The 118,399-nt window shown below is 32.9% G+C and overlaps 4 protein-coding genes across 14 annotated transcripts; 1 reads left to right on the top strand and 3 right to left on the bottom strand.

The window, feature by feature from the left end:
• Positions 1 to 3,800: 3,800 nt before the first annotated feature.
• LOC139085697 (lachesin-like) lies at positions 3,801 to 69,105 on the bottom strand. 10 transcript variants are annotated; one of them, XM_070633819.1, is made up of 17 exons: positions 69,018 to 69,055; positions 67,918 to 67,995; positions 67,566 to 67,851; positions 56,525 to 57,091; positions 44,768 to 44,809; positions 36,766 to 36,863; positions 34,727 to 34,872; positions 34,590 to 34,602; positions 33,751 to 33,799; positions 32,761 to 32,919; positions 31,334 to 31,413; positions 31,135 to 31,183; positions 22,521 to 22,655; positions 18,040 to 18,189; positions 11,107 to 11,199; positions 7,657 to 7,758; positions 3,801 to 4,455 (listed from the first exon to the last, which is right to left on the bottom strand). In XM_070633819.1, the coding sequence occupies exons 4-17, from the start codon at positions 56,595 to 56,597 to the stop codon at positions 4,298 to 4,300; spliced, it is 1,347 nt and encodes a 448-aa protein (XP_070489920.1). In that variant the 5' UTR covers positions 56,598 to 57,091; positions 67,566 to 67,851; positions 67,918 to 67,995; positions 69,018 to 69,055; the 3' UTR covers positions 3,801 to 4,297. The 10 variants fall into 10 exon arrangements, with proteins under 10 accessions (XP_070489920.1, XP_070489915.1, XP_070489916.1 ...); XM_070633814.1 differs by having other exon boundaries at positions 44,768 to 44,812; positions 69,018 to 69,054; XM_070633815.1 differs by having other exon boundaries at positions 44,768 to 44,812; positions 67,570 to 67,851; positions 69,018 to 69,054.
• Positions 68,316 to 71,532, top strand: LOC139085696 (putative zinc finger protein 840). Its single transcript, XM_070633813.1, has one exon. It carries the CDS (start codon positions 70,012 to 70,014, stop codon positions 71,407 to 71,409), a length of 1,398 nt encoding a protein of 465 aa, XP_070489914.1. The 5' UTR covers positions 68,316 to 70,011; the 3' UTR covers positions 71,410 to 71,532.
• Positions 71,533 to 77,977: 6,445 nt separating this feature from the next.
• On the bottom strand, positions 77,978 to 79,459 carry LOC139085720 (putative zinc finger protein 840). Its single transcript, XM_070633850.1, has one exon. It carries the CDS (start codon positions 79,457 to 79,459, stop codon positions 77,978 to 77,980), a length of 1,482 nt encoding a protein of 493 aa, XP_070489951.1.
• Positions 79,460 to 91,207: 11,748 nt separating this feature from the next.
• LOC139085709 (chymotrypsin-2-like) lies at positions 91,208 to 94,233 on the bottom strand. Of its 2 annotated transcripts, none has more exons than XM_070633838.1 (6): positions 94,216 to 94,233; positions 92,512 to 92,579; positions 92,097 to 92,373; positions 91,939 to 92,041; positions 91,618 to 91,881; positions 91,208 to 91,557 (listed from the first exon to the last, which is right to left on the bottom strand). In XM_070633838.1, exons 2-6 carry the CDS (start codon positions 92,564 to 92,566, stop codon positions 91,498 to 91,500), a joined length of 759 nt encoding a protein of 252 aa, XP_070489939.1. In that variant the 5' UTR covers positions 92,567 to 92,579; positions 94,216 to 94,233; the 3' UTR covers positions 91,208 to 91,497. The 2 variants fall into 2 exon arrangements, with proteins under 2 accessions (XP_070489939.1, XP_070489940.1); XM_070633839.1 differs by having other exon boundaries at positions 92,512 to 92,585; positions 94,211 to 94,224.
• Between the last annotated feature and the right edge of the window lie 24,166 nt (positions 94,234 to 118,399).

Raw genomic sequence — 118,399 nt, 5'->3', positions numbered from 1 at the left:
TAATCTGCAATATAAATTTATTATATTTCATTACAAAACTTGTTAATCCTTATTTAAATATTTATTCAATTATTAATACAACAACAAACATATAAAGAAATAAAATAATGTAATTATTATAATAAAGTTATTAATAAGCTATTGATAAATATTATGTAAATGTTGAATGAAATTATAAATGCCGACAGTGACATGAAGATGAATGAGATTAGACTTTATACAATTAATTTCATTTCAATGTGAATAAAAACCGAATAATTAGTTAATTGATATAATTATTAATTTATAATTTGTTGAATATTAAATAGTTGAAATTTATGATTAAAAAATTCAAAATCAGGCAACAATTGATGTAAATTTGTTTAAAATTCAGTTTTTACATTCGACAAATCCTTAAAAAAAATTATAAAATTTATTGTAAATCCTTAAAATTAATTTAAATAAGACTGCTTATGATAACCCTTATAAATCCCTAATGAGTCCTAAAAATGAGGTCAAATTGTTGTTGTCTTATCAGGAATAATGAGAAAATATTTAAGTAATTGCTTAAAGTGACAGAAATAAGGCGCAATATACGTGAAATAAAAGCTTTAATGCTTGTAAGATAATAAAAATATTTAAAATTGTAGGTTAAGGTTTTAGGATGATTTAGGATTGGAAGAGATGATCAACCTTCTCTAGTAAAGCTAGCATGCTTTCAAATTGTTTAAAGTTAAAAATATTTAATAAATCTTAAAAAATGCAAAAAAAAAAATCAATTTTAATTAATTTATGAATCACTTTAAATTAAAATCTTCAAATTTGAATCAATTTGAACCAATTTGATCAAATTTCAACATTAATATTAAATTATGAAGTGAAAAAAAGTTTAAATTTTAATTTCAAAGCACATGTCCGTCAACTTTTTGTTAAAAATTATTAAAATTTCAATTTCACTATCTTAATCATTTTAAAACTTTAACAAACAATTAAGAAAAAAATATCAAAAAAATTTTTATTGTAAAATTGTGCAAATTATGCAGATCAAGAGTCAGACACTATTGTAAAAATCGGTAAAATTATGAATTTCCCAGTTTAAATTTGAGTAAATCTCAATTTTCACGATTTATCCAATAAAGTCTGACTCTTGAAAGCAGTTAAAAATATCTATTTAAAAAAATGTTGAATAATTTGATAAAATGATCAAGAAATCTTAAATTAATCTTGAAAATTTATCAAAAAAGTCGTAAATAAATTTTGTAACATGTATTAAAATGATGAAAATATTACCTATAGACAAGGAAGAATGTGTAACAAACAGTAAAATAAATTGATAATAAAAAAAATGCAGAAAAGTTTATGAAATTATTGAATTTTGTTATTTCTCTTGCTTACTTTTTTGGCCGTATTGATTAATTGTGATCCATGGTGTCTGTTGATGCCGCTTAAAACTAGCTCTGTCACTGGCTAAAGCTTGCCAATTCCCGATTCCAAGTGCAATACTGTCCTCTAAACCCCACTTGTAAGATCAAATATTATGAATCAATCCATCAAGACATCAATTGCTCCCAAAATTTTCACAATTTTCTTTAACGTATCTGAAATATTCAAACCACTGAAAGCTCGTAAAAGGAAAACTAAAAGCTATCATGTGAAGAAAATTCTTTGGAAAATCAAAAGTGCATGTGTCTCGACTAAGAGCTTTTCATTTTATTTGCAACCAATCGAAAGTTAGTATTAGACACCATCTAATCTAGCGATAAGTAGAATAAAGTAAAATATGTATTTTTGGACATTTTAGGGCTTTAAACCTAGATATATCATTACTGATATATAGAGCACAAAGTCGACTAGAATTTTGTATGGAGTCGAGTCGACATGAGTCGAATTTTCATAGAAAATTAATTTTTGAATTTAATTTTTATCAATTTAAATCAAAAAAGATATAACTTAATCTTCAATTTTTATAAAAATAAAGAAAATAATTTAAGTCATTTATTTCATAATTGAATCAATTCCAACAAGACAAAATAAATTAACCATTAAAAGAAATTATTCAATTTTATTTTATTCCTCATTTACCACAAATGAGCTTCAACGACTTTTTATCTTTATAAACAAAAATTGAAAAATATTAAATTAATTAAAATTACAAAGTAAAGTTCATTCTTCTTCTTTGAAGCTAAGAACCAGCTTATTACTTTTTCATATTTAATGAGGCATTACTTTGTTAAAGGCAATTAGTTGGTTATTGATAGTGAATTTCTATGGAAATGATTCTAAAGAGTTCAAGGTGTTTTTTTTGGAATTTAGAATGATTTTAATTTGTAGAAAATTCTTGACTAGAAATTTAAAAATTTATTAAATTATTTAAAAAAAAAATTTAACAAAATTAAAATTTTTAAAAAGTTAAGAGAATTTAAAAATTAAAGAAAAAATCCAAAAAAAATTTAATTAAAGTTTAAAAAAAGTTTGATAAATTTTAATACATTGATTTTTTTAAATTAAATTCTGTAGTTACAAACCTGAATTTAATGATTTTTATTAAAACGAGGCTTAATTAATGACCGGAATTGCTCTAAATTACCTGAAACTAAATAAATTATCAATTCAAAATTCCTAAAAATAATTCAAAAATTCAAATTTATTATCCTTAAAGCCAAATAACTTTACTCATTTTTCCCTCTTTTTTATTTATTTTTCATAAATCTTTTTTCTTTTTAATTTACAACTTTATTTTATTCATTTAGTTTTATCAATATTCATTTATTTTTTATGCAAGTTTTATACAATTTTTTGTTTTTTATTTATCATATTTTTCATTTTTTATAATTTCATTCATTGATTGAGCGAGTATATTTTTTTTTCTTTTTCTTATATTTTTAACATCTTTAACTTTTTATTTACTTCTTTGTAACAGAAACAAATTTACAAAAATATTTAAAATTAAGATTTTTTTTTCTGTTTGTGCAACTAAAGAGTTTGAATGATTTTGTTTTCAAATGGAGCAAATTTGGTTAGATTGCGCCTTAAGTTGAGGATGAACACCATAAATTATTTAATGATGCATATTCCTTAATCTATGGCACTTAGCAAATTAAAAATAAATTTAAAAATGATTATTGATTGAATTTGTGAATTTTTTTGATAATTTTTTTTAAAATTATGTAGAAATTTTAATGGAAAGTTTGTTCAGGAACTCATCAGAAAATTGCAAAATTTTAAAAGTTGAAAAATTACAATTTTTAAGAAAAATTTGTAAAAAATCTTTAATTTTTTGAAATTTTTAATAATTTTTCAACAAATTTTTGTAATTTTTCAATTTTAAAAGTTTTGCAATTTCTAGATGAGTGTCTGAACCTTTATTTTACTGTTGAAATTTAGATAACTTAAAAATTATTGTTATTGCTTTTTTAGGACTTCTGTTCTTCTATAATTTGAAAAGTCAATCAAAATTTAGTTTTTATTTCAATTTTCAAATTTTAAAAAATATGAAAAATATTCAATGCAATTTCAAAAATCTTCATGATTTGAAAAACTTGTAAAATTAGAAATAAAATTTTTAAGATATAAGAATTAATATAGCTCGAATTTAAAAAAAAATTCACCAAATTAAAATTTTTAATTTTTTTAACAAAATATTTTAAAAAAATTTTGAAATGTTTAAGTTAGAAACTATCGTGAAACTCGTAAAAATTTCAATTTATACAGTTTTTCAATTTTCTATCGAATCTAAATTCGAAATTTTCATATTTTTTTATGAAAAATCTTAAAAATAACGAGTTTTGATTTGAAAAAAAGGAAAATTCAAAATTTATGCTTAAAAATCGCATATTATTTGATATTTGAAAAAGGTTTAAAAATTAAAAAAAAATTATTGGAAAAAATTAAAATTGAAGATTTTTAAATTACAGGAATTTAAATTAAATATAATTTTTTCCAAACAATTCAATTTTATAATTTCAATTTTTATTAAAAAAATTGCAATAATATTTTTAAATTCTTTCCAGAGTCCTCAAACCATGACTATTACATATTTCAAACATTAAAAACTTTTCGCTTCCATTTGGATTATTGTATAAATTCGTCTGCAGGAACTTTTTTATGCTAGTTATAAACAACCAAAAAATATATATATTGTACAATCAACACATATTTCCAACATAAAAATTACTTAAAAGCCTCCAAAAATTTTACATTCTTTAATTATTTTAAAAAAAGTTTAAAAATTCGTCATAAGCATTTGTTCTATAAAAATTTCGTCCAACTTCCTTTACTTCTCATAACAAAAAAATAAAAAAAAATCAATAAAGGAAACTCAATGGAGATAAATGTGTAAGCAACAATAACATAAAAGTGAATAAATTAGTGTTGCTAATGTCTGTGACGACAGCCGACTTGTTGATGAAGCATTCTCGTTTTCCTTCATCTTCTGTACTTCTGTGCTTGATATACTTTCACTTTGGAGGCGATGATCTGGAAAAAAACAGAGGAAGAAGAAAAAAGAGAAGAATATAAAGTTATAAACAGGATAAAAGTTTTGAGCTGTTTTGAGTGAAAATAAATTTTATTGTGAAAAATACACAACAGGTAGGAAGATTGGGTAAGGGTTAGTGGGGATGAAGAAAGCATTTAATGCTATATTTAGGTAATTCTCTAATTTGTAATTCAATGAAATATGGTCATGAGTAGTGAAATGGCATCAGTTGTCTAAATGATAGAGCGATGGCCTCAGAGTCAGCAGGACTTTAGAAGCCCGTACTCCAATAGTCCAAAAAGTCCGGACTCCATCGAATCCGACTCCAAGGAGTCCGACCCCACTTTTATGGAGGCCAGTAAAGGCGCCTCCACATTGGAGTCCTACCAACTCTGGTTGGCCTTAAATGCCAAAGATCCTGGGTTCGATTCTCAGATTGTGTTTTATTTTTGGAGCTCTTTTTCAGTTTCGCTGTTCTAGTTACGAAGTTCAGCTCTTGAGATGAGTGCAATTTTGAGGTCTTTGACATTTAATGTGTCCTCATTGTTAGTCATATCCACAATATCTAGTACTAATATCTAGTAAGAATCTCAATAATATATTGGTATCTAGTATGACCTACAAGGATAAACTGCAATCTGGATGATTTTCTTGGTAGAATCTAGCGCATATGATTTTTAACTAGGTATATTGCAGGGCACATCAAGTCCTATGAAGTACTTCTGTCCTTGCAATGTGAGGAGCTTGTAAGTTGTTCGGATCTCACTAAAAATGGTCCATTCCAAGCCAGGAACATGCTATCGAGAGCAGAGTAAGCTGAGAGTAACGCTTAAGATTGTACTCATTTGGAATATTCAAGATTCTCGAGAATATGCTCTTTCCTTGCTAGTATATGAACCATAAATCAAATTTCAAGGTAAAGCGACACAAAATTAGCAATGGAATTCATACAAAGTCCACATGAACTAACAATTCAGTGTCTTAGTCCACCCAAACCCACTAAATCCCACAATTGATGAATATTTAGCAGATTCTGTCTAGATTTAGTTGATTTCATCTCCTTAGATTGATCATGAATCTTTATTGATCTTTAATTTCCATTTACTATCAAGGAACTTGCAAGATCCTTCAATTTATCTCCATAATCCCACAACACACCCTCTCCAAATGAAACCTTCAAATCCACCCAAAATCTAACCTCCACCAATCAATATCATCATTCACTAATGATCGAACTAAACTTTATGTTTATCACTTAAATTTTATTTCTCCACATATATCCATGAAAATAAAAAATTTTCTCTTCCGATTTTTATTGCTAACAAGTTTCTAATAATGTTCAATTTCCATCTTCCATCTTCAGCACTAAAAATAAAAAAACAACCAGCAAGACGAGATACATGGGAATGTAAACATAAACTTCAAACGTGTATGATGTGAAATTGGAAAAGACATAAGTGCAATAGTCAGGACGTTAGTTGATTGTATAATTAGATAACAGGCCGGCACTAAGACCAGCACTTAAGAACCAAAAAAAATATGTATAAATTCATGTACAATAATCAGCAATTGAGTACGGAATATAATGATGATTACAATTAAGTGCTTAAAACATTCTGTCGACAGTGAGGCATAAAAATAAAGTTATAGTTGGATGTGATGACATTGTGAATTTTATTAAGTACAACAAGATAGAAGCTGATCATGATTATTATGATATTCGATGTGAATATTGAGTGGAATGGAATAAAATTTGACTCAAATTAAGAATGTGAATGAGCAAGATGATGATAAGAATGGACGAAAGAAAAATTTTTACGTGCTGGGATGAACAAGATGGAAATGGAAGATGAAGGAAGTAATGTTAATTCAGTTTGATTATTTCTTCGTCTTTTTCTTGCTGGCTTTTTGTTCGGCGGAGTAGAAAAATTCCGATTTTGTTTTGGAAGTGGGGACAGTTTGGATGTTATGCTACTTTATTTCGCAGATCGAGGCCTATTTTAGTCTACTTAAAGTAGTGGTGGATACACTTCATTGTGACAAAATGCATTTCATTATAAGAACATTTTTCTCGGTTTATCTAAGAATTTTCGCGCAACATCAGAGTAACGCAACACACATGTTGTCCACCTCTGATTTAACGAGTGTGAATTTTATACTCTATATTTAAAGACACTTAAAAAACATTAAAAATTCATCATTCAAAAGACTGTTTAACAGACTAATTTTTCACTTTTAATGTCCAAAAGATTTGAGTCCTAAATAGCTCATAATTAGACTCAAATATTATTCTTCTGAGTTTTTCATCTGAAGTCCTTGAAAATAATCAACAAAAATAAAAAAAAAAACACAAATTGGTTAACCGATCAACTGTTAATCGATTGACTGGCCGGAGTGCCCCTGTCTTTGACTTGCCAGAGTTACACCTGCCTTGTGTCGGAATTTAAATTCATTAACCAACTTGTGTTATTTGACTAACATAGTAATTACGGAGCAAATAAATACAAGAAGTTAACATCATCATTGGTCCGTTCTTTCTCTAAAAAGAAGCTATTTCGTGTTTCGACAAATTCTTGAGATCGGTACCAATCAGGAGCAAATCCCGTGAATTTGAACAAACAAGAAGAATTCAATTATTAAAAAATAATTACTTATAAAATATTTAAAAAATTGTTCAAAGAAATGTTTAAAAAATCCATTCTAGTTTATATTTTTAATAAAACTTGACCCAATTCCCCAAATATCCAAAAGAATGCATCCATAATTCATATCAAAATTGCAAATTCCAATTCTCTTAGATTTAAAGAATCTTAATTCGCTTATTAAATTCTCAATTTTCATTTGACTCGAAAATGATTGATGATTATTTACGGCCAATAATCGTTCACCGTCTTTAACTTCAAAGTCATAAATTTTTTTTTGAAATCATCGATTTTGGCTCAATTTATGCACGACTTCAGAGTCTTTATCTTCCACTTTTTGCCTACCACCGAATTTAATTAAATTTGTGTAATGAAGAAGAAATGAGAAGCTAAACGAGAGTCAATCGACATCCCATGAATTTATCAACTCCAGCCATCTATGAATTCATAGTCATAGCCACGAGAAATGAATATAAAAAAAAAAATCGAATATTTTAATAGAATCAGCGAGCACAAAAAAAATATGTAAATTAAATGTAACGTCAATGACATTAATACCCCTGTCTCTGTTGTCTGAATTCCGATTATTATTATTATTTGATGTACCTCCGACATTTTTGAGTGTTAAATACTCTTCGCGTGATTTGTAATTTGATTTATCTACAAATAAAATATACAAAAGAAGGAAGAGAGAAAGAAGAGAAAAAAAGAAGGCAGAAGAGATGGTGGGGAGGAGAAAAAAGTGAGATGATAAGTGTTAGTACTGTGTATTTACAAAGGTTTAGGACAATTAATGTAATTAAAAATTGATAAATTTGATAGAAAAAGTGCAAGGATTAAATATGTATACAAAGGTACAAAAGCATGCAGATTGGGAAATTATTTCACATAAAAATACAGTTTTTTAAGCAAATTTGGCAATTGATCGACGGCAATTGGTAAAAGCCAGCTGAATATCATCTACTATTGGCAGTCGGCGACGGCAAATGGCCATTGACTGTCGATTGTAGAAGGCAAACATTACTGAAGACAACCAATTGCCAAATCTGGTTTTGAGTCAACTTAAGTTGCTCTATTCGGTTCTTTTTTGAAGTTGACGACACTCTACTCAAGCCATTCACTTAAGCTGACTCAAGTCGAGTGCCTCCAACCTTGAGAAAACCAAATTGAGTTCGAGTCGAGTCGAGAAGAGTTCAATTGACTTCAAGCTCTGATCAAGAATGATTTAAAGAATTTTAAACCTTAAAACAACATAAATAGAAGCTAATAACTGGTTTGGCACTCAGTATCAAAACTAGTGCTACACTACTTCTACTATCCAGAGACATAAATGAAGAAGGTTCTGCTATGGAGTTTTTAAGACTCCAAAACTACTTTATGAACACTTAAGACACTTTAGACAACACCAAATTGAATCACTTGTCTTTTGTGTCCATTTGGCTGTTGAATTTAGACTGTTTAAACTTAGTGTTAATAAAGTGGGTTTAGCGAAGTCTTATAAGCTCTGTAGTGGAGTTTTCTTCATTTGTGTAGCTCAGGAAATAATTTAATTAATTAAAGTCAAGTTCAGCACATTTAAAAATGCTTCAACTTTGCCTTCATAAGCACCAAAAAGTATATTTAAAAATCCTTCATGCAACATGTGCTTTAAAGCATTACAACAACTAAAGCAAATGGAAAAATAAGCAAAAAAAATATTTAAATGAGAATTTCAAGTATGTACAGCATATAATGATATACTTTGTACAAAAAAAAATATGAAAAAGAGGGAAAAATAAGCTTTTCTTTGACTTTTTTGAAAGCACAACCCCTTAAATTTTATTTTCTTTTGAATTCAATACAAATGGAATATTATTTAGGTTTATAGTAAGCAGATGTTAATGTCAAAAAGTTGATGTGATGACAAAATGATTGATTATGATATTGGATTGGGTAAATGGGTTTATATGAGCAGAAAAAGGTGGTGAACTGTAATTCTCGGAGCAGAAATGGATTGAAAATGGCTGATATGGTGCTGTTAAGGCAATTTAGCATCTTATTGTTAGTACGGCTTAGGTACCGATGCCCTAGTGAACAATTTATACTTTTTAGGTTTATTATAACCAGTTATGGAGTTTCTAAGTCGTTATAAGCTATTTCATGACGACGACAATGTTACACTTAGAATTGTACTTAACTTTAACCCCAAAATCATCCGTCCGACTCAATAAAATTCCCCAAAATTCCTAAAAACAGTTAAATGACTCTAAAATGCGCTCTATTTACTCCCATCAAACATCAAGTTTTTCACTCGATTCCCCACATTTTTATTTTGTTCAACCAGCTCCCCTTATTAAAATTATTCAAAGATCTGTAAAATGATGCAGGGAAATAAATACAGATGGAAATATATATTTAAAGTTGGATGAATTGAACTCTTGATTCTCAGTTCTTCTTTTTGGGTCAATGGATTTGAATTATGCATTTGTTGATGCTTTATTTTTGTAATGTTAATGATGAGATGATGGAGATGTTGAAATTAATATTATTTTTTGTGTAGAGATTATGCAATTGATGTTGTCCATAAAATGCAATTTTAAGTGATATTTGTGAAAATAAAATTGATTTTACTTCTAACATTTTGTGATGTTTACTGATATCTTGGAATTAAAAAATTTTTGAAATGCTTGAAAATGATACATGAAAATGTTTACAGGAAATTTAATCATACTTGACATATATTGATGAACTGACATAAAGTGCTGCATTTAGGGGAGGAATAGTAGGCTTTTTGGGAGGTACATAGGGTTGAAATGGATGAAAATCAGACTCCAGCTCGATTTGACTCTAGCCTGAGGTCAGATTTCATTGAATTTGACCTGAAGCCAGAGTAACGCTGACCAGGGGTCGGATTTGATGAAATGTGACCTTAGGCTAGAGTCAAATTGACCTGGAGTCGGAGTTTTGGCCAAAATTACGTTGTGAGCTTTCCTTAGGATTTTTCATGATTAAATCCTAAAACCCATCAAAATTTCTGCGAAACATTCCAAAACATTTCTAAATAACTTGAACCATCTGCTTTTAAAGGAGTCAGCTCGTTGGGATTCTCAAAAAATGTCTGACTCCTTCCCTGTTGGCATACAAAATGACTTTTTGAGGATCAAAACTGATTTAAATTTCTACATAAAATTATTATTGAATTTACACAGAAATTATTGTGATTTCAAATTGTTCTCAATTTTAAACATTTGAAAAATTTTGATTTCGAGTTTAAGAATTGAAATTATTTAAAACTATTAATGCTTGTTTAGCTTTGAATTGAATGTGCTGATTGGTTTGAAGGTGGAGTGCCTCAACAGCACCAAATGGAAGTCGCCAACATGTGGTATCCATTCGGTTGCCATTTAGAATCCAAAAGAAGATTTTGAGCTCATCGGATTACTGTGTAAGTAAAACATTTAAAAATATTGGGAATTAGAAAATGACAGAATTTATCTAAAGACAGATCCATTCTTTCAAGTAAGTAAGTATGAAGATTTAGAGGAGCCTAGAAAGCTCAGAGGTGGAAATTGATGGAATGTTTTGCCATATTAGATGTCAACAGCCATATTTTGATAACTTAACTATTTCTATACCACTGATCCTTGCCAAAATCACCCTCCATACCGTCCATCACCTCTCAGACCTCCAAATAACCCCACTATTACTTCAATTTCACAAGAACCATTAATATTTCATTCAAAAAGGAAACGAACACGCAACCAAAAATAAAAGTGACAGACAAAAACTAGTCATTCCTCAATGTTTATTCACTTCACATAAGGCAATGACCATGACATCCAACAACAACAAAAAAAAAAAATAAAAGAATAAAACAAGAGTTAAAATAAAGATGATAAAAAATTTATTTTATCATATGAATGCATAACATGGAAGTATCATGCACATATCATAAATATATAGAGCATAACAGCATAACAACATAGTGGAAAAAAATATGAACACATATGAAGTACTTTTAATGCTTACCAATCATATTAGGATGTACAGCTGTCGTAGTCACCATTCGCATAGTTGTTGTTGTTGGCGGAAGTGTTGTTTGCAATGTTGCTTGCGGTATGTCTAACGAAAAAAAAATAGAATAGATAATAAAGAAGAGGAAATAATGGGAAAAATTGAATTAAAAAGAAATTTTCTGTTAACTGAATCGTTTTTTGTTGTTGTCTTGTGTCTGTATATTGTGGCTGAAAAGTCAGACGACAAAAATCAATTTTTTTGAGATGGGTGAATCAAAGTTCAGTTTAAAAAGTTGCTTGATCCACAACACCACACAAATCCCATCATCATTCTCATCAACATAATCTCCCCATTCAATTGAACTATAACTGTATCAGTGCATGTATCTGTCTGTTTACATAAAACTCAATTCAGATCAAAATCAAATCAATTGAAATTCATTTTTCGGATGGTGAATTTTTTGGGAATTTTTTTCAAATGGACGTTGATGTTGTCGGATTGGGGGTTCTTGAATTAAGAGTTTGAGGTTTTTGGAAATTGTTTTTTGCTGAATGTGATTCATTTGATTGATTTTGAATATTCAGTGGCTTAGTTAGGTTCTTTTATCAGTAACTAGAATTTAGGGATGAAGCTTGGCATCGGTTTTGGGGTTAGATCTAACTTTTTTGGCAAAATTCTTCAATTTGCTAGGATTTTTCAAGGATAAAATTCACAGTAAACCCTGAATCCTTCCTTTTTACCTTAAAAAGTAGTTTAAAGCTAACTTATAGCTAAGCATATAGCTTTAGGGCGATCAAGGGATTCTCGGAGAGTAGCTAACTGTCTCTATAGTAGTATTGCACTTGATGTTGTTAACTGGCAAACAGAAGTTGGCGAAAAAGCCAGCTTCAGGTGTTATCTGGTGGGCTGTGGATATCAATTGATCTGTACGTAAAGCAAAATAAGTTAGTACGTTACAACTAACCAAAATTGATAGCAGTTAAGTGTTTTAGTAGGATAATCTGCATGACGTTTGACTCAAAATTGGGGTAGTTAACTTGAAAGTCGTCGGTTCGAATCTTGAATTTTCCAAATTTGTAGTTTTTCATAGATTTAAATACTTCCAGAGCTCTAAGTTGACTCGGATTTAGTATGGAAAAGTCGACTCAATTGTGCTCGACAAATCAAATACTTAGTGAAATAGATCAAGATAAAATTGAAGCACTTGGAAACGTTGGATTAAGATTCTGGTCAAGAATTTAAAGTTGAGTACTGAAAATTGAAGCGAAAGCTACATAATTGCCTCATAATCAAGTACTTGACTCGAAAAATTCTAGCAAATTGAATAATATTTTCCGAAAAGACAGTATTTGGTTTTGGTACTTGGTATAGTACTGCCAGCGATAGTATAGTACTGTTCGGCCAATGAAATAAGTAAGTAGTTTTCCAAAAAGGCAAGGAAGGAGGTTTAACCCCCAAAACTATCGCTTTAATTACGTCCCTAACCTTTTGCGAATAGAAGATCAAAACGAAACCTAATATTTATTCGAAATTCCCAGAATTTATACAAAATTAATAAAAAATTTCAAAAAAAAAAAATATACTTCAAAATTAAATTTAATTGGCTGCACTTCTGGTGAACATCCAAAAAAAGCCGCATTTTCCATCCCATTTCCACTAAACCTAAAGTATATACAAAAACACAATATCACAATTTACAATTAAACATGTGCGAAACCACAGAACCCCCATAAAAAAAGAGAGTTGCATTCAATTCATGCTACAGTTGGCACATCTACTACATAATGTTAGACGACTGAATCGGAACTATGTGGAATGAATTGATTCAAAAATTAAAATTTTCTACCAATTTTTTTTTTTATTTTTTGCATCCCCCAACCTCCCCTTAACTTTTATTGCAATATGACACATGAGTAAATTTTATTGTTGACGATGATCGAATTTCCTCTTCACATCTTTGCGAGAAATTTGATTAATTTCTATAGAGTTGGCGGAGGATAATAAAAAAAGGGAATGAAAATGAAATTACTGCACTGTGCAAATAATCATCGTTATGATGGCAGAAGTGAAATGAAAGTTGTGGACAGTTGAACATGAAAAATTCATATTTGATGTTTGAATTTGTGCAAAAAAAATTTTTATTTCAAATATTCATCATTGAATTGCGGAATTGAAATGACGCGGGAGCTCATGCATTCATGACGATGGCGTCAATTGTAATGGCTTGACATAAATTAGGTAGAGGATGGCAAAATTAACATGAAATTTTGACATTAATGTGAGGAAATAAATTCGTTATGGAGATTTGTTTGGGTTTTTGATGAGTTTTGTTTGTTTTATGGATGGAGTTAAGGTAGATAGTTTATTGGATGAATGCTGTTAATTTGTAGATTATGGACGTTTTAGATTGTATGGACTTATTTAAATTGTATTTGAATTTTTGATTTTTTATAAACATTTCAAACTTTTTAAAAAATCTTGAAATTCTAAATTCTTTTTAAGTTTTCAAAAATTTAAATTTTTCAAATTTTTAAATTCTTTTGAAATATTAAATCTTCTTGAAATTTTAAATTCTTTCAAAATTTTTGAAATTTTAAATTTATTCAAAATTTTCAAAATTTCAAATTCTTTCAAAACTTTTGTAACTCTTTGTCTTAAAATTTTTCAAATTTTTTTGACATTTTCAAATCTTTCAAAGCTTTTAAAATTTTAAATTCTTTCAAAAATTTTGAAATTTTCAATTCTTTCAAAGTTCTTGAAATTCTTAATTCTTCCAAAATTTTTGAAAATTTAAAATTCTTCAAAAATGCTTGGAATTTTCAATTCTTTCAAAGTTTTCAAAATTTAAATTCTTTCAAAATTTTAAAATTTTTATTTATTTCAAAGCTTTTGAACATTTAAACTTTTTCAATCTTATTGAAATTTTCAATTTTTTCAAAATTTTTGAACTTTTCAATTCTTTCAAACTTTTTAAAACTTAAATTCTTTCAAATTTTTTAAAACTTAAATCCTTTCATCATTTTTGAAATTTTAAATTCTTTCAAAATTTTTGAAACTTAAAATTTTTTCAAAATTTTTGAATTTTTAATTTCGTTCAAAATTCTTGCAATTTTAAATTGTTTAAATTCTTTCAAAATTTTAAAATTTCAAACTTTGAATTGTTTGAAAAATTTTTTAAGTTTTAAATCAATTGAGAAATTTTTAAATTTAAAGAATTGCAATTTTAACCGATTGAATAGCTCAAATAATTCACAAAAATATTTCTAAATTTATTTAAAAAGAATTTCAAGTGCCAATCAATTTCCAACCCCATAACTGCCAATTTTTCCATTCCAAAAAACCTTTTCTAGAATAAAAAAGTGTATAGATTTCTGAAAAAATTCTCATAATAACACAGATAAAATACCTCATATGCTCATTCACAAATAAATAATATCAAAAAAATCCAATTCCAAGCATAAAAAATTAGAAAAGAAATAAAGGTACATGGAAGGGAAATTCAGTTTTTTTTTTCATTTTCAGTTCTTTTCTTTCCACAAAAAATCGAAAAAATGCGATGAGAAACAAGTCATGTATAAAAATATAATGATGTTGAATGAAAAGCGCTCAAACGGGAGTCAGCAAAAATTGTGCAAAATTTACATATAAATATAATTTTATTATTTCACATTTCTTTTTTTTTCTCATATGTGCTTCAGATTTTTTTTGTGTGCTAACAGCTATTTCTTCTCTTATTCTTTAATTCCTTGTTATTTTTATGGGGTGCAAGGGATGGGGTTGAGGGTTGGGTTAAGGAGATTATTTGGGGTCAGATTGTCTTATTTGATTTTGTCTAGACGTGGTTGTAGAGCTAGTTTCTCTAGTTTATGTGCATATCTAGGAATATTTAGAAGTTCACGTTAGGGTTCTATGTCCTGAAAGATACGTTATACAGACGACCTTGTATACACATTCATAAAGGCCAAGTGACCATCATATGACAATTATTCGAAAAATCATGATTTGCTGGTCAGGGTCTATTGATCTTTACAGTCTTGGTGTTTCATTCTAAGTATGTAGCTCTAGGGCAGTGATGAGCATCCTGTATGTCGCCAAAAAAAGGGTTAAAAATGTTATGAAACGCATGCCATTTGTGATTTTGGTGAAGGCGTACCATTAAGGTATACCGAGAAAAATACAAGGTTGGCCACCACTGCTCAAGGTATATACTAAGGGTAATGCTACACAAAACTCTTAAATCCACTCTTACAGGATCTAATCTGGAATCCGCATGTCCTCCAAACTCTAGAGTGAGTTTTCCCTGCAATTTCTTATCAAATGGAACCCCAAAGATCCCCGGATCATGGTAATTTCTAAACTATTCTAAACATCTGGTCCCCCAAACCCTAATTCACTTCCAAATCCCTCTTCCCCCTTCTAAATTTAATTCCCCATCTCATAAAAATCTTACCTCATTTAGCAAGAATAAAATCAAATTTCTGGAACGAGTTAAGTTCATAAATGCATGGAAAAAAGAACGAAAAGCTAGAGAAGAAATGGAAAGAAATGTGAAATGTGTGGTGCCATTATAAAAGGAAGGAAAAAGTGAGAAAAAATCAGAGAGGATTTTTTTTAAGAAAGCAAATATTGAAAAATAATTTTTCATATTGAAGTTGTAGCAACAGCAGTAATAGAAGTGGTGAATGAAGTATGAAGAGATTAGCTGGGGAATAAGGGTTAGGAGGTGCATTTTAGGGGGAGATTTGGGGGAAGTTTTTGGTGATTTTTGGTAAAGATTGAGAGATTTTTAAGGGAATTATAGGAAAAATTTTCAAAGTTTCTGGAAAAACTGAGGAAAATCGATGGTTTGAGTAAAATTTGAGGGATTTTTCGTAAAATTTTGGATAATTTTCGATGATTTGCAGTGAATTTTGATGAAACTTTTGGAAAAACTGTGGAAAATTGATGATATTTTTAGTAAAATTTGAAGAAATTTTGCAGATTTTTTGGAAAAACTGGAGTAAATATGAGAAATTTTCTAGGAAAATTGTTTGAAATTTGAGAAATATTGCAGAATTTGGCCAAAAAATGTAAAAAATTGGATAATTTTTGTGAAAATTTGACTGATTTTCAAGCAATTTTACAGAATTTCTTGTAAAAATTTAAAGAATTTTTGGGAATTTTGAAGAATTTTTAGAGCAATTTAATGAAAATTTCGAGAAAATTAAGAATTTTTATGAATTTTTCTTTTTCCAATACCTACAATCCAGCCAGTCAAAACCCTACAAATCCACCAACATCCCCTCAAAAATCTCGTCACCTCAAATAACATAAATGTATAAAAAAAGTGAAAAAAAGACGAAGGAAAATCATTGAATCGGTGCTTATGTTTCACATCATCTTGAACATATATGAATTGTAAGACGATGAAAGAAAATCCAGCATATAAGAAAAAATAAAATTGTGGGGAAGCAATGGAGCATTTGTTGAATGGTATAATAGCATTATTCATGTCTTATGATGATTATAATGTGAAAAATAAGGTAGAACTGACTGCAATAGACAAAAAAGGAGGAAAAAATTCCCAAAAGGCACTTTTAGATTCAAATTTTGCATGATATGCAAAGCATAAACGTTTTAGTACTAAATGTGTGTATTTTATATCTCATAATGATCAAATAATCGGTGAATGGGAATTCTTATTGTTTTTTATGAAGGAATTATTTGAGATTTTTAAGGTACGGAAAATCTCAGACTTGATTTAATAAATTTTTATGCTTTTAGAATTATTGACTTTGAAGCTTCTTGGGAGTTGAGGTATTAAGAGCATTTCTGTTTACCTAATTAGATGGAATGATGGGTGAATTGATGCCATTTAGTTTTTAGCTCAAGAAAGTGCATTTTCACAGTATGTCGAGTGATCCAGTTAGAGAAAGCTACTCTACTGAGCTTTTAACCCAGTTCAATAAGTCAATGCTCTTTTGTTAACACCAAATTAAAGCCGATTCAATTTAGCAGCCAAATGGATCTCATTCAGAGACGCATTTAATTTGATCCATCAAGAAGTGATCTAAAAATGCCAATTTGAAAGCTTTTTATTGGGTATAATCCCTTAAGATCTCAATTATTGACTGATAATCATTAAAATGTCGATGCTGCAATGTATTGCAAAAAGATGCAATGAGCAAGAATAGCTGCGATCCTGATCAAGAATAGGTTTTGATCTTGAACCACAGGCTTAAATTTCCTGAATTTTAGACCCCCGAGCCAGTAGTTTTCGATTGTATTTTAAAGTTCGTTCAAGACTGCAGAACTACGTTTTTGTCTGCAATCTTGTAATTTTGGGATAATCTTAATCAGGACTCTTAACAAAATTAATCAGAAATGTTTAGGATTTATCTGAAAATAAAACTCAATGTACCCTATTAGAAGAGACAGAATTGCATTTATTAGTAGAATTTAGCAAGCGGAAGTCAGCGATAAGGCCAGTTTATGGTGACATTTAAGGAATGCCATGGATCACAATTGATCTTTACGGCCAGCAAAGTAAGGAATAAGTACCCTATTAACATGCATATCCAACATTTCAAAATGCATAAGCAATAATTTCATAATTTGTAAATTCAGACAGAGACAGCAGCAACACTAAATATCGCAATAATTCTACTAAAATTTCCAGTAAAATTTACCATCCCTAGTCGAGTCCTATAAATGTGCAGTTTATCATACCCCTTCAGGTGCACTTTCCAGAGTTCTTAAATCACCTTTTCTTTCATAAAAAGTTCATTGCATGAGCTTTCAATGCAATTTATCTACTGATGCTGCACATTCTACTCTCGTTATATATTTTTTCAAAGATTTATTAAGTTGGGAATCTGTGTGGCTTTTAAACATAAAATAAGGATCTTATCTAGGCCAAAAATTAAGGTCTAAAAAAATTGATTAAAAAAGTTCAAAAATACTTACGATAAAGTTTGATTGTTCCATCAGTGTCACCAAGTGAATTTTTACTGACGCATTTATATGATCCAAAGTCATTTTGTCCAACTGAATTAATTGTCAATTTCATGATTACTCGGTAAGCATTCTCCATTTCCACCGGCTCAAATCGCTTTCCTGGAACATAAGAAAAAAAGGTTTAAAAGTCTTCAAAAAATGAGGATTTAAATTGCATTAATAAATTTTCCCGTGAACATCCATTGAGCAGATATAATAGACCATTGAGAATGCTGCTTTTTTTGTGGGGGGCCAGAGAAGAAATTCCATTCATAAAAGTCGATAAAATGTTTATTGCCTGGCTGTTATTATTATTGTTATTAGATGTTATAATTCATAAATATTGTAGATCATAAAATTATTAAAAAGTCTTTAAATTTATTTTTTTTGGGTGTGCTTGTGGTTAAAGGCTTTAAATGGGGGTTTTTGTGGATGGATATTTGGGTTGGGTAGGTAATTGGATTAGTGGCTTTTTGAGGAATGGGATTGATTGAATTGATTATTACAATACTTATTAAAGTGTATCGTAGGGCATGTAATTGAGTTATTGATTGACTATAAAATTAGTAAAAATTTGCCTAAATCTTCAAAACTCAAAGAAATCAACGTGACTTGGAATCGATTGAAATCCGGTATCATGACAGGATTAAACTGGAAGGCAGACCAGTATGGTGTCGGCTTTTGAATCAATTGTGTCAAATGGACTATGTTGACTCTTTGAAGAGTATCCTGACGGCCACATGACGACTGTTTTTGGACCCATTTTGACATTGAAAAAAGATACATCCCTCATAGTGCTGTTTAGTTAGTTAGGATCTAAGTTTAAGAATCTCAAAAAATTGGATTTTTGACCCCCTTTCCCACCATGTTTTAAGTCATGAATCGAACCAATAATTTAGAACAAAATCATACCCCCTTCCCTAAGCCTTTCTTAATTTCCCACAATTTCTTGACCAAACAAATTTACACACCCCATCCAATACAGCCTTAAATAATCTCACAAAAACCAAAAGGTTAAATCAATTTTTAATAAAAAATAAATTTTCTCATTTCTTCAATTTTCTTTCCCTTTCCATTTCATTACATCCAGCATCTAAATGTTCTCAAACAAAATGAAATGAGCAAAAATATGAAATTTTTTTTTCGTTCTAAGTGAAATATCTTTAAATGACTTTTCAAAATATTTGCTTGATTTATTCTGATTAGGTCGTTAACCATTTGTTCAATGAGAATTTTATTCCTTTTTTTGCTGTGGCATGGTTGGGGATTTTTTGTTCAAGGCTCAGACACTCAAACAAAATTGCAATTTTTTACAATTTTTACAATTTTTTCATACAAAAATTGTGAAAATTGTAAAAATTGTACAATTTTTCTAATTTTTACAATCTTTTCATATAAAAATTGTGAAAATTGTAAAAATTGTACAATTTTCACAATTTTTTCATACAAAACTGACAAAATTGTACAATTTTCAAATTAAGATAAACTGGTTTGAATGATTTTTATATTTGGGAAATATAAGTGAAAAATTGATTTTTCAAAGGGTTTTCATCTTTTTATAAGAAAATTAAGGTGAAATTTGGCTTTTCCGAGGAATTTTCATCTTAAATTGAGAAAATAAAGGCAAAATTTAGTTTTTTTGTAGGATTATTCACTCCAAATAAGAAACTAGAGACAAAATTCGAATCTTTCGAGTGGTTTTTTAATCTAATTAAGAAATTCAAAGCAATTTTTAGCTTTTTTGAAGGATTTTTCAAAACAAATAACGAAACCGGATAATTTACCCCAAATATGGAAACCGAGGCAAAATTCGGCTTTTCTGATGGGTAATTTACCCCAAATAATGAAACCGAGGCAAAATTCGGCTTTTCTGAGGGAGAATTTACCCCAAATATTTAAACCGAGGTGAAATTCGGCTTTTCTGAGGGATTATTTACCCCAAATATGGAAACCGAGGCAAAATTCGGCTTTTCTGAGGGTTAATTTACCCCAACTATTTAAACCGAGGTGAAATTCGGCTTTTCTGAGGGATTATTTACCCCAAATATGGAAACCGAGGCAAAATTCGGCTTTTCTGAGGGAGAATTTACCCCAAATATGGAAACCGAGGCAAAATTCGGCTTTTCTGAGGGAGAATTTACCCCAAATATGGAAACCGAGGCAAAATTCGGCTTTTCTGAGGGAGAATTTACCCCAAATATGGAAACCGAGGCAAAATTCGGCTTTTCTGAGGGAGAATTTACCCCAAATATGGAAACCGAGGCAAAATTCGGCTTTTCTGAGGGAGAATTTACCCCAAATATTTAAACCGAGGTGAAATTCGGCTTTTCTGAGGGTTAATTTACCCCAAATATTTAAACCGAGGTGAAATTCGGCTTTTCTGAGGGAGAATTTACCCCAAATATGGAAACCGAGGCAAAATTCGGCTTTTCTGAGGGAGAATTTACCCCAAATATGGAAACCGAGGCAAAATTCGGCTTTTCTGAGGGATTATTTACCCCAAATATAGAAACCGAAGCAAAATTCGGCTTTTTTGAGGGATAATTTACCCAAAATTTGCCATTTTTTAAGGATTTTTTACCCTTAATAAGAAACCCGAGGTGAAATTTCGTTTTTCCGTTGGAGTTTTCATCCTATATTAAGAAAATTATTGCGAAAATTAGGAATTTTTTTCCCATTTTGTAAATAAAACAATAATAATTTCACATTTCGCCAATGAATTATGCATCACAACATGATTTTTCAAGAAATTCAGTTAAAATAAACATTTTTAAACTTTTCCATGTTTTCACAAAGTTATTTTCCTGCTGTGAAAACTATAATTTCCATCTATTAATTGGATTACTAAATTTCTTAGTTTCTTGAAATTTACATCAAAAATTGTGAAAATTGTAAAAATTGTACAATTTTTTCATACAAAAATTGCAAAATTGTGAAAATTGTACAATTTTTACAATTTTCACAATTTTTTCCATACGAATTGTAAAAATTGTATAATTTTTACAATTTTCTGTTGAGTGTCTGAGCCTTGTTTTTGTTAGATTTTTTATTATATTTCTTTTGGTTTATTGGTTCATTATTGAATTTAGGGAGAGGAATGAGAGGCATTAAGATGGAGTGAGGGGTGAGAATTATCCTTAAGGGTGGTTGCAGTCATTTTTGTTGTTTTAGATTGTGTGCTTAAAGGGTTAGAGAGTAGCATGTTTAGGAATATTTAATTTAAAATGAGTTTGCGACAAAAACTTTCAGTTTAATAGCTGCTGAATCATTAGCAATTCCTGGAGGGTATACTGAAGTCTCAGTTTTGACGAATTTCTGAGACCGAGACCGGAACCGATATGATGACATCACGAGAAGTCTTCAAGACTGGAGAGTGAGAAGTTCTTGGTCTCGGTCTTGAGAATCTATAAATTTAGAGTGGTAAATGGTTCCAAAACTCTTAAATTAAAGGGAATTGCAGAGCTCGAAGTCGACTGCACTCGAATTTTGTATGAAAAAGACGGCTCAAGTCGACTCAAATCCATATAAAATTCTAGTCAACTTCAAACACCAGAAAATTGTTAGTAATGCTCAGAACCTTACTGCTTCTAAGGTTCTATAGAAAATACACCTACTCACAATATACCCCGAGTAGGACTCAAACCCACGTCCTCTCTAGATTACATGTCAACTGCTTTAACCTACTGAGCTATAAGGGGTTGTTATGAGCATGGCACAAAGCATACTTAAACCTCTTCTCTACTTTTTAGTGCTCATTACGTACTTACTTACTGCAACCATGTTCCTATGTGGAGCTTAGGTTACAACAAAAAGCTTTCCATCTGACTCTGTTGCTGGCTCAGCATAGTGCTCATTGAACAGCTCTTATCGTTCCCGAGTGTACACAAATACGTTAACATTAGTAATTGACTGAACATTAACATGCCACAACTAGCTTTGACGTATTTTTGTCCACTTGAGGTTGAATTCGACCACACTACAAATCCAACAAGTATGTAGGTCGTGGCTAACAATTTGATTCAATTATCCACATTGGATATTATGCATATTCATCCTTTATAACATTAAATGCTCAATATTTTGTAAGTTAAGAAATTCTAACAAGATTTACAAAAGCTAACAAATGAGATTGGTTTCTTAGTCCTTAAATAAATCATTGAAGCCACAAGGAAAAATCCAAAAACCATTATCCCACAGTAAATATTTTCCTGCCATCTCATTCAACTTGTTGAATTTTTTTCCATCCACAAACTTATTCGTTCAAATAAAAATAAAATAAAAATCTAATAAAAAAAATTCTCATTTCATGAAATAAAAAAGGTAGAAGTAAGTAGGCATTCATGTATAAAATAAAAAGTAATTTTCATGCCTTCACGCAATAAGCCGTTCAATCTACAGCACGCACACCTGCGAAGAAAATATTCTTACATCCGAAAAATCCTTACACTTACCTTTCGTGATGATCGTCTCATTTTTCATCCAATAATTGATCGATTTCGGATAGGCTTCGGATTGGCACTCGAGCATTATTTTTTGCCCAATCGCACTGCCAACCAATTGATTTTGTATCATCAGCATGGGCGGAACTGTCGGATAAAAAAAGAAGAGAAGAAAAATTAATAAAAAGAAAAAAAAATTTACAATCGAAAAATCAGCAACAATAAAAAATTTGTAACGAATGCCAAAAAATTGCACAGACAATGCACAATAGCTTCATGTCGTGCATGGCATCTTATTGCTTTTGTTCCATAAATTCCACAAACATTCAAAATTGAATTTAATTTCTTAACATTTCAATTTCAATTTTTTTTTTCTTTTTTTTCGACAAAAGCATCTCAATTCCTTCATGCAACTTGCCATAGAAATGAAAATATATATTTATTTATTTTGTGTGTTGCTTGCTGTGGATGCTTTCTTCTTTTTGGTATTTGTAGATTCTTGTATGACGACGACGAAAAAGAAGTTGAAGATGAAGCAAATAAATTTGAAGGAAGTTTCAAGGAAAATTGGAAAAAAATAAGAAGGAAGACTGACTTGTATCAAGGAATGGACGTTCTGGTTGTTTAGTTACTTGACTTGTAATATGCACTTTAGTGGACATCATTTTATGGGACTAGTTGTATGTTTTATTTCAGATTTGACAGATTTTGGAGATCCGGACTCAAAAATTCTAAAAAACTCTTTCATTATAGACAGACTACATTAGAGGAAGCTCTATTTTGGAGTCCTGCCAACTCTGTTTGATTCTAAGGACGACTATTATCTCCGGAAAGCACATAGTGCGTACATACCGTAGAAATATCGAAAAATACAAACTAACTCTGCCGTAAGTCTGATTTGTAGTATAATTCATTGAAATTTGACTTTAGACCAGTGTAATCCCGGTCTAAGTCCAAAGACATTATCACAGAGGCGTATCCAAAGGATATTTTCCGTATGTCTGCGTTCCCTATAAGATATTTTGAACAAATAATTGAACCCTCTAAACAAACATTCTAACTAAGTGTGTTCTTTTTGAGTTTCAAATCCTTGACTTTTTAAATGCCATTCCTCCCTTTAAAAGATTTATTTACTTTCCACTCCATTTCAAAGATTTTTTTTTACAAAAGTGGAAATACCGCGACAGAATTAATTTTCCTAATTACTGAAATGAATAGCAAAAAGACTTAATTAGAGGTAAAATATGATTTTTGCCATAATTGCAGTTCTATGAAGCTTCATTGTAACTTCTTGTTTGTGTCTACAGTTGAGTGTTTAAATTGAAAAGTTTTATTGATGTTGAAAGTGATTGTGGGCGAAATGAGGGAGATTAGTGCTGCTTTTTATACAATTTGTAATGTTTTTGTGGCTGTTTTGAGGTTAAATTTGATCTTTTTTTTTTTTTAATATTTATAATTTGTATTGAAAAGCATAGCTAGAGGTGGACCCAAAGTCATACTTTGGGGTATTTGCGGGTAAATTATGGCAAATTCGGATTAATACGGATAAATGCCGATGAATTTCAAGTTTCTCCTCCTTATCCTATTGTTCCTTGTAACTTTTGGTCAAGAATCGTGTACCTCATATCCACACCTTTACCATGACCACCCTTTAGCTAACAACTTGTTCGTAAATGCACGGTAATGGTGGTAAAAACGGGTTAAATGTGGCCAAATGCGGATATATACGAGTCAAGTGCTGTTAAGTACGGGATAAATGTGAGCAAATGCGAATGAATTTTCAAATTTCTTCTTCTTGTCCTTAACACTTGATCAAGGATCGCATACCCCTCATAGCCCCCACAGACTAATTATTAAATCACTCAAAACCTCATAACTCTATTCATTTTTTTTTTCAATTCCAGTTTATTTTCCACTAGGTTGACATTGCAAAAAAAATGTAAAAAATAACTGAAAACAAATATTTTCTCGCCGCAGAATGCCGCTTTTTATGATACAACGATGAAAAAAATTGCGCATTCAATGCAATTAAACAGCATCAAATGTTTGTTCAATTATCGAAATGTTTTACATGAATTAATTCCCATGACGCCGTTTTTTATACTCGACTGTACAGTTATTTAAAAAAAAACTGTGCAATGAAATAAAAACATATGTAGTGGATGGTGTGCATGAGATTCGAATAAAAATGGGGATTTTTTTTTTTTTTGCTGTGAATGGAACAAAAACAACCGCTTTGTTGCTCGAGTACGTGGAACTTTTGTGTGCAATTTAATTTTACTTTTTATTTTGGGGGGGATGAGGGGTATGATAGGGGAATTGAGTGCTCTTTGAGGGGGCTTTTAGTGGTCATTTTGTACTGGTATGGCTAGACTGTGATACAATTGAGTTCTTTTTGGACATTTTCTTCAGAATTACACAAAATTTTCTTTGTTTTCAGAAATTTCTCAAAATAGGCCGTAATCCGACTCGACTCTGACTTGATGTCGAATTTCTTCGAATCTAAACCGAGTCCAGAGTTGTCATTTAGGTAGAAATAATCGGCTAAAACCCAATGAATCACTGATATCATAGATGGTCCCCTCCCGCAGAATGTCACATTACGCTGATGGCCGCATGCTCAGGTGGCTTTATTTCATCGATTGCTCTTTCGGCAGGTATATTGATATCGCAACCTTCCGGCAATTGACCTTTCCACAGGTTGCCACATATCGCCGATCGCCCCTTCCATAAGATGCAACATTCCATCGATGTCCTTCGCATCGACGTCAATTGACGCCCTCCACAGATTGCCACCTTCAGCCGATTATTCCTTCTGCAGATTTCCAACCAGGACGATGTCCCTTTCCGCAGATTGTAGCTAGATTTAAGCCATTTCTACGCCATGTACCAAAGGTCCTTAAAAAGTTTGCTAACTAAAATCTCCTCTTAATGCTCCTTCAAACATCCACTCCACAAACTTCCATACTTTATTTTTCACAACAATTCCATTCCATTTCCTAGAACTCCACAGTGAGTCAATTAAGATACGTATCAAGAAGAATATATATTGTACGTATATAGTTTTATTTTTATTTAAAACGAAAAAAATCGAGAATTTGTTAGTAAAAAATTGATATTGCGGACGTAAAAATTGCTGTAAATGAATATCGAACATTTTATTGCATGTGCTTCTTTTTTGCGTGCATTTATTTATGAATGTATTTATTGTTTTTAGTTGTGATGTGAGATGGAATTGTGAATGGGGTGGAGGAGTTTGTGTGATAGGGAATGTTAGGGGGTGTAGGGGGCTCCAGTAAGGGATGAGTTTAGGGTTCTCAACCAGCTAGTTCAGCTTCATTCAAATTATTTCGAATTTTTACCTCATATTATGTCATAAGTGTCTGTTGCTTTCTATGGACGCCCCAAATGGTTTGAATTAATGAAAAATGAAGACTATACATTATCTAAAACCCAATTCCATAGCATAGACCATGCGACCCTGCTTTAGTCATTACCCAAAAATTAGTTCCATTATTGGTCTGCTAGGTCATCAGAGGAGGTTACAAGGGAGGCTTTTGAGGGTTAGACACCTTCAGCTATGCTTTCTTGGAAAATTTCAATCCCGATCCCGAAAATTTATCAGGACCGGAATTTTGAGAAAGCATACCTTCAGCATTTCACGTATTTTAGACAAAATTCTTTAATTTTCTGGAGTTTTTGTGAAAAAATCACAAAATCCTCTCTAAATATTTGACTTCCCGAAACACCGACCCTAGCCTATTCCCCTCAAGCACACCCGTGTCCAGATTAACCAATTTTTAAGTTAAGTGATCTCCCAACGACCCATATTCACAATAGAATTATAGTGATGCAGTAACTAACAAATTTTCATACCGATTAGATCAATTCACCTCCAGCGACCCATAAAAGAATTGAAAATTGACCTAAAATAAATCGCAAATTGACACTGAAAATGTCCATCAATTATTCAAAAAATGGTACTTAAATGTTCTCGTTTAATTTAAAAACCAAACAATAATAATGCAATTTATATCTTTTTAATATATTATTTAACTTTACATCATGCAAACAGTAAGCTACACCGAACCCAAAAAAATGTTTTATTTTTCTCGAAAATAACACCAGCAATGATATTTTATTCTGTAACCAAACAATTCAATTGCTGAATATAACTATGTATGTGGGGAATTATTTATTTATTTATTATTTTACTTGTGGGATGAAATGTAAACAGCTATCAAGTGCTTGTTATTTTCGGTTGTTTGATGCAAAAATAAATTTTTTTATGGGGAAATTTTAAAGAGGGGCTTTTAATTTTGAATAATTATTGTGAAAAGAGGGGGGCTTATGGAACTTATAGTGAAAATTATAGTTTTTAAATTAGATTTTTAAAGAAAAATTTGTGAAGTTAATTTTGAAGATTCTGATAAATTTAGGTATTTTAAATTTCTACTTTTTAAAGTATTTAAAAATTTTGATTCTTATTAAAAATTTTAAAAATCTTTTTTTTTTTTTCAAAAAAACATAAAATTCTTCAATATTTGTAAAAAAGTGAATTAAAATTAAAAAAATAAAATGTTTTCAATTTTTCAAATTTTTTCATTTTTTTAAATTTTTAAAATTTTTAAAATTTTTCTATTTTTTAATTTTTTCATTTTTTTTTTTTTCAATTTTTTTAATTTTTCATTCTTTTCAAAAATGTTAAAATTTTTTTAAAAAAGTTTAAAATATTTAGTTCTTTTAATTTAAATTAAATTAAATTTTTTTAACATTTTAAAAACTCAAAATTTAATTTAAAAAAAAAATTCTTAAAATTCCAAAAAACCTTTAATTTAATATTTCAATGCCAAAATACATCAATTCAACAACTTACTCTCTTAACTTCCATACCATCACCAAAAATTATCAATATATTCTAATCTAAATAAAAACCACTTTTCTCCACTACCTTTGCAATCGTCCTCATTTCCCAACTCCACTTTCAATTTATCCTCAAACCTCAGACTATATTAAATTTCTTGCATGATTGCAAAACTGAAACACTTTCAACTAACTTTATATTTTTTTCATTTGAAATCTATTTTGTGAGTTGCATAATATGTAGTTAAGGGGTAGATAAAAGAGGCAAGTGAACAGTGAAAGTGAAGCTTTTAAGCATCGTTCAAGTACGTCTGTTGTGAGTTTAAAATAAGTTATATGTTTATCTTTATTCGATTATCGTTTTTTATTGCATGAAATTCTTTTCCTCATCCTCGACTTGCTTTTCAAGTGTTTTGTGTTATTTTTGTTGTGAATATAGTGTGGAGGAATTGCGTTTTATTGTTAATGCTTTGTCTTAGGGCCTAAATGTGTTTAAATTAAGATTTTTATGCAGCTATTCCGAATTATGCATTTATTCTGAACCATTTTGATTAAACTTGACCCATTTTAATCCTCTTTTCCTCAACTAGACTATTTTTGATTCAACTTGATTTAATTTTACTCAACTTGATTTAGTTTAACTTAGTTTGACTCAAATTGGCTTAGCCTGGCTAACCTTGACTTAGTTTGACTAAATTCGACTTAGATTGGCTCAATTTGACTTAATTTGGCTCAATTGGACTCATTTTACTCAACTTGACTCGTCTTGACTCAACTTTACACTTTGTGATTGTTTTTGATACTACTTGAATTACACATATTCAACTTGACAAATTTTGGTTAAACTCAAATTATGCTGTCTTTTCTTGATCAATTCTAGTCTAATTAGACTCATTACGGTTCATAATAAGATTCAACTTGAGCTGTTTGATTAATTCAAACTTAACTTTGCTGAATTCGTCCATAATTAATACAATATGGCTCAACTTGACACATTCAACTCAACTTGACCTATTCAGAGTCAAACTGATTTATTCTGTCTTAGCTAGACAAATTCTAACTTATCTTGAGCCGTTCTGAACATCACTTAACTTATGAATCAAAATGGACATATTTTGGATCAACTTGACGCAAAGAAAATAATATTGATCAATTACAGTTCAACTTGATCCATTATAGCTCAATTCCGACATTCAATTCTAGAGACGACTCGGATTTTATATGGAGTCAAGTCGACTTGAGACGAATTTTCGATGCAAAATCAGAGTCGACTTCGAGCCCTGAACCTCCAAAACTCAACCTCTTCAACTTCACCTAAACTCTCATAAATGCTTAACTTTTCCACTCATAAAATCAATTCCTTACTTCACCAAATTCATTTCAAAAGCAAATTTTTTTCCTCCCATCCTTTGTATTTATTTTGTTGTACGTCTATGTATATCCACCCAAAGAAGTGAGAAAAAAAATTGTAGTGAGTATGCGGAATTGTGCATAAAATTACCATTTTTTAAATAAAAATGTTCAGCATGGAAAAAAAGTGTGAAAGCGTTTGAAGTTGTACATATAAAAAAAAGTACGAGAACATGAACTTTATATTCCACTCTATCAACAATCTTCAAAGTGCTTGTAGATTATATGGAAAGAAGAACATTGATCACAACACCTTCATGTCGTTTTTTATATTTTTATTTTCTCATTCGTAGCTAACAATTTTATGTTTGAATTGAGAATGTTTATGCAAAAATGTAGTGAATAATGTTGTTTTGGGTTTTTGTGGGCAGTATAGGGGTAATGTGTTTTGTGAGTTAAAGTGAATTTGTATCTGATGAGGGGAGGGGGGTTTCTGGAATTAAATTATGCTGGAATAGTGATAAAGTGACTTTAATTTGGTATAAAATGAGGGTGGTTTGTTTATAAAGTGAGTTGAGGTTGGTTGGTGGTGGAATAGCTTCGTACAGGGTTTCGTCCTTCGGTACCTAATTATTGTGATATTGATCAAGCAGTCTTGGGTTCGAGACTCAGCAGAAGAAACTATTTCATCTGTCAATTTTTGTAATTCAAAAAAGAATGCTTGATTTTGAGTGTGGGATAATTTATATCATTTATCTTGGGAATCGAACCTTTGACCTTTGAATTTTGTAAACTCCCTCCATCACTCTACCATTTACTCTTTTGAATGTAATTAATCATGTGCATTAAATTCAACAAAAATCCCATAAACTTCTCTACTAAATATTTTCTGGCACTTGCCAACAACTTTATTCAATCGACATGAAAAATAAAAAATATAAATACAAGCACTTCCTCTGTAAATAAAACTCAAAAACACTAAAAGCTCTCTTTATGAGGTGCAAAAAAAAGTTTGCTTTTGAAAAGTAACTTTTTTGTAAAACTTTTTTTTCCTGATTCCTTTTTATATTTAAAAAAATGAACGAAAAAAAAGTTAAAAGAACAAATTTTTTTTTTGCTGATATTTCAATTTCATTTAGTTTTATCTTTAGAATGAATTAAATTTAGGTCAGAGTGTCTGTAGTCAGTGTGTCCTTAAGTTAATGTTGAAAAGAAGTTTGTATTATGTGGTGTAGATTAGGGGTTCTGTTGAGATTGGAATGCGATATTGGGCTTTTTAACAGTGTAGTCATTGGGAGCAACATTGGGAGTGCAGTAGTAAGGAGGAACAGAAAATGTATAATTTATGAATGGCACTTTGCTGTAGAAATACTTGGTATTGATAATTGATAGACAGAAGCCAGCGATAGAGTCGATTAACCACCCATAGCTCAGTGGTAGGAGCATGTGATTAAAAAATTGTTAAATGAGTTCACTCGAGTCCCATTTGTTCAGAACTACATTTTTTTTCTGGGAATTCAAAAGGTTCCAATGAGTTAATGGCTAAATAGTCCAACAATGTTTGGATTGTCATCAATTTTCCATTACTTTGGTGAATTTTCCTCCTGAAGTCTTTAAATCAGACTTTGTGGATGGTAAGAGAGCTCGAGGTAGACCGAAAAACTCCTGGAAGGAAGCTGTCGATAGAGACAGCATTGCATTTGGTATTGGCAATTGGCAGGCGGAAGCCGGCGATAGAGCCAGTTATAGGCAACATCTGCGAGAGGCCACGAGAAGTAAGTTGGTGAATTTTCTACCAATTTTCCCATTATTCCGAGCAACACAAAAGTGGAAAGCTCTTCCTTAAAGCTTTGAAGGTTCAGCAAATGTACTTTTATGAACAATAAATCGAAGCCGATTCCATAAACATCAATAGAACCTCTAATTCATCCTCACAGTCACACAATCTGTTCTCTTTTCTTACGACGATAATTTTCCCCATAAAAATATCATAAAAGCAAAAGGGAGTCGTGCAATTATTACGTTTGATTCCTTAACGGGAAGGGGGTTTATTAGCTTGTTACAGCTTGAACCAGTGATAGGGAACCTTTTATTTTTTGTGGCACACTTTATTATTTAGCAACGACCAGAGCTCAAAGTCGAGTCGAGTCGACTTCAACCATTTCGACTACGAGCTCTGACATTGACTGAAACCACATAGGACATACGGTTCATGGTATTTTCAAAATGTCGCTGCACATAGGTTGCCTACCACTGGCTTAAACAAAATAACATTTTTTGTAAGGAAGCTTACAATAGGTAAATGAGGAGGGGGTCTAAATATGTAATTTTCTACATAACGTAATAACTGAACGACCCCAAAATAAAAAAAAAAATCAGAACAAGTAAAAAAAAAGTTCAAGTATATACTTACAATGAACAATCAACATCACCCTTTTGGAAACTGTTGGCGGAATTCCATTCTATGGTCGAACGGCATGTAAAGAAATAAAAAAAAATGCAATATTAAGTCATTTAACAAATGTTAAAGTAGAGAGAACAAAGAAGAACAGCAGTTAAAGTCTGTTCTGTATGTCCCTATCAGCAATTAAAAATCTCATGTTAGTATTTACCGAGGCTATACACAAGTAGGCGCCCATATGTAAGCGATTAACGCGAGATATGCTTAATATTGATCCATTAAAGGTAACCACTGGTTATGTTGTTGTTGTACCGGATGCATGAACGTGTTAAAAATACAGGAAGAGAGGAAGGTAAAAAGAGGATTGGAATTAAAAGCAAATTTAGACACGTTTGTTTGTGAAATCAAGATGTTCCAATTAATGGCATCATGATTGATTGAATTTTTCAGTATTTTTTTTGTGTTTTCTGTTGTTTGTTGGCTCTTATTCAGGCTTTTAACAAGTGATGGTATTTTATCAAGTTCATAGTCTCATTTCAAAAGCTCTCACTCTGTTTTGGTATGTTTATCTGTGTGTATGTCTATGGCTATGTGGTGCAATAAGCAGACTTTAAAATTGAAAATAATTTTCCAAAATTGAATGTACAGTTGTGAATGCTATTGGTTTGCTTTAAATAATTAAGATGCTATTTTAGAACGGCTAGGTAGAGTCAGCGATGACTACGTAGGATTAACGATGACTAGGTAGGGCTAGCGATGACTAGGTAGGGTCAGTGATGACTTGGTAAGGGCTGGGTAGAGTTAGCGATGGCTAGGTAGGGTTATCGATGACTAGATAAGGGTAAGTGATGACTAGAAAGGGTTAGCGATGACTAGGTAAGGGTTAGTGATGACTAGGTAAGCTTAGCGATAACTAGGTAAGGGTTAGTGATGACTAGGTAAGCTTAGCGATGACTAGGTAAGGGTTAGTGATGACTAGGTAGGATTAGCGATGAGTAGGAACACAACTGTTGTTAATGAACCGACTTTATATTACTAGAGCAGCATTATGAAATTTAAGAAACTTTTGTACTTCTTAACAGCTTTTCCCCGAGTCCCAGGACACCCTGCTGCCTAAACCTTGAACTTTCTCAAATTCACCTGCATATGGCTCAATACCCAAGATAATACTTGACCATACTTATCCACTACCATGCTCCAAAACTTCCCAAAATCACCTTCTATCCTCAACAAAAATTTTCCTTTCTAAAATATCACATGCAAAGTCCATAAAAAGAACTAAAGAACTCAAATTATCTCCACAACTTTATATCCCTATCATGTCGAATTGCGTTCCAAAAAATTAATTTCCATCTTCCTACTCAATTTACTTTCAACAAGTCGAAATCGATACTGTCTTTTACATCCCAAAAAAGTAATAATAGTCAGCCAGACATTCCAGCAATAAAGTTTCAATTTTTATCACTTGAATCTTGATAATAAAAAAGACAGTCATAGACGAGATGGTGGATATAGAATGAGAGAGCATTGAGTTTAATTAATTAAGAATTTGAATGTGTTTGTGTGTTTGTGTGTGTGAGTGTGTTGAACATTTTTCATCGTCTAGCTATGATGAAATAGCAATTTTCAATTTTATACCTTCACGTTGTCCACTTATGGCAATTGATTCACCACCCTCTCGTCTCCAAGTGATATTTGGTTGCGGTGAGCCTCTGGCTGCACATTTGAGTGTCACGTTGCTACCTTCTCGCACTACCATATCAGTACTTGTTGGATAGTCCAAGATGTCTGGGGGCACTGTGAATGTGTCAATGACAAATTATATACACATTGTAGAATTGAAGCAGCAGCAACAGTAGAATCCAGTAAAATTGTGATGAGAAAAAAGAAAAAGAAGAAATGAAATTGAATATTTACTTTTATTATGTGACGTGAGAAATGAGATTCATTAACGACATTTTGGGGCCATTTTAATTTATTACTGTGGTTAAGAGTCTGTGCTTTAATGTGATAATGATGATGACGATGAGATTTTGGATGATTTTAGCATATTTAGGTTCTATCGAGAGATTTCAAGTCCGTTCTATCAATATTCTAATAACTATGGTAATCTAGTAGCTCTCAAGCCTTTGTCTCTAGTTATACTTCGAATTTCTGACTCGTTCCTCAACCCAACGTTTCCCAGAATTCCAATTAGAGTATGATCTTGTGCATTAAGCTGTTAAAATGTCGAATCGACTTGACTTGAATTTTTGTTACAAAATCCGAGTCTATTTGGAGATCTAGAAGTATCTGAACTTCCAAAAATCAACAAATTTTGGAAATGGTTGGATTCGAACCTACGACCTTCGAGCTAACATCTCAAATTTGTGCCAAGCACCTTGTCTATTCAACCAAAAAAGCACATAACTGCTGACAGAGGTTAAAGTCGACTTTAATTCCATTTAAATCCGAGTCTTCTTGACTTTTTCCTTACCAAATTCACTACATAAACTTCAATTCCAACTTCAACTTCATCGTCATCATCATTATCTTCCTAAACTCTTGTCTTGATTCTCATTTCTTAGTAGTTTTCTTTGTCTCATTTTCTCGTTTAACAACAAAATATATTTTAATCAATTTACTCACCCACAACATTGAGGTAGCCCACTTGATTCTTCATGGGATCAGTATTGATCTGTTGGGTGGGAATTTTAAGATGTTAGTAAAGATAGATATTGTGGAGCATCTTTAATTTGAAGAGTCGGTTGCTTAATATACTTTAAGGTAGGTGAACTTCTGGTTGGACAAAATTCTTCATTTTGCTAAGGTTTTTTGAGAAAAAAATTCCAAAGCTACTTAGTGCTGTTTCTAAAATATTTCCAACTGTGTCTCTGCTTTAGTGCAGTAGTGGGTAACCTGTGTGCCGAGAAAATGCCATGAGCTGTATGACGTATGCGGTTTCGGTCGAGGCTTATCACTAAGGGGTTCCGCGGCACAATAAAGGATGCTCATCACTGCTTTAGGATAAACACTCCCCCAAGTACCTTACGTGAAAATCCTAGGGTGTACCGTATGCTATTGATTAGGCTACTCATTAAAAAGGTATGTGAATGATGCAACTACGATATCAACTAGTTTGTATCCTAGAGGAGTTAGTTAGACAGACACTTGTTTTATTTTAGTCGGCAATAGCTGGCTAATTCTTGACCGACTTTAGTTGAGTACAGCTAACTAAAATCTATTCGATTTTACCTTGTATTATGCCTAAGAGTGGCTTAAACCCTAACAAACAAAAATAATGTACCCGAGAGCTTCCTCAACTTTAATATACCAGATTAGCATGCTCGTAAGCGTATTTCTCAGCTTACTCTGTTGAAAGTACGCTCTTTGTCTGCAAGACAAAATTGTCTTAAAGTAAACCAAGCAACCATCTTCAGTCGAAATAAACACTTTATTAAATTTCAATCTATCAGCTTTAAACTCACCTGACACATATACCTGTTAGACATCATAACAAAATAGAAAAAAAAACATTCAATCAGATAAGTTTAATCTCCTCAACAAAATCTTTTCTAAAAAAGAATCAACAAAAAAAGAAGCATTCAACTTCTGTATTCCTTACCATCCCTTATCAGATTCCTTGACATCTCGTATTCGCAGCACCCATGCTCGATTCTCAACATGTGACACTGTCATTCGATGATTCTTTGTAATAATGTGAGTTTGAATCGATAATATTGTTTGTGTATCTACTTTCAGCCACGCAATCTGTTGATGAAATGTATCATTGGAGATTCCAATGAAATTTTTCTTCAATTTAGTTACTCAACCACACAATTGGTAAGGATAATTAATTTAATTTTGTGAATAAAGTGAAATTAATACTTCATCATGATAATTTAGTCGGTTTTGTAGTTGTCTGATGTTGGGTTGTGTAATGAATGCGTCAGAATTGATGATAATGATATGAAGACATGGATCGGGTTTATTGATTAAATTATGAAAGTTGATTGAATTTTTGGTATGGAATTACCTGAGTGACATAAATGAAGAAGGGTTTGGGATGATGCATGTGAGGCTCTTTAGAGGCGTAGGAGGAATGAGGGGCGGATGGTTAGACTAACTGAGAACACTTGCTTGAATTATGCGACCAAACCTAACGCCCTTCACCCTCATTTCCTTAATACGCTCCGCTAAATCACAATTATGAACACTAACAAAAGCTGCCTAATTTTGACATTTGAGAGCCATATGGATGGCACACTGACGCTTCTCCGAGTGGACAAAAATACGTTATGAAAAATAGAAGGCAAGTCAATGTCCAGTTGATGACTAGTTCTAACGTATTTTTGTTCACTTGGGTTCTTCACTTGTGTCGCTCGAGTTATTACATGAAGGACGATTTGCTAAGTAATTCAATGTCTGGGGTATTGGATAAGTTGTAGTCTGCTCTGAAGCTGCCCAAGTCTATACAAGAGATCGAAGTAGTTTCGATTTTTGTTTACAAAATTCAACTCGAGTCGATTCGACTCCATACAAAATTCAATTCAACTTCAAGCTCTGATCCATACTTTTTCGTGGTATCTCCTGATACCCTTAAATACACCTCTGATGTTTAAGATACTAAGCCAGGCTTTAAACTGTCTGTAAAGTCTGATAAGTAGCTGCGTTAGCTCCTTCAGATTCATTTAACTCTAACAAACTTGAACTTTTACAAAACTATTCATCAACTTAACAAAATATCAAACTTATCAACCAATTCAAACTTTTTCTACAATGCAAATTCTTTTCCATAAGTTTCCCACACACAAAACCATTATTCGAGAAATAAGATTAATTCATTATGTTACCACGTCGATAATACCGCAATGCTATTATAATAATGTAATGAACATGTGTATGAATTTAACAATTAAATATGATGAATAATAAACGTGGATTTATGAGCCATATACGTTTGTTTTTTATTAAATGTGGAACAAAAAGTCATTTAATAATTTTTTCATTGGATTGAAATCGGGTATGAATTTTTATTTTAAGTCCATTGTTGTGTTGAGGAATTTTTAAGTTCTTGGTTGGATCGGCTTTTAATTTGTATTGATAGAAAAGTATAATGGAATTATTGAGAAATTAAAGGGTGGTTGTAATCAGGGTTGTTATTTTGGTAGGTGAAAGCAGCAGTCATCATGCAGATATGTAGCTAGAATGAATGCTGAGCATCATTTAACAAGTCAAGTTGCACAAAACGTGCTAAGATTAATCGAATAGCAATAATTTTGAAATAAAAGCCAGAGATGCACCCGATAAACACAAATTGGATAATCGATTAACATTTTGACTCTAGGGACCCAGGCTGGAGTGACTCTGAGTTGACTCCAAATTCGGGTATTATGCCAGACTCTTGTCTGGAACCGGAATCTGGATCGATTAGCCGACATGTGCTCTTATGCACAGTCGGCTAATTGCAGTGGCACTGTTTGGTATGAGAGGGAGAGGAGGGTGTGGGGTGATGTGATTTAGTTCTTGCATCCCTCATTCATTTTATCCGATATACCTCTTTATTTATCAGACATATTTAACTTCCAACAAAACCAACTTAATTATCATCAAAAATAATTGAAATTATCCAAATATAATCAAGACATCATTATTAAAACTTACTTTATATGTCTGTAAATTATCAACTACACAACTAAAAACAGATTCTCTGCCGACAGCTATCGTCTGATTCTGTATCGGCTCTCCGAACTTCGGAATGTCTAGATTATTTAATTTTTTTGTGTATAAATTCATCGAATTTCCATTAAAACATTTTTCGTGTTGTATTGCATGTCAATGCGTTGTCCACGGCAGGTTGTTGTTTTTCGAATGATTTTCCACCGAAAAAAAGCAGCACAAAAAGGAAAGAAAAAGAGAAAAAAAATTAAATGAATAAAAATATTTTGTCATGTTGAATTCAGCTGAAAATAAAAAATAAATTAAAATTGTCTCTCTTCATTCACGAGTTCATTCATGAAAAAAAAAGTTGGGTGTAGATGTCCAGTGGCATTTTTAGTGACTAGTGGAAATGGAAAAAGTAATATACAGAGTGAGAATAGAAATTTTTTTTTTCTAGAAAGGAATTTTGCATTAGAAATGGTCAATTTTGTTTTTATTACTGGGAAATCGATTTTTATTTTTCGCTATGAGAATGGAATTTTGTTTAGTTTTTTGATGGGGAAATTGAAGAAAAATTGGAGGTAGACGTGTTGAAATATTTTAGTTTGGGATTTTTTGGAGGAATCTATTGATTGAAGTTTATAAAAAAAATTAACAAAATTTGATGTTAAAGCTAGTAATGGCTCATTTGAATGAATTATTTGATTATTTCAAGTATTCCGGAAGACACACTACGTAGAAAATCAAGAAAACCCAGTCTCAGGACATAATGACAGTGGTCTTACGCCAGATTAGGTGAAATCCGGGTTCAGACAAGAATCATGTTGACTTATGATTCATGGTAACATGCTTGGTTCAAAGAAATTCAGCTTTAGGCTAGAAACAAGTCAATCTGAAGCCGAATTTTCAACCATTTTTGCGCCGTATGCTTTCTGGGTTCTAAAAAAGTACCTAGATCATGAATCTCTTTAACTGACATTATTTTGTGGTACGATGAAGTCATCAGGGATATAAAACTCATAGAAATCATCAAAATATTATCAAAATTGACTGTTTAAATGGATATATTTTGGTTTATACTCTAGTATATTTGGAATTTACATATCTTAACAGAGTGGATGGCTTGACATTTGTCTTCATAAAGGAATCATGACGTTGCTGCATTAATGACAACATTGTGAAAATAAAAATGCTAATCATATTGAGGACTAAGTTACCCAGACTGACCCCAGACCAAATCATTTCAATATATTGGCGCAAGCTAATCAAAATTGTTATTAAAAATCATTCAACAAACCTTAAATTCCTCTCAAAAATCCCCACAAAAAATATCAAAACAAACTCAACAAAACAAAAAACTTTAACTCTAATTTTCCACTTATCTAAAATTCATTATTCTATTCACAAACATTCACATTATGTAGTTTTCCACTAGTTTTCCTTCTCATTTTCATTTCATGATAAAGTCACACAAGCGGCACCGCACACACACACACACAACAACTACAGCATTAAAAAAATCTACGATTGCATTCAACATAAATAAAAACATTTAAATCAATTTAATTCATTTTGAAATAATGTGAGCTTATAATTTTTGTGTTTCATGAAAAAAAAATTTATTCAAGATTTTTTTTTATTATTTTTTCATTCACCATGAAAACCACAATACACACGTAGTACATATGAGAGCATTCACACACAATTTTATGTGCATTTATATAATAAATACGATTCACATTATGTGAAATTATGTTTTTGAGCTTTTTATAGTGGAAATATGAGGAAAAAGGTTAAGTGGCAGATTGTCGGGTGATGAGGTTAAATTTTTTTGGGTAGTAATGTGAAATAGAGAATTTTTGAGGTTAATTGTTTGGTTTGGAATCAAAACAGTCAAAATGTTCTGACTGCAAAGTAAAATTTGGTAGAAATTGATCAAAACTAGTCTGAATTAGTCAAATATAGTTTAAATTCGTTCCTGTTTAGTCTGAAATGGTCAAATCTAATACTTAATATAGTTCTAATGCATCAAGTCTCAACTTGTTGGACCAAATCTAATTTTATTTAAGCAAATCTAGTCTTTACTTGTTAGATCTAGTCATAATTGGTCAAATCTAGTCCTTAAAAATTCAAATTAAGTCTTAATAGGTCAAATCTAGTCCAATAGTGTCAAATGTAATCAAAATTGACTAAATCTGGCCTTAATTAAGACAATTTAATACTAATGTGTCAAATCTACCCGAGTGTACAAAGAGCACGCTAAGAGCATGCTCAAATTTTCGCTGAGCACGCTAGTGTGAGCATGCTCTTTCATACAAAACCTGATGTCACTACTTTACGCTTCTGAGCACGCTCAGAGAGCATGCTCTTTTAACGTACTCAAGAGTATGCTCACTGAGTATGCTCTAGAGCGTGCTCACTAAGCATGCATAAATATGCAAAATTTAAAAAAAATTAATTAATTTCACTTAGGGAGAGAGAGAGAGAGAATGCACTTTTTTAATCCTATAATATTAGTACTATTAGAAAATGTTATTGTAATAAATCCTGTTTAATTAATAATCTGAAAAAACCAAAGTTAGAAAATTTCGCTTTTACCTGGATTCGAACCTGAGACCGCTTCGTTGCTATATGAGACCATCGCCTTAACCATTACGCCACCGCTGTATTTTACCTAATAATTTATGTATGGCAAAAACCATATATAAATGTTATGTTTTTTACTGATTAATTTTAAGAGTTTTTTGGTTAATTTTTTCGGTGTTTCACTGTATTTTCAGGTGAATAATTTTCATAGATTTTTCCAAGATTTTCCACATTTCCTCGTTGTGCTCAGAGTGTGCTCTTGAGCATGCTCAACGATGTGCTCAGGTGAGCATGCTGAATTTTCATAAACCACATTTTCTTGTTGTGCTCAGAGTGTGCTCTTGAGCATGCTCAACGACGTGCTCAGGCGAGCATGCTGAAATTTCATAAATCACATTTCCTCGTTGTGCTCAGAGTGTGCTCTTGAGCATGCTCAACGATGTGCTCAGGTGAGCATGCTGAAATTTCATAAACCACATTTTCTTGTTGTGCTCAGAGTGTGCTCTTGAGCATGCTCAACGATGTGCTCAGGTGAGCACGCTGAAATTTCATAAATCACATTTCCTCGTTGTGCTCAGAGTGTGCTCTTGAGCATGCTCAACGATGTGCTCAGGTGAGCATGCTGAATTTTCATAAACCACATTTTCTCGTTGTGCTCAGGATGTGCTCTTGAGCATGCTCAACGACGTGCTCAGGTGAGCATGCTGAAATTTCACAAACCGCATATTCTTGTTGTGCTCAGAGTGTGCTCTTGAGCATGCTCAACGATGTGCTCAGGTGAGCATGCTGAAATTTCACAAACCACATTTTCTTGTTGTGCTCAGAGTGTGCTCTTGAGCATGCTCAACGACGTGCTCAGGTGAGCATGCTGAAATTTCATAAATCACATTTCCTCGTTGTGCTCAGAGTGTGCTCTTGAGCATGCTCAACGACGTGCTCAGGTGAGCATGCTGAAATTTCATAAATCACATTTCCTCGTTGTGCTCAGAGTGTGCTCTTGAGCATGCTCAACGATGTGCTCAGGTGAGCATGCTGAATTTTCATAAACCACATTTTCTCGTTGTGCTCAGGATGTGCTCTTGAGCATGCTCAACGACGTGCTCAGGTGAGCATGCTGAAATTTCACAAACCGCATATTCTTGTTGTGCTCAGAGTGTGCTCTTGAGCATGCTCAACGATGTGCTCAGGTGAGCATGCTGAAATTTCACAAACCACATTTTCTTGTTGTGCTCAGAGTGTGCTCTTGAGCATGCTCAACGACGTGCTCAGGTGAGCATGCTGAAATTTCATAAATCACATTTCCTCGTTGTGCTCAGAGTGTGCTCTTGAGCATGCTCAACGATGTGCTCAGGTGAGCACGCTGAAATTTCATAAATCACATTTCCTCGTTGTGCTCAGAGTGTGCTCTTGAGCATGCTCAACGATGTGCTCAGGTGAGCATGCTGAATTTTCATAAACCACATTTTCTCGTTGTGCTCAGGATGTGCTCTTGAGCATGCTCAACGACGTGCTCAGGTGAGCATGCTGAAATTTCACAAACCGCATTTCCACGTTGTGCTCAGAATGTGCTCAAGAGCATGCTCATCGATGTGCTCAGGTGAGCATGTTAAAATAAAATGTGGCATAATACACGAGCATGCTCAAGATATGCTCAGGAGCATGCTCAAGAGTATGCTCAGATGAGCATGCTAATATTTAAAATGTCATTTTGCATGAGCATGCTTAAGATGTGCTCAAGAGCATGCTCAATAGTGTGCTCTGGTGAGCACATCAAAATTTTGATTTTGAGTATGCTCATGAGCATGCTCAGGTGAACGTACTCACCTGAGCACGCTCAAAAAAAATTTTTATTTTTCGAGAGCACATTCAGAGTGTGCTCATGAGCGTGCTCAGTTGAGCATGCTATGGTGAGCACGTAAAACGATGAATTTGAGCATGCTCAGAAGCGTGCTCACAAAACTGAGCACGCTCTTTGTATACTCGGGCTAGTCCTTAATAGTCAAACCTACTCCTAAAAGTTTCAAATCTAGTCCTAATTGGATAAATCTAGTCCTAAAGAATTCAAATTAATAATAAAGAATTATCAAGTCTTTTTTTATTATTATTTATTATTTATTATTATTATTATTATTATTATTATTTATTTATTTATTCATGTTCATAATTAACTTATTCAAAGGAAAAGCCCCTGTAAGTTAAAGGTCTAGTCTAAATTACTTAAATCTGGTCCAAATACAGTCAAAATTTATTAAATAAGCTCAAAGCTACTAGCAACAATCCCTATTAAATCACAGATTCCCACTAAACAGTTTCCTGCATACCCCATTACATTCCACAACAAAACTATTTTCATACATAAATGCACTTTCATCTTTTGTTCCATAGAATGGGGTCATAAACGTTGGAGGAGAGAGTTGAATTTGAGAAAAAATTATTTTATATACTTAGTTAAAATGCATGTTCAATGTGCAAACATACGGCATGCCAACCGCTTTTTTCTCTCATACATAAATTTTTGCCTTGTTTATATGCACACACACAACATAATCTCGCTCTCTTTCCATCTCGTTCCTAGTTTTTTTACTGTACATTATTATATTTTTTCTGTTTTTATAGCTTGCAGAGCAGCGAGCAGCTTCAATGAGATACAGAATAAAACTATCATTTTAATTTTTTATCACCCATTGCATTTTAGTTTGTTTGATGCAAGCTTGATGTTCGATAGTCATTTGACGGTTGTTTGGTGTATTTTGGATGTTATTTTGTGGATTGTAATGGACTGGAGTGTAGGCTGAAGTGATCGGTTGGGGTCTGACTGTGGATTACTTCAGTTTGCATCTGAAGCTGACTTCCGATTGCCAATTTTTGATGCCAAGTACATTACCGTCTCTATTGACAGCGTTTTGTGTGGATAGCGACTGTGGATAAGGCAGAGATGACTTTTTAGGCTTGCTTAAGATGATTGTTATCCTAGATTTACGATTAAGCTGTTTTTGATGCCTATTTGCAGCTGCAAACCTTTTTCAAAAATTCCAAAAATTTTCAAATTGAACAAAAATTCAAAAAATCCCCAAAAGATTAATTCCCCCAAAATTCATGACTTCCTCCAATCTAAAAAACCACAATAAAAAGGATTCCATCCCATTCCACTCAATTTAATCATCTTGTAATGAAATTTATTTAAAGTTTATGTGCTCTGTTGCACATGCTGTTTATTGTGAATGAAAGAATAACTTGAAAGTTGCAAGTCTTAAGGTAAAAATTACGACTAAATATCTCATTTGTTGTATTTTTTGCTTTCTTTTATATCCATTGTACTGAACTTTTGTATATATTTGCTCTTCTTGATGGTGTTTTGATGTGCATGATTGAGGTGATGATGAAGTTTTGAGGATGTGGCATATTGTCTTGATTGAAAGAAATTGTTTTTTTGGGTGCTGTGGAATTATTTGGGATGAGAAATTGTCTAGAATCGCCAAGGATCGTCGAAGGTCATCTATAGCTTCCCTAGAGCCATTTGAGTCTAGTTACTGGAGAATCAAAGGTTAAATCCCCCGTTTAAGGACAAAAATCTTCAATTTATTAGGGTTTTTAGAGACAAAAAGCTCAAAGCTGTCCTTATCCCCCTTCCTAGGTTCGTAGCCCTCCTTGAATACGTCCTTACCCTTATTTATTATGTCTTATGTCCGCCATAGTGTAAGAGAGCAAGAAATATGTAGGTTTGACCCAAAACGCCCCTAATAACCACAATATACTTAATAGAAACATTCAAAATCTTCAAAACACAGCATCCAACTCAATTCCAACTTTCGATCCAGAACTAACAATTCTAACCTTCAAATGCGTCAATTCTTACTTTTACCTCCAAAATTCAAACTTCCTCATTTTTTTGCATGCTTAAAATTGTTTTCTCGTGCGAGAATTGCATAATAAAAATCATGGAAATGAACAAGAAGTATTAAAAAAATATTTTATTTGAGTACATAAAAGAGGATGTTTTTTGCTTTAAAATTAAATTTTTAATGTACTTCCTAATACTTGCTGCTTTTGTGGTTTAAATGCTTTAGGTATTTGGTTAAGCTTGCTTTTAAAAAAATGAGTAAGTGAGATAAGAGCATGTTTTGATGTTGAGGTGATGATGAAGCTTGAGAAAGAACTTTTAAGGAGTTTTATTGAAATAAAGGTAGTGAGTATGGAGTCTATTGGGAGGTCATGGATCACAACTGATCTGTACGACCAGCGAAATAAGTAAGTAACAAAATGAAGTGAGGCTGAGTGGAATAGACTGCGATTAGTTGATTTAGCTTAAAGTTGAAAGCTTGACATTCAATGGGATATCTCCACAAATTTAACGAACTGCATAAGGCGTAAGAAATGCTGAAAATTCGAACCTGGGCCAACGTGACTCTAGCCATAGTCAAGATTTGATGAATTCCATACTTAAACCATATTTAATTAAATGCAGCCTCAGGCTAGTGTCAATTATGCTTTCTCCCTATTATTCCCTAGATAAGGGATCGGAATTTCCTGGATATATTATAATTTTACCAAGAAAATCTTGAAAAATTTCAATTTTGAACTTGAGTTCAACTCTGATTTTGTATGGAAAAATTGAGTTAAGTTGACTCGACTCCATATAAATTCTGAGTCGACTTCAGCTCTATTTCAATCTCTATGTCAATCTCCAAAATATTCGGGAATGGAATTTTAATTAAGCATAGTTTCCAATCAGCCTAGGGCTGGATTGTTGGCAATTTCTACTCCGTGTGCTTATGGGGACTGCCATGCCGTCCTGGGATGTGATTTTCGACAATTTCTACGCTGTATACTATCCGGATGTCAAGATTATTGCTAGACATATGGTTGACTACTCCTAGCCTGTTCCACTCGGAGAGACTTCAGCGTCCAAAGAGGTCAATTGATCATTTTACTGTTGAGTTGATTGACCCCGAAATGGCTCTTAAACCTATTGAATCTAATTTTCTATATTCAATCCAACTTTCATTCCTCCATCCATTCATCTCTAAATCAATCAATTAATCCAAATTAATCAACAACAAACAAAACAAATCAGCTATTACAAGCACCCACTCATCCCAACTCATTTCCTCATTCACTCAAAGATTGAACATTAACTTAACTTCCCCAACAACCATTGTTAACTTTGAACATTGTCTCAATAAAACTGACGATGAAAAGTGTCACCGTCTACAATAGAACAAGCGTCGAGGAGGAAAATTTCTCGTGTAATCGTTCAATTTAAATGAAAAAAAAAGGAATGAAAAATTTTGTGCTTGTTCCTGAACACCCAGGAATAAAAAATATTTAACATTTTTTTCTGTCCATTCATTCAGTCACTCATTCAGCTTGTAAGTTTTCATTTCAATCTTTCATCATTATTTGAATAGCAGTTGCTCACCTCTGTCCTGAATATACGAGTTTGTTTCATTTGGATGCTCTGCTGCTGTGGATGAGAAAAAAGTGGGGATAGTGATGAATAACAGTGAATTCTTTTAAGCAGCACATTTTTATGCTGCACAAAAAAAAGTTGTGCATGAAATGAAAATTTATAAAAATAGAATAAGAGAATAAGAGACAGGAATGAATTGAAAGCATTCACGAAATATTCACATTTATTTCTTCATTTTTTGTCGTTTTCAATTTCGAAGTACTTCTGATGATGATAGGGAAGCTGTCACAGTTAAAATAGAGTTAGGAGAGGTTGAGTAAGTTTAAGTGATTTAAGATGCATTTTGGAGTTGAAAGGACTCTGGGAGTTGAATTTTGGAGTCTGATCGGCAACAGATCTGTTTTGTCTACCACTGGCCCGATCGGCACATATTGAAATGTTGTCACCAGACAGTATACTTAGAATCAATTTGCAGCCATTTGGCGAATACATACAAATTTGCCACGATTGCTAAGCCACTTGGTTCTAAGTATATCTCGTCGCCATTGTGGCAACTTTTCAATATGTGCCAATAGGGTGGACTTCAATCAGACTCCAGAGTCCTTGAGTCATGGACTGGACCAGTCTTTTGTAAGTCCCAAATCGGACTTTGAATCTGTGAGTCTTATTTGACTTCAGTGGTTGGCAGGACAACTCTGGTATCAATCAGACTCCAAAATCCGATTCCCAGAGTCCTGTCAACTCTGATGCATTTAAGATGTTAACATTGTAAAGAGAAAAGGCTTCGATGGAACCAGAGCCCGAAGTCAACTGTAAATTTGTATTATTTTGAGTCCCAGCTGATTCTTTAAGCTGGACTCTGTAAAACTTTGAGATCTGTAGCAGACCTCTGGACGCTCCATCAATTAAGATTTTCAAATCTAACTTGTTAAACGAGATCATGTGAGTGACCCAAGAATTCTTAGAAAGAAGCAATCGATCGAGTACTTAAAATCAATAATTAGCAAAAGGAAGCTAGCTATAGAATGCAACTGGGTGCTAGCTTCAGGCGTCATCCAAAGGAGGTCATGGATCACAATTGACCTGTACGACCAGCGAAGTAAGTGAGTTGTTTACTAAGAATCTATAGTTTGTCCCCACAAAATCCCCCTCATCAGTCTTTATCTTATGGATTTTACACTGATATATTGTGATAAATATTACAAACCATAAGAAGCTTTCACATCGACCAAAATAAGCTTTCACTTCGATCAATGAAACTACACATCAATGAAGCTACAAATGTAGATACTAATCAGTGTTAAACTCATTTTCAAGGACACATGAGTGTCAAGTTCAAGTTTGACAAAGGAAACCAACAAAAAGTCCAAACAAAACCTTCAATAAATCCAAATCGACAATTTCAATTGAACAAATTCCTTATCTCAACTTTAGTCAAGAAGCTATCCTCGTCTCCTTCAAAATTATGTCAATTTTCAAAGTCAGTTCAATTCCATCGCAATTTTCTGTGCTCTTTTACAAAAGCGAATGAAAAAAACTTGAAATGAAATTTTTCGCTTTTTGTGCATTTTTTTTTGTATGTCAACAATGTGATTCCGAGATGCAACTTTTAGTTCTCTCCTTATAATGCCAGGACTCATGATACTTAAACTTTCCACTTTTTATTCCGTTTTCAATTTTTCTTCTTCTTCTTTTCGAATGAATGAAAAGAAGTCTTCAATGTGCATGAAATGAGGACCGAAAAAAAAGTTTTTCTTTTTTTGTATTTCTTTTATTCCTGGTAAATGAGAACAGAAAAGGAGAATTTTTTTGCTTGCTTACAGCTTTTTCAAGTGCATTTACTTTTTTGATGGTAAGGGGTACAGTTACTGGTTGGTGGTTTGCATTGTTGGATGTGGTTTTTTGAGAAAATTTAGGATTTTGGGATTGGTGATGGAGTTGATGAACAGCATTCTGGTAACATAAGTTTGTCGCGGCACACAGGTTGTCCACTACTGCCTCAAATGCTGTTAATTTTGGCAATTGAATACATCTTGGAGTACATAGATCGACTGTTTGGTTTATAGTTAGGATACAAGTCACCCGAATAGTTCCTTTTGTCAAAATGGACAATAATATGCCATAACTTTGTCAAATCCGTCTTTACATTGACTTGACACCGACTTAGTGAAGCTAGTCACTTCCTGTCTAGTTTGGTAGACCCCAAAAGTCCCTCACCCTTGAATAAGTCCCTAGAAGTTAGATTGAGTCCTCTGTGAGCGCAAACTGCACCAGATTAGCTTGAGATTAGCTCATCATGATCATCCTGTGGAAAGTCAATTAATTAAGGTCTTCAAAGCTGATTTTCTGGACGGTAAAAGAGCCCGTGGACGCCCAAAGAACTCTTGGAAGGAAGCTGTCGATAGAGATAGTAATGCACTTGGTATCGGAAATTGGCAAGTGATAGCCAGCGATAGAACCAGCTTCAGGTGACTCCTGTGGGAGGCAATGGATCACAACTGATCTGTACGACCAGCGAAGTAAGTAAGTAAGCAGAAATGACCTCCATAAACAGTGGACATGACAATTTTCTTCAAAAATGCACCTTACAACATCCCACCCTACAAATTTCCTCAACTGTTGCATTTATTCATTTTTATTTATACAAAACCGAAGAGAAATCTTTGCTGTTTTATTCACAAAATGGATTAAATGAACGAATAAATAATTTAATGAGAAAGTTGATAGTCTAAAAACTTTTTTGATTCCTTTTTCTTCGTTTTATTTACCAAGATTTGTTTTAATTATAGTGACATTAAGGACGAAGACAAGGCATTGACTTTTGGAGGTTAAGATTTGAAATTGATATTTTTTTGGGTGATGCTAAATTGGGAATTGGTGAGAATAGAAGTGAGAGGTGTGATTAAAGGTGGATTTAAGTTAATGAAGAATTTTTTTAGGCAATGTGATTAGTGACACGTGCTTATTCAGTTGGGAGGCTTGATCAGGGGGAGGGGATTAGTGAGTTTGGGAGTCAACGATTTCTTGAACCACCTTGACCCAATTTCCTTCAATTTTTTTAATTGCCACAAAATTTCAAACTCAAAATTCAATTCGAAAGACTTTTAAATGAAAATTCTTGTAAAAATGCACCAAAAACCCAGCATTTAAATTCATCCATCGATCGCCACCCAAAACATTCAACTCAAAATCCCCAAAAAGTCCACCATTACATCGCCTGACCTACTGAACTTTCACTTTAAAACTGCAACACAACAAGCGTGTCAATTTTTATTTTACATCAGCTTAATTTTTGGTGTAAAAACATTTTTTTATCCAGCACTGACCCATATCAGCTGATACAAAAAAACAATCCCGTCCTCATACCGCAATTTCTCTCACATAAGCATAAATTAATTTGTATATAAATCTCTGCCACATGAGGCTATGCAACAAAAAAAACACACACTCTCTTTTCCCAAATTGTCCAATTAATTATTCTCATTATGAAGTATAATGAATAAAAAAAAGCAGGTCAATTATGCTCACATGCAATCATGTGCTTATTGACTTAACTTATTAACCTCACCATTATCATCAAATTTTATTAAAATTTCAATTTTCATAATGTGATTAAATTAAGTTTTACTGGTGTGAATGATGATGGACATGACTCTATGGAAATTTACGGGAACATTGTTACGTTTAGGAGCAAGGAAGGAAAGAGTGGGAGGTGAGATGGCTAGGTCGGTACATGGGGTAGTTAGGCTAAGTACAATACGTAACTGAATATGTTCCGAACAGGCTATTGATTAGCTATAGAGCTAGTTTTAGGTGCAATCTGAGTTCTCAATTGATCTGTGTTTGGTTAAAGCATTACGGTAGGGGAAAGTGATCTAAACAAGCTTTTTTTAGCGTTAAGTAATTTCCGTATATTCCCCAAAGAGGGATGGAAAGTGATCAGGATGAAATATAGAATTTTCATTAGGGATATAAGGGTATATAGGATACTTAAGACCTAGAACGAACGCGATATGGGCAAGGCAAACAATTTGGGCTAAGGCCAACGTAAGTCAGGATATTTTGCCTTATCTACACCGTGTAGCTTCTTGGTAAGGACATATTACGACTAGATCATAGCCAGGGAGAGTTATACATCAAACTCCATTGTTAATCCATGTATTAAGCTGTACAATTTAATTTTCGTCCATTTTTGACTAGTTATTTGCCAATATAACCAATTAGCATCACAGTAACTGCTCTTAGTGCCTTAGAAACATCAGAAGCCACTGCATCTAACTATTGTCCCCATCCTACCTCCCTTGACCCCATCACTTGCCCTTCCAATTCCCCATTTTTCTATCCACCCACAATCAAAATTTTAATTAAAGTTATCAATTTACGCTCAACTTCCTCTCAGCCATTGTTCTCCAAATATTGATCGGACCGAGTAAAATTTAATGAGAGTCAGTGTCCTTCCGGTTATTCATGGATATTTATTCAACAACAAAATATACAAAAAAAGGAAAAAAAAGAATTTATTTCAATGAAAAAAAAATCACCATAATCTTCATAAATATGTTAATTTAATAGCTTTTGGCTTCAAACTATCGCATATTGTTATAATTCCTATTACAGTAAAAATAAAAAGTTTCTCCTTTTACTGTTTTAATCCCTTTTTGTGTAGATTTTTTTTAAAGTGCTTCTATTTTTGGATCAAATTAAGACGTGATTTTTGCATTTTGTCAATGGAAGAGGATTTTTATTTAGGAATTTAGGGTGGATAAGAAGGAATTAGGTAATTTATGGTGATGGCATTAATTAGTTTTTGTTGGATTATCAGGAATTGATATTGAAATTTATTAAGGACTCTATTGTGGGCTGTTTATGGATTTTTGAATGGATAATCAGAAATTGTGAAAATTTTCGAGAAGTTTTTGTTTTTTATGGGCAATTTTGATGCAGATTGACATCTTTAGTTTCAAAAACTGTTTTGGGATTGTTGACATATTTCTTCAAATTTTTCACATTTACTCCCTCAGGTCTCATCTCCTAGATCAGTGTTTTCCAAACTTTTGTCGCCACAGAACAGCTTGATGGTAAGCCTTAATTGAAATCGCACACTGCATATGATTCTTGGCACTTTTAGAAAATTTTCCCGGCACATTAGAGTGCCAGAGCACACAGTTTTGACAACACTGTCCTAGATCATCCGCTAGGAGTATCAATTAGACATAAAACGACTCATCAAATTCTATACGATGCAATAATTCATTCAAATTATCTGAAAGCTTTTATAAAATCCCAAAATGTTTGTATTAACAACTCGAATAGATCAAATCAGTTAATTTACAGGTAATCCAGTAATGCACAACCTTTTAATAAGCTTTGTCTTAAATAAACTGAGTTAATCCATCAAGAACTCAGCTCTAGACCAGCCTAACTCTTACTAGATGCCGGATTCAGTTAAAAATTCGTCATCATCAGAGTCACACTGTCCTGGTGCATAAGCCGAGTCAACCAACTTGACCTATTCGGACAATAATCAAACTTGCTTCATGACCTTTCCTCTCTCTCTCGGCATTTTTCTGTCTCATCGACTACGTTTTCCGCTCGTTATTCAAATAACAGCAAGCAAAGGAACAAACACTGTTAAGCAGTTGCAATTTTTCGATTTTTGCTTCTCTCTCTTTCAACTTTTGTATCTCTAAATTAATCCTTTTGATATTAAATACAAAAGTTTCTTTTTTTGGGTAAATAGAAAACAGGCAGCAAGAAGGAGAAGTTTTTTATTTCATATAACTTTTAAATCATTAAACAAATCTGAACGAGGAGAAATTTTTACTCTCGAGGTAAATTTATTTAATGTTAAGCAGAAGTTTTTAGTTTGCTTTTTAGATTTTAAAGGATTTAAAAGATTGGATTTTAAGAATTTATTAAACATCCGTTGTTGAATTTATGGGGATTTATTTATCTGATTTTTATGTGTTTTTGCATTATTTTACAAGGGAAATTGTTTGGTCGCAGTAAATAATGAGCATTTACCTAGAAATTCGAGCAATTATCAGCTACTGATCTAGATTGTTGTGAACTAGGCTTCACGGGTAGTCTCGAGGCCGAGAATTCGGGAAACTTTACTTCAGAGATATTTCAGATAGAGCTTTCTAAGAAGTTCTTTAGACGCGGCAATAGGCCCTCGTGCGCCCCTGCCAAGGAAGTAAGAAGAAGTAAGTAAGTTACTTTAGAGTATGTTTTCTCGCTATCATGATCGGGATCGGGATATCCCGGGATCCCGAAAATTTATCGGGACCGGGATTTCTAGAAAGCATACTTCAGAGATGAAGACCCATTTTTAAAATACAACTATGTGCCTGGATGGCCAGAAGAATTGGCAGAAGAAAAGTAATTAAAGTAATATTAGGGATGGAGCCAGAATGTTCGAGATCGGGAAGATTAAAGTAAAATCCAGGAACAGTCGAATTTGCCATACAATTTGCTCGAGCTCTGGTCCGGTATTGAAGTTCCTAAATCACAAGCTCCCTCAAGAATCATCTAACCCCTTTAAACTTATTCACTTTCCATAAAAAAGCTTCATTAAGTATAATTTTGAGCAAATTTTGAGTCATTATTAGCATATTATGTTGATTGAGTTCTACTTTAACTTCTAATGATCTTGACATTAATGTCAAAAATGCATATTAATATGCAAACCCTTCTTCCTCTTCCTAGACATGCCTTTAAACTCAAAATATTCAAAATTCAAATCTAAGACTAATCTAGATTAGAAATTACAAAAAACAAAAGAACAAGAATGCCACGAGTTTATTGTTTCCTATAGGCAACAAAGGCACGCGCTCCATTACAGCACACGTAATTAAATTCAAGATTTTATTTTTTTTCTGTAATTTAATTCGCTAATTTCATTACTGCATTACGCAAATGTAACAATATATTTCCCGTTCCATAAAGAAGCAATCAAGAAGCAGAAATTGATGTAAAAATTTTTCACATTTCAATGTCACTAGGTAACTGTGGATGAATGTAATGAAATCATAAATGTCGCATTAAATTTCACCTTTTTTTGTATAACTTTGAGACACAACATGATGAACATGACTTTAAGGATAGACAACAGCAGCAAATGTTTGAAATCAGAGACCAAAAAAAAAAGAAATTTTTTCACATTTTTATTCTTTTTTGTCATCATGTGACGACATTACTATGTAAATACAGATTCTGTCATGTGAGAATTTACTGTACGAGATTTATACTCTTGAAAAAAATTTTTTTTTTCACTCTTCATGAAGGAAGTAAAATATTCGCATGAATAATTCTCATTTTACTCTTCAAAAATATTTTTCCTTTTTTTTGTGACTTTAAGTTAACATCAAGTATTATTGGTAAAGAAAAAGACCTTTTTGAAATATTTATTTGCGAATGATGATATATATACATTTGGTTGTTCTGATTTCTACAGAGGTAGAGAAGAAATATGAAAAATTTAGATGTGCTTTAAAAGTATTAGATTTATTGATTAGAATGGAACAGAATTGGCAGAAGTTCAATGTGAAGTTGGCAGGATTTAGCTTGTTTTAGAATTCGGATTCCAGTGGAGAAGCCTTTTTGGAAGTTTGGTGTTCGAACTCCCGATATCCTGACAATTCTGGCATGGAATAATTATGTTAAGAGCTGAGGAGTTCATAGATACATTTAAGTTTCTTTTAGAGATATTGTTCTTGCTAGGATAGTATGGGATTGTTTTTAGGATGAAAATAAATCATTATCGATAGTGTGCCATACAAAATGTCCAAATAATACAAATCGGTCAAAATGTCTAGCCCAGTCGGACGAGACTCTTGATTGTTGTCGGATTCGGTTTGAATTTGACACCATCTCAGTCAAATCTTAGTTTCCAATTGATTAATTGGCAAGCTGTAGCCAGCGAATGAGCTAGATGTTACTCAAATATATGAGGGATCATGGATCACATTTGATGTGTACGGCCACCCAAGCAAGTAAGTATGAAAGTAGGAATGTCAGAATCAAGCTGATTGGGTGCCGGATTAGGCGACTATTGCTATTATGTTTGCCTGTTATTTGTGTTTTATTTAAAACTAACTTTTCTTGTAGAACTAATTTGAATATCTCACTACTAATACCAGTCCATAACAGGCTAAAACCTTGCTTGTTGAGCATTCTCTTCCTTACACACCTCAGAGGAGTCCTTACACATCTCTAAAATATCTCAATCTATTTTTATCCTATGAATCCACTTGACATGTCACCAAGAGATCAACAGCATCCAATAAATGATCATGATACCTTATAAATACTCCATCTAACCACATACATTCAACAAAATGTCTTTTAAACTTGACTCCTTCTGCCCTTTCAACTCTTTACATATCCAATAAAAACAGTATTTTCATTTTCATTTTTCCGAAAGAAGAAAAAAACTGGTAAGTAAATGTGGACACGAAAAGTACATAAAATGGGAGGTCAATTGGACTGTTTGATCCAGCATAAATTTATTCAATCTTGTAATTGAAATGAAAAATATTTGCAAAGAGACGCAAAAGAATTTTTTTGTCGTTTCCATTTCCATTTTATGCACTTTCCAAAAAAATGTGCTGAAGAAAAAATTCCTAAATGAGACTCTAAATTAGCGCATTTATTACACATTGTTTGCGATGATGACATGCAGCACAACTTCTTCCTACTATTTATTTTTTGTTGCCGCCGGTTTTTGTGAAAATTGAATTTTTATCAGACACAAAAAATCATCGTGGATGAAAAAGTTTTGCTGCTATTTTTATTATCAATGAAATTTACTTCATGCTGTGCCATTGTGACTATGTCTGTGCTGTGAGTTTTGCAAAGAAAAGTTTAGTATTTTTGGAATTGTCGAAAGGAACGAAAATTGCAATTTTTAACAAAACTTTTTTTATAGTTTTACGAAACGTGCCTTTTTGGATATTTTATTGAACCATTTTGTAAAAGGTGTAGGATGGGATTTATTGATCAATTATTTTCAACATCTATAAAATGTTTAATTAGGTTCATTAATTGGATGTTTCGAGAAAATTTACTATGTATCAAGTTTTAAAGTTCATATGAAGCACATTTGAAGCCTGCTTTAAGACATAGACGATTTATTATGAATGGGATGTTGTGAGTAGTCTAAAAATAAATTGTATGGTTAATGAATGATAATCTCTTGTTAATTCGAGGATTAATTCTGTTGAGATTTCTTGTGAAATTTGTTAACTGCGTGTAAATTACCTAAAGGATTTACTTATGTAAATTTTGGAGTCTTTTAAATTATTAGAGGAAATTGTTAACATACATGATTGTGGTTAAATTGTGGTACAATAGATCAATATTGTCAGTTCTTCCAGCTTATAAGGCTGGGCCATTTAAACGGTATATATTATGATTGCTATTATTTAAAGATCATGGTTGGTGCACCAGTCTATTCATTCATTCATTTGAGGACTTTATTTTGCATACTTGGATGCTTACTCGAATGACAGATAGCTCCAACAAGAGGGTAGAGATATTGATTAAAAACGGCGTTGTTCTGAATTGACGTCATATTCAAGCTGTCTGATCAGAGAACAATTTTAGGATTTTTTATTAGAAAGGAGAACCAATCTTGAACGACACAGACTGGTGATGAGAACACTAAAATTTCGGTTTAGGAATCTAGGAAATGAGTCATGGAAGATGTCCCAGTAAATAGAATGACACTATCGGACTTTGTGGATGGTAAGAGATCTCAAGGAAGACCAAATAATTCTTGGATTAGACGTGTAAAAAAGGATGCTAAAGTCCTTTATTTCCAAACTGGCAGACGTTCTCGAAGGATAGAGTAGGCTTTAGACGATAATGTCTCAGCCAAAGAAGTAAGTAAGTAATAGTCATGACCAGGAATCACAATTGATAATCGTGGAATTAAGCTAGCTTGATGTCAGTTTAAAGTTGATTTCCAGATTCGATACAAAGTTAGCACTTGGTTAACAAGAATGTGACCTTATACCTTATTTTTTGAAGAAAATTCGAATCAAGTCGGCTCTGCTGCTTATGAGAAAGAAAAGAACAGCAGCGTCTTGACAAAAATACAGCATATAGTAACTTTATTCTAGCTTGAGTTGCTAAAAATCTCATTAATAGCCAAATAATCCAGAAAATCCCTTTAAAAACATCCACAGCTTCCCTAATTATTCCCAACCATTTAATGACCATTAAAATTTATCCCTAAAATTCCCCAAACCGCATAAAAATCACACAAATAATCCACTTGAACAAAAAGAGTTTAATTTTAATATTCATATCAGATTTCATCCAGAAAAGACGGGAGTCGAGTGTTAAAAAAGTGTTTGTAGCATGAAGCTGCGGTCAGTGTTAACAGTCGAGCGATAAAAAAAAATTTCTCTTAAATTGACATTAAATGAATTTTAATGTGCGTGTCGATTATGCAACATGACTTGCGGGCACAGAGGCATCAACATAAAGGAAATAAGATATTTTTTGGTATAATTTTTCATTTAATTTTCGGGACGACATTTAAAAATGAAATTTTCAATCAGAATCAAGTTTTGCTGGACTTAAAAATCAGCAATCAGACAAAATTAAAATTTTTGTCCATAAAAAGTGCTGCATTTTGTACTCTACAAATTGCATCCACGAATAAATCTCATAAATTATATTAACAAAAAGTTCATTGATTCCGTAAATCAAATGACAATAAATTCAATTGATGGTCGAAGTTGAATAAATTATTTGCTGAGTAATCGATGATGCTTGCTACTGTGTATGAATGAAAATTGCGATGAGTAAAATGTACATAAATGTCATTTGTAGTTCATTAAAAATAATGAAACATAATCGATGGAATGAAAAAGTTTTTATTTTTTTAATTTGATATTTTCTCGGATTTCTTTAGATATTAAGGAATTTAGTGCATTAGATAGAAATGTTTCGAGATTTAATAGGAAGAGTTTGCATAGATTGGATGAATAAAATTTGGAAAAAAACTACAATTTTGTAGAAATTCGTATTTTGAAACTAAAATTTTTAAAATCTTCCGTATTTCAGAATGAAAACGAAAGAATTTTTCAGTCTTACAGCCTAAAAATGATGAAATTTGAAGTTTCAATTACATTAAAGAAATCGCTTGAGAACAGCAGTTCCTGTGAACAGACAACCACAGGATGCCCTAGTATATAGTGTAACCTTTGTAGACTTTGTAGACGACAAAAGATCGAGAGGAAGACGGAAAATGTCCTGAATTAGATAATAGTGTTGATAAGGACGCTAGAGTTCTCAATATCCCGAATTAGCAGAAGTTATCGAAAGATAGAGCTGTCTACAGACGTTCTTTAAACGCGACGTAGCCCGTCATGCACCTCAGTCAAGAAAGTAAGAAGTAAATAAGTAATTAATCAAATGCAGAGTTCGAAGTTGACTGGAATTTTGTAAGAAGTTGAGTCTATTCGAGTTGACTTTTCCATACAAAATCGACTTCAAATTCTAGTTAAAGGTCAATATAACCCAATTCAGTAAAGCTAATCTAATTTGTCCAAGACAAATCTTATTACAATTGAAAACATCTTACTATCATGTCTGGGATGCAGATCCTAATTTTTCAACAATTTTCATAATTTTCCTTTTTAAATTTTCCAGTCCCCATTTACAGTAATTTCATCAATTTGTCTCTCTCTCTCTCTTATCTTGTCCCATCCGAAATAAAAAAATATTCAAAATTAAATTTAAAAGGACACTCACCTTCATTTGACTGAATGGAACTGTTTATAACAACACAACAATTGGATATGATTAAAATGAAAGCAAAAATCATGGCATTTGTTATTAAATTTTTCCTTCCTTCCTGCGGCAATTTATATTTCACTTTAATTTCACTATTTTTTCCTGCTTATCACCAAAAAATTCGTTTTAATGCGATTTTTATAAGTCCTTAAAACTGCAACAGCACTTTTTTAACACACTGTAACCTTCATGTACTAAAATTTTATATTATATATTATAAAAATATCGTAAGAATCCTGGATGTATGGTGTGTATGTTTGTATGTAAGTGGCACAACAGTATAATATTTTTTTTTATATTTTTCTCACATGCACCAAATTGAGTTCATGTTCAATTGTTGAAAATTGATGCTGATGATGGTGTGGCAATAAATGCATTTATATCATTTTGTCGTAAGTGTGATGATAGGAAGTAAAGAATTATGAAAGTTTTCTTTTTTTTATTGTTAGAGCACTAAATAACACTCGACATTGTGTGAGAAATGGATTGAGGCTTTATGTGGATTCTGTTAAACGATTTTCTTTCCTGTAATGTAGATTAAATATGGATTAAATAGCTTTAAGCTGTTGACTCAAAATTACAGATTTCTTTGCAAAATATTTGATCTGTTGTTATTAAAGAAAAATTTGTAATTAGCTATTTGCAATGTCAGCTCAATGTGCAGACAGAGAATTTGTACAAATTAAGTGAGAGAGCCTTCAGTGTCAAATGGAAAGCATTTTGTTGTAACCTATGTTCCACATAGAAGAATAGTTACAGTAAGTAAATATTAGATAATAGCAGGTTAACATAGAGTCTAACCAACCAGACAGACCTAGATCTATAGTTTAAAGTGGGAAGCACTTCTTTATTGACATTACTTATTTTGTCCTGATGGGCCTGTATGACCGCTAGGACGGAATGCAGTGATTAAATCTGCAAGATTAAAATCATTCCACCACCGAGTCACGTCGACTTAAAATATCAGTTGGATAATTATAGCAAATAATTCTAATTCATGTTAGGATTGAACCAGGGATTATAATAATTTTAATTAAAAGGTCAGTTGCTTATGATCTTGAACGGCACATAGTCAATTTTATATTTACAATTTCCAGTGGCTTCAAAATAACCAGTCAGGGCAACTACATAACTTTTTTGTTAATGTTAAAGCGGCCTAGCAACTATGTCATATCTGCCAATTTGCTGAGAAGCAGAGCTCTAAGTCGACTCGGATAAGTCGGATTTGTATGGATAAGTCGACTACGAGCTATGTTGAGAAGTGATCAAGCTGGTACATTGCAAGAATTTTTTACTATTTATCACTAAAATTTAGGGTTGGTTTTTGTGATTTACTTCCCGAAAAATTCTAGTAAATTTGAAAATTGTCTCCAAAAAAGGATAAAACCTCCAAAAACATTTTATACATTCGCCCCTGATCCCAAGCATCACCCAAAGTCAATTAAGACACCAAATTCAGTTAAGGGGCCGTTCACTTATTACGTTATGCAGAAAGACGAATTTCTAGACCCCCCTCCCCACTATAAAGCGAACGGCCCCTAACACTATTTCAAAAAATATTCTAATATTCTCACTAAAATACCCTTAATGTATTTAACAATCTAATCTAAATTTCTAATACCTCAAAAATCTCTCATAAAAAGTCCAAAATATCTTGAAAATATCTCATAAATTAAACGATCAACTTTATAAATTTAAACATTTTCTCACATCCTTTGGCAAGGATTGTATTGTCAACTCTTTTGTTAGCGGCAAATCTTTAAGACAACAACTTTATCCACTCTACAAAATCTCCATTGTTTGCTCACAAAAAAAGAACTTATTCTTTTCAAATTTCCATAATCAGACACTCGAGCATCAAAAAAAAAATATCATTTCCCTTTGATTACAAAATATTCAGTTTTTTTTTCACCTTATTTTAAATATTGTTTCTTTGTGGAGATTATTTGCACTTTTCCGTCTGTCCCTTTCATGTCTGTGCTGTCTTTATGACAAGAGCTTATCAGATTAAATCACATTCAGACAATACACAGCAACTCGTTTGTTTTGTTTCACTAGTTATTTTTTTTACAACTTTACTTCTCTTTTTCATCATCTTTTGGATATGGCAAAAGTAGAACAATTTTGTGTTCACGTAAAGCTGCTTCTTTTCGTCTCTCTCCTTTCTCTCTGTGTGCTATTTTATTAGATATCTTTTACCACAACAAGTTTAAGGAGTAATGTGGAAGTTGTTATGCTTTAATGGGATTTAAGGGAGAGTTGGAGACGCATTAATTTTTGTGTTGGGGATTCTTAGGGATGGTCTTCATCTTTAGACTAGCTTTAAGAAATAATGATATGGGATTGCAATTTACTCGTATTTACTGTTCGAGTTAGTCAATTTTCATCGATAAATCTACTAAATAATCAATATTCGAGGAATAGATAATCAATTGAGTTTTAATATCTCTTCAAGATCAAGATGTACATCAGGTGACCCTAACTATCACTTTGAGGAAAATGAAGTTAAAAAATTGAAAAATTCTCGACGTTACCCTAATCTGCAAAGATCTTAGCCTAATATTGATCTTTGTTCTAATTTCTAGCATGAATCAAGCTCTGAATTACACAGTGTTTAACATTGGTCATGATTTCAACGATTTTTATGACAGTGTCTGATCCTTGGGGTAAGATGATCTTTTTTGGAGTGAAATAAAAAGGATTAAAATTATGTTTTAACCCTGAATAACACAACATATTCTCTAGGGCATCACCAATTTGACCAAAACGTGTTCTCTAGAGCAACCTGACAGCACCTTGATGCCTGATTTTGTCCCATTTTTACGACTAAAAAATTCTGTTAACCATATTGTGCTGCTAGGAAATAAGTCTCAATGGCAAGTCAAATCTGAGCCAGAGTTGAAAGGACTTAATTTTGCAAAAGTATCCACAATGAAAGTACCTTTTTGGATTTGTGAAGTCCTAAGACTCTGCAAAGCCCTAAACAAAACTTCATGTCTTGAACCAAGTTCCTGTTCCAATTTTTCCAACGAACCTAGTTTATGAAGTTCTTCCAGAATTTCTCAATATATTCCTTACAAATTCCACCACATCCAGCCAACCACCAAAAGTGACCAAACATCACCCAAATTCCATCACAAAAAAAGAGTTCCAAAAAGAATATAAAGAAACGATGAGACGTTTCAGTAATACATAGATATCTAGTATGGAATGAGAAATGTATTCTTTATTACTTGATGTCACGAATCTCACTTATCCATAAAAGTGGCGAAAAGTGGAAGTGGATGAAAATTTGTTGTTTTTCTTGTTGACTTTTGTATTTGTGTCATGACTTCTTCTTCTTATTCTTTTTTTTACATACAAAAGTCAATTTTGTTGTTTGGTGATAAAAGGAAGGAGGGGATGGATTTGAAGATTATGATAGAGGTGGTTGAGTTAGGGGGTAAATTTGATGAGTTCTAATCTTTTAATAAGAATGAGGATTTTAGGTAGAGGTGTTTTGAGGCTTGCTGTGGAGAAGGGCTGGATTGACTTGGGGTTTGTTGGGATTTTTGGGGAGATTTGAAGGAATTTTCTAGAATTTTAAGAAATTTACTGATTTTTGCGCTAGTTTCCATAAAGTTTTTGAATCTCAAGTCCAAATATGAAGCTAATTCAACCAAATACACAAAAATGCGCCTTATACCCCCAAACCCCAAGACATTTCCAACTTGTTCCTTATAAATTCGTCTTTCCTTTTCCACTTCGACCAAGGTTTTTTATGATTTCCGTTAGCTAAGTTTCACGTTTCAATGCTTACGACCGAATATCCCTTTAATTTCAATTTCGTTAATTGACTTGACTTCTCAGTCACCCCACAAAGCGCCAAACACAAAAAAATTATTTTTTTGTTGATAGTTGCGGTCGCCGATTTTCACTTCCTTATTATCGCGACTTTCATTTTAATCCGAGTCCTTTTGTCTCTATTTTTATAATTTTTAATGACGAATTTTTTTTTTTATGTTTTTCACACTTAATTCATTTTATTTTATTCTTATTGAGATATTTCCTCTCCCGCCCCTTCTTCCTTTGTTTTATTTCCGGTCTTGCATGAAAATTTTCTTAATTGAAAATCCTTTTTTGAATTACAAATTCTTTATTGTCGTCTTCTTTTGTGAATTGAATTTTTTTTTGGAAATTTTTCTTTTGTAAATTTTTTTGATTCAAAATTTTTTTTGGAATAAGATTAAGTTGAGATGGAAATAAGAAGTATCGGCGATGTTATGTATAATTTGGTAATTTTTGAAAGGATAGTGCTTAGCTTCTTAGCCTGGATTAATGATATGGAGATTATTCTTAAGAATATCCGCTGTTTTATAGTGAATAATTGAATTATTTGTGAAAAAATCTATGTTTGACGTCCTTAATAGCGTTTTGTAGATTTGTAGAATTACTAAACTTTCTATTAACATTGAAAAGCTTTGCTAAGATTTTGTATATCTCAATCCAAATATGTTTTGATCTTAAATTGATAATTGCCATGATTTCCAGTGCTATTATTACTCTTAGTTGATGACTTGTCAATACATTTATATAGAAATATAAGTTAAATTTTGTTTGAAATTTATAAAATCAGTACAATCAATCGGAAGAATTGCTGTTAAATTGCTAACAAATTTAGACTTTACTAAGACATAGCCTAGGCATTTTTAATATTTTTTTGGAATTTTAAAATATATATTTCCACAAAATTAAGAGTGACTTTGGTAAATTTTGGTAAAATCAGTTTTGTTATTAAAATTTATCTAAATCGGTAAATTTAAAGCTAGATGTTAACTAGTCTATATATATTTCTTCTTGCATAAACTCTAACTTTTTTTTTAAAAAAAATGTAGTGGTTTTAAATAACGTGTAAGATAAGATTGAAGGTTTTATATAAGATTTAAAAACCAGTTAATCTATTTTGATATTTAACTAATTATAGATTTAACTGGTTTTGAATTTTTCTGATTGTTTACTTTGAATTTTATATAAAAAATTTCCAAAAAATTCCTAACAATTATTCCTAAATAATTTGATTTTGATGGAAGAAAACTTATTGAAAGATTGGAGATCAATTATTCATAAATTGAAATACATTTAAAATCAGCAATTACAAATTTTTCCTTAATTTTTGAATCATTATCCACACTTAACAATATTAATTAAAATTTCTCACACGTTTTATTGGTAATTGTAAAATTAAAAATTCACTTTTCACCAAAATTTTAAAATTTTCTCTTATTTTTCACTCTTTATCTTCACTTTATATTCATCAATTGATCACAATGAATGATCAAATTTAATAATTCATCTTATCACTTAACTTCCGGCGATAATAACACATATTATTTTATTTTTGTGAATTTCAGTTTGAATCTTTCGTTATTTTGTTCATTTTATTCACTTTGTAAGTTTTCCGGCTTTTCCATATTTTCCAATCCTGTTTCTAAATTTCACTTTAAATATTTTATTTTTCCAAAATTTTCATCAAAATTAAAAATTCTTTTCACGTTTTTTAAAATTTTCCATCAATTTTCACGATTTTTCTCGAATTTTCTTCTTTAATTTTCTCAAGAAATTCACAACAAATTAAAGAAAAAAATTGCAAAATTTTCTCATCATTTTCATCGCACGAACTGAACGAAGAAACTGAATGAAATCATCAGAGGGAAATCTCTTTTTGATGTTGAGTGAAAAAGTTCGTCGCATTCGTTGGTTCTTCGTCCTCGGCACATGGATAGCATGCGCAGTTGATGCCGCTTATAAGGAAGACGACTTCTGTGTGTAAAACGATTTTTTCGACAAAAGAGATTCACAAGAAAAGAATAAACAATGCTCGTTATGTTGTTAAGAAAAGTGTTATTTTATTATAACCGAAAACCGATTTTCCCATTTATGCCTCAACGCGCTTCCCACCGAATCGCTTCACTTTTTTTCTCTTCCTTTTTTTATGAAATTGAAATTGCTCAATTCATCGCCTTCTTCAGGTGCTCCTAATATGATTGTATGCATGTTTATGATTTATATTATTTTATTACTTTATTGTGTTTTTAATTCCATGATTATAAGGAAAATGTGGGCGCTTGAAAATGTGGACGGTTATGGGATCTAGAATGTTTTGATTTGATTATTGTAGATTTTGATCATTTAATGTGATTTAGATGCTTTGATTATTAATATTGTCCTCAATTGGCATTAGATTAGATCCCAATAAAATTCTAGTCCAGTGATGGGCAACCTGAGTGCCACGGTACACTAGTGTGTCGCTAAAAATTCTTGGAAATGCAATGAATCGTTTGTCGTATGCTGTTTCTTTTATTTTTGCTGTTTCTAGTATAGCTGCGAAAAAGCAGCAGTATCGTAGTGGTTAGAGTTTCGGACTACCGACTCTAACAACCCGGGTTTGATCCCAGAGAAAGTCTAGTCGGATTTGGTTAGTTTTAGCTGTTTCTAGTAAAACCTAGAGTATGGTCGTCTCAAATTCGAGTTTTTCGACATTAGATTATCGAAAAATTCGAACAGTACGAATTCAGGTTTTTAAAATCAAAATTTACGTTACGAAGAAAAGCAAAAGTTTAAAAAAAAATTAACTGTCGTTTTTGAGAAAGCCACACTCGGTAACACCAACTGGTATTCGCGATATAAAAATTTTACTCTGGGCTATGCAACTGTGTAGAGTTGGAATAATGCAAAATCGGGTGGTTGTTTTCTGGTTTACCCCCCGAATTTCCCTCCTATACACGACCCCATCCCCTAATCCCTCAATCGGTAACTGCACACCTCCAGCATAACCAAATATCAAAGCAACTCCTTACCTTACTCCTTCATTTATCTTAACTTGATCATTTATTATTTATCTTCATATATATCCATCCTGTACATTTATTGTACACTTAATTCAATTACACTTTTGCTTATTTTTCCTCTCATTCTTTACTTTTCAATTCAACATTCAGCATTCATTTCGCATTTCACTTATTCTTCCTTATCTTTATTCTCCTTTTGGGAGAGAAATGCACATAAAAAATATAAAAATACACGAAAAAAATTGTTTCTTTTCTTTTGATGTCACGACATGACGGGCTATTATCTTCTCACATTTATTGCCTCATTTACAACGATGTGGATTTATTATCGTTACACTTAATGTGATGTGCATGTAATTGAAGTTATGAATAACACACACATGATGATAATAATTAGGATATGATTATGTGAATATGAAGAAGGAATTTTTAGTGTTAATTAAGGAATCCTTTTCCTGTTTATTTGAAATGTGAATAGATTCATAGATTCAGGAATTTGTGTGTAATTGGTCGAAATTGAATGTTTAATCACTGATGTCTAATTTTAGGTTAATTGGCTGTAAAGATTTGGAATATTTTGATAATGAAATATATTATTGGTATGGGGCTGTCTACCCTGCATGTGTGATTAAATTAAACGTTTCATATTACTGCTAATAGTGCCCTTAGCAGGCAAAATCCCTAACAGACAATGAGCATACTCACCTATGTGTGTGTACTCAACCTAAATATAATAGTAAATGTATGTAACCTATATATAATAGTAAATGCTCAATTTTAAGAGCATACTCATGAGCGTGCACTTTATCTGGTAGGGAATGCGTGGTCTTAAGAGCAGATAGTACCTTAACCAAGACATGGATACCAGATTTCAGTGTACCGAATGAAAGAACCTAAATAACTTGCCATCTTAGAGTCTTGGTTGCAATATTTCAATGCATAATGATCGGAAGTCTCTTGTAATAGCTCGGAAATAGTTAAGAGCTCAGACCCGATGCCGAGAACGGAACGAGACTTTGGGAAACCTAAGCAACAGTCGATTAAGCTCACTACATTACCTTCTCTAGTATAGCTAAAACATACTTTAGTATAAGCCCAACAGACCAACTCCAAATTTTCATTTAATCCAGAACAATCCCTTCCAAAAACTAATTATCTCCCTCACACGAAACTAAATCTCTCAAATATTCTTTTTTAATTTAATTTTTAAAACAAATGAAAAATTTTTTTCTCAGTTTTGGCTGAAAACTTTCATAAACGAGACAAACACGTTTCCCATAAAAGGTCATAAAAATGAAGAAGAAAGTAAAATGAGAATGAACAAAAAAAAATTAATTAACGAACTCGCACCTGCAAAATTCTTTTCACCTTTTCCACTTAACAGCATTTAATTTCCCTTTCATGTTATGAGAGGAAAAAAAAGTGTCAAGTAAGGTGGTGTGAGGGGGGGATAAGCGCAGTTTGGTGGGGTTTTTGGAGGGGCTGGACCAGCATGTTTGGGCTATGGAACTTCTGGAAATTATATGTAGCTGATCAAGCACATTTCGATCATTTTTGACAAATTTTTGGCGATTTTTTTACAATTTTTGATCATTTTTGACCATTCTGGTCAGTTCTATACCCTTTGGCTCCTAACTATTCAACTTTGGCTCATAAATATGCAAGCTTTTCAAAATTTGATCGATAATATTCCAATTCTTAATAAAATTAGCATTTGATCAGCCAAAATGCCCAAAAAACTCCAAAAACACACCCATCCAGTCCAGTTCAATCCACCTCTACATCCCTCACATCTTCCCCTAAAACCAGCTCATCTAACTTAACAGAAATTAAAAAGAAAAGTCGATGAGGATGCGGTGGTATTTTCCTCTTATAAATTCACAAAAGAAAGTACCAGCAACACATACAGTAAGTGAGTAAGGAAGAAAGGAAGAAGAAAAAAAATGAAAATTATTCATTACTGCGTGTAAGAGGGGCAATTTGGCAACAAAAAACTAAGGGTGAGAATGTAATGGAGATACACGACGATGATGGTGGAAAAGGTATTTATGATGTGATCATAAAATTAAATTTTTATATGGCTAATTCAATGGAAGGAAAATGGGAAGAAAGAGGAGATTGTTGAGGGAGATTTTGTCAGAATTTTTCTTGGAGCGATTTTGAAATTTTCTGGTAATTTGGAAGTGATGGGATGCAGAATTGAATTAGTTTAGATGAAGTGGCATACTCAGAATTTAGAGTTTAAATGGATTTCGTATGAGCTCCTTATGACTTTCTATGCTCTTAATTATGACTTTAAGACTAGCAATCACATCCATGGACTAGAACAATCCAAATGTAACAAGTTGACCCTCTGATTGACCCCATTGTCTGAGATTAGTGTCGATTGAACTAAAAACCACACACATTCTAAATTCACCAGTACATTCTAAATCTTATGTATTGACCCCCTAATATGACCACATTGCCTCACATTAGTGTCGTTCAATTTTGCAACAATACACATGGATTAGCACACTCCAAATCTACTAAATTGAGCAACTAACAAGATCCCATTAAAATACTTTCAAACTTGAATGTCCCTAAAGTCATCCCCAAAAACCTCACAAGGGATCCCAAAACAAAAAATTTCCACTAACAAGGCAGATGTAAAACTGTTACTGTTTATGCCCTTCCTCAATGGCTTTTTCACTTTCATATGAAAAAATAATTTATGGATTGAAACTCCAACGCTGACGGTAATTTGCATTCCATTCAGCTTACAGAAAAAAATATAAGAGATTCTCGTTTAAAAAAAGGAGAAGAATTTTGTCGACGATTTAAGATTGTTATGAGGAAGAAGAAGAAGGCAGTTCGAGATGGTGTAATGGGGCATTTTCTTGTTAATAGTTACAGGAGCTTCTTTTATTATTAATTTTTTTTTGTGTGTGCTTACCTTCCTTGAGCCATTGAAATTTATTTGATGTTGAATTCTCGCATGTAGTCGATGGATATTATGGATGGAATTATTTTGAGTTTTTTGAGCCAGGAAAAAATTGAATTTTTGCAGATTACTGCGATTTTTGGAGGATATTTTTTGTGAAATACCGAGCGGCACAAATAAAAAAGGCTCAGCTAAACCTCTTTTAATAACACTAAATGAAAGCCGACTCCATAAACAGGTTAAAAGGCTGCAAAACGGCGTCCATATGAATACCATGCGTCCATATGGCTGTCAAACGGCGTCCATGTGGCTGCTCAATTGTGTTCATATGACTGACAAGTCGCGTCTATGTGGCTGCTAATCGGCTTCTATATGACTGCCAGGCGTCCGTAAGGCTCTCAAACCGCCTCAATGTGTAGGCTAAACGAAGTCTATATGACTACCAAACGACATACACATGGTTGACAAACGGCGTCCATATGGCTGACAAAAGGCATCCATATGGCTGCCAAAGGAATGCGGCTTCCATTTTGTATTAATAAAAGAGGTTTAGAGGAACCTTAACAGCTCCATGACGGACCCTTCTTCATTTGTGTCGCTCGGTAAATATGGCTGCATTCCCAAAAGTTTCAATTACCTATTTCTGTCAAAATACATCAATTTGAATTTGTTAGAAAAATCAACACCCAAACCACATAAATTCATCTTAATCCCTAAGTCTCAATTACCCCGTTCAACATGTTCCTCTCAATTTCAACCAAACCAAACAAACCAGACCAAATTAGAGTTCAGCATAAAATTCACCATCCAAAATATGATGATGGATTTGTAGCATTTTGTAGTCAAATATTTACTCAAGAATTGCGAGTTTACACATTTGAATTTCAATGTAAATGAGCGGAATTGAAAATTTTCCTATTTTTTTATGCTTTTTTATAATAAAATAAAAAATGCTTTTATGGACTTGTTAAAAAATTGCTTTCAACACATAAAAGAATCGGATTTTGCTTGTTGACTTTTTGAACACGCAAACAAAAAAAGAATGTTCCTTATTATGGACGAGATATGGAAATTATTTTATTTTTATTTGCATTGTTCTCATACGTGGAAGAATTGTTTGATTTTAAAATTAAGATATGGATGAATTTTTATATTAATTAACAGCAATATGCTGAATAATGGGTAATTTTTTTCGAGAATGCTAAAGCAAATGGCGTAGACAGATAAATATTACGCTAGTCATACTTACTTACTTTACTTCCTTGGCGAAGGGGCCCATTGCCGCATTTAGAATTCGTCGAAAGCTGGATCTGTCTTTAGATAACTTCTGCCAGTTTCTAATTCCCAGCACTTTTGCATTGTTGCTCACACTTTACCTCGACCCTTTAAAACCCTTGTTATGCGCATAGAATTGCAGTGACTCGGTGGCGGAATGGTTTAGTACTTCGGGATTAAATAATTTGGTCTCGGCAAAATTAGATGCGCAGGCCTCCATAGATGTCAAAAACTGCAGTCATGCGCATCTTGGTAAACCCCTAAAATTATTTTAATTACAAATTCACCCTTATTTTCGAGGAAATAAGGAGCATGAGTATACTTACAAAACTGAGCACTCTCATTTCAATGATTATGTTGATTGTCCGCTAGGGTGGACCACAGGCTACAGGTAGTAATATCATCTAAGGAGTGGTTTTAATCCTATTATGAACTGTAGGTCTATTGAGTGCAAAGGTTTAGCGTACCCTCACTAGTTCAACAATTATTTTCCTTGAATCACTCTAGCGCAATTTTAGCAAATTCTAAATATGAACAATCTTTTTCTTCTTAATAATAATCAGCTGATTAATTTCTTATCTCACAAACTCAGAATCCTACACATCAATAATATTCTATTCTCTACAAAGTCTCATTTGATTGTGCTGTGTGAATAAGACTAACTTCACTATGTTTTTAAAGTTAATTTTAATTTTAATTCAAATTTCACTCATTTTAGCTCAAATTGACATTCTAAATTGTGACTATACAATTATAGTGTCCAAGTATTCATGCTTATTGACCATCAAAAATCCAAATCAACTCAATAATTTTATCAAAATTAATGGATCACATTTGGGTGGATATGGCGATGACAATGTCAAGAGGATTGTCGGTAACTTTCAACCAAAACTTTCCTACATTCCATCAAGACTCAGTCAGAAGTTCAGGAACTTAGAAAGCATGGATTTTACCAGAAGTGTCATTAAAAAATTAGATAGAAATTCATTCAAGGACTGCAAAAGTCTCTCAAGCTTAATTCTGGATTTAAAAATGACCACGAAAATTGACAATCATACATTCAGCATGAATCACAACTTGAAGACATTGGAGATCTACAAGGCAATAGCACTGCCTGAAAATATATTTTCTAGGCAACAGAATTTAGAGAGTTTAGTGCTGACTATGAAAAATGGAACTGATGTACCCGATAATGCTTTTGGAGCCTTAAAGAACTTAAAAAGATTTGAATTTAAACGCAGTAAAATCTCAAAATTGACTAACATCTGGTTCCAGTCACTAGGAAACTTAGAAATTTTAGATCTTAGCTGGAACAAAATTTCTGAACTTCCAAAAGATATTTTCACTTCTCTCAAAAATCTCCAGAGTATCTCACTGGACCACAACTCGCTTAAATTAATAAAATTTGATTCTTTTGGATATTTACCTAAACTTGAAGCTATAAGTGTACAATATAACCAAATAACAGCTGTCCAGAGACTATTTATTGAGAAAACAGGTGTAAAATTTATTGCAATGACCGAAAATGGATGCTCGATTGAGAGTTCTTTTGATAATACGAATGAGAGAAGCTCTCTCATGTTCAGTTTAAAGCTCTGCTTTGATAATTATGTCAAAATAAGTACTTGATAAGAATATTTTAGAATTGACCAAAATAAGAATTCACGTCATATCAATTTTTCTATATTTAACTGAAATTGCTGGATGTAATAAATAATAAAGATTTATAAATATTTATGGGATTTTCATGGCTCTCTCATGTTTAGTTTGGGATTTTTCATACTTACTTACTTAATTCGCTGGACGTCCAGATCAAGTGTGATCAATGGCGTCCTTTTCAACACATGCCATCATGACCTGCCCGTCTCAAGCGATTAGCACGTAGTACTGTCACTATATCTGCATCCTTGAATAACAGATAAAGTTCATTATTATGTCTAGTCCTGTATTCTTCTCCTTCCTTCAAAGGGCCATAAATCGCTCATAGCACGCGTCTCTCAAAGACACCTAATTCGTCTTCACACAAGTAATGGTTAGATGCATTGATGTATAGTTTAAACCTTAAGCAGCTTTTCTATCCAAAAAGAAAATTTGATAACATAATAATAATAATAATAAATATTGTCCACATAAAGTCAAAAAAGATGGTAACAAGTTACAACAGGTTACATTTGGTTGACCAAAATATACGAAACTTTTTTGTCCTGCAAAAATGTAAACAATCTCATTTTTGGTATAAATAATGCAGATTTTTCCAAGAAATATCATTCAGCTTCTCAACCTCGAAGTGAAAACAATAACAAACCACCAAAATCTCATCGATCTCAGCTTATTCAAAACAATAACAAAAATATCAGCGATCTTATTTTTTTAAAAATAAACAAAAGGTTCAAATCTTCATCAAAAAATAAATTATCAAAATGGAAATTGACTGGGAAAAAATTACATTCATTTTCAGCGCAGAAAATAGCAATGTCTTAGCTAACGACCATCAGGACCTACTGAATGAACTCTTCGAACTACCAACGCAACCGAAGGACATTGAACAATTTTCGGAGGTCCAACCAATAATCAATGAACTTGACATTGAACAACCTGAGCAGATTGTCCAACATACTGAAATCTATGAATCAGCTACAGATCAACTTAACATTCAACCTCAGCAGATCATCCAACCAACTGAAGTTCAACCAATAACAGAACATCCTCAGCTAGTTCAACCAACTAAACGATCAAGACAACAAATGGAAGAATTACCAGAACTAAAAGACTACTTGGATAGAATCATCGACGAGAATGTAAACCTTCATCAACAACACCAACACTTTGAAACTGATCTAGATCTCGATTCCATAATCACTGAATATGGAATCGTCGAAGACAACGAGGATGTAAAGCTTCCTCAACAACATCAAGCCATTGAACACAATTCCAATGAAACTGGAATTTACTACTGCGAACCATGCTCACTTGACTTCCCGTCCATCGCATACTTCAAAAGACATCAAAACACAAAGAAGCATCAGCGTGCATTGAAAATGCAACAACGAGGAAAGAAAGTCAACCAGAAGAAACAATACCTAAGAAGGAATGAAGTCAGTCAAATTAAGCAGCAATCCATGACAGGGAATAATCAGTTCCAACACACCAATTCAATCAACAACCTGACAAGTGATGACCAATCACGACTGAACATGATTGACAGTCAAGACTCAAAAACTGATACAGCAAAGAATTTCTATGAGAACTTCGACCTGGACATCGAGAACGAGGAACCTGCTGCAAAAATTCAAAAATTATCACCTGTTGAAGAAATAATGGCAGATCAGTCATTCGTTCAACATCAAACAGTACGTGGCAATGTTCTTATTTCGAGAACAGCCAGTCAACTTCCACAAACCCGTCAACCATTAGCCCACATCCAACAACAAGCACCAGCCATCCTTCAGTTACAACAACCAAAGTCAAAGATTCAATGCCAAATTTGTCCAAGAACATTCAACCTCCGCTGCCACTTTACACAACACATGAACATGGCCCACTCTGAAAACCGTAACTTCAAGTGCTCAAAATGTGGCAAGAAATTTCCAGACCAAGAATCAGTCGACAGTCACATGGAAAAGCATTTGGGTGATAAGCCATTCAGATGTTCAAAATGTGTAAAGTCTTACAACAACAAAGTCGACCTTAAAAGACACGAAAAGACTCACGAAGACGTCAAGGATCACATCTGTCCAATCTGTGGAGGAGGATTCGTCCGCTACGATCATCTGGAGAAGCATTTGTTGGTTCATCAAAGAAAAATGGCACTTAATTAAGAACGTAGTCTGTTTAAGGCTCAAAAATCTGATGTAAGGACCTAGTCTGCTTAAGGCTAAAGAACTTGATATAAGAACCTGGTCTGTTTAAGACTAAATAACTTGATGTAAGGACCTAGTCTGATTAATGCTAAATAATTTAATGTAAAAAAATTAAATAAAAAAATTAGAAACAAAAATACAAAGACTTATTATTTTTAAGGCACAAATTAGAGTCACTAAATTATCTTTCAGGAATAAACAGCATAAGCTCAATCTAGTCCTCAACACCCCCTTCCAATCTGATAACCTCTTGAGCATCAATACTTCCACATCTCCTTCCCATAAGCTGCTAGATTAGCACTTCGGTCTTAAGCATCTCTTGATCAATGGAATAATTAAATTAGCAGCTTTGAACTAGCAGACCTAGTCTCGACTTGAATCGACTTTATTCATACAATATTCGAAATGACTTCGAACACTGATCTCTACTTCAACGGCTTCACTTTGAAGCTACTAGGCACATACATTTCATAACCTTACGACCCATTACGACTAGTTATTCAAATCCATTAAATTGTCGTAAATCTAAAACCTTTTAAAGCCTAATTAACAAGCATTCTTAATCAAACTTGATTCTCAACTTAATTTGCAACTGTTTAACATTTTTTGCAATAAAATTCCACTTTTTTTATTTTGATTTATGTATTCCTTCTTGCAGAAATAGAATCAGGAGTACTGTTCACATCCAAAACAAAGAAAAATCATTTCCCATGCAATTTATTCGTTGAACTTAAGGTTTTTTACGAGCAAAAAATAAAAAAAGTAGGAAAAAAAATTATTTTTTATCATTTATGTGAATATTGTACATAAATAGTAATGAAAATTGTATCCTATTACAATTCATTTTCAAGCTCAAGTGCTTTCTGACACGAAATGTTATGAAGTGTACACATACACAGGATGGAGAAGGATAGTTGAAGGTGGAGTTGGGGATAAAAAAAATGTTGGATTAATGGTGTTTATATGGCTGGGAATAATGCAATAAAGTTAGCATTAAGGAAAGCGCAACACTAGGAAGCGGTGGATTTGTAGGGTTTATAGAGGTTTTTGCTTGTTCTTATATTGTGGTAGATACCACAGAGGTTACTTACTTACTTTACTTCCTCGGCTGGGGCGAACTGGGGCCCAATGCCGCGTTTAAAGAACGTCTGTAGACAGCTCTATCTTTCGAAAACTTCTGCTAGAGTTTGATTAGTTAGAGTTTGAACAATGGATCCCGAGTGGGACTCGAACCAACATCCTATGATTTTCAGTCGCATGCTCCTACCACTGAGCTATCGGGGATTATTCGACTATATGATAAAGCGTCATATATGGCCATTAATGGAACAGCCACAATCTTGTATCCCAGCCGGATCAATTTGAGAGAAGCTATCGACGCTTGAGATGGACAGGCCATGTATACAGAAAGCCAAGTGATGCCCTAGTAATTAAAATAACAACTGCAGAGTTTGTGGATGGCAAGTGATCGCAAGGAAGATCGAAGAATTCTAAGATTGAATTTGTTGAATAGGAAGCTAGAGCCCTTAATATCCCGAACTGGCAGGAGGATTCGAAGGAAAAATCTGTCTAAAGACATTAGCTATGAGCGGTAATGGACCCTCCTGCACCCCAGCCAACTAAGTAAAGAAAGTGAGTGATTTTCAGGAAGGTCAAAATATTTCTTGATTGGATGTGTATGACTAGACGCTTAAGTTCTTAACATTCCAAACTGAAAAAAGATCTCGAAAAATAGAGCCGGATTTATACGTTCTTTCCGCTTGGCAAAAGGTCTACATGAGTCCCAGTCAAGGAAGTAGTATTAAGTATCTATCGACCCTGAGTCCAATCAACCTCAACCCCTACCAACCCTCAGAAAGTCTGCAGAAGATCCAAAGCTTTCCTTTATCCACAACGATCATCTACAAGTTACTTTAAGCTACAACATGCATGATTCAATAATCATGCCAAGCATAATTTCATACTCATTGTTTTGTAAATTCATTCAACCATCGGCAAAAGAAAATAACCAAATAGAATGCTTGCCTGTCTGCCACTCATGACCATACAAATGGAAGAAGAATTCTTTTGTTAATTCAATTTGTTCTTCATTTTATGATTTTTTTGAATAAGATTGAAAGATTGTTGCAGGATGGAGTGAGTGTTGTGTGATGAGTTGATGTCTGGGGTCTGGTCAGCTATCTGCTATGTAGCAATAAGGTAAATGGGGCAATGAGGAAGGTACACCAGATTTTCTAAAGGATTAGCTTCAAGACACTTTACCTTCCAAATTAAGAAGTCTAAATCCTCAAATTTCCTTACAAATTCATCCATTCCTCATAAAAAATCTCCAAACAATCAAAAAGTAAATGAATAGAGCAAGTCCTAAAGCACAAATTAAGTACTTTCAATGGAAATTACATTCAATGAATGAAAAAACGAAGCAAAAGAACTGCAAAAGGCTTTTTTTTCTCTGCAAAACTTATTCAACTTCTTAATTTATTCTAATGACTCATTTACGTTTTCATGAGAAGGTAAATTATGGATATGGGCTACTGTGCTCTCCTACTAGTTCTCTCTCAGTATTGTGTGTGTGCAAATGAATGAGAAAAAATGTATTTTTAAGGGAAGCATAAATTTTATGATTGAATGATTAGTTGATTATGGCATTTTGGTGAAGGTATAGACGAGCAGCTAGAGGTAGGCATAAGAGCTCATGGGATTTCTGTGTGAGCAATAATGTAGAAGTGCTGGCAATTATAAACGGCTAGAAGTTATCTAAATACAGAACCAGCTCTGACGAGCTCTAAATGCAACTTAGGGCCCGCTTGTGCTTTCATCAAGAAAATAAATAAGGAAGATACCTAAACGACACAAAGCGATTATGACCATTATTTGGTAGGATTCTTCAAGAAAGTAAGTAAGAAAGATACCCGAACAGCGGTGAACCCGATTTATGTACTCCAGCGACACAGTGCTGCAAATTGGAATTTTCTCCATAAAAATGAACCAAAACTTGTCATCATGATGCCATCAGGGCATTTTCGTGTCTTATTGTTAATATGGCGATGCAGTGCCTTAGCAGGCACGATACTGCCCTATTGCACTCATTTGATTGGAACTGTATGATCTGAATGGTACAGCATCAGATTTAGTGGTTACCAGTATTTAACACCTCCAGATTAATTAGGGACATTTAGACATTGTATTAATCTAGACAAATTCAAAAATTGATGAAAATGATGAAGATCTATGTTTAAAAATTAAGGCTCCTAGCCAAAGCTAAGTCTAGATGATGCCAAGTCAAAGACATGCTCCCCTAAATTCCGACCAACCGATCAACATCCCCAAAAAGTCTCCAATATGCGCTATTAACCCTTCAAACCTCCTAATCCAGATTATCAACATCTAACTTATTTTAGAAAGGGAAGTGAGAGATGATGATGTGAATGTTGGGAGCAATGCCTTTATATTGCATAATATTGCCTTAACATTCAACGTATACATATTCTAATGTACATTATGTATTTAGTGTAAAAGGCAAGAAACTCAATCGATATTTTAATTTCTCTCCGACTCGACATGTAGGCTCGGCTTTTGTTGATTTTACGTAAGTTTTCTTGTTCTGCTTTTTCATTATGGAATTTAATTTTGGTCGTCTGGTTTTCTTCATATTGAATTTTGCTTCGAGTAAAATTTTGTAAATTAAATTCAACTTTAAGATTCTCAAACTAATTTAATTACACAATTATGGAGATATTATCGTGTTATGAACATGCAAATTAAACAGACCTATTTGTTATGAGCAAATATTATTGAAATTATTTTAATTTGTGTGGTGATGATGGGAGACTGGATGGGATTATTGGGAAAAGAATTTCGAGATATTTGCTTTTGATGACTTAGAGATTGAACTTATTTACTTCGTAAGTTGTACAGATCAATTGTGATCAATGGACTGACTTAGATGTCGTTTGCAGCTATCTCTTTCGACTGGTTTCCAAAAGATCTGTGTTTTCCAAAAGGTACGTGAATGTGGAACTTATTCAGTCATGTATTGCACTAGGCTTATCCAAACCATGTACCAACCAGTGCCAACCTCATCTGGAAAGCACACCTAGTAGAAATGTTCAAAAATCTGATCCTGGATCAGTGTTTTCCAAATCCTAATTCAGATTTTAGTTAAATCCGGCCTCAGATTAGAGTAAAGTTGAATTATGGCTGGAATTTGGACCATTGCTGAGTCATGTATTTTCAGTGTCATCTTCTCATAGTGGAAACCGTCAATCCAAGTCACATAATGAGGCGAAGTCGAACAAGGCTCTGATTAATTCGAGCGACATAGGCTTACTCATTTACTTACTGTATGGACAATACAGATCATTCATGATCCATGACTTCACTCAGATGAAGTCTAAAACTGGTTCTATCGCTAGCGCTTCCGTCTGTCAATTAAATAAATGAATCAACCTTTAAAATTAGCTAAAAGACCCAACAATAGACTCTGGTGAATGACCCTCATGTGTTCCTTCAGATTAATAACCCAGAAAGGGCAAAGACGCCTATGATATGCATTACAAAAAATACGCAACCCCTACATCATCTTCATCACTTACAACATTTGGCATGCACAAAAAAAAACTCTAAATACATTCTTGCAGTATTTTGCATAAATTCAAAGTGCGCCAAATGTAATTTCAATATTATTCCCTCCTTCCATACAAGCCGATTCATAAATTTTCAACAACAATAGGGATGAACAGCAGTGTGGCTCAATATGCTATATCAATTTATTGCACATATATCAAATATTTATTAAGCTGAAATCTTTTTGAGTGCTTTTTGTAATTTGCCAAAAACACTTTTTTTTACCATCCGACAAAAAAAAATATTGAAAATTATGGTTGCGAATGTGCAATAAAGGCACGACACACAATTCACAAACAAAAATATTGAGTTTGCATAAGGAGATCTACAAAAAATTATAAATTAAGTCAAGACATTCCCATCTTAATCTATAAATTTTACTAAAAGTCGATTGAAGGCGTGGTTTGTAGACATTTTGGCGGCAATTTAACTCATTCTTATTGTGCCTTTTTTTTGTACTGATTGAGGTTAGGAGATTCACAATATATTCATGTATTGAAGGGAAAATAAAAACAGAGAAACAAAAGGAAGCATTATTGTGAAGGAAATGAAGTTGAAGTGCATATTGGACTGTCGATTGAAGTATGAAGATTCACTTCCGATAGTTCTGGGTCTCATGGTAACATAGGTTGCGATCTCAATAGGGTATGTTTCCAATAGGGTTCAAGCTTATCATTAAAACACTCTTCAAGGATTTCGGCCGATTTTAGAAATTTTATTTAATTTTGCCAAAATTAGATGCGCATAGATGCAAAAAATAGCAGGCATTCAGTCGCATCTGGATGCACATCTAGAACAATAGAAGCTGACAAAGGAGGTTCGAACCCTCGCAACTAGGGTTCGACAATTACATGCAAGTACGCGCATACAGTTCGCAAACAATTTCATTTAAATTCTAGCACTTGTATGCAAGATTTGTATCTGTCTGCGGATGCTTGCATGCAATGGTCGAACTATAGTCACAATTGATCTCTGCTGCCAAAGAGATCGATGTTGATACTTTGTATCATATAGATGACGCCTGAACCTGGTTGTCCAGTTAGGTACCGCTTGATAGTAGCTAAAATCAAGTTCAATAGTATTCCTATCAACTGCATGCAATCAGATTCATCAGTTTATAGTGGCATCCCATCCAATCCTACGGTAACTATTTATTATTTATCTGATCCCCGAAACCCAAGAGCAACCCAAGAGTGTGTTTCATGTCATAAATACTAGATCAGTTGTTACTAGTTTCCTAAATACAACCTCCCCCTCCTCCATCTAGCCACTATTACTCACTTACACAACCCTTCATAAATATATTCCATACACAAATTTGTTATAAAAATTGAACACAAGTAAGGAAGTAAAAATATTGCGCTAAATAACAGCATGCATTTTCCGTTCCTTTATTCCCATTCCAATGTTTTTCCTTTTGTTTTTACAATTTACTCACTGAAGGCAGTTATGCGATTTTTCTTGTTGTTCATTTCCTCCCTCTAGTTCCTATTTTTCTCTTCTTCCTTTTCATATCAGACACAATCTCTCACTCAGCATGAAATCGGTAAAGTGTTCTTTTATTTTTTTTTTTCCTTTATTTTGTTGGACAAATGAGCAGCTTATGGGAAGGAGATGTGGAAGTATTGATGGAAGTGGATAAGTGGATGATTAAATAATTGAGGTGAACTAATTGGGTGATGTGATGCTTTAGAGGTTATCAGATTGGAAGGGGGTGTTAAGGACTAGATTGAGGATATGCTGTTTATTCCTGAAAATTAAGTAAAGTGTGCCTTAAAAATAATAAGTCTTTGTATTTTTGTTTCTAATTTTTTATTTCCATTTTTTTACATTAAGTTCTTTAGCCTCAACCAGACTAGGTTCTTACATCAAGTTCTTTAGCCTTAATCAGACTAGGTTCTTAATTTCCCACCATTTTCCTCTGATGAACCAACAAATGCTTCTCGAGATGATCGTAGCGGACGAATCCACCTCCACAAATTGGACAGATGTGATCCTTGACATCTTCATGTGTCTTTTCGTGTCTTTTAAGGTCGACTTTGTTGTTGTAAGACTTTACACATTTTGAGCATCGGAATGGCTTATCACCTAAATGTTTTTCCATGTGACTGTTGAGTGATTCTTGGTCTGGAAATTTCTTGCCACATTTTGAGCACTTGAAGTTTCGGTTTTCAGAATGGGCCATGTTCATGTGTTGTGTAAAGTGGCAGCGGAGGTTGAAAGTTCTTGGACACATTTGGCATTGAATCTTTGAATTTGGTTGTTGTAACTGGAGGATGGCTGGTGCTTGTTGTACTGGATGTTGTTGGCTTTGGGCGATTGGCTGTTGCTTAACATAAGCAATTGGTCGATGTTGAATCTCAGCAATTTGCTGTTGTTGGACATGGGCCAATGGTTGACTGGATGTTCTTGAAATAAGAACGTTACCACGTATTGTTTGATGTTGAACCAATGGCTGATCTGTCATTAACTCTTCAACAGGTGATAGTTTTTGAATTTTTGCTGCAGGTTCCTCGTTCTCGATGTCCAGGTCGAAGTTCTCATAGAAATTCTTTGCTGTATCAGTTTTTGAGTCTTGACTATCAATCATGTTCAGTCGTGATTGGTCATCACTTGTCAGGTTGTTGATAGTACTGTCCTTCTGTTGGAAGAAATCAGCAATTGTCCTAACTTCCTTTTTAATTTGGGATCCAGCATTGATTTCATCCTTTCTTATGTATTTTTTCTTCTGGTTTACTCTCTTTCCTCGTTGTTGCATTCTCATTGCACGATGATGCTTCTTTGTGTTCTGATGTCTTTTGAGGTATGCGATCGACGGGAAGTCTAGTGAGCATGCATCGCAGTAGTAAATTGCGTCGTCAGATTCATTGTTGTGTTCAATGTATTGGTGTTGTTGAGGAAGCGGTACATCCTCGTCGTCTTCGATTTCATAATCCTCGAAGATTTCATACTCTTCGATTAAGTTTTGGAGTTCTGGATCAACTTGAAATTGGGTTCCTTCAATGTGTTGATGTTGTTGGAGAAGTACTGCATCCTCGTCGAAGATTCCATCCAAGTAGTCCTTGAGTTCTGGTAATTCTTCCATTTGATGTCTAGATCTTTTAGTTGAATGAGTCTGTTGAGGTTGTTCAGAGTTTGGTTGAACTTCAGTTGTTAGTTCGATCTGCTGACTGTGAATGTTAAGCTGATCGGAATCTGATCCATAGATTTCAGTATGTTGAACAATAGGCTGAGTTTGTTCGACTCCTGAAGGTTGTTCAATGTTCAGTGGATGTGTTGGTAGTTCGAAGAGTTCATTCAGTAGGTCCTGATGGTCGTTAGCTGAGACATTGCTATTTTCTGCATTGAACTCGATTGTAACGTTTTCCCAGTCAATTTCCATTTTGGTATTTTATGCTTTGATGAAGATTTAAACCTTTTGTTTATATTTAATCCTTTGAGATCGCTGAGATTTTTTGTTTTGAATAATTTTTGAGATTGCTGAGATTTGTTATTGTTTTCACTTCGAAATTGAGAAGCTGAATGATATTTCTTGGAAAAATCTGCATTATTTATACCAAAAATGAGATTGTTTACATTTTTGCAGGTCAAAATAGTTTTTTCCTTTTTGGACAAAATTGTTTCGTCTATTTTGGTCCAAGACTGTAACTATTTCAAAATTATTAAATTTAAATATATTTTTTTTTTAAATTTTAAAATCTTTTTAATTTTTGACAATTTTAACAATTTTTTTTTTACATTTAATAATAATAATAATAATAATATAATAAATTTATTACCAACGGTATTTGATTAACAATAAAATATGTATAATTCTGATATTTCTTTACTAATTTCAATTTCGAGATTGAGAAGCTGAATGATATTTCTTGGAAAAATTTTGCATTATTTATACCAAAATAAAGGCTAAATGAGATTGTTTAAATTATTGCAGGTCAAAAAAGTTGCGTCTTACTGTGATTATCGCGCATCTATCGAAATACTGTACATACTCAATCTACATTTACGAGCACCTTAAAGACAGGAGTAAGGATAAGACCTTTTAGATTGCGATCACAGTATGCTGCGACTATCGTTTGTACATGGGTGCACCACGTGAGTCTGATGTACTAATGATAGGTTCCCGGATTTATTCAAGGGGGAAGTTTGATTTTACATATTCAATAGCAATTGCTTTTGTGCAAAGTTTCGTGTCTGAGGTTCTTGTCTTTTTATATGTTATGAAACTATTATATAGCTTTAAGCCGTTGTAAAATAAAGAATTTTGTGATGATGCTTTAGTATAATTCTTCAATTGGTATTCGTTGTTTCTTCTGGTTGAGTAATGGTGTTGGTCGCCTGCTTTTATCAAATGTCTCTGTAAATAGGCTGGTGAAAGTCCAAGTGCCACTCTGTGAATAAATAAAATCACATTAAGGTAGATTGTCTGTTTAACAGATAACCATTTAACATTTAAGCTTCATTTAAATTTTTAAAAAATTTATTTTAATTTTAATAACCAAAATTTTAATTTTATTTAATTTTTAAAAAAAATTTCTACATATTGTAAATACCCTCTATTGAGGACTTCGTCGGAAAGTTGCAATCGAATTTCAGTCATAATTTTAAAAAATTTAACTTAGTTTCAATTTTAAAATCTTTTCTAATTTTTAATTTGTACTTTGTAATTTAAATCTTAATTTTCTAAATTCATATTATATAGGTATTTTTAAATTTAATTAATAGTGATAACTACCTGCATAATTCATTGCTAGATAATAAACTAAGTTTTCAACATCAAGTCAAACAAGACAAAAAAAGTTGTGGACAAAATAAAAAATTTCCATTAAATTTTCCTCATAAATATTCAATTGCAATTCACAAAAATGAAACATGAAAGCCAATAAATCCAGGTGCACTTAATAAAATGAACAATATTTCCCATAAAAAAATTGTAAAAAAGTAAAACTTTGACACTGCTTGTTGTCAATTCATGAATAAATTTTACACCCATCGAGCATTTCGATCTCAATATTTTTTTTGTCGATTCATTCTTCATCTTTATTGCCCTATTGACTATACAATATCAATTAATTTATCCTGTCTCGTTCGTTTATCATGTCATACATCACAAAATAGCAAAAGATGATATTTTCATCTGCTCATTTTCAGGTCACCTCCCATTTAACATTTTTCCTCTTCTTTTCAAACATAAATCTTGAATCAAAACCCATCCACTCCATTCCTTATCTTCACATCTCAAAAAAAAGTCACCCCTCAACCCCCAACCCCTCATCCGATTCAATCTCCTTCAGAAAATTATATTCTGTCTCAAAAAGCTATATCTGTTTTGTTATGTATGTACATTTTAGAAAATATTTCACATTGCTTCATTGCCTTCTTCATGTTGTCGTACAAGTTTCATGATTGATTTGAATACAAATCAGATTTGACTTTTATGCTTGATGATTTAGACAACAATACATAAATTTAGTTGCTTTCATGGATCGGGAAAAGTGGGGGAGGAGGGGGAAGGGGGTGGATGATGATATTGAATGGTGATGTGGATTATTTTGGGGATTTTAGTAAATTTAGGAATTTTTGGTGAATTTTCATACATTTTTGATAAAATTTGGAAAATCAACGCTCTTCTGGGAAGGAGGGAGGCAGGGTGTTTGAGGGGTGCAAAATTTGAACGTCCCCTAATTTTATGCATTAATCTTCATTAATCCTCATCTTCTATAATCACTTCTCTTTCAATATCCAACAAATATCCTTTTACTTATTACTTAACACAGTGGTCGACAACCTTCGTGCCCTGGCTTGATTATGGCAGTTTGGAATGAAAAATCTCAAAACCCAAAAATTGACGATTTAGAAAAAGGTCCCAAATTTGAACTGAAAAAGTTTAAAATAATCCTTTTTTAAGGTAGAAAAAACTTGAAAATCTCGGAGTCTGAGGAGTGCCGTGTTACAAAAGGTTGCTCAGCACAGACGAAACACCGAAAATCGTAAATTTGCATTGTTTGAGATACAACAAGTGCATTACACTTCAAGCGACTATCGAAAAGTCAACCCTAAAGTCCACTCGACTCCATACAAAATCCGACTCAACTTCAACATCCGATAACAAGCAAAAACCTTTCCCCTTTTTACTTCAATCCATATCCCACCATCTACTACATTATATCCTCCAATACAAATACAAAATCATAAATAAATTCATATCTAAATCAAAGATTTTGAAGCTTGTCGAGTGAAAATTAGAGAAAGAGTTCTGATGAGACTTTAAATCATTTATCACAATATGAAAATTCATCATTTTTTGTTAATAAATTAATATTCATTTCAATTGAGAAAATTTTTGGATATTAATTTATATTTTCATAATGAGGTGAGAAAATGAGGATGGAATTGGGTTGAGGGGGATCTGTATGATGATTGGGGGTTGGTGCCTCACTGCTCTGAGGTAGTTCTGCTGCTTTTAACGCAACTTGACGTAGAATATTGACGAAAGAATGTCAATTAGATGTCAAATAAGAGAATTTGTGAAGTAGGCAGCAATTGAGTTAGATGGAAGGCTTTTTGTGATAACCTAGGCTCCAAGTTAGATCATGGTTCCAAAAAATAATTACCCCTATTGCTCAGCAAGGTTTAAATGCATTTTATTTAAGAAATAAATTCAAAAATTTATTGAAATTTAACTAAAAATGAGAAAAAGTTAAAATCAAACCACACTGCAAGCAGCACACGACTTTAGATTAAGTCAAATTATTTCCATCCCTAAACGAACTCCCAAATCCCAACTTTATCAATATCCATTCCACCTCCACACCTACCCCCAACATATCCATAAACATTTTCCAAAGACAAATTCATGCTTCTGATTTTCAATATAAAATCAATTTGTGAATATGAAACATAAATACATCTGTCGTCGTATCAAAAGCATTCAATTAGAAAAGTTAAATGTTGTTGTCAACATGCTCAATCATAATTTCATATTTTATGTATACAACCGACTATCTTGATGATGATGATGATGATATTTTGTATCAAAACATGTAGCATAAACATATACAAATTCATTCTATTCATTTTCAATTTTATGAATCTACTTCTTGTGTCTGGATGTGAATAATTTTTTTTGTATCTCTTTTGATTTTTGACTTTATTTTTCTTGGTTTTTATTTACAGATGAAATGGATTTGAGGATCCACTGGAAGAGAATTGAAGCAAATTTATGGAAAAATGACAAAAAATTCTACAAAACTGAGCAAATATTTGTAAAGTTGGAATGAAATTTTGCAAAAACTGAGCAAATTTCTGTCATTTAATTTCTACAAAAACTGAGCAAAATTCTACAAAAACTGAGCAAAATCCTACAAAAATTGAGCAAAATTCTACAAAACCTGAGCAAAATCCTACAAAAATTTACAAAGATCTACAAAAATTTAGCGAAATTCTACAAAAATGTACAAAGTTCTACAAAAACTGAGTAAAACTCTACAAAAATGTACAAAAATTGAGCAAAATCCTACAAAAAATGTGCAAAATTCTACAAAAATTGGGCAAAATTCTACAAAAAAGTTCAATATTCTACAAAAATTGAGCAAAATTTCCAAAAATTCCAATCCAAATTCATCACAAAATCCCCACAAAGAACAATCACCTCATATCCATTTCAAAAATTTCCATACAATCAACATATGTTGAGACGACATTAAAAAAGAATTTTTGAAATTGAAATTGAGATCAATTTGTGTGATATCATGTTGTGAATGAACCTTATAAGTTAGTCTGTGTCTCATTCCAAACTTTTTTTCTTTTTATTGACACGATATTGAAGATTAAATCAATTGAAATGATCCTGATTATGATGTTGGAAGTGACTTTAGAATTTTGTATCTGTATTTAATGCTGTGTGGAGAATTTAAATTATTTTTTGAAATTATGAAAGATTTAAAGATGGATAGGTGGAAGATTTATATTGATGGATTTGGTTTAGAGGAGATTTGATGGGTTGGGTCTGGAGTGCATTCGACTGATTGATCAAGAACGATTCTAGGAGTTTCTTTCATTAGAAATTATATGAGTAAAATACTAAAAATCTATCCTCAACTTTGTTTAACACAAAACCTCTTCGTCTACTTCCTTGAATTAGTTTTGTGGATATATCATTGATATGCATCATATACGAGTCATTATGCCGATTTTTGGGGATCAATTAGGAATGGTAAATAAAGTTCTTAATGAATGCCTTTGCCAACTGATAAACTGATGAGAGGAAGTTTGACTACTCCCTGGATAAGCTCCTATTAAGATTGATAAAAGCTAACTTCAGCTGCAATTCAACATCATCATATCCACTTATTTCATGAAAAAAATCCTTTGATTTATTAAGTTTTCTGACAGTAGTTGCCATTAAACATGCTTCAGTTATTACAACTAAAACTTCTCTCTATCATCATATCCCGAGTATCTCAAATGATGAAGTCTCCGCTAAATAGAAGCCAAATGGCTGCCATATGGCATCAACCTGGAGGTTGCTTTTATTTGGTGTTAATAAGACCCAAGTGATACGAATTAATGACGTTTGGACGGTCTAGACATGTTATTAGAAGCTCCATTAATTTAGGTTTATCAAATCTGACTTTCTTGATGGTAAAAGAGCTCGTGGATCACCAAATAAATCTAAGAAGGGAGCTGTTTGATAGAAACAGTTTTGCGCTTGGTATTGGAATTTACCAAATGGTAGGCAGCTTCATGTTATACCCCAGAGAGGTCAGCAATGATCTGTACGACCAGCGAAGTAAGCAAATAATTAAGAAGAGACTCCTTTACGCCTCTTTTATTAACAGCAAATGGAAGCCGCTCGGGAAAGAGACTTTGTAGAGTCTTCTTCATTTGTGTCACTCGGGATATAGCTACGATGGTCATCTTTCAGTTCAAGAAATTCAAAAAAAAATTTTTTTTAAAATAATTGGATGGTTTTTGTACCCAAAAGTTGAAATCAATTGAAAAATGTTAAGTCAACAATAAAAAAAAAATCCTTTCTTTTTTTATTCTACCAAGAGAATTTCCAAGTCAATCAAGTGTAAATTTCACTGGCAAAATCAACATATAATCAATAACAATTGATGCGATACATGCTCATGTCCCATCATCTTGTTAACTCAATCTCAATTTCTCGTATCAGGAAAAATTTTCATTTTTTTTTTAATTGGCATCGATATCAACATGCATGGGATATTTATTGACGATATAATTGGGATCGTCTTGCCAATAATATTGTAAATAACAATAAAAAAAATTGTTAAATTTATTGAAGCTGAAAACTACATTGAGTGATGTGCTTCTGAAAAGAATGAAAAATTTCCTTCCTTTTTGTGACCTTTTAAACTTTTTTTTTTGAGAATTTTTCCTCTTATTTCCTGACTTTCATTTTGTCTACCTACATAGCAGCACGTAGATTTGTTTTTATCAATTTTTCCCATTAGATAACTGCCAAAATGATGTAAAATTAAGCTATTATCTAAGATTTAGATTGGTGGGACTAAAGCGGGTTCTATCACCGGCTTTCGCATGTCAATTTCCAATACCCATTGCAATACTGTCTATATTGATAGATTTCTCCAGATACACGGCATACGGTTCATATAATTTCCAAATTAACTTGACAGTGTGCCGCGACTCACAGATTGCACACCACTTTATTAGATAATTAAGTGACTTTTAAAGAGGGATTCAAATTTTAGTGGATTAATCCATTATGTCGTCGTTTAAATTACAATACTGTTCCTCAAATCATGTCCTTTTTCTTCTTCATATTTCCAACAAAAATAAAAAATAAATATTTTTTAATAAAAAATTGTCTTATTTTAGTCTCGTACCCAGAAATCACAAGAAATGTCAAATAAAATTCACAAATCTAAATTTCATAATACTCAATAATAATATTTTTTTGTGTCATGATTTCCGGACCCTTCAATAAATTCACTTACTTTCTCACACTCGAACATCTTCGTCTCAATAATAAGGCAAGTCCGCAACTTTCACATCAATTTTTTATATCCTTAAATTATTTTTATCACTTTTATTAATGCTATATGGGTATGTGCTTGGTGGTAGATTGTGATATTGGGTGAATTGCTTCTTATGTTACACGGTTACATGTAATTTTAAGACCGGCGATTTGCTGGAGGGGAAAATTTTTGGTTGAAATTGTTGAAAAAAATATTTTTGTTATTGAAAGTCTTTGCTTTAAGGTTCAATTTTGAGGGACGACAGTTAACGATTTGGTTTCAGGTTGTTGTTTTTTTTAGGTCAGTCCAGGCTTGATTTAAAGTCTTTCTTTCAAGGTTTGACAGTGACAATCGTCGATTTAAATATCTTTGAGATCCAGAGCTGTTCTATGTCGTTTCAAGGCTATTTACTTACTTTCCTCGACGGGCGTACATATCAAATGTGGTTCATGGCTTTCCTCAGTCGGCTCCTGAAGCTCGCTTTATCGCTAACAACCTCTTGCCAATTACCAAATAGGGTAAAGAATATAATTTTTGTGGTAATTTCAATCTTCAAGATTTTAAAAGTTCATAACTTTTCACGTGTTAATTCTTTTAGGACAATTTCTTCGGCAAAATATTCAGGAAACAAGGAAATTTACTAAAAGCTAATCAAACATTATCCTAAAATAACAGCTTTCGTGAAAAACTGATTTTATTAGTGAATATAATTTTTGTGGTAAAAAAATATAATTTTTGTGGTAATAATAAATTGAGAATTTGTAGCTTAATTCTTCAAGAAGATTGGCTAAATTTATTATCAGGCTTATATTCAACTAATTTAAGTTCAATTTAAGTCTGCAAAGCATGTGGAAAATGATAAATTAATTAAAAAAAGTTGAAAAAAATTTAACGAATTTTTAAATTTTAAATGAGATAGGGGAGCATCAACCTTAGGGAAAAATCAACCAAAAATTCTCTTAGAAAAAATACCACAAAAATTAGATTTTTTTACCACAAAAATTATATTCAATGTTTACATATTTTAAATGTGTTTTTTTAGTTAAACTAATTAACTTTAACTGTTTATTACTAATTATTGTGAAAATATATGGTTTGTTTTATCATATTAGTTCACTTCCTAAATGAATCAGTGATAATTTCTTAAGAAAATATTTAATTGAAAATTGTAGTAAAAACTTGAATTTTTAGGGTAAATTTTTGGATCGATAAAACTTAGTTATAGTAAGGTAAAAGCTCCATAAAACTAAACATATATCATTTTAATAGCATTCTTTCATAATTTATTTACCTTTCTGGATATGAAAAGCAGTGTAAAATAGAATTTCCAAAAAAATGTCAATACCACAAAAATTATATTACCACAAAAATTATATTCTTTACCCTACCTTTTCAAGACTAAATGATTGTCTTTTGGCAGTGATGCTCAAGCTTTTTTGTGCTATGGCTCATCTTGATTTTAAGCCACGGAACCCAGTTTAGACAACACTGGTGAAGATAAAACAGATCTCTTAGACCTTCATTTTATAGTGGGATCAACCCTTGAACCAACCATTTGACAACAGTCTTATTTGTAGTCAACAAAAAAAGACCGATTGAATCGGAAAATAGAATTTGGAATCAGCAAGTGGTACCCAGCCTAAAGAGCTAGTTTTATGCGACATCAATGGGAGATTATGGATCATAAGTGGTCTATCCGACAAGCGGAGTAAGTAGGTAATTCGAACAGGTAAGGAGCATGTTGGGTATACTCAACAGCCCGCTCATTTACGTGAGCTCATTGTCTGTTAGGGTAAGCATAGAGTGTCCAGAGGATTTTTGCAAAATATCGGGACACTTTTTTGAAAAATCGGGACATTTTGAGGTTTTGTCGGAACACAGCATCAATGATGAAAAGTACACCAGCATCCTGGCAAAGAAACAGCAGATGGCGCTAGGTAAGCAATAGTAATTTAAGGTCTCAGCCAGGGTCTGTTCAGCTCCTCCCCACTGGAAAAAAAATCCTCATTCTACTTCCATAAATTCCATTCATCCCCTTTATTGACATCACACTAGCACACACACTCCGCTGGATTCAATAAAAATTACATTTCGTCTCAAAAACGTGTCAGAATAAATATTTGATAAGCGCTATCGTCCTCTACCCCATCCACCCATCCCTTTTTTCCACTTAGTCTTTAGCAGCATTGTATGAAATATAAGAAAAAATAAAAACCCAATCCACTCAAATCCATTTTCTTCTTATTTTTGCCTTAAATTTTTGATCCGGTAATAATAATAAAAGGATGAAATAAATAATTTATACATTCGAATTGATCTCGAAATTTCCTCGTGAGTATGAATGTTGTAAAAGGCTATAGGAGAAGTTTCATAGGATGAGACTAAAAAAAATATATAAAAAATCGATTGGCAATAAAATTTTATTAACTTTGGCGATGTTTTTATTAAGACCAGAAATCCTTCGATTTTTTTTTTTATACGCTTTTATTTAGGTTGCTCTGTTTAAGACTTTCAAATTTTCAAGTACCTATATCGACCACTTCTACTTAACTTCAAAGGCTGAAATTTGGCATAGTAATGTATTATAGGCTAATATAGAACACATTAATAATATTTTTGAAAAAAATTAAATTTTGTTCTAGTTAGGGCCAAAAACCTAGTTTTTTAAGGCCAAAATCTACGATTTCTTGATATATTTCTGCTTTTACGAAAGCTTGAAAGCTGAAATTTGGCATAAAAGTATATATTAGATTATTCTGTATTAAAGTAAAAAAAATTTTTCAAAATTTTAAAATTTCGCAGTAGTTAGGGCCAAAAAACTAGTTTTTTTTACTGAAAATTATAGGATTTTTCGACATATTAGCTACATTTCTTATCCGATTGATCTAAAATTTTAACGAAATCTTTCATTAAGCATTCTTAATAAAAATTAAAAAGATTTTTGCGAAAAAATTGAAAGTTGACGATTTTATAATAACAAACCCTAATTTTTGGCCTGTTTCAAAGTATAAATTTACCTTCATAGAACATAAAATCGATATTTTTAAAAATTTGTGTACTCTGTTCTATTTAGGACTAAACTCATTTCAAATTAAAATTGAAATAGTCATTTAAAAGCGATTTTTAGTCTTCAGTATAGATAGTTCGGTTACTAACAATTTTTGATAAAGAAAACTAAAAAGTAAAAAATAAAAATATGTAAAAAAAAGTTTTTTAAAGATACGCTTTTATTTAGTTGCAATCAAAAGTAGAAAATAATATTTAGATTCCAGTCTCAGATTTAAAAGAGACAAATTTTTAAAATTTTTCGAATAAAATTATAATAAAAGCGTGGGCTATGATAATGGCTTTTGTGGATTCGCCCACGCTTTTATTATAATTTTATTCGACAAATTTTAAAAATTTGTCTCTTTTAAATCTGAGACTGGAATCTAAATATTATTTTCTACTTTTGATTGCAACTAAATAAAAGCGTATCTTTAAAAAACTTTTTTTACATATTTTTATTTGTGTGTGCTGCTGCTGCTGCTGCTCTGACTCGTTCGATACGAGAAAAATTGCATTTCGGATTAATTTAAGTTAAAGGGATCTTAAGTGGTTCATTGCCATTCACCAATACAGTCGGACGTGATTGTAGAGCATGTAGAGCATGAAAATCAGACATAATAAAAGAGCGGTGCTTTAAAAAGGATTAAAGATAAATGAGGGGCCATTTATGAGAGTTTTTTTTTCAACACGATTGCGGTTTAAAATGAACGTTTTTTTGGTTTTGGCGGTTCTTTGGATCGGGAATTTGAAGGGTTTGGTCACTAACTGTCAGTCATATTTATCTTGACCAGAACTTAGCTTCACTAAAGACTCAAATTATTCAAAATTCATAAATCGTTGAATCATTGATCGACTCAAGTCATCGATAGTTGACTAAGACTAAGTCGTCGCTTTACAAAAGAATATATTTAGTCGCAAATTCACGCTAAATTCAAACTTAAATCACCGATACAAGATTACAAACTCTCCTCTCGAAAGTGAGATGTATTAAGTCGTTGGTTCATAACTTACTCAAACTAGAACATCATTTTTAATGAAGAGCATCATCAGTAACTTAGAACTGAGCTAAATAGTTGCTTACCAACTAGCTTAGCATTATGACGACGCTACGCAATTGTATTAAATACAAGCGCCGCTTCATAATTTCATCAAATTACATTTGCATCAGAATTAGTTCAGATTTGGTTCAAGACTTCATGGGTAATTAGATTACAGTGCTGCTTCATTGCTGATTCAGCCAAAGTCATCGCTACATAATTGTATCAGACTAAATTTAGTGATTTATAACTGTACTACTATTAAGTCATCGCTTTATAATTATATCAATTCTAAATCAATGTTTTATAGTTGAGCTAGATTAAGTCGTCGCTGTATTTTTTCTTCAATTTAAGTTCTCGCTTTATAATTGAGTCAGATTTATGCTAAGTCATTGCTTCATAAATGTCTTAGAATAAGAAGTCTTTGCCTTAAGTTGGATATTCATATAATATCAAAATAATACCATAACATGCAAAGAGACATTTATTAGGTACCATAGTGGTCTTTCTGTATCAAAAAAAAGTATGCTCTTTGCCTGTTAGAGATATAAAGTCATGGCTTTAAAAACTAAATTCTTAACACTAAACTATTGATTATTTCCTATCCACTCAAAGCCTTCTTATTTAGTTCTCAAACTACATCTCAAGGATGAATTAATTCAAGTGCTACAGACTCATAATTTAAATAATCCATACCCATACATATCCCATGCATAGTGTAATATCTACAAATTACAAGGACATCAAAAACTTTTTTCATTCCAATAAATCATCTCTAACATTGAACCTCTATTATCATCATCCAGAATCTCTATCTATGTTAGCTTAATATTCAGTTCGACTTCATGCATGATTGTGCTCTTCACTTATAGCTGCTTAAATCCAAATTTCACTCACTTTTACTCTATCACATTCAGAACTATACTTTTTTATATAAAATCTACTTATTTTATTTTTTTTTTTTATCTTTATTGAACTGCTAGGTCAGGAATTTTAATCTTTCATAGACGAGAGGATGTGAGGATGCATACAGGCAACATATTTTAATGCTGATGTTATCAATTTTATTTTGAAATAGTGTGTATATTAACATAAAATATTAGGTAGAGTAAGTTATTATTTATATTGGCAATATTTGATGTTGAGTGGATTAAAATTTTAATCCTGTACATCCCCAAAAAAACTTTGTCTGAAAATGCTTTTAGAATTGAAATTTCTGTTTATATTGCCTTTTTGCTCATTTATTCTCAAATGAATGTACAAAATCAATTTATATTATTGCGGTATAAAATGGGTTCCTTAATGGAACTCAAATATTCTCGAATTAAAATTTAGACGCCGGTGATGTCAGCAATCCAGCTACGATATGTGGATATTCTCGAGTAGACGTCCTACAAATGTGATTAAAAATATTATTAAAAATTCAATTGAAAATTCATCAAAATTCTCACCGGATATCCATCTAAGCCACATGGAAGTGGATGCCATGATGCAATGCCAATAAGATTTGCATTATGGATCAATGGTGAACCGACATCTGTTGTACAGAAACCAGTGTTTGGTTGGAAGCCAACGGTACAAATGTGACCATCGGTGATTCTTGAAGCGCCATGAGCATGTCTACATATGTCATTTGATGTTGTTTGGACAGTCAAGACCATGAGGTTGTCGGCGTTTTCACCTTTGTTTGGGTCTGTTGCACCGAAGCCGCTGACCTAAGCGAATTAATTCAAGATTATCATATTAAATGATATAAAGCTGAGTAGCCGTACCTGAGCTGTAAGTCCAACGTCAGTGATAATAGATCCAAGCATGAATATTGGTTGAATAGTTTGTCCAAATGGAATTGATGTTCCTGTTCTGACACATGCAATGCTGAAAATTTGGATTAAAATATTTTAGTCTGTTCAATAATTGAAGCACTGCTTACTCATTAGCCATTGTCTCAAAGCTGAAATCAGGATGTGTAAAAATTCTGTCACTTCGTCTGCTTGTTCCACTTGCTGTGATCAAAACAGCACCAAAGATGATATTGATGGAATTCTCAGCACGTCCAGTAACTTTATGTGCAACTGTAAGTACCCATCGATTGCTGATTATAGCTCCTCCGGCGAAATGAAAGTCTGTACCCCAGGCACGAAGGGATGCTTGGAATGGCACTTGACCTAGTTGTGCTGGTGTGCCTCCGATGATGAAGGGATTAATGGCTGTGAAGGAGGGGGTGAGAAGTTAATTGAGTAAGGTAGAACTAATCGGATTAGTAGAAGGATGTCCATGGTCAGATAGAAGTCTGTGCTTCAATCTTTGAACTACCTCAAAGACATAAAATTCAAAATTTTACATACCAACACCATTAACAGCCGTAACGACCAAGATAAGCGACAAAATTTTAACGAGCATTTTCCACTGAAGGCTGAAACTCAACAAATGGACCAGAGTTGGCAGGACTTTGGAGTCCGGACTTTAAAAGTCCGAAAAGTCCGAAAAGTCCGGACTTTGAAAGTCCGGACTCCACTAAAGTCCGGACTTTGAAAGTCCGGACTCCACTAAAGTCCGGACTATGAAAGTCCGGACTTTTGGGACTTTGAGACTTTGACTTTGGGACTTTGGGAATTTTTGGACATTTTTTTTCGGTTACACTGCGTAACCCGAGCTAAAAAATTGAATTTTTTGACATTTTTTTCGGTTACACTGCGTAACCCGAGCTAAAAAATTGAATTTTTTGACATTTTTTTCGGTTACACTGCGTAACCCGAGCTAAAAAATTGAATTTTTTGACATTTTTTTCGGTTACACTGCGTAACCCGAGCTAAAAAGTTGATTTTTTTGACATTTTTTTCGGTTACACTGCGTAACCCGAGCTAAAAAGTTGATTTTTTTGACATTTTTTTCGGTTACACTGCGTAACCCGAGCTAAAAAATTGAATTTTTTGACATTTTTTTCGGTTACACTGCGTAACCCGAGCTAAAAAGTTGATTTTTTTGACATTTTTTTCGGTTACACTGCGTAACCCGAGCTAAAAAATTAATTTTTTTGACATTTTTTTCGGTTAAACTGCGTAACCCGAGCTAAAAAATTGAATTTTTTGACATCTTTTTCGGTTACCTACCATGACCTTAACATGAATTGAAAAAGTGGTTTTTTGGTTGGTTCAAAAGTTTGTCCAACCGCGACGGGTTGGACTTTGGACTTTGGACTTTGGATTTTGGACTTTGGACTTTGGACTTTGGACTTTGGACTTTGGACTTTGGACTTTGGACTTTGGACTTTGGACTTTGGACTTTGGACTCTGGACTTTGGACTTTGGACTTTGGACTTTGGACTTTGGACTTTGGACTTTGGACTTTGGACTTTGTTGCGACGGGTTACGCAGTGTAACCGAAAAAAATGTCAAAAAATTCACTTTTTTAGGATTACGCAGTGTAACCGAAAAAAATGTCAAAAAATTCACTTTTTTAGCTCGGGTTACGCAGTGTAACCGAAAAAAATGTCAAAAAATTCACTTTTTAGCTCGGGTTACGCAGTGTAACCGAAAAAAATGTCAAAAAATTCACTTTTTTAGCTCGGGTTACGCAGTGTAACCGAAAAAAATGTCAAAAAATTCACTTTTTAGCTCGGGTTACGCAGTGTAACCGAAAAAAATGTCAAAAAATTCACTTTTTAGCTCGGGTTACGCAGTGTAACCGAAAAAAATGTCAAAAAATTCACTTTTTAGCTCGGGTTACGCAGTGTAACCGAAAAAAATGTCAAAAAATTCACTTTTTAGCTCGGGTTACGCAGTGTAACCGAAAAACATGTCAAAAAATTCAATTTTTTAGCTCGGGTTACGCAGTGTAATCGAAAAAAAAAATATTAAAATACTTTAAAAAAAAAAAAAATTTGTATGGGACTTTTCGGACTCCCAAAGTCCCAAAGTCCGGACTTTCAAAGTCCGGACTATTCTAAAGTCCGGACTTCACTAAAGTCCGGACTTTGAAAGTCCGGACTCCACTTTTTTTTTTCAAAGTCCGGACTTTGAAAGTCCGGACTTTCAAAGTCCGGACTCCACTTTAAAGTCCTGCCAACTCTGAAATGGACTTCAAAATAAAAGAATTAAATTTTTTGACGTTGATTTTCTTTATCAGTTAAAGATTTTTTGGATATTGAAAAATTTTAAAGATAAAAGTTTTGATAAAAAAATTGAATTTATTTAAGCTATTGAATTATCTGATATGGATATTACTGCGATGATGGAATTGATTTTTGAAACAATTGAAGTCGTTTGGATTTTTTGGGTTGGTTATGGTTTTGGATGAAAATGGGGAAGTGATCAAGTGATTTGTGTATGAATCCAGAGTTGACAGGACTTTGTGAGGCCCCTACACATTTGAGTCCTGCCAACTCTGGATGAATCTACAATTTTAAGGCTAATATTTAGGCAAATATAGTGACATGAAAAATATTTTTGATGCTTATATAAAATTTCATGTTTAATGTCACAGAAATAGCAGGATTCAATGTAGTGCGGACTCTATTGTAGTTATTTTAGTGACTTAAGGAGTTACAACTTAAGTGAAAATCAGACTAAAGCAAAAGAATTTCCAATTCCAAGCAGTACAAGGCGGCAAACAGCAACGAAATGTGTCGTCATGATGCCGTCTGGGCAACCACCCCTAACAGGCGAAGAGGCTGATTTTAGGAACCATAGTTGTCTATATCATGAAAGTATGATATTTGTTTGTTAAGGCTCACATCATAAAATTAATACGATCAGGATTCTAACACTGCTAACTCTGCTTTTTTGTATGACATCCAGAACAGTAAGTGAAAGTCTACAAACCTCAATTAAATAAGAATGTAAGTTCTTGACCTACCAGAGACTCAACAAGATTTCTCAGATCCTTCTTTCAGTCTTACTTTCCATAATTTCCATACCAAACTCTTTACATCTAAGATAATTTGGATATTAATATGCTTAAAGTTCTTCTGGCAGTCCACTCGACAATTTAACTAGACTTACTTCCAAAAAATCTCACAACAAACCATAAATATAATTTTTCTCACAATAAACTACAAAGATTCATGACAAAAAATGCAAAATATTCCAAAAAAAAAGAAAACGAGCAGCATAATCGTCTCCACATGTTGTGAATAAATGGATATTCTGATAATAAAGAATATCCTCATTCCATTAAATAATATTATTTATTTTAAGGGAGTAAGAGAGAGAAGGAGATAAACAAATGAATTCATAAACTGTAATTTCCCTCCGACAATGAAATAAATGAACATAATACGGAAATAAGGCATTATCGATAACGAGCATCAAATGAAAAAATGGATGTCAGGCTGTAGCAACAACGAAAGAAGCAAAAAGAAAAAAATTGGGTGATGGCATAAAGGAGAGTGAGATGGAGATAGTGATGATAAATCATTCACCGCATCTAACCAACAATGGCAGTCGGCAGTCACATATGCTCTTTCATCATCAAATGATTTTTCATTATCATTTTGATTACAGAAAGGAGATTTTTTTCTTCTTAGCGGAATCAACAAAAGAATGTTGTGGATGTGTGGAGAATGAGGAAGGAGGTTGATGTCTATTATGTATGAATGAGGAAAAATGAATCAATTTTGCGTAATTGCTTGCATCACGGAATTATATTTTTGCGTTTATGAGAGAAAATGAATGATTGAAGAGGTTTTTATGGGGAAATTTTTATTAGAGCTGGGTTGCTGGGCTGTTGTTAGGAAGCTGAGCAATTTTTGGCGTACATGGGATCTAAGCGCACTGAGGAAATATGTACTAGACACCAACAAATAAAAAACATGCTCAATAGAGACATTTTTTTGCACATTTAATATAACTTGCTTGTGAGGATTGCTGTCAACTTACTCTGTTCTTGAGAGAACGCTATTTGCATGCTAGGAAGCTTTCTATCCGAATAGCACATATCATTCAATCAAATCCGCACCAGGTCGGCGTGGCTCTGGCATTCAAACCGAATCCGGCATTAAATCAGAATCATGTCAGCCTAAGTTTGGTTTTTTAATCGATTACCCAATTTTTGCTATTCGTGATATCCAAGCGGTATGATCAGTAATGTTCCGTGTTTCATTCAAAATTGATAGTTGGCCTATTAGAAATGGATGTTAGAAATTGAGCAGTTGTAGGAAGACAGTCGTCTAAAGTGTATGCAAATAGGGTGCTTAAGTCCATATTCCATTTCATGCTTTGGCGAAATAGCATGTCACCAGACAGGAATTGCATGGTTTCAGCATTGAGTACATAGAGACAACACACAGCTAAGGAAAGGTCCTGAAATTACGTATCGTTAAAAATAGCAATTTAAGAACTCCTTCCTCAACTGCAAAGCTTTGTACTCATTAAAAAAATTGTAGACAGCTTTTGACGGCAACTAAGAGAGTTCATGGATCACAGTTGATCTGTATGGTCTTCGGAGCAAGTAAGTAAGCAACAAAATTGCAAGCATATACTCTAAGTGTTATATAGTTTCAAGGGTTTACCAAAATTAAATGCCCAGGCCTGTATAGATGAAAAAAATTGCAGACCTGCAGCAAGCCCGGATGCGCATTATTATTATTATTATTATTGTCTTTTATTCATTTCTGAATTGAGAGCATCTAGAACAAGAGAATATTTTCCGACATTTCAGCCAACCCTAATAGTTACAAATCCTTCCCTAAGTTCATCCTATTACCAAATCTTTAAAAAAGTATCAAAAAACTATTGCAACTCAAATATTCATCACAAAAACTTCCTCAAAACTTATTCCTCAAACTTAAACTCTACCCTTTAACATATGAACACACAAGAAGAACATTTTGTGTACACAAAAGATACAACACAAGATACAACATTGTAAGCAAAAAAGCAGAGCAAAGGTGTGAGAAAGTAAATTACATTGGAAGTAAAAATTGAATGCCATGACGGCCCCCCAAAAAAAATCTCCTATTTTTCCCCCATCCATCCAACACCTTCCACCACTATTCATTGGCTGAACAGAATATGATTTATTGCTTTAATAAAAACCATTTATATTCCATTGTATATATTCTATGTATGTGTGTATGATTGTGGTTGAATAGAACATGCTATATCTAATATGCTGTTGATGCCGCTATTGCTGGCATTGCTTATTCTTTGAGGTTTTTAGAAAAAATGAGGAGAAGCAAACTTTGCAAGATTTATTTTCGTCTACAACCTTACTAGTTCATCTTTCTTATTGCTTTTCCGTGTCATTTTTAGCATAATTTTGCATTTTGGAAAGAAATTGTTATTGTTTGGGGCTTGGACTGTCTGCTTGCCTTAGGACTACTTCTGTCCTTCTGTCCCTGTGTGTCTTTCTGTATCTGTGTGTCCTTCTGTCCCTTCTGTCCCTTCTGTCCCTTCTGTCCCTTCTGTCCCTTCTGTCCTTTCTGTCCTTTCTGTCCTTTCTGTCCTTTCTGTCCATTCTGTCCCTTCTGTCCCTCATGTGTTTCTATTTGTGCCTGTATACGTTTCTGTGCATGTATGTCCTTCTGTGCCTGTGTGCTCTTCTGTGCCTGCCTGTCCTTCTGTGCCTGTGTGCTCTTCTGTGCCTGCCTGTCCTTTTGTGCCTGTGTGTCCATCTGTCCAATTTTGCAAGAAAACTGCGCTTTTTCTATCTTAATTGGCTATATCTAAACTAACTATGAAGCCAAAAAAAAGTATTATTAAAAATTCCTCAGGAATTTCCCTCACACGACACTGTTCCTGACATTTTAAGTGAATTCAAGTGAAAATCAATTTGACACTAATTGCTGAAGATTTTCTTTCTATTTCGATGTCGAATTATTTCATTTTTATTCTACACGACACGTCACATATTTGCCAATATCTTCCCTTCAAGACATTCTGGATAGCCAGGATGTGGTTAGTTCGATGGCACACGGTTATGTGTCAAATATGCTGCCACTTTTTGTATGTATCATTGCCATAAAAGATAAATAAGATGAGAAAAAGTTGGTGTTTTATTGGAAAACTTTTTCATTGTCTTTTTTTTGTGTGTGTTTGTCAAGTTTTGTTCTTATGGGGATGGTTGGATGTACTTTTGGTGCTGTTGATGCTCTTTGAGATTTGATTTTTGTTTCTAGGAAGGAAATTTCACAAGTCATTCATTATGGATTGGGTTTCATTTTTGGGAATATATTGTTGAATTTTTTAAAATACATTAGAGGCTTTCTTTGAAGTTCAAATGTACTTACTCCTTTTTTTGTTTGGATTTGTGCTGGAAATTTGGCAATTTTTTGGTTTGATTTAGTGTTTTCCGAGCAGTCAACGAGGATGCTAATAAGTATGTTCAGAAAATTGAGCTTGCTCATTTACATTGATTAAGTACACTCATGAACACGCTTATTTAGGTGAGTATGCTCATTGTCTGTGAGGGTTTTTGGCTACTTTGCATCTCACAAGAAGTCTTTAAAGTTAAATCAACTAATTTGTATCATTTTTTTGGGTAGCCACACTTGTTTATGGAATGCATAATTCTATTCAACTTAATCTACATTAGTAAACTTACTTTGTGATTGATGGTCTCTCTTAGATGGCATCTGAAGCTGTCTACCACATCCTCATTTCATATCCTAAGTACCAAGGCTTAGTATATTAACCAGGGCATAGCAATATTTTAAGAACAGGCTTTAAAAGACGAAACTTTAGAAGGGTTTTCCAATTTTCTTCATGGCCCAAGTTAAACATCGAAAAAGCTGCAATAAGCGGCATTGGTCAAGTGGTTATTGCGTCGGAATACCGTTCAAACGACCCGGGTTCAATCTCAGGGAAAGTCTAGTTGGATTCAGATGCTTTTTCGCTATTCTAGTCACACCAACTCGATTTGTGTGATCCGCGACACACAAATTGTGGCTAGGTACGTTACATTGATATACCCTGGGTCATATAGCGTGCAGAGTTGGAGAAAACAAAACGTCCATTGGACAAAAACAGTCAACTCAACAAAAAATCATGGCCCTAGCAAATCCCTAGCAAATTAAAGAGTTTCGTCAGAAAAAGATGAACCCCAACCTCCCTGGATATTCCTCTGTTAAGAGGAACAAAACTGCCTACATCAACAGCATTTACATACATTAGTCAACATACAATCATACCTTACTGGATCTCCGAAAAAACATAATTTCATGTCTGCAATAAAATGAAAATGAGACATTCCCATTATTCTACTTTTTATTTGAGTTATTAAACTAATACGAAAGTTTATCCTTTCTATTCCCTCGACGAAATTTAATTATGTGAAATATTTTTGAAAACGTGTGATGTGAACACGCTTGCCAAGAAGTAAGGAAGTAAAAAAGTAAGAAAGATAAAGTTAATGATTAAGATTTGTGAGACTGATAGTTTCAAATGTACACAAAGTCACAAAGGTGTAAAGTTATTCATGTCAAATGGAAAAAAAACTTCTGCTCATTTTGAAAAGTTACCGGAAATTGATTTCTCAGTTTAATAGAATAAGTTTGAAGTTTGAAGATGGAGTGGATTGTTGGTGATTTTAAGAAAGTGTGGGATATTTATTATTAGAGAATGGTGGAGTGTTAGGATCTGTTGGATACAAATTGGAACTTTAGGAATTTTAAGACGAAAATAGGAATTTCTTTTAAATGATTAAAGTGGAACTTTTGAGATTTTATTAATGACAGTAAGTAGGTTACCAAAATATATACAAAAATAGCTTGATTCTGGTAAATTTGTGGCAAATCCAACATTCGCCTAAAGTTGAAACTACACGTACCAGTCTAAAATAAGATTTTTTAAGTATGCTCGTTGTTTATAGGATTAAATGCTGAATCACCAACTTAGGACATGGACTAGACAGAATTGCAATAAAGCAACCACTCATCCTCTCTGGATTCGCCCCTGTTTCTAAGTTATTTCACTTCTTTGCAGCTACGAGTCTGGATCATCTGGCAGAAACTATGGATTCCATGCATTTTGTGGAATTTGTGGAATCCATGTATTAATGTATCCGCTCCCTGTAGCTACATAACATGTCTTAAAATTTTGTGATGCCCTAACAGACAAGGAACATGCTTTTGTCTATGCTTGTTCATTAATTAAAGCCAGATTAGACAAAAATACGTTATAACTAATAATAACAAGTTAATGTCGAATTTTAGCATATTTTTGTCAAATAAGAAGACAGCACTAATAAGCCTATAACTTCCACACTTCCCCATAAAGTCATCATTTGTAATCAACCCCATGTCATTCTCCAAGAAACCCACGACACATATAAAAGTTTACAAAAAATAAAAAATTCTCAATTGAAACCAGAAATTCATGCCAACTCAGTAGCTATAAGAAGAACAATACAAGAATTTTTTTTTATACATTTTTCTAAAAAAGGCTTTGAATGAGAGAATTTTTATTTTGTCAAATGTGAGAAGCCGGAAACAGGAAATAGGAAATCATGCCTCACAACTTTGTCAACACTTTTTGCGATTTTTTTTATTCTTCTTATGCCTTTCTTACTGTGTTTTCTTTTTTTTTTGACAATGATGCTGATTTGGTCCAGCGGAGTTGAGAATTTCATGTATTTTAAAGGATTTTATTTAATTCAAGGGTTGTTAATGCTGGGTTGTTTTTAGAGATGCTGCAGGGAGAGACAATCAATAAGGAAATTTAGAGGAGATAGTACGGCTGGATTGGACATGTCAATGCTGGGAAAGAAACACAAGTTGGCTCCACTAAACCATGGATGGAATCTACAAGAAAATCGATGACCAGCAGCTTTAAACGCTAATTAGCGCAGAACAGTGATGAAAGAAGGTCAACTCAACGTCCGGATAGTCAGCAACAGAGCTCGAAGTCGACTTACATTTTGCATCCAAAAGTCAACTCGACTCCATACAAAGTCCAAATCAACTCCAAGCTCTGGCAATTTAGATTCACTATCCAAAGTTCATCCACATTTTGGACAGCATCCATGCATATCCATTGACATGAAATTCTCCACTCGAAAAATAAAAATCCTTCCATTTATGACACAAAAATAAAATAAAAATAAATTTCCATAACAGAATCAGCAGCAAAAGTAACAAACTTAATTTAAAATAACTTCATAAGCTGAATAAAAGATTGACATACATAATAAAAAGAGTACCATGACTGAAAATGTTTAATTTTATTAATTTTTCCATCAAACATGTGTACATGAAAAATTATGCTGCTCCATAAAGTCATAAAGTCAGCATATATGAACAAGATATACACCGATGTATCGTATGTGCTGTATAAAGTAATAAACTCCTTTTGTTCGTTAATTTCTTCATTTATTCAGTTTACTTTTTAAAAAAGTAAGTGAATTAAGCTTATTCATGGAAATTTATTATAATGAATAATGTGTTAGGATTCCGGATGTTGTAAGCTTGAGAGTAACTACCCGGGATGCACATGATGTTTTATTGGCCATTTTGTTAGTCATTCCAGAACAGCACGATTTGGTGAGTTTCATTTTTAGCAAAACAAAAAAGGTCAGTAACAGCTGTCATGTGTCCGTCAGGGGGCCATTATGTCTTCATGTAGCGGCACCTTAGTGATTTCATTATTCTGATCTTCTTGTTTCTGGAAGGAAGAATGGTGTTGCATTATCAGTTGTCTATGATGATTAGTTACTATTGATCCACTGTGAATCTTAGGGCGTTAATAAAGCGATTGAACAGGTTTTTGTTCCTGACTAATACGGCTACGTGTTGTACGCCAATCCAAATTGTCAATACTTACTTACTTCGATGGTCATACAGAAATGAAGCACAATATTACATATTTGATGTCCACGAGCTCTTTTATCGTCCAGAAAGTCAGCGTTGAATACCTTATAAATTGCCAATGTTTCTTATGAATGTCTTCGTGATACAGCTTTATAGATCGGGGTAATAGTTGAAGCGAAAGATTATAATGAAATTAAGGAAGATTAGTGCACTCTCATCATTATTATCATCATATGTATAAGCATTTTAATTTTTAAACTTACACAATATGCTTACTTTTAAATAATATGCACAAATTTTAAGTACTCGTCTTTTATGAGCTATACGATTAATTTTGTAGTTAATATTCTAGAAGGTATAAGAAGTTGGATAGCCTTAGATTGAACTGTGTCTTATCTAAAGATAGATTTCATTGAATCTGACCCAAGCAACATTCATGCCAATCCGAAGCCTGGCTTTTCGCCTTATCAACACAGTGGGCCTTCCAGATTTACCTTAATGTACTAAAATCATTCAATGTATTGTCAATAAAATGCAAAATATTCCCAAATTTACCTGGAAGGTGTCACTGCTTTATAGAGCTCTAAATCAATTCCAATTGTATAAGAAATCGAAGCAAGATTCGAGTCTTTTAGGGCATTTTCAATGCAAAGTCAACTGTGTATATTGCTGCTTAAGATTCCTAACTAGTGATGTACAACCATTTTTTTGTGTCACAACGCATCTCACTGTACAAAGGCACACTAGTTATCCACAGCTGCTCTAAACAAATGAAGAGCTATTGACCGACATTAATGGATGATTCCAGAATAATATTCACCTTTTATTAAAGTCTTCCTGCTTTTTAAACCTTAACTTTAAATTTATCGACTTCTGTTCAATTCCAACAATTTCACATGAACTGTCATAAAGTTGTTACTGCAATAAAGCTATTTACATTTTCAATAAATATAAAAAAAATTTTTACAAATTGCCAACATCAAGTAACTCAATGCAAAATAGCTATTCCTCTATCTTTTTCATTCAAAAGGAAAATAAAATAAAAATGTCCAAGAAAATACTTTCAATTGAAAGTTTCAAGTCCTTTTCTCACTCACAGTAAGTAATTGAAAGATGTTTATTGAAGAAACAAATAAGAATAAAGTAAAAATCCAGTCAAATTGGCGTCTGGATGTCCAAATGGAAAAGAATGAGAATAAAAAAAAAATCTGCATAACATTAAACAATATGATTTATATGCTGCATATGTAAATAATTCGTAGTTGCAAGTATGCATGGTGAGGATTTGGGGTTGATGTCGGGAATATTTTGGGGTATTTTGGGTATTTTGAGTATTTTGGAAGAAATGAAGTAGTTGCTGGTGTCATAAATCATATATTGTGTAGTAATTTGTAATTTAGGTGTCACTAGTGTCAACAGTTGTGTTTCCTTCCTTGGAGGAGGTTCAGGAAGGCTTATAGCTGCATATAAAGTTCGTCCGAAGCTGGATCTGTCTTTAGATAACTCTTGGAAGTTTCTAATTCCCAGCACTTTTGTATCGTTCCTCATCCAGTAATCCCATGAGCTCTTGGGTCTACCTCGAGATCTCTTTCCATCCAGAAAGTCAGCAATTGCTACTGTATGTACTATTTTTGTGAAAATATGTCAAAAGTCGCATAATGTGCACTATTTTAGACAATATGTATCAAAAGTCGTGTACTGAGTACGATTTTAAGCAAATGATAACCAAAAGTCGTGAGCTGAATACGATTCTAAGGAAATGATACCAAAAATCGTGTGCTGAGTATGATTTTAAACAGATAAGATCAAAAGTCTATGCTGGACACAATTCTAAGCATATAATACCAAAAGTCGTGTGCTGAGTACGATTTTAATCAAATAATATCAAAAGTCGTGTGCTGCATACGATTCTAAGCAAATGATACCAAAAGTCGTCAATTGTGCACCATTTTGAACAAATGAGATCAAAATTCATATGTTCTGCACACTTTAATTCAAAATTCCAAAATGTCGTGCACTTTACACCACTCCGAACCCTCATAACCCCTAATACAACAAAAAAAGAAGTGCCACAAGAATGTGAGAAGCCACAGTAGTATATGAAAAGATATTCACTGCTCTATTTCAATTGCATTGCAGGAAATTTATTCACTTCCTCCTTACAGTCTCTATTTGAGAATCCTTCTCCTATTTTTTATATCATCTCATGGTGTCGCTATCTTGAAACTGTACATATCTCTATGCATGTATCTAGCACAGTGTGACAATAGCGATGATTTCATTTTTTTATTTTGTTTACTGCTTTTTATTCTCCGTAATGTGTGAAAAGAAGAAGAGACTTTAAAGTTTGTGAAGGCATGAAATGCTTCAAGAAAATTTTTTGCGGAAGCGACCGCATCATGTCATTAATTTTTATGTCACGGCATCAAACCGGAAAGGAACTGAAAAAATATATATTTTTTTTTCACGTGCATGAAAATGCCAGAAGCGTCTGATTATAGAAACAACACATAATTTACACCTTGCTTACATCTTGTGCCTCTACATCCATTCAGATAAGACCAACTGCATGCTTACTTTTTCTTCTCATTTTCTTATTATTTTACTTCTTTTATTTCTCTATTATTACATTTTTTTTGTTTGTTTGTTGTGTGCTGTGCTGTGGTGTTTTAGAAACAAATTTGAAAGTTAAAGGGAAAATCTTGCTCTAGTTTCTTATTTTGATACGTGTCAATGGGGGGAGGGAGTGAAGTTGAGAGAAGATTTGAGGAAAAGACTTTTTCATCAGATTAGAATGAATTTGAAGGTTAGGATGAATTAGGGTGGATTGTGTGGATTGAAAAATATTTTGACTTTTTACTTTAAATTTTGTTAATTATTTTATTTCAGAATTTAGATCAGTTTGAAATTGAGCTTGTCCTGATGGCATAATGAATCCTAGAATTGCTTATTATTTTTTGGTACATCTTATGCATTTATGTCTCAAATGAAGGATCATTGCTCAAGCTTAGGGTCAATACTCTGCAAATAAATAAATAGATTGTATTTAGAGCTCGAAGTCGACTCGGAATTTGAGTTGAAAGGGCGACTTGAGTACACTCGATCCCAAATAATTGAGTCAACTTCTTACTCTGTTTTGAATAAAAATAGAAATTTTGAAAAATCATCTAGGATTTCCCAAAGTTTTCTTTACAGAATGAAAAATAATGAAAGGGGTTATTGGATTTATGACTCGAAAAACACTACCAAAATAAACCGTTTATTCCTAAAAAAGGGCTTTGCACCTGAATCTATCCCTAACGGCACAAAATAATCACTCTAAGGGTTTTTTTGTTGCCCATAACCTATGCAAATTGACATATTGAACAACCACATATTGAAATGTTGCCACCAAGACAACGAGGCGGCAGTATACCTAGACAAGAAGTGGCAGCAAATTGCCAAATATGGTTGATTTTGTCAAGTGGCTACCAATTGGTTCTAAGTACACTGCTTGCTACTCTTGGAAGGAAATTGTTGATAGAGACAGTATTGCACTTGGTAGTGGTAATTGGCAGACGGAAGCCAGTGATAGAGCCTGCTTTAAGAGTCATCTGAAGGAGGTCATGGATCACAATTGATTTGCATGACTTGCAAAGTAAGTATGTAATTAAACTACCGCCTAGTCGCTATGATGCCAAAAATTCAATAAGTGCCAATTGGGATAGCTTCATGTCGGCTGATTTTGATCCATTTTGACTACAAAATATTGAATTGACCGTGTCATGCTAGCCGATCAGCATTATTACTCTATTATTCTTTAATTTAAAATCCTTACCTTTAACTAAATTCTCAAAATGCTTAAAACATTGTTGTAATTCCATCCTCATTGACTGTCTCATCACGGTGTTATCAACAATAATCTTATCAGCACAAAAATTCATTGTCATATCAATGGAATCAGCACGTGTATTGTCAATTAGCTTTTCATCCACAGCAATTATTTCATTTTCATCGAGTCTTATTGTCTTTAATCTGATTAAAGTACCGAAGGAATCAGAGTAAATGACTTTTAATCTATTTTTGTATAAATGGACTTCTGTTAGGCTTGTGAGGCGGCTGAAAACATTGACTGGAAGGTCCTGAATTTCATTATTGTCAAGGAACAAAGTATCTAAATTTTCCAGTGTCTCAAACCATTCAACTTTAAGGTCTGTGAGCTTATTGCCTGAAAGGTACAACTGCCGTAGCTTCCTAAGTGATTTAAATGTATCTTCAGGCATGCTTGAGATTTGGTTGTAGCCTAGATTTAAGATTTCCAAAAAATGCTGGTTTATGAATAAATTCTTAGGTAATGAAGCCAGATTGTAGGACCCTATAGCTATATATTGAAGCTCAACATTAGTTAGGAATAAATTTTCAGGCAATTCCGTGAATTGACCATCGTAAATCGTCAATTTTAACAAATGCACACAATCTGTGAATGCATCTTCATTGACATTCTGTACCAACATTCCTGGATAATTAATTTCTTGGACATTCCTGAACTGACTGCATAAAATTGACGGAATATTTTTAGAAAATGAATATTTTCCATTTTCAATAACTTGAACATCATCGTCACTAAATCCATCCAAATGGGTGCCATTTATTTCTCTAAAGTCATTCCGACCGAATGGATTGCTAAGCTTTAAATACGCGCGATATCTTGATTGGTAATCAAACATATATCTACACTCTAAGTACTCATCGAATTGCGCGTAAATTGACAGTAAATTTACTAATATAAAAATTAATATCTTCATTTTCACTTAACTCGTGACAGATTTTACACTGAACTGATTTTTGAGACAGACTAGATATCTTCTAGTCTTTTGTCTTATCAATTTTTGGGTCAATGGATAAAATTGATAAAATTACATATTGATAATTTTTGATATCTTTAGAGAGAATCAATGTAATTTTCAGGGGAATTGGGGAGCTCCAAAGCTGACTCAGAAGCTGATCAAATGACAAGTCTCGTGGTATCCTCTGATATCGCTAAATACACAGCTGTCGATCGAGCTATGTACCGGGATAAGTGCGGTAAATGATAGAAATAAAATCCCGATTAAAAGCCTAACCACAACACCTTGTCTGGTGATGATGATGATTGGTTCCTATTGATCCACTGTGAATCGTAGGGCGTTAACAAAGTGATTGAACCTTACCTTGTCTGAAGGGGCCCCCTTATATTTACTAGATGAGCAGCTCGTGATTGTTGCTCTCAGCTTACTCTGTTCTTGAGAGCACGCACTTTGGCTGCTAAAGGTTGGCTCCACGGTTCCACGATCAAACAAGGAATGGTAAGGGATACAACCAACCGTTTCAAATCAACTTGAACAAAGAAAGGAACTCAAGGGAAATAGGACTGGACTAACAATGAAGATCCAACGGACACGAATGTAATGTAGTTTAAGAGCACCTAAACTTTAGAAAAAGCTTAAATTTTGATACGGTAGGATTCGAACCTGACGACATTAAAGATACGACATCATATTTGTGTCTAGGACCTTGCCACCACAACTTTAAAGGTTCATTTAAACATCTTTGATTAACACCAAATGGAGACTGTCTAAATTTGGGAGCCAATCGGAAGCGCCAAACGGAATCGGTTTCTAATTTGTAATAATAAAACAGGTTTAGCGGAAACCTTCTTCATTTGTGTAGCTCGGGTAATGTGCTATACCATGCTTAAATTCAATTCCACATCAACCGCGCTCACAACAACAAAAGAAACTAAAATGTGAATCCACAAAAAATAAGAAGAAATTTCACATCTTTTTTAAGTCTTCTCGTCTAATTCCATCACATTTTCATGGTAAGTAAGTGAGTATATGTATGTGTACAGCAGCAAGTCGTATATTTCATCTCATAACCAAGCAAGCCAAAAAAGAAGAAAATGAAAAAAATTTAATGAGAAAACCTCAACATTGCAACGGCAATGAATGAAGACGAAGGCAAAGGCTCGCACAGATGAAACTTTAAATTGTTGTAATTTAAGACACAAGACAAGACAAGCTTATGCTTCTTTTTTTATATAAATCTCAAAAAAATAAATCCACGGTCTGGAAAGAAAAAAATTATTTCCTTCTTCATTTTTCAGCTGCCTTCCAACCATAATTCACCCTTCATTTGTATAACGAATTAGAATAATACACACATAGAGCTTGTGGATGGGGAACTGAAATATAAAAATATGAATATTGACTGAAAGACGCTTTAATTTTGATGTAGACTGTCGAAAAGGAGAAATGAAATGTTTTGTTTGGATTAATTTGATGAAAAATCTTGAAAAACCTTTTTTGTGGCATTCCGTGACTTTAGTGAGTCAATTTTTTTCTTGTTCTGCTTGAAATTTCCACCCTTCTAGCGTACTTATTGAGTTAATTTGATTTAAGGGTAAAATTGAGTGAAGTATGTCTTCAGTTTGTCGAGGATATTAGGAGTATGTCATGAGGGTAGCTTACTTACTTACTTCGCTGGCCGTACAAATCCATGGCTTTGAATGTCGCAGCTGAATCTGGCTCTATCACTGGTTACCGCTTGCCGATTACTTGGTTAGGGTATCTTGATCAGGACAATTCAGACATTCGGGGCATTCTTGAGCAGAACTTATACCAGGAACGGCTTTCAGTATTGGCAATTGGCAGACGAAAGCCAACGATAGTCAGCTTAAAATTTGATTTGATATTTTCTAGTGTAGCATACAAATTTTGGATAAATCATAATTGGTTTTAAATTTTAAGGATTCAGGCTTGTCGTCTTTAGTCACTTAGTTTTTCACAGATGATTAATTGGTCTTACATTCTTAGATTCATAATTCTCATTGGATCTAGATTTTAAGTTCAAGATCTCGATCGAGAAAAGCAAATCTTCAACTTCTTATATCACTCATGGCATTTTATTCAATTAACCACGGATATATTGTAGATTATGATGAATATATTTATATTTCTGTAAAGTATCTTCCAAGTAACCGCTTATGTTGACTAGGGTTTTGAATCTTATGATAAAAATGTGTGAAACTTCCGTATTCAGTGCATTTTGATCTTTGGATTGAAATTCCTATCGCTGACAATTTCTATTTTTGATTGCCTGTTCTAAATTCAAGACAAATACCAAATAGCACAAGTCTATTGATGGATCCAAAATCCTACTACAGTCTCCATAAATTCAGAGTCATTGGCCTGGTGCAAAATTTTTAATTAATTAACCGATTTGATCAATTAGAGCAAAATCTTGGAATAAACATCAAATTATTCCAACTATGCTGTTCCTAACAATTCAAACCTTAAAGAAAATACCTAACTAACTTCCTTGTTTGCCATGATTTTCATCGATTTAACATTTAACACATTAAAACAACAACAGCACATAAAATCAACTTGGTAAATGAAGTTAAATTTCCTTTTCCACTTCACATTTGCCTACATTTGTACTTAACATATATTCGCATAAAATAAAAAGTCGTAGGAATGAGTAAAGAAATCCATAAAAAAAGAAGGAATAATGAGAGACGTGGAGGTAGCAAGCAAGTTTAATTGACTGGCAAGTTGAAAATTATCATGTTATAAAAAAATTGTAAGCTTTGACTACATAATCGAGTTTGCTGAGAAGTCAAAAGAAGTTTCTTTCCCTTTCCTCATTCTTGGAGCTGTCTTGTCGACGATGATGATGAAAAAAAGAATTTTTTAAATGCTTCAACTTCTCCACGCTCAATCAAGCTTCATGAAAAAAAAAGTTTTCAGTTTTACAGCTTGTTGAAATTGAAAGAATGGAAAAAAGTTTTTGCTCTGTTCGGGAATTTGAAAAAAAAAGTTTCATTTTTTCCTCCCTTCTTTTTAACGTTTTTAATGGTTGAGATGTAAAGTTCACTTTTGACTCTAAAGGATTCAACCTTTTGGATTTTTCAATATGTTAGTTTTTATTGGCTTTCTTTATTCACTGAGTTGAGTAGTTAGTTTTTGACTCATTTACACTCAGAGGAGGATATTTTTTATGGTGTAAGGCTGTTGCTTCTTTTAGACTGTGACATGATGAGTCAAAATTTCTCTTGATATGACTTAACATCAGAGCCTATACACGAGTGCGGATCATCTGGCAGAAACTATGGATTCAATCAATTCCACAAATTCCATAGGATTCCATAAATTTTTCCATGGATTCCACAAATTCCACAAAATCCATGAAATCCATAGTTTCTGCCAAATGATCCACTCGCCTTATACACCAGTTGAGTCCAGTGATTCAACTTTTTGAGATATAAATGCCATACGAGACAATAAAGAAACTGCACCGAATAGGAAAAGTCGGTTAATCGATTCAAAATTCGACACCAGGTCAACGTAACTCTAGCAAGGTGCCGGAAAAACATGAATCAAATCAAGCACCAAGTCAGAGACACACCGGCCTAGGACTCCTTTTGTGAGTTTGTCGCTGATTCTGGTTAAGCTCGTCCCTTGAATTGCTTGAAAAATTCATGAAATTTACACGACCACATTAAGTCAATAGAGATTAATGCCTTCCTGATTTATTAACTCGGGTTCGATATAAGCGAATATCATTTCAATGTTGGTGCTTTGTCACTATTCTCAATCCATGCAACTCAGATTATGTGAGTCAGACTATTTCCTGAATTTATCCGCAAAGCACCTGAGTATCTAGACCAGTGTTGAGCAACGTTGTATTTTTCGCGGTACAACTTGGTGGAAAGCCATGATAAGAAACCGCACAAGGCATATAATTCATGTCATTTCCATCAACATTTGGTGGCACATTTTATGCTGCAGCACACAGGTTGCCCTGCACTGGTCTAGACATTTACCAGAACTAGCTAAAGGATTGACATCCGTCTCTAAATTCAGCAATTAAATACTTACTATAGCGCTTTTGTGGATCTTAAGCAACAACAAAATGCTTCCCATTTGACTCTGTTATTGACTCTATCGCCAGTAACATAGCAATACCCAATACTCTGTCCAAAAATTCATCCATAACTTTACAATCCTCTCTCAAATTCACCTTCTGAGTGTAAGAAATATAACATTTTATGCTGAACATACACACTTTAAACCTGACATGATCTATGTTATTCACTGCTATCTATATGCCGTGTAAAAGGTAATATCTGCTTTGATGTCTGGAGGGGTAATTTCCTTCCAAACGAATGCGAAAGAAGAAGAACAATTTTTTTAGTCAAATAAGCATAATAAATATGTACATTGTGGAATATTAAATATGCTGTGTATGAATTTAATGGTGGGTAAAGTGGAAGGTACTTGGCAGCTTATAATTTTTGCAGTATGAGGAAATTAGAGTTTGAAGTGGAAAATGAAGAAATTTTTTTGCGAATGCAGGAAAATCTGGAAGAAATGTAGGGATTGTTGGACTCTTTTTCTGGGTAAGTATGGAGCTTCTGTTTAATGGTGTTATGCCTTATGTTAAGTCTTACTCGAGTAGGTCAGACTACGGTTAACTAACCTCATGTCTAATAATTAACTTGACTTTTCGTGAAAAGATCCAAAATGTCAAGTTTATAACTAGATGCATATCATATCCTTAATGCATCCTTAACCCTAGTGGAGCAGGATGTGATTAGCTAACCTTGTGTCTAGTTATAAACTTGACATTGATGAACATGCCATGAAAATTCAAGTCAATTACTAGACTTAAGGACAACTTACTGCAGCCTGTTGCACTCGAATGAAGGGTCCATAAGGATATGATATGCAAAATTTGGATTAAAGGCTACATACACTAATCATATAATGAATACTTCAAGAATACTTCAAGCGCCTTAGTTTTTTGAGCAACTCAAACTTATTTCCATACAATTTGTAAAATAAAGTTAAGAATGAAAAAGTTTTTATAGGTCAGGAAAATTAAAGAAAATTTTTAAGAGATTAGCAAGAAGAAAGTAATTAAATAAGCCAGGAAACCTTTGATTTGTGCATCATAAATGCAATTTTAGATACTTAAAAGTTGAAGTTTTTTTAAATTAGTATTTATTTTACCATTTGTTTGGTTTATTATTAAAAAAAAAAACGAAATTTAGGGGGAAATCTATGAGTCAAAGATGGATTCAGCTTTCGACTCTAAATGTGGCAATGGATCCTCGTTCGCATTTACAAAGGAATTAAGTAAGTATGAGTCAAAATAAACAGGGTTCGATGGATTGGACTTGTTTTTAGAGTACATGCACAAGTTCTATTGAAAAAGGTCTTCAAATCTGACTCAGTAGATGGTAATCGATTACTTGGACAACCAAAGAACACTTGAAAGCATGCTTTGGCCATGGGTCTATTAATCTATAGGATCAGCAAAGTATGTAATTAAGAATGAATAAATGAGTGAGTAAATCAAAATCAGTTAAAATTTGAAAATTACAAAATTATTTTTCAAATATTTAATTGATGACTGTAACTTTAGTACCTGAATTTTAATTTTCTTCCAAAAATACCAAAACAAACTTATTTTAAAATTTCTAAAAGTTTCTAAAATTTCTACCTGAATTCTCAAATAATTAAGTATTTATACTCAATTTTTATCATTGGATAATCAAATACAAATTGACAATCTAATCGTCAACAAAATCAGCTTTATAAAAATTCAAAGTTTTCACTAAACTATCATTTTTGATAATTAAAATTCAAAGTTTTTTACAAAACAGTTTTCTAAATTTTAAAACGAATTTAAACTAAATCAATCAAGATGCCTAAACGAACAAGACAAACTGGTTGTGCTAGACAACTCTTCCCAAAAACCCAGAAATATCCAAAAATAAATTTCTTGGAGGACGTTGATGTAAGTATTAATGATATACAATATAGAATGTCTACATATGAAGACGCTGAAGTAATTCATAATACTGAATTAGTTCCATCGCTAAATCAAGACTTCTTTCCTAATACAGAAGAACCAACTCAACGTTCCATCTGAAATAATCGTCAACATCATGTCATACTTAGACAACATCAACGACATCAAATCCTGCATGTTTGTATCCAAGGAAATTCGTGACTTTATCTTTGCAACACCGGATATAATGAAGAAACTTCTAGTCAAATTAGACTTTGAATGGTATGAAGCTATTGACTTCATGATGACTCGCGGTAAATTCATCCGTCATTTAGACCTGAATATTGGATGTCAGGACAGAAGACATCTTAAGTTCATCCTTAATCAGATGCCAAATTTAGAAACTTTAGTTTATGACTCATTGGAGTTTGCTGTTGGCGGTTACTGTACAGAGGATGAATTGGTTCCAGATGAGGAACAGTTGACAAAACTTTCAAAGCTGAAATATTTGAAAATTAATCAAAATGACTTAAAAGACTTCATGGAATGCACAACGGATGTGACAAATTTAGAAAAATTAATTGTTAATGGAACTGATGTTCATAATCAGGACTTGTTAACGGAATTGGTCGCTAAGCAAACAAAATTAAAGGAACTGGAACTATCAAATAGATCATTTAGTGGATTTATCGCATTTCCAGTTCGTGACATTTCATCAGAAGTGAAGTTCCAACTCAAAAGCTTCAAATTAAGCTATTACAATAATTATAGCTTCATCAACTACAAGAAATTCTTGCAATCACAAGCTGAATGCTTAGAGGAACTTGATCTTGAATATACACCAGGACAGGAAATTTTTGATGTCATTTTTGGTGATTTAAAGAATTTGAAGAAATTAACACTTGATCCGTACTGTGGAGCACCAATCTTCTCTGACTTCTATCCACATTATCGACGTGAATCCTTAAGAATTTATGAGGACAATTTTGAATTAGGAGTTAATACTCAAATGGTATTTTCAAGATTTCCAAACCTAGAAACTCTAAAATGTGTCAAATTGTGCGATGCAGTTGGAAATTTTGATAAAATAACGACATTGGATGTTCAGCGCTTAAATTGTGCATTTACATACTGTGCACTGCCGAATTTGAAAAATTTAACAATCCATAGAGTTGCAAAGATTTACGATGAAAATCTTTGGCGGCAATTCTCAAGAAATGTCAATAACGTTGAGAACATCACAATTAAGGGAGTCAGGAGAACAACAGACATAATTCATATTGTTAAGAGCTTACATATTTTCCAAAACTTGAAAACCTTCAAATTTAGACATTTGAAAAACTTCAACCTCAACTACAAAATGGATGATGATGAAATTGTCTCAAAGAACCACAAATTCTTCAAGATCTTGATTGACACTGATGAGAAGACCATCAAAGTTTGTAATTATATTGTGGAACATTGTCAAGATATTCTTGATGCTTTGAACGAAAATTTCCAAGGATTTGAGTTTATTGAATTTTGCTTTTCTAAAAATTCGAGTGATGATCTTGACTACTACAGTAATTACTAGAAGACTGAAAGAAATAATTGTTATTAGAATTAAGTTTTGTTATTAAAATAAAATTAATTTTAAATAAAAAAATATATGACAAAAGTTAAATAAATTGTTTTTTGATTGACACAGAATGTTAAATTTAAGTTAAGATGACTAAGTTTAAAATTTGAAGTCAAAATTTCAATAAAATCATTGATTTCTATTGAAAAATCCAATAAATTCCACATTTCAAATTCATTCTCTTAGGTTCAAAATTCCAATAAAGTTGACGCTTTAAGTTTAAAATTTGATTAAAGTTGAGATCTCAAATTCAAAATTTCATTGAAACCGACATCTCAAGTTCAAAATTCGATTAAAATCGGCACTTTAAAATTCAAAATTCAAATAAAATCGACACTTTAAATTCAAAGTTTGATTAAAATCGACTTTTTAAGTTAAGGAATCGGCATTTCAAGTTCAAATTTCAAATATAATCAACGCTTTAAGTTCAAATTTTAAACTAAAATCGACTTTTCAAGTTCAAAATTTCATAAAAATTGTTAAAAAATTTAAAAAAAACCGCACTTCAAGTTTGAATTCAAATAAAATCAGAACTTTAAGTTCAAAATTTGATTAAGTCAACTTTTCAAGTTCAAAATGTCAATTCAATCTAAATTCAGGTTCAAAATTGAAAAATAAACAACGCTTTAAATTCAAAATTAAACTAAAAATCGAATTTTTAGATTCAAAATTGACATTAAGTCGATAATTTAAGTTCAAAATTCCATTGATGTCGACATCATTAGTCCAATTTCCATAATTCATCAACCACATTTGACCAATCCAGCTAATACCACCAAAAATTCCATCAATATGCATCCAAAAAATGCAATAAAATGTTCCATAACATTTACTACCAATAACACTAAAGCAGCAGCCAGACTGACAATGATACTTTCTATTACAATAACAATTCATCATAGCAATTGCACCAAGACATAGAAAAAATGTCTCCTTGTCTCAAAAAACTAAAAAGGATGAAAAAAACTAAAATTTTATGCAATCAATTTAACGACATTCCTTCCCATCATTTCTCATTCCATTCTATTGACTTATTCAGTCAGTAAGGATGAAAATCATTTTGATTTCCATTTAACAAAATGAAAATTGTGACAAATATTGACATGAGGGAGTGAGAGACATTGAAAATGTTATTTCATGTCTCATGATATTTTCTATTGAATACTTATGGATATACAAAAGTGAGGCAATATGCCTTTTTTTACATTGTATTTATTGTGCATATCCTTTTGTTGTAAAAGTATCATATCAATGTAAAGTGGCATGTAACAAGGCACAAATTGATTGTTTGTCTTTTTCAACTTCTTTGGTGTTTATCTTTAGCCTTTTATAGCTTCATTTTTGGTGTAGTCGAGTGGGGAAAAGTCTTTTGTGATCGAGGAAGTGGAAACGGATTGGCAGATGTAGAGGATGTTGTTTGGATGATTTCATCTTAAGCACCATTTGTGGATTATAATTAATTTTTAGACCCAATCAGAGCTTGAAGTCGATGAGGATTTTGTATAAAAATGTCGATTTGACTCGATATGAAATTTGAATCGATTTTGAGCTCTGATTCCTGGCCGATGCTCTAACCTTTTCACCACAGATGCCTTTTCGTTGCTTCGAGCTGTGGTTCCGATTTTATTAGTTTTTCTGTTTTAACTTAGAATTTCTACGACTTCATCTGGGACTAACTTTTGAGAAGTAACAGAATCTAATACCCTGGGGCTGTGTGCTATTGATGAGTTGGCATCAGCCCTGCATCATCTATATTTGGCTTGGAACCGGCAGCCATTCAGATTTCGCTGATGCCACCATCTTTGTACAGTCTCAGTCGCTTAATTGCCGTATCCTTATCATATTAGTTTGTATCGCTGTAATTTTGAACTAAGTACCTATTTAACAACACAATATGTTAGCTGGTAAAAAGTGTAGATATCCTGACGGCACCGTTACTACTGATTTGAGCCCATTCTTACGAATAATAGCGTTCGCCAATTTGTGCCGCTTGGAATAGGTCCCAAAAATTTGAACAAATGCTGTTTCTGGGTTCCTCCTAACTGCAAACGCTTAATCACCCCAAAAATCTGCGCCACTGTCACATAAACCCACTCTCAACATCCACTCCACTTCCAAAAAAACTACCTCCCACTCCATTAAATGTTTATCATATTTATCCATATCATAGAATAATCAAGACAATATGATAGATAAGATGACATCAATAGACATGAGATTCACATAAAATTGTGACAAATATGGCAATAAAAAAAGGAACCCAAAGAGCCCATCAAGAGTAGATGAGAAATGTCAAGAGAATCGATTGACCTAAAGAGTAAATAAAGTCTTTCCATTTCCAAACATTATTTTTTTGTTTCGGGGTGTATATCCAGTATCGTACATTGTCAATAATGTGTATGAATATATTAAGCATCGCCAATAAGGAATAAAGAAGAGCATTTCATCATTTGCGTCAATAAAATATTTATGAGAGGGTCATATATGTAGATGTACATACTCGAAAAAATAAGAAGCAGCAACTATAAAATAAAACTCTTGAGCTGAATGTGTAAGTGAGATGGAGAGACAAAATTTGAGATACATTCTTAATGAATGCATTTATATACGGCAAAATCTTGATAAATTATTCATTCAACTGTTCAACTCATTCCACCATCCCACACATCCCCCTCCTTTTTGCCAATTCCTATATATATTTTCAGTCGAAAATTCACTCATTTCGTAAGACAGCAAGAAAGCAACATAAAGTCCCATTATGACCAATGTTTTATTATCATTCGATATATTCATCTTATAATATGAGATGAGATGTCTATATACTCTTTATATCAATGTACTATGGATGTTCTTTAATATCGATTTCACTTAAGAATTGAGAATTTTTTTTTTGCTTGCTTCTTCTTTTTCCTTTCTTATCCCCATTTTTGCTGCTTAGTGAAATCAACTGTTTTGAGATGGTCGATGTGTTGGGATTGTCCTGGTGGGGAGATTTTTGAGGGTTGGAAGGTTAAGGCAGACATATTGAGGGTCATATTTGATTGGGAGAATTCATTTTGAATTAGTAGGATTACGACAGACATCTGGACAGACATTTTGGAACATCCTAATCAACTCTATTTAATAAAGTCAGTCATTTTGCTTCAGTATGACTAGGTTAGAGATTTTGAGTAATTTACATCAGATCTACTGGATTGAGTCAGACATTTTGGACTAGTATGACTAGGTTAGACCTTTTGGATCATCCAAAGATCTCCTAAACTTAGTAAGTCATTCTGAATCAGCAAGACTAAAACAGACATTTTGAATTAATCGGATTTGGTCTGCTAGTTTGAGTTGGTCACTTTGGATCAGCTGAACTAAGTTAGACATTTTGAATCTTTCAAATCAGGACAGGCTAGACATTTCGAGCAATTAAGTTTGATTCTGCTGTATAGGGCTAGACATTTTGAGTTATTTAGGTCTGCTAGATTAGGTCTAAGATTTCGGATCAGTTGAAATATTTCAGACACTTTGAGTTATTCAAATCAGGTCAGGACAGTCATTTTGAGCAATTTCGATTACATCTACTGGTTCGGTTCAAATATTTCGGATCAGCCAGACAAGATGAGACATTTTCAGTAATTTAGATCTGCTGGATTAGGGCAGACATTTTGAATCATTTAGAACAGGTTTGATGAATTCGGTCAGTCATTTCGGATCAATTTAACCAGTTTAAATCCGTTGGACTAGATTAGAAATTCCAGATCATCTAGATTACTGTATTCATATTCCCTTAAATTCTCAATTCATCCCCCAACAAATCTCCCTACTGGCATCACCAAATAATGAAGGCAAAAGATTTAAAGAGAAGCAGCATAGCAAACAAAATTACCCTGCAATTGAAGAAATAGTTTTTTCGTACATCCACACTCAAAATGTACATATACATTCGTACATACACATTTTGTTCAATGGAACATTTCGCTTTTCAATTTGTCTGATTAAATAAATGTTATTAAGTAAATTAAAATTGAATTCATAAATTGAAATTGCGGTAAAGTAAGCAACTGAT

This window comes from Chironomus tepperi, unplaced genomic scaffold, assembly GCF_022539635.2.
Source record: "Chironomus tepperi strain 1889 unplaced genomic scaffold, CSIRO-AGI_Ctep_v1 contig_81, whole genome shotgun sequence".
Lineage (NCBI taxonomy): Eukaryota > Metazoa > Arthropoda > Insecta > Diptera > Chironomidae > Chironomus > Chironomus tepperi.
The sequence above is the reverse complement of the archived record's forward strand: the minus strand, read 5'-3'. Positions and strand labels throughout refer to the sequence as shown.

Bases quoted from the DNA above. Each gene is read 5' to 3' on its own strand.
- LOC139085697 (XM_070633814.1), bottom strand. From the start codon at position 56,597: ATGATTTTTGCTTTCATTTTAATCATATCCAATTGTTGTGTTGTTATA. The intron at 32,920-33,750 runs GTGAGTAAATTG...ACACATTCACAG, and splicing joins GGGCTACCTCAATGTTGTGG to TGCCCCCAGACATCTTGGAC. The intron at 11,200-18,039 runs GTAAGTATTTTT...TTTTTTCGTTAG, and splicing joins TGGAACAATCAAACTTTATC to ACATACCGCAAGCAACATTG.
- LOC139085696 (XM_070633813.1), top strand. From the start codon at position 70,012: ATGGAAATTGACTGGGAAAAAATTACATTCATTTTCAGCGCAGAAAAT.
- LOC139085720 (XM_070633850.1), bottom strand. From the start codon at position 79,459: ATGGAAATTGACTGGGAAAACGTTACAATCGAGTTCAATGCAGAAAAT.
- LOC139085709 (XM_070633838.1), bottom strand. From the start codon at position 92,566: ATGCTCGTTAAAATTTTGTCGCTTATCTTGGTCGTTACGGCTGTTAAT. The intron at 92,374-92,511 runs GTATGTAAAATT...CCTCCTTCACAG, and splicing joins TACGGCTGTTAATGGTGTTG to CCATTAATCCCTTCATCATC. The intron at 91,882-91,938 runs GTACGGCTACTC...TAATTCGCTTAG, and splicing joins ACGTTGGACTTACAGCTCAG to GTCAGCGGCTTCGGTGCAAC.